The sequence below is a fragment of the Aulonocara stuartgranti genome, assembly GCF_965226115.1.
Source record: "Aulonocara stuartgranti genome assembly, chromosome: 6".
NCBI classification, from domain to species: Eukaryota; Metazoa; Chordata; class Actinopteri; order Cichliformes; family Cichlidae; genus Aulonocara; species Aulonocara stuartgranti.
This window is the reverse complement of record NC_138944.1, coordinates 29,009,078-29,130,973: the sequence shown is the minus strand read 5'-3', so window position 1 is coordinate 29,130,973 and position 121,896 is coordinate 29,009,078. Positions and strand designations below refer to the sequence as shown.

Sequence of the window (121,896 nt, the reverse complement as noted above, 5' to 3'; positions counted from 1 at the left end):
TATATCATCTTAGCATGTTTATGTTCAATTTGTGTGATGTAGAAGAAAATGTATAACCTCTGCCAGCTGTTTTTGTTCACACTGGTGCAACAAAGTATCTAATCTATTTTTGAGTTCGTCATTCGTGAACCATACTTTTGTCCTAGAGTCATTTTTGACTGAACGAAGAGAAAATGCAGTCGCAGCCTGAGAAACTCTCTGAACATCTTATTCTGAGTGTTTTTAAATGCTTGAAATTGTTTCCAAGAATTTAAGGAAAAACCTTCAGTACAGCGAATCTTTCTTTTTTAATAATAAATTTATCACTGGGGATAAATTTAAATGAGCCTAGATCCAGGCTGAATTACAACCACGGGCTTACTGTTGTAATTGAACAAGCCTAGAGAAAATATGAGACGACAATGTTCACAGTAGAAAAATTAGGTCAGACTCTAAAAACATGACTGATGATGGCATCAGTGTCTTTGTGTTTCTGTTGCGCTCGGTGGTTTTCTTTCACAGCGTTAGCGTTTTTTTCATGTATTAGCTGAAACAGGAAACATTTCCCACGTGCATGTCTACTCCAAAATATTATGGAGGAGTCCTAACACATTTACAAACTACTGATACAGTACGAGAAGTACCACGGTTGGTATACACACTGGCATAATATGTGTGACTTTTATATATTGTTGTAACATTAATACAGTATACCAGGAATTTCTTAAAAAGTGACATTGCAGTTATTTTTTTGTAAAACTGATCTGATTTTGTCTACATCGTCATCATCATGCAGAACCAAATGAACAAGTCTACTTTTTCTGCTGGTGCAAGGCCACTGCGATTGTTCTGAGGTATCAAGCAAAAAGAATCACAAAGCAAACGGAGCGTTGTTAGTCTACGCGAAGAAGCAGCAAAGTGAAAAAGACACCGTGACAGCAGCGAGGTGAGGTACAACAAATCTCGTAACCCTGAATGAAACAGACGCTGAAAGTCGGTCTCAAATCTGTCAGAGCTAATTAGCAGCTTTATGTAGTCGTGTCTGACGTCAACAGCGTCACAGACACCAAAACATACTGAACGCAGACAGCTAAGCAGGCAAAGAGGCTGCAGTGTAAAAGCACCAATTCGCCATTTGTCAGTTTAGATTTCTTCCGACCCTTAGAAACAAAAACAAAAAACAAGAAGAGGAAATGAGGAACGTGTGCACTTCATTGCATCTTGCTCTTTGTGATTCGTAAACCTGATACAGAGCCAGCTACAGAGGGATTTTTACACAGTGAGAAAGCTTAACATGCTTTTGTTTGATATGCATGGATAACTCTAGATGAGCAGAGCAAACGTGAGTTCACGCCAAAGCAGGTAAAAAAAAACAAAAAACAAGCAAACAAAAAAAAAAAAAGTCCTCTCTTCCTGCTTCCTGTTATCCTGCAGTCAGGTTTTTTTTTGTTTTGTTTTGTTTTTTACTTCCAGCTCGGCTTCCTGCTTCTGCTGGATATCATCAAGTCTCTGGGCTGCACAGACTTTTCAGAGAAGCTGCTAGATTTACGAACGTTCTCACGTGCTACAGGGGGAGGCGGGGTCTCGCTACGGTAGGTGCTGTAGCTTGTTGCCTTCACGCTTTGCACCCGCCGCAGGCTTGTTGCCTGTGGCCGCTCGTCACTGGTGTGACCTGCGTGTGATGCCCGGGTCGGCTTTTGTCGACCCAGGAGGGAGGGGCTGCGAGACGGGGTGGAAGGGACCGACGGAGGGCCCAGCTCTTTCCTGGTCCTGGAAGACGAGGCCACAGTATTGCGGGCGAAGCTGGGGACTCCAGAAGTGTTTTTTGCACTGTGTGTGTGTGAACTGCTGTTCTCAGGAGATGTCTGAGCTTGAGCTTGAGCCTGAGCTTGAGCGAGGGCTCTCATAGTAGAGCGGCACATCTTCTCCTCAGGCGCCGGCTTGGGAATGTTCCTCACGGGTTTGGCGCTTGGCTTGTGGATTGAAGCTTTCCTAGGCATTGAATCACGTGCCCATCTAGAAACGCTGCCCGTGAGAGCACCTCCCTTCTGGGCTTTTGACTCATCAGGAGGCAAACTGGAGTGCCGAGGAGGTCTCGTTGTCTTCTCGCTCCTTCCTCTTGCCGGAGTGCTCTGGTCACGGGGAGGCCGCCGTGTCTCCCCGCTATCGTGAACTGCAGGTTTCTCTGCTCGCCTGCTGCTACCTGTCCTGGTCAGCTTGGTAATAGGGATGACTTTCCGCATACCCTGGTTATCGTTGTTGGCCAGCGTTCGCACACCATGGCCTGCACTGGTTTTGGTTGCTTTGCTGCCTTTGCTCTTTGTAGGCGCTGGCTTTCGGCTGCTTCGTTGTGCATCTTTCCCCGCAGTCTGTTTTCCTTCAGCGGTGTCGCAGCTCTCCGTGTCCCACTCTTCTGTGGTAGTAGATGGAGCCATAGATGCTGCATCCACAGATTTGGGGGCTGAGAGCTCATTAGTTGAAGCAGACTGGTCGTTGGGAGATGTGGATTGCGGGTCTTGCCGACTCTCCTGATCTTTGATGCAGTCAGCTGTTTGGAAATGAAGTCCTTCTTTTGTAGACGAGGATTCCACCTCAGAGCAATCCAAGGTGACAGAGATGTCCGTTTCTGTGCAGTCCATTATATAAAACATTGGCTTCTTGTTGGATACAGAGGTATCTAGTGGAAGAGGGGTATCACAGGTTGTGGATGAAACTGTGCTGTAGTCCTCTTCGTCTTTCTCTCTCTGAGGAGAGACCCCAGCCTGAGTTGGAGGAACTATTGTATCTTCCCATACTACCTTTAGATTTCCCCCCCTTTCCAAAAATGTATCATGTGAAAGGTTGTCCAGATCCTTGGGTGGTGACTGTCTCCCTATTTCCAGATCCGTCACCACAACGTCCCCCCGGTTGACAAAGTGCATGTGATTGCTGTTATTGTTTGGACTGATTAGGTCAAAAGCCTGAGGACCTCGGACTAAAGTATGCTTCTCCACACTAACACTCATGTGGCCAGTAATTGCTGGGTTGGGAATATGGGCAGGCTTCTGAAAGACACAAAAGGGCCGAGGCAGAGCGCTGCTCTCTGACACAGATGAGTAATTGTTGTTGTTGTTGTTGTCCCCGTTATCGTTTAGCTCAGAGGAAGAAAACTTGGCGTGTGAGACGATCGGCTCAGTTTCTGAATGCGGAGACGTTGCTTTTCTTTCACGGCCCAGTTCCCGGTTATTGTCCTGGCCTAACATCCAGGGGGCCATCCTCCGCTGGATAGGACGGCCTAACCGAGGTAGGCTGTTAAATTTTGAAAAGTCAGAGGTGTTCCCTGTGCTTCCGAACAGCTCCAAGTATCCCTGGAGTTCACGATCTGCTATGGAGGTCATGGTGTGTCGGTGTCGGCGTGCGCTGGCAGAACGTTCCAGCGGGCAGTGTGGACTCTGAGACCTCTGGAAAAACTCCAGGAGGCCCTCCTTGGTGAGCATTTCCACGTCGTTCTCGCTGCTGCTGCGACCAAATCCGCCGGTCTGATCCCCGCTCGACCACGCAAAACGCTTTTCCTCCAGTTCTTTGAGACGACGCTGTCTGGCTGCTTCCTTCAACTCCCGGTCCGTGTTGTCCTGATGGAAACAGAAATGTAAGGAAGGAGAATTCTGAGAATCAGGAACATGAATGATGGTGACATCCAACTCACTTATTGAGTTTTTTTAACAGTGGATCACCATGAACAATTACCACGCATATAGAAGACAAGCAAGAAATGACAACATCATATGAGATTATAATAACCCAGAATTATTGCTTCACTCAAGCAGACCTTAACAGCTTTCTTGAATTTGATGCAGAAGTCCTGAAAGATCCGGAAGCCCTCGTCCAGCTTGAACGTGTCCTTGTCTTCACAAAAGAAATCGATGAGAGTACTTCCCTCTTTACGCAGATCCAGCCTGCGTCTCTTTAAGTCCTGAAGTGTCAGTGCTGCACTCTAAGACAAGAGACCGAGCACACATGCACACTTTTTATTCATAACGCATCATCCACTTTTACACAAGTCATTATCTATAGCACTTAAGTCAGCAGCTTCACAAATGTAGAGCGGGCTGGATCCAACTTTCTGTACATGTGTCTGTGTACACAATGTATTACATAACTAACTGCTGCTGCTTCACCTGCAGGAAGGGCTCCAGCTGCTGCAGCAGCTCCTGGTCTCCTTGAACTTTCTCTTCCAGGGATTTGATTCGGACATACAAGGAGGAAAACTCCTCCTCAATGTTTTCCACTGAAATTCTACATGAACACAGGAGAAAGATATTTAAAACACACTTGTACTTGTTATTACATAAAAACTGACGGACAGGAGTGTAAGCAGTCTTCCTTATATTACTTAAAAAAACAAACAAACATGTGACATTAATTTGATGAATGCACTTCCAAACTGTTGAAAATGTAGACCGCAGGGAGAAATGCTTTCAGGGTCTCTATCCTGAGGGCAGGAGGGAGGAGTAATTCTCTGCGGTGCAGTATCTGCACTGACAGCACACAGAGATGACCTTGTGAAGCTGACAGAGCCTGAGACTGTGCTGTGAATATAACTCCTGTTCTACACCTAAATTAGATGTCAGCCTGGTTAATGAGGCTGTGCTTGGCCGTATCAATAAAATACTACGGCAATCGTCGTCTTCAGCGCCTCATTATGTTTCCCATCAGAAAATTTGGCTGTTTAATAAATGTGATGGTGGTTAATTTGGAAATCATTTCATTTTACAGAGGCTTTACAGAAAACTGATGTCTGCTGTGCAACTGACTGATACAAACTGACACTTATGCTCTCACAGTCCTTAACTCACCCTGCTTCAGACTGCATGCACTTGGAGAATAAACAGCTTTTATACGAGTCCATTATCACCTCTGCATGACTGCAAAACTGATAATGGACTCCTACATTTCTCACTGGCAAGGATTTGATTCCCTTCGATTACCTGGCTGCACTCTGGACATCTTGAAGCTTCTCAGGAAACTTGAGCAACTTCTCGTCCTTTTTCTTCGCCTCCTGCATGGAGAGAGACATCGCACAGTCAACATCTAAATGTCTGATTTTGTACAAGATAAAGTGGCGAAGTTGTTGTGATGAAGGACCAATATCTGTATGGTGATGTAACTGCTTGGCGAGCCGTTCTTGGCTCTGTGCCGTTTCCTGTCACCATCTGCTGTCCACCTGCTCTCCTGCAGCTTCAGTGGTCAAACAGTTTTCTCATCACTGCTGTAAAACACTGATTTGAATTTCTTTATGACAGACTTTCCTACAGTGTTTGTACAGTAAATGCATCTTTGCTTATTGTGAGGTTAATCCAGCTTTTTTCAGTTCTGCTATCGTCTTGTTAATACAACCATAAACCTGTTAATATAACCATTCATCATTTTTAAGATAAATGCACAGAGTAGAGGTTTGACACAGGCAAGGCAAGTTTATTTGTATAGCACAATTCAACAACAAGGTGATTCAAAGTGCTTTACAGAGACATTAGAAACAAGAACAAATAAAAAGCATGATTTAAAATTGATTAAAACAAGCAAATAAACTAACTAACTAATTAACAAACAAACAAAACAGTATATAAAATCAAAACAGATAAAATCAGTAGTTAAATGTAAGTTTTGAAATTTAAGCTTAAAAGTGTGGATTTGGTGCTTTATTCAAATGCAGCTGAGAACAGGTGCGTCTTCAACCTGGATTTAAATAAACTGAGTGTTTCAGCTGATCTGAGGCTTTCTGGGAGTTTGTTCCAGATATAAGGAGCATAAAAGCTGAATGCAGCTTCTCCGTGTCTGGTTCTGACTCTGGGAACTGATAAAAGACCGGATCCAGATGACCTGAGGGATCTGGATGGTTCATACTGGGTCAGGAGGTCATTGATGTATTTTGGTCCTAAACCATTCAGAGCTTTATAGGCCAGCATCAGAACTTTAAAGTCTATCCTCTGACGGACAGGCAGCCAGTGTAAGGACCTCAGAGCTGGACTGATGTGGTCCACTTTTTTGGTCTTAGTGAGGACTCGAGCAGCAGAGTTCTGAATGAGCTGTAGTTGTCTGACTGATTTTTTAGGTAGACCTGTAAAGATGCTGTTACAGTAATCAAGCCTACTAAAGATGAATTCATGGACTAGTTTTTCCAGGTCCTGTTGAGACATCAGATCTTTTATCCTTGATATATTCTTGAGGTGATAGTAAGCTGACTTTGTTATTGTCTTAATGTGTTTTTCTAAGTTTAGGTCTGCATCCATCACTACACCCAAATTTCTCGCCTGGTTTGTGGTTTTTAGATGTATAGATTGAAGTTCTCTGGTGACCTGTAATCGGTTTTCTTTGGCGCCAAAGACTATTACCTCAGTTTTGTTTTTGTTTAGCTGGAGAAAATTGTGGCACAACCAGTCATTGATTTCCTCAATGCATTTACCAAGAGCCTGCACAGGGCCTCGGTCTCCTGGTGACATTGTGATTGTAAATGCTGTTAAAATGTTAAGTTACATAATTTCATGAATATATATAGTTTGCGTTGAAATGTCTTTATTTGAAATGTACATGTGTAAGGTGAGAGCTAGTGTCTCGTGAGAATACCCTTAACGAGAGCACACGAGACTTTTCATGGACTGCGAGGGAGCAGATGTCTCTCATGAAGCGATTTAAGCTAAAAGTTTACTAAAAGAAAGGGCAATACAAGGACTTAAGGACCTCTTTTCAGGACAAGCAGCCAACGAGGTATTTGTCATTTGAGAAATGTTTTTTATTTTGTGTTTGGACTTAATATGTGTACTGTAAAGTTGCTAATTGTTTGTACTGTTCGCTCGTGACCAGTTCTCACGGCGTAATGGCGTATCGGCGTACTGGTGATGGTGAAGCTGAGGAGAGAAGGCCCAAGTAATAAACGCCCGTTTCAAAGAACCGACCTGTGTCTGTGTTGTCGTGAAGAGAGCTACAGTGAGAACTCGCCTGCTCAACACGGGTAGGAGAGGACAGGATCGCCGCGGATGACGAAACGACGCGGATCCGGTGCATCACGTCAGATAAGCAGAGTGCATAACGCATATCGGCACAGCATTAACAAGCAACGGTGGTTAGACTGAGTTAAAGCGCTAATTTTCACGTTTAAGATCAGGAGAAGCTCTACCACAAAGTGAAGTTAAGGTGGTGTGAGAAGTGGTTAAATGTGAAAATTGCAACTAAGGGACTCATCTGTTATTCTTGCTTGCTTAATGTAGAGATTAATCCAATGTGTTTGCATTTATAGTTGTTGTACATCACAAGGTTCATAGAACAAACAAGTAAATATTTAACAAGCTCACAGGTTATGAGTAATTTTGAGTTATACAAAATCTGCTGAGTTTAAAGGGCACCTTATGTGAATTTTAAAGGGGTACTATACTGATGTGAAAACTTGAAAACCTTTAGTAATGTAAATGATAAGGATTTAAGGTATTTCTAAGTACATTTACACTGTTATTGTATATTTGTGATAAGGTGATTTTTGTTGTTCTTGTCTGTTTGAAACTTAAGTTCAGTATTGAAGTCAACAGTGTGTTGGAAGACTCATACATACATTTATGAACCTTAATTCAAATTAAGTTTATTGCAACTTTCACTTACACATAGTCCAGAAGAAATCTAGTTGAAGTTTAATAGCTGCACAATCACACTGCTATAATCTCAACATGTCTAACATAAGCAGAGAGACCTGCCATAAAGATGCTGAACAATCCGCTCAAGCTGAAGCTACTGTCACTGAATCTGCAGCAGAACTAGAGGGGCTTCGAAGAAGTGAGAGGGCGCGTACCCTAACAGAAAGGGGAAGAGCATACCAAGATGAGAGACTGAAGCACATTCAACGCAAATACAAAATCATCTATGAGAAGTGGAGGTGTCATGCACGAATAGGCAAAGAGTTATTAAGTGGTGATGCTTCTAAGGATGAGTTAACTGAGCTTATTGAGAACATCAAAAGCACCTGTTCTGATGTAAAGGTGGTTTATGAGGAGCTGCGTCAAGCGCAAACCCCTGAACCAGACCTGCGGCGCAGGGTTGATACATGCATGTCATTCTCAGAATTTATTATTCAAAGAGCAGAGAGACAGCTTAAAGGTCATGAAGCAGATAAAGATGAAGAGTCTTGGCCTGATGCTGGATCTGTTCTAGGCTCAACAGGTTCTGTTTCTAGACCACTGTCTCGTCAAGGATGTAGTTCTACCCACTCTAGCAGCCACTCTGTCAAAAGAATAGAGGCTGTAGCTGAAGCTGCTGCAACTCAGGAAGTCTTGGCAGTGTTGGAGGAGCAAGAAAGGGAAGAAACAGAACTTCAAATGTTAGAGGCTGAGAACCTAGCCAGACAGCAAGCAATCCAAGATAAACGTAGAAAACTTGCACGCCTAGAAGAAGTAAAGAAGCTAAATGCTGCTAGAGCTCGAGTGAGGGTCTATGATGAAGCTGAAGAAAACATAGAAGCAACTGATTTGTCGTATGGTAGTGAAGTACTGCCAGAGCTTAGAGTCGCTGACTCCACAGTACTTCCAGTCACAACCCATTCTCTCAATGCATCAAGTCCCCCATTTATTCCTCAATCCCTAACAGTCACAAGTCAAGCTCCTTGTCCACAACAGCTACCTCAGTCTCCTCCAGCCTCAGTGTTGAGGCCTCAAGAGCAGAATAGCTTAGATCTGGTCAATGCACTAGTAGAAGCTATGAGTGCAAACCGGCTCCCAACACCAGAGCCTGGGGTGTTTACAGGAGATCCCTTGAAGTTCAAAGACTGGCAACTGTCCTTTGAAACATTAATAGAAAGGAAGAACATCCCAAAGAATGAAAAACTGTATTACCTAAGAAAGTACTTAGGTGGCACAGCAAAGAAGGCCGTGGAAGGATTTCTTCTATTGGGCACAGAAGCAGCATATGACTCAGCCTGGAAGCTTTTAGAGAAACGTTTCGGAGACCCATTCCTAATTGGGAAGTCACTCAGAGACAAGCTGCATGCATGGCCAAAGATAGCTCGCAAGCATCCTTAGAACCTAAGAGAATTTGCAGACTTTCTCAAGAGCTGTGAGGCTGCCATGTCTCATGTCAAGATGCTGGAGGTCTTGAATGACTGCGTTGAGAGTCAGAGGATTCTGCTGAAATTGCCAGATTGGTTGGTTTCCAGCTGGAATCGCAAAGTGATGGAAGTCAGACAAGTGAAAGCTGAGTACCCACCATTCAAGGTGTTTGTTGACTTCCTATCAAAGGAAGCAGATCTTGCTTGCGATCCAATTTCCTCAATACAAGCACTTAAGAGTGTTGAAAGCGAGAAACCAAGGCATCTACGAAGCCAAATAGTTCAAGCAAAGACTCTGACCACAACTACAACACAGAGCAGTATTACATCATGTGTTTTCTGCAAAAGGACAGGACACATCCTAGACAAATGCCGAAGTTTCACAGAAAAGACAGTTCAGGATCGTGTTAAGTTTGTACACACAGAGAAGCTTTGCTTTGGATGTTTGAAGACCGGTCATCACTCAAGAAAATGTGATAACAAAAGCACGTGTGAGAAATGCCAAAAGAGACACCCAACATGTTTGCATGACGATAAGTTCAAGGAACGTCAAAGGCCAATCCACCTAAATGCAAGTGAAATTTCAAAGGACAAGGCAGACACCACAGAAAGGACCGCAACAGCCACTTCCAACAGAGTTATTCAAGAGGGTCTAAGCACACGAACATCTTCTATCTTGCCAGTCTGGGTGTCATCTATTAAGCAGCCAGATCAAGAACTGCTAGTTTATGCACTCTTAGACACACAGAGTGATACCACCTTCATACTAGATGAAGTAGCTCAAGGCCTGAACACAAACAGAGAGAATGTCAGTCTGCGACTGTCCACAATGTCTGCCAAGTCGACAGTTATTCCATGTCAGAAAATGACAGGTCTACAAGTGAGAGGATACAACTCAGAGAAAAGGATTCCACTACCACCTGTTTTCACAAGAGAATTTATTCCAGTAAACAGGCTGCACATTCCTACCTCTGAAACAGCTCTAAAATGGCCACATCTAGAGCAACTGTCAGAAAAGATTCCACCACAGTTGGATTGCGAAGTAGGCCTTCTTATAGGCTACAACTGTCAACGAGCCCTCCTCCCAAGAGAGATCCTGTCTGGTGACGAAAATCATCCATATGCGCAGCGGACTGATCTGGGCTGGAGCATTGTTGGTTGCTCACATTCAGCAAGCGACAACAGCGATCCAATAGGATTCAGTCATAGAATCATAGTACGACAAGTGACACCAACTGTGCATCCATCAGTTCAGCTAAAGAAGGAAGTGCACTTTGCGTGCAGGACTCAAGTCAAAGAGATCAACCCACTTGACATAATTAAGACTTTTGAATCAGATTTCACAGATCACTCAACAGATGATAATCCAGTTTCTCAGGAGGACCTCCTCTTTCTGTCTAAAGTGAAAGCTGGAATAAGACAGAAGGAAGATGGCCACTATGAACTTCCGCTTCCTTTCAAGACAGACAAACCTAATCTTCCAGACAATAAACAGTGTGCAGTTCACAGGCTCAGCTCATTAGAGCGTCGACTGAGGAGAAATGAACAATATTACACGGACTATGTCAATTTCATGAATGAAATCATAAGTAGAAGAGATGCTGAGAAGGTGCCACAGTCTGAATTAGACAACCAGCCAGCATGGTACATACCGCACCATGGTGTCTACCATCCCCACAAGCCCGGGAAGATCCGTGTGGTTTTCGATTGTTCGGCACGCTACCAAGAAACCTCTCTAAATGACCATCTCTTGACAGGTCCAGACCTGACTAACACATTAGTTGGTGTGTTGTGTCGATTTAGAAAGGGTCCTATAGCCATAATGTGCGACATCGAAAAAATGTTTCACCAGTTCCACGTTGCAAGGGAACATCAAGATTATCTCAGGTTCCTCTGGTGGGATGGAGGTGATTTGGATTCTGAACCCTCAGTGTACAGGATGAAGGTACACCTCTTTGGGGCAGCTTCATCCCCCGGTTGCTCCAACTTTGGACTGAAATACCTAGCTTCACAAGGCCAAGGCAAGTTCAGCAAAGAAGCCATTAAGTTCATCCAAAGAAGCTTCTATGTAGATGATGGCCTGACAAGTGTAAGGTCGACTGCTGAAGCTATACGCCTGGTAAAGGAATCAAGAGCTCTGTGCAAAACAGGAAATCTACGGCTACATAAGTTTGTATCCAACGATGAGAGTGTGATTGCAACAATTCCACCACAAGAATATGTTCAGACCAAAGATCTAAACATGGCTCTAGGAGAACTTCATATCGAGCGAGCACTTGGAGTTCAGTGGTGTGTTGAGGCGGATGAATTTCAGTTCAGGGTGGTGGTAAAAGAAAACCCACTGACAAGGAGAGGCGTTCTCTCAACTGTTGCCTCAGTCTATGATCCACTAGGTTTCGTGGCTCCATTCCTACTTATCGGCAAACAGATTCTTCAAACACTGTGTAGAGACAAGGTAAGCTGGGACGAACCTCTCCCCGAGCACATCCAGCCACAATGGGAGTCATGGCTCAAAGATCTGCCTCATTTGGCAGTTCTAAAGATTCCAAGAAGCTACCTTCCATCAAACTTTGGTGAAGTCTCACTATATGAGCTTCACAACTTTTCTGATGCAAGCTTCAAAGGGTATGGTGCATGCTCATACCTTAGAGCGGTGAGTGAAACAGGACAGATAAGTTGTTCACTTGTCTTGGGGAAAGCAAGAGTAGCCCCTACCAAACTAACAACCATCCCAAGGCTTGAGTTATCTTCAGCTGTGACCTCAGTCCGCATTGGTGATATCATTAGAGGCGAGCTGGAGATTGAAAATGTGCAAGAGTATTACTGGACTGACTCAAAGGTGGTCCTTGGCTATGTGAACAATGATGCTAAAAGGTTCCAAACATTCGTGGCCAACCGCATCCAGCGAATAAGATCTAGCACAAAACCTGAACAATGGCGACATGTCAACTCTGAAAACAACCCAGCTGATGGAGCCTCAAGAGGATTGACTGCAGTTCAAATGAAAGAATCTAGCTGGCTGAAAGGACCCAACTTCCTTTGGCAGCAAAATCTCCCACATGAAGTGGGAATGGTGGGAGAAGTTGAGGCTACTGATCCTGAACTTCGGAGAGCACATGTTCATGCAGTTAAAGCAAGAGAACAGAATCCAATGGTAAACCGTTTAACTAAATTTTCTGACTGGTCCAGAGTGGTGAGAGCCATTGCCAGGCTCAAGAGATTTGTCAGAGAGTTTAAGGGATTTCAGTCGAGAACTAATGAGTCGACTAATCTTGAAGAACGAAGAGAAGCAGAGATCTTCATCATCAAACTCGTACAAGAAGACGCTTTCGCTGAAGACATAAAGAAAATAAGAGGCAAGAAGGAACACACTTTGAGCAGGCACAACAGGCTACGCCAGCTGAATGCTTTCCTGGACGAAACCAATGTTCTTAGGGTGGGAGGACGGCTGTCTCAGTCAGCCTTACACCATGATGTAAAGCATCCTGCGATTCTTCCGAAAAAATCTCATGTGTCAGCTCTGCTGGTCAAACATCATCATGAGCTTATACACCATCAAGGAAGGGGCATGACCATGAACGAGTTGCGCGCAAGCGGAATATGGGTCCTAGGATGTGGAAGTGTGGTCTCCTCACACATTTACAAGTGTGTAAAATGTAGACGATACAGAAGAACAACTGAGGTTCAACAAATGGCAAATCTACCAGGAGAGAGAATTGAGACATCTCCCCCCTTTACTTATTGTGGGCTTGATTGTTTTGGCCCCTTTATTGTGAAGGAAGGAAGGAGAGAGTTGAAACGATACGGATTGTTATTCACCTGCCTATGTTCTAGAGCAGTTCACATAGAAACCCTTGACGATTTGACAACAGACGCATTCATGAATGCACTTCGATCATTCATAGCTATTCGAGGACCCGTGCGCCAGCTAAGATGTGATAGAGGCACAAACTTTGTTGGTGCTAGAAAGGAGCTTTCTGAATTGCTTGAAGGAATGGATCAAGACCGTACAAGGGCGCTTGGTTGTGAATTTGTGCTGAATGTCCCATCAGCTAGTCATATGGGAGGAGTTTGGGAACGCCAGATTCGAACAATCCGAAGCATCCTGATAGCTATGCTCGACAAGTCCGCCAGCAGACTTGACACCACAACTTTAAGAACGTTTCTGTATGAAACAATGACCATAATCAACAGCAGGCCACTAAGTGTCGAGCATCTTCACGATCCTACTGGTCCGGAACCCCTCACTCCCAACCACATTCTAACCATGAAATCATCTGTAATTCTGCCACCCCCTGGACAATTCTGCAAAGAAGATCTCTATCTGCACAAAAGGTGGAGAAGAGTACAGTTTTTGGCCAATGAATTTTGGCAACGATGGAAACGAGAATACCTGCTAAACCTCCAACAACGACAGAAATGGCAGAAGCTGTCACGAAACTTGCAACCAGATGACATTATAATATTAAAGGATGACAGTGCACCAAGAAACCAGTGGAAGCTTGCAAGGGTTGTGGAAGCCCTGCCCAGCGCAGATGGCAAGGTGCGAAAGCTAAAGCTTCTGCTCAGTGACACTACTTTTGATAAGGGAAAACCAATCACTAAATCAGTTTTCCTTGAGAGGCCTGTTCACAAAGTAGTTACATTACTTGAGGCCACCTAAAACACACGTAAAGCTAAATGACCTACACTTAAATGTACACTCACACATCACTTCCTTATAATTTTCATTGAGGAAAATCTCTCATTTTAAGTCAATGAGTGATTTTGGTGGGAGTGTAAATGCTGTTAAAATGTTAAGTTACATAATTTCATGAATATATATAGTTTGCGTTGAAATGTCTTTATTTGAAATGTACATGTGTAAGGTGAGAGCTAGTGTCTCGTGAGAATACCCTTAACGAGAGCACACGAGACTTTTCATGGACTGCGAGGGAGCAGATGTCTCTCATGAAGCGATTTAAGCTAAAAGTTTACTAAAAGAAAGGGCAATACAAGGACTTAAGGACCTCTTTTCAGGACAAGCAGCCAACGAGGTATTTGTCATTTGAGAAATGTTTTTTATTTTGTGTTTGGACTTAATATGTGTACTGTAAAGTTGCTAATTGTTTGTACTGTTCGCTCGTGACCAGTTCTCACGGCGTAATGGCGTAATGGCGTAATGGCGTATCGGCGTACTGGTGATGGTGAAGCTGAGGAGAGAAGGCCCAAGTAATAAACGCCCGTTTCAAAGAACCGACCTGTGTCTGTGTTGTCGTGAAGAGAGCTACAGTGATATATATTTGTGTATCATCTGCATAGCTGTGATAGTTTATTTTGTTGTTCTTTATAATCTGTGCCAGTGGGAGCATGTAGATGTTAAACAGAAGGGGTCCCAAGATGGAACCTTGGGGAACTCCACATGTGATACTTGTCTGCTCAGATGTGAAGTTACCTATTGATACAAAGTATTTCCTGTTTTCTAAGTATGTTTTGAACCAGTTTAGTACAGTTCCTGAAAGACCTGCCCAGTTCTCCAGTCGTTTGAGTAATATGTTGTGGTCAACTGTATCAAATGCTGCACTGAGATCCAGTAAAACTAAGACTGACATTTTTCCACTGTCTGTATTCAGACATATGTCATTAAACACTTTGGTCAGAGCGGTTTCAGTGCTGTGGTTCTGTCTAAAACCTGACTGGAAGGCATCATAGTAGTTATTCTGTTTTAAGAAGTAACTGAGCTGTTGAGAAACTGCTTTTTCAATGATCTTACTTAAAAATGGGAGATTTGAGATCGGCCTGTAGTTGTTCATTTGTGTCTTGTCAAGATTGTCCTTTTTCAGTATAGGTTTGGTTACAGCAGTTTTTAGTGATTCTGGAAACACACCTGATAATAAAGAAAAGTTGACGATCTGTAACAGGTCTGACTCTAAAGTCTTTGAGACCTTTTTGAAAAAACTTGTTGGCAGGACATCTAAACAGCAGGAGGAGGAGTTCAGTTTACCTAAGATGTCCTCCAGGTCTTTGCTGTTAATAGGTTGAAACTGTTTCATGGTGTTTAAACAGTTTTTTGGTGGACACAGTACATATCCTGGATCTGCTGTTGATGTACCAATTGCTTGTCTAATTTTTTGGATTTTTTCTGTGAAGAATTTGGCAAAGTCATTGCAGGCCATGGTCGAATGAAGTTCAGCTGCCACTGACACAGGAGGGTTTGTTAGCCTGTCAACTGTAGAAAATAAGACCCGAGCATTACGACTGTTTTTAGTGATGATGTCAGAGAAGTAGGACCTCCTTGCATTCCTCAGTTGTAAATTATAATTGTGAAGTTTCTCTTTATAAATGTCACAATGAACCTGGAGGTTTGTTTTTCTCCATCTGCGCTCATCTTTCCTACACTCTCTTTTTTCATTTTTCACCAGTGTGGAGTTTCTCCATGGAGACTTTTTCCTTCCAGAGATAACCTTCACCTTAATGGGAGCAATAGTGTCCATTACATTTAACATGTTAGCATTGAAGCTATTGACGAGCTCATTGACTGACCCTCTGGACAGGTCAGGTGTTAATGGGAAGACCTGGTTAAAGATCTCACTACTGTCTTCAGTTATACACCGTTTTGTGATCACTGTTGTTGATATATTTGTGTGGGCTGAGATTTTACTTTCAAAGAAAACACAGTAATGATCAGACAGGCCCACATCAGACACAGTAACCTTTGAAATGCTCAGGCCCTTGGAGATCAGTAGGTCAAGAGTGTGTCCTCTATTATGTGTGGCCTCTGTTACATGCTGAGTCAGCCCAAAGTTGCCCAGAGTGTTACTCAGGTCTTTAGTCCCTTTGTCCTGAGGGTTGTCCACATGGATGTTAAAATCCCCAGCAATAATTACACAGTCAAAATTAGGGCTGAACGATATATCGCATTTGCGATAATATCGCGACATGATCAAGTGCAATTTTCTAACCGCAAAGGCTGCGATTATACTCTGGACATGTCCAAATTCATGGGCTGCATCCTCCTGAGGCCGCATTTGTAGACCGATTACGTCACAGCGACGCGCCGAAGGCTGTCCAAATTACTACCATATCCCAGAATTCATAGTGCGGCCCAGCCAAACTCCAGTTTCCAACAATGGCGGCCGCTACTAAGTTTTAAAATTACTCATACTAATCTTTCTGGGTCACAAAATAAACTTTTAACATATTTTCAGGCGAGAAAGTAGTTGTGTAAACATCAAATATCTGCTCGGTTTATCAAGATATCCCATATTTGCAAAAGTGCTTCGACGTTTTCAGAGGCGTCTGCTACCCACCAGCTCGACAGCTAGCCGGGAGCTCGAGGGTTACTGATGCGGCCGAGAACGGTACAACTCCCGGCACATCATTTTCAGATCACCGCGGAGTTTCGCTGCTCGGGTTAAACGTAATATATAAGTCACTTAGACAACCTAAAAATGTTATTGTTGGGCTTTTTTCAGTGTTTTGTTTGTTCGTGAGTAAATCGGTTTGGCTGAGATTAAAGTTATTAGATTAGATAAAATAAAACTTTATTAATCCCCCGGGTGGGTTCCTCCTTGGTTTTCACACAGCTGACTAAACGTCAAACAGAAAACTTATTAAACAGAAGTATGATCCAGTCGAGAATTTACGCCAGTGTCTGGTTATATTTTAGATAGCAAGAAGCAGACGGCCGAGTTTATTAAACTCCACCGAGACAGCGGTGACGCTAATCAGAACTAGCCTTCTGATTCAGAAGGCTAGACCGTCCAATTTCACACCTTTAAACTTTAAAGGCGTGTTTGTGTGTGTGTTTATACAATTGCTATTATGTTTGCACTTTATGTGTAATGTTACTGACTGCAGAGATCAGTAAGATGTGTGTATTTTTTATTTATTAGTTTTATTTATTTAATATTATTTTTTAATTGAATGACTGTCTAGTAGTTCACAGATGTCGAAAAACTGAGTGTGGTAAAGCCACTGATTTTGTTTATGTATATTTCTGCAATCTGCACATTGTACTGACTTTCATTTTAATGTTTACACCAGGGTTCCTTGTCAGCACTTTATGCTCAGATGTTTGTAAGCTAAAAATAAACTATTGTGTATGTTCAAATATACTGTTGTGATTGAAGAAGTTAAATAAAAATGTCAGTCATCAATTCATGCATCACCTCATGTCATCATAACAGAGGTCTGTCTTCCAGGAAAGAACAGTTTAAAATTAATGTAATATAGTATTGGCCATACTATATGATGTATTGCTTGTCTTTGTTTAATAATACAGAAGACAAAGACCTTAAAAAATAATCGCATATCGCATCGCAATCGCAATATTGGGGCAAAAAAAATAATCGCAATTAGATTATTTTCCATAATCGTTCAGCCCTAGTCAAAATCAACACAGATCACAGACAGCAGTTCACTGAGGTCATTAAAAAAGTCTGTGCAGTATTTGGGAGGCCTGTAAACATTAAGAAACACAACTTTGGATGGGGCCTTCAGCTGTAAAGCCACATATTCAAAAGACTGAAAACTTCCAGGAGATAGCTGCTTACATTGAAATGATTCATTAAATAAGACAGCAACCCCTCCTCCTCTCCTGCTCGCCCTGGCCTCACTGATAAAACTGTAGTTAGGAGGGGTCGTCTCGATGAGAACAGCTCCACTGTTACTTTGGTCCAACCAAGTTTCAGTTAAAAACATAAAATCAAGGCTGTGCTCAGTGATTAAATCATTAATTAAAAATGTTTTCCCAGCTAAAGATCTAACGTTTAATAAAGCCAACTTAAGTGTTTTAGAGGTATTACTTGTCCCCTCGTGTTTGGGAGCAGTCTGTGGCACACAAGGTATGTTTACTATGTTTAAAGATCTTTTAGAGTGCAGCTCTCTGTGTTTTGACCAGGCCACATGTCTCCTGTCACCTAAAAGTACAGAAATTTTAAAACCTTCTAGTAAACAGGGTCCCAGCTTCTCCTGGGAAAAGTCACCACTGCCATAATCCTCACAGCCCGGACCCTTCACACATCACACATCAGACTGCGGAGACAAAGCATGAAGGTGGTAAGGAGGAACTAAGGGGGGCGAGGCTGGGCAATGTGACTTCGATTGCTCTGTTGAGGGTGGGGCTCGATGGCGAACCTTTAGCCGCTCTGGTGGGGGGTTTATGGGGGACAAAAAGGGATTGGGACGGGGGGTAGATCTGAGCCCAGCATTGACCCGCTCCATCATCTCCTCAGTGAATTTCAGGTGTGGGGAGGAGGGAGAAAGGGAGGGGGAGGAGGGTGATGGCCTGTCAGGGGTTTGGGGGACTGGAGAAGGTCGAGGTCCCTTGTCCTGGTCGTTGGTGTTGTTGAGAGAGTTGGAGGCAAATAGGGACCCCTCTTCTTGCCTTAGATGTCTCTCCTTTCTGAGGCTCTTCCCGGGTGGGGGCAAATGGAGCTCCTCCTCAAGGTTTCTGCTGGGCTTTGTCTGTTCTTGGAGTACTGTTTGTTCCTCTTTATGAGATAACTCCTCGTTTATCTCAGCCTCAGTGCAAACAAACAATTAATTCAACACCTGAAACCTGGTAATTGGCCACCAGTTGGAGATGATTTGAGCTTTGTGACATGCCGGAAGCAGAAGATGGTACACTGTGCTCATAAAAGTAGGATAAGGTCAGCATCAATACTCAGGTAAGCTGTGGTGTTTAACTGTTGCTCAGTTAGCATTATGGAGCCCGAAGTGTGCCAGGAAAATATCCCTCACAACATTACACCAACAGCCAGAAGCACAGGACAGATACATGCCTTCATGTCGTTTTAGCTGACAGGAGTGGTGCCCAGTGATGCTCTTCTGCTGGTGTAGCCCATCAGCTCCAATGTTCAATGTGCTGTGTGTTCAGAGATGCTCTCCTGCACATCTTGGTTATCTGCCTTTCTATCATCTTAAAGCAGTCTGGCCGTTCTTCTCTGGCCTCTAGCATCCACAAGGCATTTTCACCCTGCTGCTGGTCATCTCCTCTTTTTGCACACCCTTCTCTGTGAACCCGCACTCAACACGTGACCGTGTCTATATGCCTAAATGCAATGAATTGCTGCCACGTCATTTGCTGACCTGTGCGAACGGTCGAACAGCTGTACCTACTAAAGTGGCCAGTGAGTGTAAGCGGTAATGTAATTCCATGCTCAAGTGGTTCTGAAACCAGGACTGAATCCACATTACAAACATCTGCAGTGTCTACAGGTGTTTTGTGTGTACTCTACTACAGCGTCACTGACCATGGCCACAAAATGCAGCAGGTTCATCCCCGGCTTGTTGGCTTTGGTGTCAGCCAGTGAAAGGAGGGATGACAGCTTGAATCCCACAGCGTTCCCTGCATAGCCACCCTGAGAACAGAAGGATATTTTACACAGAGAAATGAACAATATCATAGAATCACAGCTGGAAATAACGTGAAACAATAAGACTCTGCCCGAGTGATACAGTGGTCCCTCGTTTAACGCAGGTGTGACGTTCCAAAAATAACCCGCGATAGGTAAAATCTGCGAAGTAGCCAACTTTATTTTTTTTAATTATTATAGATATTTTAAGGCTGTAAAACCCCTCACTACACACTTTAGACACTTTTCTCAGACAAACATGAACATTAACACTTTTCTCTCTTGTTTAAACAAGTTCAAACCTTCGTAGAAAAACAGGTCCAGTATAGAATGAATTGTTTGTTGGGGAGAAAACGTACAAACATACAGTGCAGCACTTCAGAGTCACACTGCTAGTGATCGAAGATTTATGTAAATTTGACAAGCTGAACGCATTCTGTACTGTACAGGAGGCATGGCACGAGATTGCCTGACAATGGTCTACAGCCAATCAGGATGCAGAACACAATGCGCTGTGAGAAAGAAAAAAAAGCATGCAAAATTGCACCAAAAAAATTCTGCGAAACAGCGAGACTGCGAAAGGTGAACCGCGTTATAGCGAGAGACCACAGTACAGCTTTCTTCTCTGAGCAGTGATTTTGTTTTGGTTTCCAACAAATACTGACAAAAGGTTTTATTATTTATTTATCTGGAAAAATACAAAAAATAAAAAATAAATCAGGACTGAATCGAAACATCTTGCGTGTTCAGAGGCAGCAGAGATGTGTTCGCGTATGCGAACGTAACCTGAGAAGCTCTTACCGCGTTCATAATGTTTCCTGCCTGCAGCACCAGATGCAGGATAGCATGAAGCTCCTCACAGCTCATCAGCTCTTTAAGGAGATATCAATATAAACTCAATTAGAGACTCCAGAGAAGATGTATGACAAACCATCTCGTTTTCATTTATCACTACCATACAGGAAATCTATCAGCAGTAATGTGTCCTTGTGTGATTCAGTCATAAACCTAAAATTACCACTTTAAAGTAAAAGGGTAAATGTTAGCACATTGAAAAGTTTTAATTAAATTTTGTCATAAAAGTTCCAGGTAATTATTCCACACAGTGTTTAAGTGATTGCCCTGCAATGCAGTGAAAAGGTCACAGTACTGTAGAGGAGGGTCTTAAGAAAAAATCCAATACAGCACAAAGACGCAAGACAGTGTGACTCAGCTAAAATGGCAACCTGGTTCAACCAATGGCTGAAAATATAATTAAAAAGGTTTCCAGATCAGTTTATCAATATGGTGATTTTACAGTAAATCACAAATTCAACAGTATATGTCAGCTTTAGCTCCAGAAGAAAAAAAAAGAAAAGATATAATATTAGTGTGCACATTCATGAGATAAACTGTAATAACCGTTTGGATCACAGTGATCTCCTATTAAGTGCTACCATCAGGTCACAAGATCCAGCACGTTGTTATATAACCCATACAAAACAAATACTGTTTCCATCAGCTGAGCTTTGTCTCAGTGATAATAAGTAAAAAAAACATGATAAATACTACATAATGTGGTCAGTGCGAGACTTGCAGCAACCTCCACCACTGAAATTTTAAGTGTCAAAACTGCAGTTCCTCAAGTGGCCACTTGAGGCTGGAAACATCCCCAAAGAGTCCTACGGTATGTTAAAATATCCACGTTCAAAGCTGAAATAAACATGTTCATGGTACAAGAACTTCTCCCTCTTTATGACATCTGTAGAGAGGGTGTTTTTTTTGTTTTTTTAAACATGAACAAAATTCCTCCAGAAAAGTTGGGACACTGATGAATTGCAAATTACAAAAAACCTCATATGTTATTCACAATAAAACATTGCGTGTATAAACGCAGCCACAGCTTGTTTAACTTTGACTGAAAGGTATGAGAAAGCACAGCGGCATTTCTTCATCGTGTTCACATGTGAGGTTGGAACTCACCTCTAACTGTATGGAAGGATGCTGCTAGTGAAGGTTAGCATGCCTTTTAACATTACAGTAAATGATAGATTATAGCACGATGCTACCCAAGCTAGCAATACATTTAACAGAGTACAGCTGGCTTACAAAAATAAATAAAAAACAAGCGAAATGACCAAACTAGCCAAACTCAGGTCTTTCAAATGGTAGTCCATGGCCTAACAGGTCACACTGTGGTGACTATATAAAGTTATTTTTTATTTATTCATTTTTTATAATAATCCAACACTGTGAGTAACTAATATGTATAGAGCTGCTCGACTCTTAAGTTACATTTCAATGAAACTGCTTTTTTTTTGGTCATGAGTGTCCTCACGTCAAAATGAGATCGTCCTGCTTTCTGTGTGTGTGCAAATGTGTTAGAGCAAGTGTGTTATTATTACGTTTAGTCACAACACGGACGACATCAATCTCATGGCCCATCGCAGCACAACAAGGGAGGAACTCTTCCTGGAGGACCATGGCCTCAATCCGAACCTCGAACCTGTCAGAGACGGAGTTCAGAGTTTAAATCTGAGAAAAGATTCGACTCTCTTGCTCAACACTGAGATCCTTAAGAAAAGACAAATTGTTATTATAATGCAGCAGGCTGAGAGAAATGCCTCCTGCTTCCCCCTGGAGAGTACCTTAACACTCCATCTTGCTGCTGAGTGGCAGTAAAACTTGACGACTTTTAGCACCTTAACATCCTCATAATATTTTCTAATCATCATTTCAATTATAGCACGAACCAAAAACGACTTCTGACTAATTTCACTGGACAAATGCTCCATTTCAGCCCAATCAGTCTGCATTAGTTCTCCATAATAATCCCTGCAGGGACTGCATCCTCTGAATGACACTAATACCATTTTAATGCGCTATCACACAGTGCTGCTGGACAAAAAGGAAATTCAAAGGAAGTTACTCAGTCCCCGTTCAGAAAAGATGGAAACATGCTTTCAGTTGAATGAACTGAAAATATTATGTAATAAGACCCTTTATACGTGTGGATGGGCTGTTTTATCATCCAAAGGAAGGAGATAAAATGAAATCAAGCATTATATCCTTTTTTACAAAGCTGACAAATGTGCACATTCCCCAGTCGTATTAATATTATTGAAAATGAACACTTGATAGATTAAATACAAGTCAGAGAGCAGCCGTAAACTCTTTGGAGAGTCGGCACAAAATCATGAAACTCTGCACTCAGTTTTGAGTCTTTATCTTCCACTGACTGTCAAACTGCTGACTTGACATTCCTTTTTAATGGAAACTGGATTATATACATGCCCACTGAAACCAACTCACCGTGGCACCTGGATCAAGAGGTACATAAAGGAATCGACCAGTGTCAGCTTGTCTGGATCTCCTTTGAATGCCTGCAGCTTCTTAATCTGCAGAGAAAATAAAGAGGAACAGGAAGCTCAGCAGGGCGCTTTCAATCCACGTAAACTGCCTTTTATCATTAGCTGTGCTCTGTGATTCAAAAGCTTAATGCTATTCATGCTTGGCTAAAAATCACAGGCAAGTACACAAACACGGACCTCCTCTGCGTCGGGCAGGAGCTTCAGCAGGTCTTTGAGCAGCTCCGCTCCATAAATCTTTCCTTCTCCTTTTCGTATGTCTTCGACAATGGAGCGGTTGGACCTGAAAGACAGTTTGTTTCTGTAAAGTTCAGAGATAAATTGCACAGGTGCTTCCTTTAATGCCTGCCCTCCTCTGTTTACAAAGGCACAAAACACAGCTTTTGCAGAGAGCATTAGGCGTCTCTGCCTGGCTTTCTTATTAGCAATATAAATAAAAGAGAAATCTGTTTTCACAAACCCTTTAGGGCACAACTGGTCTACTTTCATGTTTGAGGCTTTAAAATGACTAAAAAGACAATATTAGGTAAGCTGACACTTAGATGTGATTCAAACACTTTAACAAACGCCAGCCTTCAAAAGGTTTACATGTTTATTTAACTCGTGATATGGTAATTTATTTTATTAGGTTAAATTACCAGGTTTTATTTTCTGAATTTCTTGCAATGTTAGGATGAGAACGCGGAAAAAGGAATTATTTGCTCCACGTGATTATTCAGGTTGAGCGGTTTGACGACAAGTTTGAGCGACGAGGCCGACATGGTTTGGACATGTGCAGACGATGGAAAGGGGATATACTGGACAAAGAGTGTTGAAGATGGAGCTGCCAGGTAGGAAGAACAGACGAAGAACACAGAGGAGACTGATGGATGCTGGTGTGATAGGGGAGGATGTTAGGGGTGGGGTGAGATGCTGTGGAGACCCCGAATCAGGCGGGGAGACAAAGATAGGATTTTTTTTTTTTTAAGTAACGAACCCGGCAAAAGTTCAAAGCCTCGTTGAAGCCTATAAAGAACTTTTCAGTGCAATATAAAAAAAATGAGACATTTATTTATCTATTTGTTTTTCACAAAGATAATATTAGACTGTTTGTGGAAATTCCCACAAACCCTTTAATAGCCATGAGAGGAAAAACAGCTGGTTCATTGTTCCAACACCAGGAAGGGTACACATTTTCCCTCCCGATCAACGATGGGAATTTCATTTCCAGTTCTGTGGTGTAGACCTGTGCAGGTAGGCTGATGACTGAGTGTGAATATACTGAAGTTGGAACACCCCCCCCCCCCTTTATTTTTTTTAAACAAGGGGGGAACCACTTGGTGGTATTTTCAACAAAAAGACAATTTCTAATCAATCACAGTCAGAATACTTTATTACGTTTTATAGTAAAGTGCTGCGTAAAGTGCAGCTTATGACATAATTGGCTCAAATGCATTGCAGCAGAAGATTAATGCATACTCCTTAAAATAAAAAGCAACAAAAACAAAAGTAAACGCTGACTGTAATGAGGTCACTGCTCCTACTCTGTCTTGACTCAGTGCAATGGCTCGCAGTCAAATGTCATTAAAATCCTGTGGAGAGCCATGCAAATAGACCTTCAGGCAAACAGATACCTAACACACTTTTTGCTCTCTATTCTAGACAAGTTATGCAACTCAATCCTGAGTCTGGTCAAACTCACTTTGAAACTTCCCGAACCAAATAATTTAGAACAATGGATGCCTAAGAAGGCTTATTAGACTACCTGGCACAGATTTGGACCCTTTCCTTAGTTATGAAAGTTAAACTGATTGATTGAAAATAAGAACGTGTCCATGATAATGATAGCATCTGATCTGAACTGTCCTTAGCAACAGCATGAAGAGCTGATGAGAGGCGTGCTTGGAAAAGCCACGAGGGAAAATAAAAAACAATCTCTAATTTAGTTAAAGTCAAACAACCGTTCGTGGGATTTTTTGTTGGTTGGTCACAGTAAACTCTTTGGTTATGGTAAACCTCACTGCTCTTCTAATGATGGTCATTTAATCCTCTAACTTAAGTAGCTCTGTACTTGACAAAATTAAACACTGGCTGTAACACAGAGCAAGAAAGGTTTTACGAAAACTACGTCACCACTGCCACTAAAGTGATGCTCAAAGTTTCAGTGTGTGTGTGTGTGTGTGAGCAAATGGAAGCACGATATGTCTTAAAATGTTGCATGTTCAGTCATTGCAATGGTTTGTTTTGTTTTTACACTTATTTACATAACTTCCCAACAAATTTCAGAAATGGGTTTGTACTTTTCATGTCTTACTGACCATTCAAAGCACTTCAGATTAAAAGTCAGATTTTAACTTTGCATTCATACACTGGTTTATTCTGTGGCTCAGGGGTCTCAAACTTAAATGATCTGGGGGCCACTGCTGGCCATTGTCATTGTAGGGTCTCTTTAGTGTTCAAGAGGCACAAAAACAAACAAACAAGAAAACACCCATAAATATTTCCAAAAATCTAGCGTTTGCTTCTTTTTTTTTTTTTTACTGAATAATACAATATTGTAAAATAAGACAAAACTGAAAAAGTGAGCACAAATCTTTTTTCCTCATTCTTAACTGAAGCCTTTTGGTGAACTTACAAAAACACAGATTTCAAATCAATATACCGTATTTTCACGACCATAAGGCGCACTTAAAAGTCTTAGATTTTCTTCAAAAAGTACGGCGTGCCCTATAGCGCAGTGCGCCCTGTGTGTTGTAAGGAGGACGTAGTAGAGAACACCATGAGAACGCTAAAGGGTGAAGTGTGGGCGCAACCCTGAAAATGGCAAAGAGACACGCTTATGAAGCACAGTTTAAACTGAAGGCCATCAGCTACGCGGAGGAACATGGAAATCGAGCAGCGCCGAGAGAATTTAAGATTAACGAATCGATGGTTCGCAAATGGAGGAAGCTAGAAAACAAGCTCCGGCAGGTCAAGAAAACGCAGCTGAGTTTCCGCGGACATAAGGCGAGGTGGCCCGAGTTGGAGGAAAGACTCGAGCGGTGGATCATCGAGCAAAGAACGAGCGGGAGAAGCGTTTCGACGGTCACCATTCGGCTAAAAGCAGTTTCACTTTCACTTTTCATGAAACTGTGCCATTTTTCCATCCGGACCAGGACTACGGTAGCGCAGCAACTTCCAGCGGATTATAAGGAAAAGCTGGCCATCTTCCGCTCCTACTGCAGCAAACACATCGGCGACAAAAACATCCAGCCCAGCCACATCACAAACATGGACGAGGTCCCGCTCACTTTTGACATCCCGGTGAGTCACACTGTGGAGAAGAAGGGGACCAGCACGCTAGCGATACGCACAACGGGGTATGAAAAGTCTTCTTTTACTGTTGTGCTTGGCTGCCATGCTAATGGACAGAAACTTCAGCCTATGGTGATTTTTAAGAGAAAGACTTTGCCTAAAGAGAAGTTTCCAGCAGGAATCATCATTAAGGCAAATGAAAAGGGCTGGATGGATGAGGAAATGATGAAAGAGTGGCTGAGGGAGGTGTATGTAAGGAGACCAGGTGTTTTTTTTTTTTCCACGCATCACCATCGCTCTTAATCTGTGACTCTATGCGTGCCCATCTCACAGCCGATGTGAAAAAACTAGTGAAACAAATGAACTGTGAGCTTGCTGTCATTCCGGGAGGCCTGACAAAGGAACTCCAACCGCTGGACATCGGTGTGAACCGCCCGTTCAAAGTAAGGCTGCGAGCGGCCTGGGAGCGATGGATGACCGATGGAGACCACAGTTTCACCAAGAGTGGAAGGCAGCGCCGGGCGAGTTACGCCACAATTTGCGAATGGATTGTAGATGCTTGGGCTAACATGTCTGCTGGCACTGTTGTTCAAGCTTTCGCAAAAGCCGGCATCATTTCCGAGGAGCCGCACGGCACGGAAAGTGACTCTGACGGTGAAGAAAGTGAACCTGGCATGTTTGATGGAGATTTAGCGCAGCTGTTCAATTCAGACACAGAGGATGAGGACTTCCATGGGTTTGATGATAAAAATGTGAGTACCAAACTTCGTTTTGCTCCTGCTTTATTTTTAAATACGCACACTTGTATGCTTGTGTGTTGTTGATGATGACGATTACTGGTAATAAAAATGTGAGTAAGGTATCGAACTCAGGTTTGCTCCCGCTTTATTTTTAAATACGCATACGGTACTTGTATGCGCCCTATGATCCAGTGCGCCTTATGTGTGTGTTAAATACAGTAATGGCACACATAACTGAGACTGCGCCTTTTAGTACAGTGCGTCTTATGGTCGTGAAAATACGGTACGTCAATATAATCAATGGTAACAGTTGGGAAACTTACTTCTTAAACTGCTTGAGGAAAATGCCCACGTTCATCCCCCTCTTTGAGTCAAGGATGTTGACCTGAGGAAAGAAAAAAAACACAAGACACTACGATAAAACTCTGTTGAAGCTCTAGTTAAAATACAGCCAAACAAACACACCCACTCCTGGGTGTTGTTGGTTGTCTCTACGTGAGGTTCAAACCTCCTTCAGAAGCTTGTACGACTCGCACAGAAAACACGTGACTGTGCAGCACATACATTTTTAAAAAATGACCCTGAGGCCCAATTACTACTTTTAAATAGCAACTGGGCACTTTTGTGGTTTGAACTAAAGATGGTGTTTAAAGCATGCTGCAACTGTCTATGTTAAGTTAACCAGTATTGGACATGGTTGGAGACACTGGGAGTGGATGGAGTTCATACTTGCAATAATTTAACAACTCATTCAATAGAAAAATCAAATCTAGTTAATTCATGCCTGAACCTTAATCACCACCTTAATGTCTGCAGTCTAAACTCACCATTAGTTCAGTATTTTAAGCGCCCGTCTTAAACCTTCATGACAGTCACTCACCTCGTCTTTCTTGGTCTCCTTAAAGGAGCGTGATCGGGATACGTGAGTTGATGTTGCAGTTGATGCTGCTGACCCACGGAGGCCCGTCCCCGCATCCTCCTGCTGCCCAAACAGCTCCTCCACCGAGCGAACATCGATCTGGTACTGCTGCTGCCGCACCGCCAGCGTCCAGATGTTCGGCTTCCCGCGCACCTTCTCCTCTGGGATAGGCTTCCAGTAGAAGCTGCGGACCCGGCGCTTTTTCCTCCCATTGTGGTTGGATGATGTGTTTGCCAGGGGCGGAGGGGGCGGTGGTGCCCCAGGAGGTGGGGGCGGGAGGGGAGGAGGGGGCGGCACTTCATTCTGGGTGGTGTCAGAAAGCAAGGTGGGTTGACCGTGCCCAGACATAGAAGAAGGGTCTGAGGTAGTGATGGAGGAAGTGGTGCAGCTGCTCCCCTCGCTGCTACAGCTCTCTGGCTCATTTGTTGTGGATGTACAACTCATAACAAGCATCGCAAGGTTGAGCAGTCAGCATACAGTCTCTGTGCTGACACAAACTAAACAAATATGTGATCTGTATCTCCTGAATTTCCAGAGAACATCAGCTCGCTGCAGCGCTGGTTGGTGTCTCCTAATCTAGTCACTATGAACAGGCTGCATCCATTGATTCATCTCCGTCACTCAGCTGGTCATCCATCGCCCTAAGTGGGGCCTTTGAAAGACACCTCCCAGAGGTAGTGGGCAGGGGGAAATGATGGCCATGGAGCTACAAGAGCAACACAAATGACACAGGACAGGATTATACAGCGGTACCCATGCATATCATCGTCATCGACTATCTGGAATTTGAGGAAATTAAACAAGGGCACGACAGAACAAAGACGAGGGGGACCCAGTGAAGGAAACTGCAAATCCTGTTCTTTTCCATTTTTGAAGGGCTTTGAAGTCAAGCTGTGGGGTGTATAATGACTACAGACATGACACACACCCCTTAGGTTCTGTTACACAATTTCTTTTCTTTTTTTTTTTTTTTTAAACAGCCCTCATCTATGCAGCCACCAAGACAATACCGATATGCACTGTATCCCAAAAGTGACGGTTGAAGTCACACCTGAACATGTATTTAAATAGTTATTTGTGTTTCATTTTATTCAACATGAAAATACAGTTCATTTTAAAAATCCAGTAAGAGTTCGTCTAAGTCTGAGAAACAAATGGTTAAAAGTGGATTTTGTCAGACAACTCTGCAAGCTAATCTCGGAAAACAGTTTTCACATTAAGTATTTTTTTTAGAAAAAAACCTTGGCTTGTAAACCTTCCATCAGTCCTACATTTTCTGCCAGTTTCTTTGTCTTAAAGACAAATTAGACTTTGTCATCATTAAAATGACAATCTGTCACATTTGCAGGAGAGCCTGTGTTTAATAAAAGCCTCGCTGTATGGCGACAGTGGATTGATAATGTTAAATGAGAGGATGCAATATTTCTTTATCTCACCTTAAATTTCTGTAGGACATTCTGCACTGGCTGGTGCACAGCAGTAAGGACATTTTAAGTTTGTTGACGCTGCATCTCTGGAAGTAGAGTATTAGTCATCTCCTATGAAGTTTTAGAATTTACATTGTTTTACAGAGTTAATGTCACCATCACAGCCAATGTCTGTGAGAGACTCCTGTGAGGTATATGGGCTCAGCTCCCTCACCATCTACCCTTCACACTGGACTTCTTACTGGCTGCACCATTTTGTTAATAAATGATGTTCATTTAAAAGTAAACTGGTGTTGTGTTCCTCCTTGCCTTGCAGCCTTTCGAGCTGTAACGGTTATACATTATACATTTATTTATTAATAAATGAATTATTAAAAACACAACTGCTTACCACCACACACACACACACAAGCTGTGCTTTTGAATATAGCACAGATATTTGTGAAACATTAAATTCTTTATACGTCTCGCTCATGAACACTTTAGAAAATCATCCTCATTGAACACTCTCTGAAATGAGTGATCAAATGATAATTTGTGGACACTAAGAACCACTACTTAGGCCAGAAGGAAGGGAAGTGCTTGAGTTTCCTCCTCTTGCTTTTATTAACTGAATGGCAGCGCTCACTGCAGCTCTCAGTTGGAGGGAAACTGTGTTAAGTTTCAGGAGAACACATCACTCAGTGCTGGAGCTGACGTGGCTACAGTGATCTGATACTCCTCTTTATAAAAGGGTAGTTGAACAGAGGATCTGACAGAAAACAGCAGATGAACAAGATGTATGGTGGCCATGAGGGGGAGGGTACATTGTTTCCAGCACTTTGAAGAAAATAATGTGGTTTCAGAGAAAATGAACTGCTGTGATAACAAATTTCTGGTATCGATAACGGTCCATGTGGTCTCCTTCTGCTGGTTTCTAGAATTAACGCTTTGCCTCTTACACAATCGTAACATCTTAAATGGTAGTCTGCCATTGGTTCGCAGCCTTGTCAACATGATACTGATGAGGTTATAACTAATTAATAAAGCTTGCGTCACTAATAGCTTCATGTTGCCAACATTGGCTTGCACGTTCAGGTGCCCTGTCCTCAGAACTGGACCACACCATCAGTCATCTTTAATTCATCAGATGGTGAGAACATCTGACCTCACACCAACTCCCCACAGTCTGCGGTGAGGAGAAATGGCTACTGCTAACACGTGCTGCTTTAGGATCTGTTTACAGTGTTCGCTGTCATATCAGCTTTAAAGAAGCACTTGATTTCTTTCTTGTGAAACATTAGATGAGAAGATCAATAGCTTGCATGTCTGTTAATAACAGGGCTCCAGCTAGGCATCATTAGCTTGATGCTAGAAACGGGACTGCAGAATGATCAAGATTCATTGTAAACCATCACGTGTTCAAAATCCAGACCGTGGAACACCAAAACCTTCTTTAATACACGCTCATCACTCAGCCAGTGTCAAGACAACCTGCTGGAGTTTAAACCATGGATTTACACATAATGGTCTGGTTTGAAGAGTCTTTATTTCTGCTCCAACATTCATGCCAAGGTCATAAACACATGAAAACATTGATCCAACCTACACTGTATGAACAGTTCAGGCTGAAGGTGATGGGGGATATTTTTTGGCCCACCTTGGGCTCATAAATACCAACTGGTCATCATTTAAAACACCACAGCCTACCTGAGTCTTGTTGCTCATCATGTTCATCTCTTTATGACCACAGCGTACCCTTCTTCTAATGGCTGCTTCCAGCTGAATAATAAACCATATCACAAAGCTCAGTTTAACTCAAACTGATTCTTGAACATGAAAACGAGTTCACTGTACTCAAACGGCCTCTATAATCACCACATCTTGATCAGAGCACCTTAGGGATGTGGTGGAAATCTGCAACAACTGCGTGATGCTATCATGTCAACCAAAATCTCTGTGGAATGTTTGCAGCAACTTGTTAAATCTATGCCATGATTCAACTTCTAAAAGCATAAAGAGATCCAACCTGATACTTGCTAGGTGTACGTAGCAAAGTGATTTGTGAGTGTAGGTCAGTCACAACAAATTTAAAGATCAGAGCTCAGGTTCACAGGTTAACAGTGAGCTCTGACTAAAGCTATAAGACACTTATGAGTATTACTATACACCTGGCAGCAGTGTAGCTAGGAAACCGTTTACTCAAGCTATAAACTGTAAGCTATAAAAACTTGAAAACACCATAAAGACAACAAACATCTGTTATTTCACAACTGACACTTTACAGATTGTTTACTTAATCCCTGCAACACCACTGTATCACATTATGGTGTCTTTATGGACTAGACAAATGAGACATAAAGTGATGCTGACAAAGAAGCTCGGGAGATGCTTTTCACATAAAAAAGTCTAAGTTATTAAAAAAGATGAATCTTCTGCTGGCACTAACCGTGTGTCTAATAGATTCTAAATATATAAAATATAAAGCCAGAGATGATGAGCCTTCTATATGGATGGGCTTTTTGTGCTTAATTATTTAAATGAATTAAAGTTTAAAAGGTTTTAATAAAGGTGGACTTTTTTCACCTAAAAGCCAAACTAGCAGTTTTTCATTGGTTCCAGTCATGTGTGTGATAACTCCATGCGCCAAACCATTCCTCTAAAACTGAGTCCAAACGTTCCTGTCAGCTTTGTTTCAGGTTTAATGTACATTAGTTCTGTGTCTCTAAAGCGAATGACCCAGTGTCAGTGACTGGTTTGTGGCATTTCACATTCATTTAATTAAATTTCACACTGCATGAGGAAAAACCACCAACAATAGGGCAGTAACCAATGTCATCTGTCTAACGTGATTCACAGAGGAGGAAAAACATCAGTCAGTAACACGACACTGGGAAGGCCTGAGGGAATGAAATCAGACGGGCGGTTGCCAGGCTCAACACATCCACCTGCTGCCACGAGCTTCATCTAAAACATCCACCTGCTGTCGACCCGGGGGCAATCTCGCTCCAATCACTCTTCATTGGTGACAGCAAACACCACACCCTCTATGACTAACTGACCATCCACCTCTAACACAAACCAAGCTGACAACAGTCACGTTGTTATGAGCAGTTCGCCTGTCTTCTACAGCAGAAGGCTGTAGATCCTTCGCCTCCCAAAATATATCACTGCTACTGATCCAATGAGAACCACAGAAGCATCTGTACCAACTCTACCGGTTGTCCGAACCTGACTAGTCTGCATATCTTTTGAGCAAAAACTCTCCAAATTGGAATTTTCTTGTGTTTTCTTCTATGAGGTGAAATAACAGATAACAAGTTTATGAACTGAAGACACAAAAAAACCAAAAACAAACTTTAACGTGAGATAAGAGAACTCAGGAGAAAAAAAAAAATCCCCTCTAGACTTACTAAACTTTTACACTGAGAAGAGAGTTGAACAGAAAAACAAGTTGTGTCTTTTATGCCTTTGGGGACACTCAGTGAGAGGTGAAAGCAAAAATCAGGGAATAAAGAAACACAGAAACTTAACTAGGCTTGACCCAAAGACTGAGCTCACAAACAACAAAACACCAGATGATATCATGAAGTTATACAGTTCTCTCCCTAAAGTTTACCAAAAGAGTGAAGCATAAGTCAAGTGTGAAATGCATTTATATATCATCTTTAAAAGCTACTCCTCACTCCCTCTGTTCCTCCAACAACAAACTGTGGAGTAGACCAGTAAGCCTTCAGTCACACAGGTATAGAGACGAGTTGGTGATCTCCCTGGCAACCTCTGGTCATTAGAGGAAAATGTGTATTGTCCCTTTGGGACAGCCAACATCCATTCACCAACCAGTCAGGGGCTGGCGAATGGATGCTTTTGAGGATGGTACACCATCCTCCAAAATAAAAGTCAGGTCATACTACTGCAATCAACAGATTTCAAAAAAGGCAAAACTTTTACTTTGAAGGCGAATATTCTTTGTTTCCTGTTCATGTCAAACTCTTCAGTTTCACTACAGCAAGTTGTCACTAACTGGTCTCTAAGCCTTTGTGCTTGGCAGCTAATGGAGACTTAAGGATGCGTGCACAGGACAGGCAACCTCTTTATCCAAACCAAAAAACTGACAGAAATTAATTTAAATTTGAGGTGCCTCCCATCTTTGACATGTGCTGAAGAATGAATTACATCTAATGATAATTAGCTACACCATGCTGTGCAGCTTCTTTAAGCTGTTTCAGCTGAAAGCCCATTACTGCATAAATTCATGCAGTAATGGGCTCTTTTGTCTGTTGTGCATTTGCCATTTGTGTGTTTCAGCCTTACATAACTCCATGCAAAGCATTTTTTCTCCCTTTTATCCTGTAAGGATTCTAATTGGAGGTAACTGTCACCAAGTTTCCAGGGTGCCACCAAGTACAAAACAAACACAATCCACTCAAACTCTCAAATGAGTGACAGTGAAGGTCAAGGAGCCACCGCATGCTATAATGATCCCCTGTTGCTAGCTTCAAGTTCAATTTCCTGAGGGTGAGCGCGGCCCTGCAGAGCGCAAGTCTTTTACTCACACCGTAGGGGCACAGAGGCGCATTCACATGGGATTTGGTCAATTCTGCTTCGTCATCATTTCCATGGGAACGCTCGTTAGCAGAAGCTGGCTTATGCAGAGCGCAGTAGGGCGATGCCGTCGGACCTCTTTGTTTCCGACTATTTGGATCCTAACTTCACCAAACAGCAGTGGTGATGGGCTGCCAGTGATGGGATTTCAGTAGCAATTACTATCATTATTCTGTCCAGTCTATAAAATGACAAAATAAAAGGTACAGAATGTGCATACTTTAATCAACAGGCCAAGATCAAAAGACACTGAATTTGAATAAAACAAAAATAGCAGCTTTACTTTATCTTAATGTTTACTGATCTCTCCGAGTGCTTTCTACCTCCGTGAGCAGTCTGGCCTCTTTTCAGGCACAGGAAACTGCACTGCATGTTAACTCCAGTCTCATGTAAAAAGTAATCCTTTCTTTCCTCTGGTGAGAAACAAATTGCATAAAAAAAACCCTAAACATGACCCTTCTCTTGCCATCAAACTGGGCAAAGCTATGATAATGCTAGCTTGAAGCTTCGTAGTTGTCTCTGCCACACTTCTTTGCTCTACAACGTCTCAGCCTCTTTTTGGTCCCTGGAGGTAAATTATTAATTAATTTTCAATAGCAAAACAGCAATTAATATAAACAAATATACACACATTGAATTCAGTGCTTGTTCTGCGTGCTTCTATAGCAAGCATCTGTTTTTATCTTGTAGCTGAAAAGGACATTGTGTTTATTTTGAAACTCACGATGCTGGCTTATCGCTCTCATTTCCATGCGTCGCTTGCAATAAGGAGGACACAGACCAGAGTGGGAGTTAAGCATGCTGTAGCAACAGCACACAGGAACATAGCTTGCACAAACACACAGTGACGAGGCAACTATTGCTCGGATACCAAGCACAAAAGAGCTGTCAAAACTTCTCGTTTCACACACAGACAATATGAAAAGACACCGTTTAGAACAGAAACAGCCTTCGACCGCAGCTCTGGATTTTGAAGGTGACTGACTGCAGCAGCATCAGTGATGTAGTCAAGCAATAAAAAAAATAAAAAAACCTGCTCCGTCTCATAAATCACATGAAGCCACCGGTCTCATCCTCAAACAAAAGGGTGGCATATCAAATAAACTGTGCAGTGTGTCTTGTCTTTATATTAATTGCTCTTCTTGAAGTTTGTTGTAAAGATAAAATATGAAATATCGGATGAATAGCCAGACCTTTGTGACCTCGTGCCTGGTTGCATAACACACAAATGAACCACCTCCCATGTCACCAGAATAAACTAACTGGCATACACTGAACAAGGAACCTATTATTCAGGAAATCCTGGATTTATCAAATATTTTCACAGATTGCCTGCTTGTACCTCAACGTCTACATTTTCTAAGTAAGCCTCAGAATCTGACTGAGTGAATTATTTATACCACCGTGAATAAAGTAAGTTCTCTTCCAGTCTAGCTGCTGCTGTCCTGAGCATCTCAAAGATGCTGACCCAGAGTCAGCTCACCTGGGTAAACTAATGCTTTAGTGACATATTAATAACAAAAGAAGCAACATGTACAGAACTGAAATGCTATTTAATTCATTTACAAGCATTTAGTCTTATTAATCAACCATTATTAAATCAGTTAAAAGAAATAATCACCCCAAAACTGATGTGAATAAGTTGGGTGATGTATTGGTGCCTGAAACAAACAACAACGTGTTACAGAGTCTGTACAGTGGATTAACATAGCTCAAACAGAACACAGCACTTTCCTCTCAAATCTGAAACAAGCGGTTTGGAGGAGATTATTTCACAGTTCAATTTGTCTAGAGAGTAGTTAGGCCAAGGTACCACGTGGCACCTCATGCCATGTGAGGCTAAACCCACAACACTGCTGAACTTGCACCAGTGCAAGTGAATCTGCTTCAGGTCAGAATATTAACCTACTGCTGTTCACCAGTAAGCTTATGTTGCCATTTTATCTCTAGATATGCAACTTTACTGACGTGAAGAAGCAGGGAATGGGGAGAATGTTTCTTAAGCCCACAGTGAACCTCAGTCTTCTAAACCGATGAAAAACACCTGCTCAATCCTCAGTGTTGGTTTAATCCTTAAAGGAAACGTCCTGGATGCTCCCATAAACGTGACACAAAGCTGGCATACAATTGACTCATGGTGTAATATCACTGCAATTTTTAACATTCTGCAATATGCTGTGTATTGCAGGAATGCAAATTACGATTTGTCACATTAAAGTTAAAAATTTCAATATGTATTTTATCTAATAACATAAAATTATCTCAGTCAGATATTTTTTGCTGCAAAATGAAATTGTCAAGCGCATCAACGATTTCACTAAAACCTGCCATAAATGTTGCAGTAAGACAGTAAGTCTGATATCAGCTTGCAATTGAATGGAGTCAAGTTGGCAATTACATTGAATCTGTTTCTGATAATACAGCAAGACAGCTGTTTGCAGAAAGGTTGCCTGCTATTAGCTGAGGTGAGCCCTCTTATTCATAGTATTCTCAGATAAATATATATTTAATTTTATAAAATATTCATATTTAAAGTCATTGTATTGATGCAATATCGCCACTAGTAAACATCCTTTTTTTTCCATCCTGTCTCTACTCACATTTGAGCACCAAGAAAAGCTGTTGGTTACAGGTCATTGTAATGTTCATCTTGTGTCTTTCTGTAACCGTTCCAAAACCAGCAACAGCTCATTCTTACAAAGGGCACACCTACAGGGACAATGAATTGGTTGTAGTTAGCAAGTGCTATCAGTGTGAATGAACCTGAAACAACAGCTTTGTGGGTTTCTGAGTTATTAAATACAGTCAGGAAAGCACAAAACACTTAGTGAGCTATTTGTAGCACATAAAGTTCTGATTAATGATCACTTCAAGAGTTATGACATTGTGCTTTGCTGCTACACAGTTAAGTTTAATGAGTCATATAAAGAAGCTGCAAGCTCACATCAATGAATGAGCTCCTTTTTCTAGGAAAAATGGCTCTTGTAATTTCACAGAGCTTTTCACTAATACGCTGTATGTTAAAGATGGGGGAAATGCACTTGAAAGCAGTTTTTTTTTACCAGTGTTTTTAAACATTTGACAATCTGTGTCAAATGAAAAATTGATACTAAATATAGTGAAATGTAATTTTTTTCACATAAGCACACTGCAGAGGTCTAACACACAAAAGTTACTTCTAGCTTTAAAGAAAACTAAGACAATGTGCCAATAAGTTGCAATTCCTTAGCACTACAGCCGCTATCCTACAACAGCAGCAATGCAAAGAAGTTGTTTCTTGAAGACGTTAAATAATCAATTTTCATATTTTTGTTTTAATCATAAGAGTTAACGATAAAACAGGCACTAAACTTGAAGATTTTATTAGTTTTAAACATTTAGGTTAAATTTTATATAACTAAAAAAAACAAATTATGACAAAAGTGGTGTTCTTTCTTGGCCAAGTGTGTGAGCTTATGGGCTCAATACTGAATAAAATGTTAAGAATTATTTTACAAATCTCTGTCATACTAGGTTTCCAAAAAACAGACTATCCAAGGTATCAATGAGCATGCAGTTACGCAGTCAGACACACCCCTCCTCATCACATCTGTTCTTCTGAAACCAAGGCAGTGATGGTGAAAACGCTCAAAACAGGATTTCAGAAACCAATAGGTGACATCTCAGTAGCTTTGTCCATCTTTTATAAGGCCTGTGGTCCAAATACTACCTGTGACATGGTGACAACTGAAATACCAAACTCACTCCACACAACTTTTTTTTCATGTTGTACATGTTTTTATGACAAATGTCAGAACCTAACCTTAAAACAAACAAACCTTCAGTGCCTCTCTTCTCCCAGGAACAAAAGTGAGCATCAAATGGTGATCACAACAAACAAATGGTTTGAAAAGCAACACAGACTTTTACACAAATGCTACATCCAGAAAATAAACAAAAGATTTCTTTAAGTAGTTTTCAGGAAAAGTTCTCCAGGCTTCTTGAAGGACTTCTGAAGCTCTTAGTTGGATGTTGGCTGCCTTTTGTTCTGTTCTCTGTCAATATGTTCACTGCTTCAGTAATTGTGAGGAAGCCAACCCATGACTGATGGCGTTCCACTGTGTGTGTTTTATATCCAGGTATGTGTTTACTGTGTTGGCAGTGTATTTGGGATGAGCTGTAGCTCAGGAGGTGGAGCAGGTTATCTACTTATCGGAAGGTTAGTGGTTCAATACCTGGCTCTTCCAGTCTGCATGTCAAGTTTCCTTGGGCAAGATACTAACCCCAAATTGCTCTCCGATACATCCATCGGAGTATGACTGTGTATGAATGTTAGCTAGGAAGCACTAAAAGCTTAGAAGAAAGTGCTTGTGTGAATGGGTGAATGTGGCATGTTGTATAGAGGGCTTTGAGTACTCTGCTAAATAATAATCAGTCCATTTACCATTGTCACGCTGAAAGCTGAAAAAGTTGATGCTTCTCACACAGTATTACATGGTGGATCTAAATCTGATGATACATTTTTGTGTTTTTGTGAAAGGCTGCTAGAAACAAAGTGCCTAAACTATTCTTTGTCTACTATGTGTAAACACAACACTTGTCAATCCCTTCGGTTTGGAGCCTTTTTCATGCTTGAATGATTCATAGGTCAGTGTTAAGTGGCTTAATAGCCACAAAAAAACATTCCTATGAAAATGTCACATTTAAGGACTGGACTGAAAATTGGTGAAAAAGCTGTCAATGTCCAAAGGAAAACTTCACAAAGCGTGGAGAGCTGTTGCTAAAGACCTTTCTATAAAAGAAATTAAAAGGAAGTCTGACTCCTTGAAAGCAAAACTGACAGAAACACGGGTCTTCAAGACTTTTGTACTTCAACACTGGCTATCCGACTTAGATTAAACAGGCAGCTGCTTTATTATATCAAATAACAGTAACAGTGAGTTGACCAAAAACAGGCAAATGTAATATTAAAGTTAAGACACATTATTAAATCATGGTGGTGAAATAGTTTGAGCCTGGCACTGAGGAAAAGAAGTGTACTGACCATTTGTTTTTTAGGAATCATGAATGAAATGTTTGATTTGTAAGAGGGACTCTGTTTTATTTTTGTCTTCTAAAAACTACTTAGTCAGTGAATGTGTTTTTCAATCCGGCTTCATTTCCTTTGCCAGCAGCCAAAATAATCTTCTTTGTAATTATTGACAAATCTATCTCAAACAGATCAGTCATGGACAACAATAGAAAAGCCTCCCTGCATGTTTAAAGCCTTTGTTTTCATTGTCTCTGCTGCACTGAGAAACAGCGCTAGCCTGGTGACAGCTAGGAGAAATGATTTTGCACTTTAAAGCTGTAAATGGGTGAAACACAAGGATTGCCAACAGCGTCACGAATTATATTACAGCTTACATCAACTCCAAATCACTTCGTGGCTGAAGACAACAGCCTAGTATAAATATATCTTAACTTTGGATGCCAAACCTCAAATTAACCTTGTAACTGTCTTCCCTTCACTGTGTACCACAAACACCTACAGCAGCCCAAAACACAACATATCCCCCTAGCTTAGCACAAATCTGCTAATAGCAGCCTGCCACTGAAACGAGGTTTTCAGATTTTAAAGATTAAAGCTGCCAGTTGCAGAGCACGCGAGGTGCCTCTGTCAATTACTGTTTAAGCAGGCTTCAGTTAAGACCAATATGAATGAGTATCCTGGCTGTGGAACTGGTGGTACCACACCTGTCAGCTAACCTGCAACTCCGGAGGGAATTCATTTAATCATATAACCAGCAGTAATACCAGTGCTAAATCTCAAACAAACAAACAAACAAAAATCTGTGCCAATCCTCTTAATAACCAGCCAAGCAGAACATGTTTGGACCAACACCTCATTTAGTATGTGTACCAGAGCGTTCGACACATCAGACTCAAACTTAGCACCATTTCTACTACTGCTGAAATTAATAATGGACTCAGTGATTAATTTGCAGCACTGTTGATATTTTGGATTAAGTATTTGTGCTATTTGTACAAAGGCTTTTTAAAAAGATCTACTTGGGTAATAGATGTTTTCTTGAGCTAAATTTCATCTTCAGGCAATTTAGTGAGTGGACAAAAAGTTAAACTAAAAAAAAAAAAAAAAAAAAGCAGCCATCTCCACGGTTAATTTGTGCAACTTACACCATACCATCATCTATATGAATGACTAAAAGTCTTGGTGACTACTGTAAAACAATCTGTAAAACAGCACATATTGATTCACAAGTCAAATCTGATTTAAAAACGAGGCTCAAAAAAGCTGTTCTCTCAATTTTATATTTATTCTATACGATTACAGAGTCATTAATTTTACACACAAAATCAGCATCTGTCCCCATCGCACCAGGGCACTGAACAAATGCTGTGCTCATTCACACGATGGACAGTGATACCCGAGAAAAAGATCTTTGCTACAATAACTGAAACTGTCATGAACTTCAGCTGCCATGTTGGCTTGGATGATGCGAGTCCTTGTTCACCAGTTATAAGTTGATGATTGGGTCTGAGGGAGCAACTTTGGCATTACAAAAGTCTACTTTGTATTTCAATATGACTTTCATGTCATTGCTTTACAATATCTCTGGTTATAATTAATAGGACTGGCATGACACCACTGAGATATTTCACTATACCCGAGCCTTTCTCCACATTGACTCACTATAGTAAAAAAAGGACAGCAGCCTCCTTGTGCAATCCCTTCCGATCACAGGGCAATTGCACAGGTCGTCAAGTGCGAGGCAACCCGTCTCCAAACAGTTGCAGTCACTCTTAAACAGATAGGTGAAGATTTGCAAATAAGTGCAGTCTAATTTATAAATGCAGACAAGTTGCTAATGAGGGCAACTTGCCTGCAACATGTCTCTTTGCATCGGGGAACTTAGTTGTTGGTTGTATTCTGCTTTTATTCCAATATAAAACCAAGCTCCAAAGTCATCTTGCAGTTAAACCCCAGCCCTGCAGCAACCACGTCAGTATTTATGAAGGAATTTCTGCTTCAAATCTGTGAGGTTCTGGCTGCAGTCTGCATGCAAGTATTTAATTTCTGTTTTTCTGTTAGTTTTGCAATAAATGGCAATGTAGATGCAATGATTTCTTTACAAACAGAACAGACAGTTTGTCAGCTGGTCAGAGCTAACAGAAAAATGGGTGTTGTTTTGTTAAATATAACACAAACTCACTGCCTTTACTGTATCATGCTGATCGTGCTTATGTCATCCCTGAAGGCTCAGAAAACACCATGTACACCACAGTATTTTAGTTCTGTAGTACTTTGTAGGATTTGTATTTTTACTAGAAAATAAAGCCTTAATGATGACAAAGCATGGCCAAAGCTTCTTCAGAGGGAATTTTCCAGAACAACAATACACATCCTATCACAAAACAAGCCCCGAATCTAACCTAATAAAAAATACAGAGGGAAGAGAAACCCAGGTGAAACCAAAACCTACTCAGGCGGGATAGTGACACTAATGGAGGGATGAGATGGCACGGGATACACCGTCTGTGAGGCTGCAGATTTATAAAAAAAAAAGCAAAAAAAAAAAAGCGAGAAGAGCTTTATTCATCTCGCGTTTGTTCTTTTGTTAACAGGTGTTCAGTGTCTGGCCTGCAGCAGGCAACCGCCTGTCTATCTTCTCTGGCTCTGGGCTCCAGTTGTTGCTTCAGCAATATGAGGCTTGTGCCAAGATCGGCTTTAAGCAAATCTCGCTGCACCGCTTGGCTTCACTGACTGCCACAGAAGCTTAAGCATTAATCACATTATTTTGTGTATGATTTTGGAGGAAACTAGGCCTTAACCAACACATCCTGAGTGAGAATAAAGCAGGTGTTCAGGTCACCATAGAGACAACAGTAGGTTTTAACATGAAGGGAATGCAAACATGTTTACACGGCAGTGAGGAAAGTGTTTACCCAGGGGCACCAAGACACTTGAGCTGGCTTCATTAGGATACATTTTAATACCTGGGAAAGACTACCCACAGGTACACATGCATACGGCTGACATTACCCACTCTGAACACTTAGAGGCGCACTGTGAAAGGCGTGGCACTCTTCCTTGCCTTTAATTTCATTTTGAGCTCTTTTCCTGTATTAGACAGCTCACAGCTGACAGATTTGGGCATGTTTGGGACCCGAGTTGCCACCAACTATTCAGCCCCCTCTCCTGCTCCCACACAAATAAATCAAACCCCCTTAAATATCTTCCTCCTCGGGCTGACGTCAGAGCATTGAGTTTTCCATGTTACTCTCTGCCTCCACAGCAACCCGGGGGGCGACCCACCCCCCCTTGACCTGACCCAAGGAGACACCCCCCCCCTCTGAAGGGTATTGTTCCCAGCACTTGAATGGACTCCACTAACTCATCTGGGCATGGATAGCAGTGTACAAAAGCCAAGGAAAGCAGGGGCTGAGACAAAACCAGCACTGACTTACATGTTGGATTAGCTTGTGCTGGTGAAACACTTGTTTTTACTCCAGTAGTAACACACTCTATATGCATATAAGCTATAATCAATATATTTGTACTTTGGCACAAAGTTTCAGGAAATGCAAAAGCCCCAAAGGAGCACTACACACTAATCATATTTGTTTACATTTTAATTTTGTGATAGGTTACTTCCTGATTTTAATTAAAAATCATGAGTATTTTACACTCTTGTATAAAGAAACTTTTCAAATAGTTTAAATGGAGAACTTTAACTACTTTTCTTTAAGGAGGAAAAATGAAATGTAATGTAGCAAGCATTTCTAAGTATTTTTTATTTATTTATTTATTTTAAACTGATGCTGTCAAGTCCTACAGAGAAATACTGAGATACACAGTCATGACGTTTATGCACAGCAAAGCAACAGATTCAGGGCTTGAACTACACCAAATCACCAAAATGATGTAATTTTGGACGTGGACTGCATTGCAGAACACCTCGACTGTCACCTCAGAGAAAACCCCCACAAAAGAGCAGGAAGATTAAACGCTCATCGCCTCACTAAAATGCTTCCTCACGGTGCAACGACTCTCCACACCTGAGTTACACACCGCACATTCACAAACACATAACACACACACAGAGCGTGATGATGCGGCGGTTACCGTCCCGCTTGACTCACCGGACGGACGACAGGGCTCCGACGCCGTTGGTGTTAGCGAAAGATACTTTTCAGAGGAGAAAATCTTGCGTGGTCTTCTCGGGCTGTCAGCCCTGTCAGGTGAGCTGCTGGCCGAGCTGCGGGTCAATGCGAGGCTCCACGGCAGCGGCGGCAGACTGTAGCGCTGCTCTCAGCTTCCTCGTACGTGATTGGGCCAGGTGGAACGGGCGCATGCACGTGCCGCTCACCCTCCTCGCGCGCGCTAGCGTGTGAGCACTGGTGCAATCACAAGGCGGAAAACAGCGCTGAAGGTGGGCTAGGTGAGGAGCTGGGTATAAGTGGGTATGTTTAATTAGGCGTGAGCACAGGTGGAGCGTAACATGTATTTATGCAACATTAAACCTCCCCGCGTTTGGCGCTGTGTTATTCTTATTTACGTGTAAGTAAAGCCAGGATCAGTGTTGCTGATACTTTTAACCTATAAAGGCAGCTTATGTAGGGGAGATCTGTGTGTCATGATTCATCATTAATTTGTAAACCCTGAACACGTTTTAATGACCACAAAATCACCAGTGGTGATATATACCTATAAAAATAATTAGTTAACACAAAAAAACCACGTTTCAGTTTTTGGTGTATTTTGAAACGTGTTTTTTTCTTCTTTTTTCGGGGGGAGACCTGGAGTGTAAAAGTGCCTGTCTCTAAACTCTGGCTCAGCTTCTGTTTTTAGCGTGTTATTTAAATAAAATAGACATGACAGTCAACAAAAAACGGTAGAGACATTTTTCATAGTTCATGTTTAAAACCAAAGTTGGTATCGATACTGTCAACATTTGGATCAATCTGCACACCTGTAACACTATCTTTAATTCAAACCTTTTGTTATTTAGCTGCCTATGATTTATTTGTTTTTGTTTTTTGTATTTACACTATGAATACTTTAAACCAGGGGTAGGCAACCTTTCTGATGACGAGTGCCATTTAAAATTTCCTCAGAAGTCAGTGTGCCATATGATTGCTTTAGCAATAAATTTAATAACGCTCTATATGAACAGTTACGCAATATATAGAACCACTTTATAGAATTATATTTGTTTGCAGATGTTGGCAGCTATCAGCGAATAGTTATCAGCTGTTTTGAAACAAAAAAATACACTTTTTATCCATAACAAGAACTCCATGACAGCAAATGAACTGTACAACAGAAAATACAAATGCTATTTATGGTCTCCTCACAACAATGATAAGAGAAATAAACTGGGCCAATATGGCATGTTTGTTAATATTCAACCCAACCCTTCAACTCATTCATGTCACCTAAAAGGTAAACCTGTTTCTCCATCACCTGTTCCGCTCTGATGATCCAGTAAGGACATCTCCTGGTTTCATCTTCATGTTTCCCTCTCACCAGATAACCAAACCGACATCATGACATGACCAGCAGGTTTTACAGCTGTGGCTCCAGCAAACATCAGCTAAATTCTAACAACACCTGATCAAACTTAAACGTGCTGCTGTTGTTTAGCGCGACATCCGGCGGTTTCCTCTTTTTGGCGCAAAGTAGGCGATAAACAAACAAGAGAGAAAAGCCGATCAGCTGATCATTGATCAGTTTCATGATTGAAGTAGCAACAGCAGAGAGAGGGGAGAGAATGAGAGAAGAAGAGGCAGCTGTGCGGAGTAACAGAATAAATCCACCTTTGTGTCTTTTTCCATTCTAGCTGAAGTACGGGACAAACTGTGTCCCTTCTCAGCTCAACACCAAACACGTAATTTAGGTAATTTACTGACGGTTGGCAACTCTACTAACCTTATGAATAAAATAAAGTTCACTATCAGTAACATCAAAGCACAAACCCAGCTGTATAGAAACTCTGTCATGCTAGCTCAGGCAGTACGAGTTATTGTAACTGACTGTAAAAAGTCAGCATAACGAAAATAAACTCCACCTAAACTTGGTTTATATCTGACCCAGATAGACTGCAGGTCATAACTTCTTACCTGAAGTTCAGTTCACCTGACACTCGGACCGGGGCCGCCTCGGGTCTCTCCTCTTGCCTCCCCTCTCTCTCATCCACCTGCTGGCCTCCACCACTTATTAATGTTACTGAATCTGTGGAAGCTCCGCCATAGCCACCACCAAACAACTGAGTTAGTTTTTTACACACCGACCAGCATCTGGCCAATCCACCACTTTCATTGTTTATACGGTTACAAAAAATAAATAAATAAAAATCATCAGGCCACAGACCAAATGCCCGGTATGCCCGATGGCCAGTCCACCCTTCGGGTGTCAACTGTGGCACGCGTGCCTCGGGTTGCCGACCCCTGCTTTAGACACTTCACACAACACATCTTCTCTAAAGAAAAACTTGAAAAATTAACATGTTGCTAGTTTACCCTAAAAAAAATCGGCGTTATTTTAGCAAGTCGAAATTTTGAGAAACCTAACTTAAACTTTTCAGAAATAAGCTAATCATTTCAATTTCAATCAATTTGTTTTTTGTTTTTTTTGCTTCATTAATTATTTGTTATTTCAGCTACTAAACAAGCGGTTCCCATTTCAGGTATTTCAGAAGTGGTGGTGGGGGTGTAAGTTTCTTTAAAGGCGGACTCCCCCATATGTACCTCACAGTGGTTTGATCCACTGCCTGCCATTCCCTAACTCCTTAAGTTTGCAAACTGTAAACAAAGGTTGTGTGACACGCTGTTATTATAACTCTCAGTAAAATTAAACGTAGCTACCGTTGGAACCACACAACATTTTACTAGCTTCGTTACGTCACCGATAGGTCCTGTGCTTTAATGTAGATACTTCATTAGTATGGGACTATGTATTTGTGGAAAGAGGCAGGCACATTAAAATTAGTAAATTTGTTATAAGTTATTGAATTTAGATTCTTTTTTTGGGGGGTGGGGGGTGGGGGGGGTGATATTTTGATAAATCTGATATCAAACAATTACAACATTATTTAACTTCCATCCAACCCGACCCTGTCCCAGTAGTCATAGGTAAGATGTGCATGTCATAGCCACCCCTATGGTGGATGTGACATGCGTGTTTAGACTGCGGGAGCTCACACAGACTCGAGGAGAATGTGCAAACTTCACACAGTCAGGCCTCAGCTGAAACCCAGAATCTTCTGCACTATTCCATTTAATTCAATCTAAAGGAATTTCCCAATTATTTTAACAGTTTCACATTTCAAATGCTCTCAAAATACCAAGATTTTGTTTAGCTAAAAATTTTTTTTTATGTAAAATGCATTTTAAAATGATTAATTAGTTCCTACTTTGTGAAAGTCAAAAACGTGAATGAGATTCCTTCCCCCCCCCCCCCCCCCCAGCAATGGAAAACATTTCCAAGACTTCATTTGTTGGCATGGGACACTGAAAGCCCTCATTTGTGCCTGCAGATAAAACATGTCACTGATTTTGTGATGAACATCCTCAAAGCTTTTCCCCGAGGATTAACCGGATCCTGCCAAATGTATAATTGTGGGTGTGGTGGGCTCATCATTGTGAAAACCTACAGAGGGATCTGAAAGCACATGGAGTTAAGTAAACGCAGACAAGCCCCAGTGAAATGGCTCCACGCTCTAGAACTGCTGGGTAAACTACATCAATCTGAATCCATATGTCAGAATGCAGCAGGCTGCAGACTGATGTATCACAGCAGCCTGTGTGAAAAGGAAAGGTGGGGGGGAAAAAAAAGAAAAAGAAAAGCATAAATAACCCGTAAGGATATATTTTCACCGGCAGGTCAAAAGTAGCCTGCTTTTCTTTGTTGGCCCCTGGTGGTGACTTTCTATACAAGCTACTACCATTACCCCCAATTACAGCACCAACACTGAACTCTGGAGACACTTTTTTTAAAAATGTTTTATTTCCCCCCCCCCAAAAAGGTTACACAACATTCAGAATCCTTTTAACTCAACATTTGTTAATGTTTCATTATTACAAAGGTAGATGCCCACTGTGACACGGTGCTACCACAGTAGCACACCATTATGCAGGTCTTTAGGAAAACAACGCCAAAGGGCAGCATTTTTGTCATACTAAAAATCAAATAGAGATTAAAAATATATAGCCATCTATTTTAAGGAACAGATTGTTGTACAAGATTCACGCTCTCACACTGCTATAGCGAGCCACAGGAGAAGTACAAATCCACAAAGTGAGGACCACACTAGCAGACAGAACGTCCCCTTTGGAATAATCATACTTTCGCACAGCCCATCGAAGGAAACCGTACGCAGCCTATGCAAAAAAATGCTGGTGTTTAAATTTACAAAAGACAATATCTCTCAAGTTAATTGCATTTTGGTTTAAAACGTACATGTCACACACTTCTAACAAGTTTTTGATCTCAATTTCAGAAATGTGCACGTGTGCAATATGGATAAGTATGTTTGAGAACAGCACGTCTTCACTAAGGTACTGGAGTTTTCCTTTTATTTGTGCTGCGTTTAAACGTGTAAAATTGTACAGGATCCATCTCAGAGGGTGGAAGGTGCTCGTTTGCTCCATTCTCTGAACACTGGTAGCGAGCGCACCTGCTTTTAACAAGAAGACCAGACAGCATGGATTTGAGGAGAACAAATTCAAGAAATCAAGGCACATCTATTCACATAAGGCTGATCCTTCATTTTATCAACACTTTTACCCATTCAACCGCGAACCCTAAATGTAGACAAAACAACAACAATAAAACCCCCAGAAGTCCTAAAAACAGAGGGATTGTGTAAAGGTCACCTGAACTGCCATCTCTTTGCACGGAGTGTTTCAAACATTTGGGAAAACTTTGGTTTTTGCACAAATGTGGGGATGGACAGCCATCTAGCTCATCCAGAGGAAGAAGTCAGTTACAGTAGCTTAGCATAAAATTCACAATCAGAAACATGGCTGCCTGGTTTTACCTCTGCACAAGCACACCTTGATTTCATACACTTTGGCTTTCTGTATTCATGAACTTTAGAGGTATTAGGAGGCAGGTTTCTTTCTAACCGGTGGAAAGAGTAAAGCTACCCTCGTGTCTAGTTTTTATCCTAAGCTAACCGGCTGCTGGCTTTAAACTGAGAGGACAGAGCAGATCTTACATGAGCCTCGGCAAGAAAGCAAATTCCCAAAATATCAAACTACCACTTTAATCAGAGTTTGTGAGTAAAATTGATCAATTCATTAAAGGATTTGCATTTAAAAAAAAAAAAAAAAAAGCTTCCTGCTTATCTTTTGCAAAGCATTCATCGGCTGATAAGAGCAGTATAAAGAATGTGAGTAAAACGGCAGTTGTTTTGATCCCATAGCTGCCCCACTTTACAAAGCCAACATGTCCACTGTGCTGGGATACAACAATCATACGCTGGAATACAAAAGGCCATGTAGAGTTTCCAAACGCGTTTACTGCAGCAACATCTGTTTGACACATCTGTCAAACAGTGCAAAAGTGCGTGTTTCAATGATGTGAAATAACCAAGAAGAAGGAAAACGATTTAACAAAGACAAATGGAATGTGGGAGGTTTTTTTTTTTCCGTTTTTGCATTATTTTCATTTACAGTTCTCAAAGTTCGAAAAGCAGCGAGAATAGCATTAAAGAGGGAAGAAAGCTCCTGTAGTTTCTCTGTAAATTTGACATGTCCTGTCAAATGGAGCCGAAAAGGAATGATTAGTGCTCTTCCAGCCAAGATGGACTGTCCTCGCCTGGCATTTTCAACTTGATGTGGAACTGCTTGAGTGTCTGTTCCAGCTGCTGTTGATTTCCAGCATAGTATGCAGCGATGGCATTGTGGAACAGGATGAGCTGATTATGCAGAACTTTCACCTGAGACAACAGGAGCAAAAAAGCGACACAATTAGCTGAAAGTTAACACGTGGGCAGTGATATGTAGAGCGAGCTAGCACCTAACCAACCTTGTTCTCCTCCAGGAACTTCAGCTTAACGGAGACGTCGTTTCGCATCCTCTCGTATTTCTCGCGGTAGGTCTGGAACTGCTGCTGAGACACCTCGATCTTCGGCACGGTGTTGGCGTCACGCGGCCCCAGATTCAGCTCCTCCAGATCTGTACGGTATGCATCATACTCAACCCTAGGAGTGTTTAAATATATAAACCACATCAGAAAAACGCAAACTGCGTCAACTGAATCAACAATAATTTTTGTACAAAAAAAAAAAAAAAAGTTTTACATTAGTGCATCGTAAATTTATTATTAAATATTGCCCTGATGTAAAAGCTGTCCTTGAGTCTGTTTGTCCGCAACCTCAACAACCTGAATCTCCGGCAGCAGCTTAAACACAATTCAATTTGTCCACAATTAAAACTGTCCAATTTAATTAAAATGGTAATTCATCAAATTAAACACAACAACTTATATGTCTGAACTTTAGAGAAAGACGTTTCCGTGGGCATCCAGCCAAAGCCTTGTGTCTCACAATTAAATAAAAGTCTGTTTGGTGCAGAAGTAGAACTAAGCCTGTGTGCACATTACCTTGCAGCTTCATACTGTTTGATATTGATCATGGTGTCTTCGATTGTTTTGTCCACGAGCGTGTTCACACTGGAGATGAAGAAGTTGATGGCAGCCAGCAGCGTCTCTCCGTTTTTGGACAACAGCTTTTGGGTTTCAGCGTTGTATCCAAACTCCTCCTGAAAAGAACAGGCACAATTATTTGTGTTTATTGCACCAAATTAAAATTTAAACACACGGGTTTAAGCTGTGACCTTCCACAAATTTAATTGACTAACACACAAACTTATTTTGAAAAATGCAGACTTAAGGCATCGTGAAAGTTCAATTAACTTAATTAAAGTTCAGCATTACACAATGCAATAAAGAGCTCTGATTTCACTTTTTTTCAAATGACCCCAAACTGCAGCCTCTAAAGATGAATTATCACCACCATAACTAAATACAACAAGCTTCACGCATTCACCAACTTAGGTTTCCACGCCGCCCACGCGGCGGTGCGGCAATAACCCTCAGCCTTTTAGGGCTGAGGGGTAAAAGCTAAATTCAGCTGTGGCAAACTGCTGGCAAACAACCAACTTCTTTGCTACCGATTTCAACCAGTGACTGAAAGCAACCTGAAAAAAGAAGCACTGGTTTCAGTCGAGGGAATACACATTGTTCCCTAGCAACCAGTGTATCACATCTAATAATGGTGGACAACTCTTAACCTCCCAGGACAGGGGTGTCAAACTCAAATACACAGTGGGCCAAAATTCAAAACTGGAACAAAGTCGCGGGATAATGTTAATATTTATTGAAATATATTTATTCCTCCAGATATAAGAATGAATCTTTTCTTATGGACTCAAACACGTTTTGCTGAAAACCTGAATATGGAACAAGCAAAACTTAATACTAAACAATATATATATTAGCTGTATAATACCAGTAGGCCAGCTCTAATAGTAATTTGGTATGGCTTCGCGGGCCAAATGTAATTAGGCTGCCCAAATTTGGCCCGCGGGCCAGAGTTTGACACCTATGTCCTAGGACCTGGCATCCACATATTTGGACATCACATTTTGGGTTATTTAGACCAAAATACTCAATTTTGCTCTACAAGCACCTGATATCCACTTATGAGGACATTATACTGCTACTGTTCTGTCGAAATTTTAAACAAATATCCTCACATGTGGCTCTCATTTTTCTTAGAAACAAAAATATAGGTTTAAAAAAAAAACCAAAAAAAAAAAAAACCCTGGTAATTCTTTGTTTTTACTTTCATCTGGTCCCAATATGCCCAAATATCGAAGAGAAACTAAAAATGCATGCCGTGGAAGAGTTTGGGTCTTAGGAGGTTAACTAATGTGTGCATGCTGTCACATAAGATTCCTCTAAATACTAGAAAGTAAAACAACAAATATGACCTAAAAGAATAAAACCTCTCTTCAACCTCTTTTCAAAAAGGTCTCAAAGACTTTAGAGTCAGACCTGTTACAGATCGTCAACTTTTCTTTATTATCAGGTGTGTTTCCAGAATCACTAAAAACTGCTGTAATAAAACCTATACTGAAAAAGGACAATCTTGACAAGACACAAATGAACAACTACAGGCCGATCTCAAATCTCCCGTTTTTAAGTAAGATCATTGAAAAAGCAGTTTCTCAACAGCTCAATTACTTCTTAAAACAGAATAACTGCTACGATGCCTTCCAGTCAGGTTTTAGACAGAACCACAGCACTGAAACCGCTCTGACCAAAGTGTTCAATGACATATGTCTGAATACAGACAGTGGAAAAATGTCAGTCCAAGTTTTACTGGATCTCAGTGCAGCATTTGATACAGTTGACCACAACATATTACTCAAACGACTGGAGAACTGGACAGGTCTTTCAGGAACTGTACTAAACTGGTTCAAAACATACGTAGAAAACAGGAAATACTTTGTATCAATAGGTAACTTCACATCTGAGCAGACAAGTATCACATGTGGAGTTCCCCAAGGTTCCATCTTGGGACCCCTTCTGTTTAACATCTACATGCTCCCACTGGCACAGATTATAAAGAACAACAAAATAAACTATCACAGCTATGCAGATGACACACAAATATATATCACAATGTCACCAGGAGACCGAGGCCCTGTGCAGGCTCTTGGTAAATGCATTGAGGAAATCAATGACTGGTTGTGCCACAATTTTCTCCAGCTAAACAAAAACAAAACTGAAGTAATAGTCTTTGGCGCCAAAGAAAAACGATTACAGGTCACCAGAGAACTTCAATCTATACACCTAAAAACCACAAACCAGGCGAGAAATTTGGGTGTAGTGATGGATGCAGACCTAAACTTAGAAAAACACATTAAGACAATAACAAAGTCAGCTTACTATCACCTCAAGAATATATCAAGGATAAAAGATCTGATGTCTCAACAGGACCTGGAAAAACTAGTCCATGCATTCATCTTTAGTAGGCTTGATTACTGTAACAGCATCTTTACAGGTCTACCTAAAAAATCAGTCAGACAACTACAGCTCATTCAGAACTCTGCTGCTCGAGTCCTCACTAAGACCAAAAAAGTGGACCACATCAGTCCAGCTCTGAGGTCCTTACACTGGCTGCCTGTCCGTCAGAGGATAGACTTTAAAGTTCTGATGCTGGCCTATAAAGCTCTGAATGGTTTAGGACCAAAATACATCAGTGACCTCCTGACCCAGTATGAACCTTCCAGATCCCTCAGGTCATCTGGATCCGGTCTTTTATCAGTTCCCAGAGTCAGAACCAGACACGGAGAAGCTGCATTCAGCTTTTATGCTCCTTATATCTGGAACAAACTCCCAGAAAGCCTCAGATCAGCTGAAACACTCAGTTTATTTAAATCCAGGTTGAAGACTCACCTGTTCTCAGCTGCATTTGAATAAAGCACCAAATCCACACTTTAAGCTTAAATTTCAAAACTTACATTTAACTACTGATTTTATCTACTGTTCTGATTTTATCTGTTTTGATTTTATATACTGTTGTTTGTTTGTTTGTTAATTAGTTAGTTAATTTGCTTGTTTTATTCAATTTTAAATCATGCTTTTTATTGCATCATGCAATCATGCTTGTTTCTAATGTCTCTGTAAAGCACTTTGAATCACCTTGTTGTTGAATTGTGCTATACAAATAAACTTGCCTTGCCTCTTTGTTAACTTAGTCTCTAATGCAGCGGACATTTGATGTGTTTTTGTACTTCTGCACAAAAGGACATAAGAGGATAATGGCTGATCAAGGTCTATAGAAAATAAATAAATGAATGAATGAATAAATAAATATTTCAAGAAAGCAACAGTACTGCTGCAGAAAACCTTTACTGCCCACTGCTACTGTTTACTTCTAACTGGATCTCTAATCATCAGAGCTTCAAACTTCATACAAAAAAATGGCATGAAAATTAAAGGCTACTCAGTTCATATCAGGTCTGACGCTGTCCCATAGCGTTCTGAAAGAGACCAGATCAAAGTGAAATGGGATCCAATCTTGCCGATCAAGTTTTCTGATCAGTGTTTTATAAGCTGCAGATTCAACAATACAAAACAGACGCAGCAGGATAGGAGGAGCAAGCAGAAAAACATATTAATGGCTTTCCTGCCTCACTGAAGACATGCAAATTACAGCGCCAATGCAACATAGACAGGTTGTGCTGCTGTAACGTCACAGAAGGACTTATTGTGATGTCAGTAAAATATGGCTCTAGATGATCTATATCTCACTCATAGCAGATATTCATTTAAAAAAAACAAATTAATTAAAATCACACACGCAAAACCAATCTGCTTGTGTACTGAAAGCATCTTTAAAATTAAACTCATAACCTCTGGACAAGGTTATATGTTGAGCATGAGCTGCTATGGTGATCTAGACACACTGAAGCAGAACCACCTTCACGACACTGAAAATTTTGGCTTCATGTTTGACATACCTCAAAAACCCAAAGAAAGCTCAGAGCCCTCAGACGGATCACAAGCCAATAGCTTCTGTAGGATTTTTTTTTTTTTTTTTTTAAACTGTATTAAATCCAGTCTGGCGGTTTTCAGATTTTATGGGGACTCACGTGGAGTTCCGGTGTCTTGAGGCTGAGGTCGGCGAAGGCATCTCCCAGCTGCCTCTGTGTCTGCATGATCTGGGAGAGCTGACTGGCCAGCATCTGAGCCAGCTTGATCACATGCTGGTACTTTCTCTTGTTGTCACGGAGGACTTCGATTTGGGCCTCTAGCTCCAGGTCCACGGTCCGCGAGCCGCGACCCAGCTTTTCTGACAGGATCTGCCGGGTACACTGTGGAGGACAGGAGGATTGTTGAAACAAAACAAGCAAATAATAGAGAAACAGAAATTTAAACATAAGAACAGGGACAGCTGGGAGTTTCTACTTAAGAGTGGAGTCACAATAACGTCTAAAGTGACAGAATGTCGATCACTCTCCTAACATCCCAGTTTACAAATGGAAGAAGAAGAAGCAGGAGGTTAGAAAAAGGACATAATAATAAATCAATTAAAGAGAGGTTTACTTTATATGTGTTGATGCTCCACTTCCTCACTAAGTCCAGTTTTTCCATCGCTGGATTCTTTAAGTCTTCTGAAAGCACCACCGCTCCGCTCTTTGGCTGTGCTGTCATCGAGCCTGGAGAGTGAAAGTTATTCACTTAGCAAAGTGATATCTATGAACAGCCCAGCTGAAATTAACTCTACAGCATTAAAATATTGTAAATGACAGGAGCTTCATTTTGTTTTGGGTCTAGAGAAATGCTGAAAGATACGGAGCTCCAGAGCTGATGAAACTGTAGAAGGTGGTCATCATCTGAAGGTAAATAAAAAGGTCAGCTACAGTAGCTTTAAGTGATAGTTTTAAAATCAAATGTCAAAGCAGTGAAGAACGTTTTGATTTATTCCATTTTCTCTCATCTGACCGCCTTTCAAAAACATGATGGCAGCTTTGAGGCTCCATAAAGACATGCCGGGTGCCACATTACGCGAGGACAAAGGCTGCATGCAGGAAAACCCACTGAGATTAAATTTGCAGGCAGTTTTTTTCTCCAAGCCAAGCAAATGTAAAGGTATCAAGAAGTTAAATCTAGACATTCTGACATGTAGACCTCAGTAAAAGGACTCTAAAGGGTATTTAAATGCTCACCGATTGCCAGTGCAAAGCATAACACTACTTATGTTAGCCCGGTCTTATGCAAAGGCAAAGTTTGAAGAGCCAACAAACAGGAAGGGAGAGGAAAGGTTTGATTTGCAACGAAGCACAGCCTGTAGGAATAAAGAGCAGGTAAGGACCTGGTGAGAACCAAAGGCGGTAAAGTAGATTGTGGTTAATTTTGCGTAGAAAATGGTGTTGCTTCATCTGATTCATACACCATCGCTTCGAGGTACCTTTCTCAGCCTGACTATCGCTGGAAGAGCGCGCCAGGCGGCTGGCAACAGCCGAGCTGGGAGCTACAGGTGACACGGGAGATGCGGGCAGGCTTGCTGACCCTGGGAGATAGAGTTATCATTAGTGCGTTACCTTTTTTCCAGCACAAGTATAAGGGGGACTTTCTCACTGGTGTTTATTTCCTGTGCCCCCCCTCCCCTCCCACTGGTGTTTATTTCCTGTGCCCCCCCCCCAAGCTCACGTGCTTGTGAACAAAAGCCTACCTCAGCCAGTGTAAATAACATGGAAAATAGCCATGGCAACATGGCGGTGAATGGGCTCTAGCAGCTCTACGCACTATGGGGAGATTTTTATTTGCATTTGTAACAAGGACATGATGATAAAACGCAGACGGGGCGATACGATGTGAAGATCACAGCAAACTCATTAAATTCAATTAGATGTCCAGCTTTAGAAATTCAAATTTCTACCTTTTATATTTCAGAGAGATTTAAAAAAAACAAAAACAAAAGTGGGGCAGTGGGAACATGGACAGATGGGTGGTTTGTAAACTCAGAATGTTGCAAATAAAATCCAATAATGTAACAAGCTGACAAAGCCTGACAACACACTGACAGAGATGCTGCTTCATAAAACCTCTGAATAGTGAGGAAACGGTCCACAAAGCAACAGGCGTAAAACTGGGGAGAGTACGGCTCACCTTTGTATGGTCCTGATTCAATGATGCCCTCCGTGGTTGAGGCAAAGTTGCTTGATGTGACACAAGTCTCTGAAAGGTTTATGGCCCCTGGGCCACTGGGATAAGAGTCCTACGGGAGGAAACAAAACAAAGATAAAATAGTTTAAGTAGACCTGACAGACACAAACATAAAAACATATCTGGACTTGATTTCTTAGGGACTGGAAGCTTCCTTCTGTAGTCTGAAACCTACAGTTATCCCCTGATAACAGTTTAGCTCTCTCTAAGCATCTTTTAGTTGCCTTCCTGACAAGCAAGCAGAACAGGAAGTCTTTGCGTGGAAGCTACAGATGATTGGTGGGTGTCCCCAAAGGCTTAATCAGAAGAAGGTCTTATGGGTGCGCACATTAACAACTGATTTAGTGAAGCTAAATTTATGAGTCACTTTTGAAATACAGCTATGGTCGAGAAGAGAGAAAACCTCCACTGTGGTTTATCAAGCTGTTTAAATCTTTTATACCATCTAAAGTTTTAATGTAATATATTTTTGCCCACTAACAGTGCAGACACACAGGGTGGCACGCAACAATTTGTGAAACATTCACCACTCCTAACAAATTAACCTCACACTCAAGAAAGCTCGAACAGCCGTGCCTAGGATCAATTCATCTCGTTCAGCACTGAATCGTTGTGTTTAAGTTCAGGAGAGTTATGACCATGTGGTCACCAGCAACCATGACCATAAAAAAAAAAAACAAAAAAAACATGGAGCGTTATGGTTTTCCTGTCACCATTACACATATTGAGGCCTTCCTAAAGCGAGAGCCAATCAAAAGGACCACTCCCTCCATGACTATCACCATCTACACCACAAGTCTCCAGCTCCAATCCTCAAGAGCTACTGTGCTGCAGCTTTTAGATGCATCCTTGTTCCAGCAGACCTGAATCAAGTGAATGGCTCATTACCAGGACTTTGCCAAACTTGATGGCATGCTGAAGAGGTAATTCAACCATTTGATTCAGCTGTCAAGGACAGTAGCTCTCGAAGACTGGAGCTGGAGACCCCTGATCTACACTATAGGTATATGAAGCCATATGGTGCGACCTGACATGCACCTCCCCAGATATCTGGCTATCCCGCTTAATACTTGTCACACACTAACAAAGGACTTGGCCACTTGTGTAGACGCTGCAGGCTCTACATTGATTTATCACAGCAGGATTCAAGTGGCATGGAACACATGTATCAAACGTTTTTATCATTTTACGAATAAGTAATATAAGAATATTTATTTCATTCCTCCATTCACATTCAAGTTAAATCAAGTCAGATGAAACCAGGTAAGAACCTTCCGGTAATTTATCAGTTCCTGCCTCAGCAAGTTATTTTATCAGGATTAAACATTTTAAAGTTCCACACATGCTTGTGGTTACACCATAGACAGTTAAAAAAAAAAAATCTGAACACAGCTGTCTGACTGGAAAAAGGCCAACGTTGAAGTGCTTAAAAACTTGCACTCTATCTGAAGACCACCAGATGGCGATAGCTGTGGTTGCAAAAAGACTTCCAGTCCTATAGAAGTCTATGGGAAAATGGCTCTCTTTCCCAAACTCTAAACACTTTGTTACTGAACTCACTCGTTAGTCACTCATTCTTGTGTCACACTGACTAAAAAAAAATAAAATTGTTAAACTTGGTCATATTATATGTGAAAAAGAAGATTAGCTGGGGTATTTTCTGCTCGCTCATGGGCTTGTCAATCATAAGTTATTAGCCAATGACGAAGTGGTTTCACTGCCAGACCCGCCCCATCTCGTCACATCTGATGTCTCGCGACCAAGACGGTAACTGAGAAAACACTCGTTTGAGGTTTCAAAACAGAACTTCAGAGAACCGCAGGTGACATGACGGTAGCTATGTCCATGTTTTATACTGTCTGTGAGCTGAACAGACTTGGCAGTGTGACTGTGAGCTATAAGGAGCAATCAGCTGGAACCACTGCCAACTCTCAGACTGATGAGAAAGAAATGTGTCTGGGGTCTGTATGTGATTGGTGGAAAGTGCTTTTCTTTACTGTACCATTACATCACTGCTTGACTGCCTTAAATTAATTTACCCTCAAACATCTGCCACTTAGAGCTGCTCCAAAGTGTACAGTTGATGCTCTTTTTTAGAAATCGTGGCAAACTAAATATCAGTTGTTAAAAATAGCAAATACATCCCTTTATACAAGTTTCCCTTGTTTTGTGACACATACTCTTCATAGATATTTGCACAGTTTTTAAGGTTTAATGAAACTAAGCTCATCTCTTACCCTGCTGAATACAGACTCGGGGCTCTGCTCTAGTTCTCCATTGCTGGTGACGGGGATCTCCGCCGCTGTGCTTCTGTGGGACTCCTCGGCCATTGTGCTCTCCTGCAATAAGGATGGTTAAATGAAGCAGGTTATTTCTCAAGGAAAAAAAGAGGAGACTGGATATCATAGACTGTAAATAAGAGAGGCATCGTCGAGGGCTTAAAATTAAGCTAGTGCTGAGGAGCTGCGTCCTTCAAATGGGCAGCAGGGGGCGACTCATCATCTGGTTGAAAATAAGTTTAATATACAGAAGTCAATAGGAAGAAAAAAAAATCCCCCTATTTCTCACTGGATTTATAATTTTAAGTAAACATCTTCCAAGTGCGTTATAGTCTAAATGGCCAACAGCATGTTCATTTTGTGATTGTATGTATTCATAGCCAAGATCCAAGAACACAGCAGTTGTTGCAGGTTATATAGTTGTAAGAGTTTCAAGTGAAGTTTAGTGGGGTTTTTCTGTAACTTAAGCACTTTTGTTCACATTCAGTGACATATAAATAACAATTTGACTATTAAACTGCTTTTTTAATATTTAACCTCAACAAATACTTAACATGGTCAGTTTGACTATTCTACATTAACATACCTAAACCATGCTGCATCACCACGACACTGATCAACCCATCCTCCTCTCACAGTTTTCTTCACTGATTATCAAGACAGGATGAAAAGATTTCATTTACGATTAGATTTAAGATCGTTGCTTTGATTGATTTCAGCACCGATCAGGATATGAAGTTTTTGTGCAACAACAACCGGCATCAGCTTTCCACACTCCCCTATTTCACAACATTACTTCTTAAAGCTACACAGAATAGAATGCATCATCAGTGGCCTTCCACATCTCCTAATATCTGCCACTGCAATGCCTTAAACAGACAATACCCAAATTTTGTGGCTATGTCCACGTGAGCATTAGCTCACCCTATCCAGCCGGAATAAGCATCGAACAAAACTCAATTCTCACAATAATCATGTGGCAGTCCTCATTTTATTCGCCATGAAAAATAGAAATCGTAGCCTTAATCATGATGCAGTGACACATTGGCTTGTTTAGCTCAACCTCGGAGCAAACCGCAGGGTGGAGACAGTTTATGGCCACATCAGTTTGGTTTAAGCTATAATAATCTGCCTGCAGTTGGAGGATGAAGATACAGCTGTGCTAGTTTTAGTACTTTTTTATGGCCTAATCACTGTGGACCTGAAAACTGGGACACTGACCTAATCACTATGACATTCTGTATGGAAGCTTTTATGAGGCCTGTGAATGTTAGTGTGTGGGGGAAAAAAGCATTTAAAGTGAGGTGTTTTTATAATCAGTACAGGGGAATTTGCATCTTTGAGCAAGATATTTTATTTATGAATCTTGACCCCTTTCTAAATAATGCAAGTAGTATCCAGATCAGCTGGTAAGAGGAGCCGGTTCCTGTCTTAACAGGCTGAGTGGTTTCACTGTGAGAACACAACGGTAAGTTTATATTGACCCCTACAGCATTTTCCCTCTCATCAACCCACACACACAATACTTCACAATAAGAAAGGGAATGTTTGGTACATTTATCAAAAAATATAACACTGAAATATCCCATGACAGGGTATCTGGGAGCCACTATAGCCTCAACACTATTTGAAAGTCATCCTACAAACTTGGCACGTGTTTTTGGACACACAGCCATTTTCAGGTCTCTTCAGAGATTCTGGTCTGGACTCTAGCTAGGTCGCAACAGCCAAAGCCACTCCTGTGTTTTCTCACCAGGGCATTGTGTTCATGAAATATAAACTTTGAACACAGCCTGAGATCCTGAGAAATAAATTCAATCCAGGCTTACACTACATTATCTGCATACATCTGCAAGGGCCTGTTGCTTCAAAGTATTCCCACAGCATGATGCCGCCACCACCACGTTTCAGCATAGGGGTCGTAATAATGAGGTGGTGGTCAGTGTCAGGTTTTTCTCCACACACGTCTTTAGGAATTGTGGGTAGATATTTCCCTCTTTGGTTCCTCAGGACAGAGGATTTTGCTTCTCCTTGTTAAGATCTGCTTACCGGTATGCGTCTCCCAGCAGGCTCGATCGGTGACTGCTGCACCATTTTCCCCCCTCTATTCGAACGTCGTTCACAATGGACCAAAACAGACTAGACTGGATTCTTGGATACCTGTTCGACTGAGGCCCTCTGTCTATAATTACTTCTTTTGACCTGTTTTTACAAAGACTCTTGGTGTTTCCAAACTTCTTCTGTTTGAGAATGATAGAACCCAACATCCTCTGCACACCTTCTGCCCTCAGGTCTGTGCTTTGACACAATCATAACCAAAGGACTAGTGCCAACTGTCTGAACTTCATGGCTCAGGTTTCACTCTAACATATACCATCACCTGTGAGAACTTCCAGCTCTAATTATGACTTGTGAATTCGACTGCAGCTTGTAATGCAACTAAATAAGATATACTGGAAGCTGCAGTGAGCCATTTTTACTTACAACAGCTATGGTGTGTAAACCACTTTATACCATTTTCAAATACTTTGCAAAGCCATAGATTTGGCATTTTGCTTTGATCACATTTTGTCTCAAGGGGAACACTTGATGTAAAATAGTTTAGTGTGTTTGAGTGAATGGAAATCAAAATAGTTGATCAAAAACAGAATCGTCTGCTTCACTTATTGATCCACAGTATAACACATTAAAAACAGGATGGGATGGGCGATAAAGACACTGCTTTGCTGGCTGCACCATGTGATTGGCACATTAATACTTAAAGGCCATAGGAAACCTGCAGGCAGGCAGGCAGCGCAGATAAGCACTGCTCTGCTTATCCAACTACCAGCTGCAGGTAAGACTGGCTCCACTCAGGTTCAAACCATTTGCCTGAAAAAGGTACATCTCCCATAACAAACAGAGAACAAGAACATGTGTAAATAAATTTGCTGACTAGTTCTGTTATTGGTGCTTTTAGCAGCAAATTCTAGCTGTCCATGCATCCATATTAATGACTCTTTTTATCCAAAAAATCCCAACAAAAACCCCCAAAACAAAACATAAAGAGACGATTCACAGAACAACAAATTATCAGGGGCCTTGAGGCAAAAATGATCACACCCACAGTCTGCAGAAAAACTGGCTAACAGTGTTATTCCACTGGCTGCAAATGAGTCAGGCGTGCAAATGGACAAGGTATGGCATGTCATAGGTTGCCATTCCCTACGGTTCAGTAACCTGGATTCAGATCAAGATGATGTAAGAGGGAGGGATGGATAATAACAATAAGCTTACTGTCCAATTAGCTGTGTCAGCTAATGGCGTCTTGCAAACTACAGATGAACGTGACACATTAGCGTTGCGCAATGTTGTGCTCAAACTGCAAACAAAAACACCCCACCACCAAAAAAATAAATAAGCAAAACCTGAAATGTGTCTACGTCAAAAGTATGCAGGGTGACTAAAGGAAAATGGGAAGAACAATTAAAATTTCTGATATGAAATTCTTGGGATGCCACATTCAATGCTGGCGCTGAGCCTGAAACTGAACACAAAACAACAACCTAAGGAGTCACATTCCAGAAACAATAAATGTGGGATTGCCTGTGAACGTTCAGTCAGGACTCCAAATCTCTCTAGCCAACCATGTGACCGGCATGTGCAGAACTCAAGAGATGTAAGAATGCCCAACTTAGCAAAAAAAGTGGAGGAAACTGTGTCATTCGCACATTAACCTTCAGTTAACAGTTAATCTAAATAAGGCAAAATATGCATAGATTCATACTTACCAGCCAGCAGGGGATAACCATGACAAATCAGCACTTTGTAACACATGTATATTTGCAATAATACAAAGTAATAAACAGAAATTCATTTCTTTTCTTAGCAATCACTTTGCTGTAAGCCAAAAGAGCAGAGTGCACGAGGCTTTGATGATCCTCAAACACATTACAAAGCAACACTTGGTAACTAGTGAGAAAACCAAGCGCACCACCAACAGAGAGAAAACCAGCTAATTTGTAACTCCTGCAAAGCAAGTGGAAGATGAAACAAAGCAAACGTAAAAAGAGGGAAACAAACACAATCACTCTACACAATAACGCAGTTTCTTGTTTTGGATTACTTCTAATAAAGCTCCGCAACAATATTTAACCTGATTATATAGGAAGAATACCGCCACCGCAACAGCAAATCAAGGACAAAATGGCAACATGAGCGAGAGCAGAGAGGAAGTGCCAGGACAGGTCGATTGTTCAGAGTGAAGGTAAATGTCACCTTTGTTTCAGTGTGAGTATCTCCGCTTTCCTGTGGTGTTTCAGCCGTTTCAATGCTGCGTTTCGTCTCGTGTCCCCTATCGGCTACACGACCAGACGCCAAAGTCTCGCTCTGAATGCCCTCATCATGCGGCTTCTGTCCCTTCCTGTTACTGCTTTCTGCATTCTCTTCATCACTGTTAATGTCAATGTCGTACATCACATCGTCCTCCCTGACACTGCTGCTGTCTACGCTCTCCTGCTTTAACTCCTTGCTCAAACTCTCCTCTGCTTTGCCATCCTCCTCACAATCCATCTGAGGCTCCTCGGATGAGGTCTTCCCCGACTCTGCCTCAAGACTAACTTCAGACATACCTGGAAACAGACAGACAGGCAAGTATGAAAAAGTCCCACGAAGCTGGCTGACTGCTTATAGTGCCCCTACTAACAAAGGGAAATTAGTTAACTGCTGCTTGTAAGGTATTTTAGGACTTCTCATGGTCTTCTTTGTGTATCTGTATCTCACTGAGTGATTACTTTTTATTAAATACGACACCAGGGAATCACAATAACGGTTTCCTAACTTTATACAAAGTCATGTTTTTGTACAAAGTAAGAATCGTTTAAATTCACATTGTTTAAACGAGTAGTGGGATTTGAGGCTGCACAATACATACTCTGGGCCACGCCTACAGCACATCCATGTACTATACTTCCTTATCTGCCCCAGTCCAGACCTCTGAATAGTCTGCCTATCAGGCACATGTAAAGACCAATTGTAATTGTGGTGTATGTCCTACAGTTCCAGCACATTAATGTGTCTATCGAATGGCCATGTTTGAACTTTGAGTCGAATGCATGTGAGAGGCACAAACTGGGGTTCTGTTATTGATGAAAGCACTTGCACAACAGGAAAGTGAAGTGGCTCACATATAGACACCATTTTTAAACTACACTCAGGAGCAGCTGTGTAATCCAATCCCTAACCAGAACTCACAACAGGATTTTACAGTTCTATTTATTATTTATTCTAAGGTAAATTTCGATTGAATTTTACCTTGCATTTTAAAGCGTACCTGTAAAACTACAGGTACGTCTACAGGCTGTTAGCTGTCACCTGTGATACTGGAGCAACTACCTCCGACATTAGAGAACTGTTGGATAATTTCCAGATTTTCAGCTCTCTGCCGGAAACAAAGTGCACCTTTCACATAATGTTAACCGCGTCAGGTTTATAGCCTTTATGACATTGTGGAAATCGACGTGGATGCTGCTAGTACTACCCGGAACAGAGTCGAGTTTATCAAGGTTACCTGTTGAAGTGCAGTCACGTGACTTGCTGCAAGGCTGTTCACAAGTGATTAAAAAAAACAAACTTGCCAGACCAAATATATAATGCAGCTAATTCATTTCATTTATTGAGATTGCAACATAATAAAAGTGATAAGTATGCATCAACCAAACCGTTCCCTAGCTTTACCCGCTAGTCGGTTAGCTCTGAGCTGCCCACTAATTTGACTTAACGTGAATCTATCGCAGCTGTTGACGTGTAGTTAGCTAGCGTTAAGTAGCTAACAAGCCGACAGGCAGCTAAGGAAAAACTTCCAATGAAAGCACTTAAAGTTGACAGTGTCTTCAAGCTTCGCTGGATGTGCACATCCGTGCAACAATTAAACAGGGAAGAAGAAAACTTTAGTTCACGTTACCTGTGTGCGGATGCGGCTAACTGTTTTAGCTGTGCCCCGTTAGCCGTTGTAGATGCTTATTGAAATCCTCAGCACCGGGCCGCACTGGATGTTTTAGCGCAAAGGGCTGTTAACGCAGACGGTGCATATAGATGTACTAGCAGTTTATCATCGGCTGTCTTTCGCTCTCGGCAAAGACGCCAGACTCGCTGTTTGACTGCCCGGAAAGACTGTTCCACTCTGCTGGGCCTCTGCTGTCAGCTGAAGCAAACTACACCATTTGCGGGATGCGCTCTCCCCCTGCTGTTAAAATGTGTTGTTTGCAGTTTGTGTCGGGTGCTTGTAATACGTTTATTATCTATTTTAGATCCGAGTAGAGACATATAATCTAAGGCAAAAGGATAAGATAAGAAGAAGACCGATATGTTTGTAAAGCATTCAACGTCAGTGTTTATCTCCGCTAACTACAACTTTCTCCCTGTTATCTGCTTAGAAAGTGATTTCCCATGGCAAACTCAATTTCCCATGAGCGCCTGGGTGAGGACGCACATTTACGTTTCGACGCGATCTGAGCCCTGGTTGAGGCAGTCCAGTCAGAGGCCATATTGGAATATATGAAGTCGGCTTGCACTTTGATGGAACTGAGTGTCTGCCGTTTTGAGAGTCTCTATACTGCTATCCAGGATTTATACGCGAGTGATTGCAACAGGCATTCCACTTGAGACTCTGCTAAGTCTGGACGGCAAGTTGTCTCGCTTCTTTTATTGGGAAAAATGAGTCCAACCGATGCTAAACGGGGGGCTAAACGCAGGAAGAACAAGCGGGGCGGTGGCAGTAGCTGCAGTGCTGTCTGCAATACCAGCGGTGGCAAGGCCGGGGTTGCTTCGGCCCTGGGCTGTGAGGGAACAGCAGCACCTGCCTCTGTCGTCGGCTTTTTGACACCTGGCAGTGCAGGCAGCGGGAATATAGGATCCATCACGGGCATAAACGACGAGGTAAGAGTGTCACACTACTGGATGTCAAAACAGGGGCGAGCAGCTTGGAGCGTTATCAACGACACATCTGATTTGGGCCCGAGACTGATGCGAGGAAGGCAGCTAGCTAGCTAGCTAACTAACAAGTGCAACGTAGCTGGTAGTTAACCGGCTTAATCACAGCTAATAATAGTTGTTTATTCTTTGTGAAATAATCGCCAGCAGTTAAACAGTCCCCAGTGTAATATAACACACTGTCTTAAACGTCAGGCTAACTTACTAAAGTCTTGGCGAAATCCTAACACTACCATCGTTAGCTTAAGTTAAGAGGTCGTAGGTGTATCGACAACGATTTAGACACAATCAAGCAGTTGGTTGATCTAATATTCTTCTCTGTGTATGGCTAGCACAGGTATAGATTGGGCTGCTCGAATCAAAGTTATTCGGGAATAACATTAAGATTAACGTAGGTGGCTCAAAAGCTGCTATCACCTAGGTAAACACTGATGCTAGCTTATGCTAACAGTCAAGAGCACTAACAATCTCATCACTGTTTTTGCGTTTTTAAATTCCGAGTTTCCGTCGTTTTTTCTCTCTCTCTCTATTTCTCTAGTCTGTAAAGGTTTGAGTTTAACTTGGTCATATTTTCCAGAGGACCAGCTAAAGTACTCGACTACCTCCTCCACGTTAGCCTAATGAGCCCGTATACTTCAATACCACGATAGTGAAACTTAACAGTGAAATCTTAAGATGGTTAGCAAGCTTATTTACAAGATCGGAGATGTTGGTTAGCTTAATGGGTCGCGTAAATAACACTTGAGTGTTTTGTATTCTGCATCGAAGGGAACTATGTCCTGTCTGTGCTTCTGTGTACGTTTATTGTGCTTTTGTAGTTATTCTGGTCTCTCACGTAGAAAGTGTGTGTGTGTGTGTGTGTGTGTGTGTGTGTGTGTGTGTGTGTGTGTGTGTGTGTGTGTGTGTTGTTTGTTTGGGATTAGTGATGTTACAGTATCAGATTTTCCGCTACAAGTGGGCAGAAGAATTCATGGTAACAACAATATCGCTGAAAATAAAGAAAAATACCCCTAGTCATACCAAGCTTCATTTATTTCATCGTAACTTTATTCATTTTAACTTTGTTAATTCACTGCTGCGCTAATAAGGTAAATGATATAAGAAATTTCTTGGCTAAACCATTATGGAAAACCAAATGTGACTACTTGGAGCCACTGCTGTTTTGTCTACTCTTTTTGTACACAAAATATCATGAAGCTTAAACAAAGACCGGTCATTCAGTCAGGCCTATGCTAAACAGGAGAAACACCTGTGAGTCATAGTGCAGGAGCTAGTGTTAGCTTGAAAAACTGTCAAGACAACGGTAATTAAATTAAAAATTTATTCCTCAAAGTAATACCAGTCTATCTGCACCTATCTCAGTGTGTGAGAGAAACACAGAGAAAGAAAAACCAATGCTGTTAGCACTAAACACCTTACTTTAGTCATCCATAAAGTAAGCATACACTGTCTAGTACGTGTTTATATACTATATAGTGCAAGGTGACAGTATAGCAGTTACTAAAAAGAAGAGAGCCTTGATATAAACTGGATTCCTAGTTGTTCAGGTCATTTACAATATGTTTATGTGCATGTTTTACTGCAGCATTCATTTTTATTTTTAAATGTCAGTTATTACTAATGCTTAACAGTACATGCACAGATAGCCAGCTTGTTTTTCTCATAGCACCGATTACTACCATGGTGGTTTGTGTCAGCCTGCAGCAGCAACAGTAATTTGTCGTTTAAGTTTACATAACATGAAACTGCTTGAATTTAATCCTTTAGTCTAAATGATCAGTTACGACTCCTTTTCTGCCAGTCTGTGCATGGCTAGATAGAGATTATGTTTTGCTATAATTTTTCTGAGTTGACTCCTTAAATGTGCGTACATCATTTTTGGGCACTTTTGTTTATAGGTTTTCTGTGTATGCAGTGTGTACTGGTGTGAACCTATGAGAGGTTTATCAGTATAAATATATATGCAGTCGAATATAAAACCCAGAAAATAATACAGAAAACATTAGAAGCTTTGAGGTGTAATATTGAAACTGTGTCATCACTTAGTGTAATTGATCACTTGCATAAATAGAAAGGGATGAGTTCATTGTAAACTATGAGCTGTTTTGTGTCCATCAGGTCAAAGTGAACAGCGGCATTACACCACAGTTTACAGAAGGACCGGTGAATGCTGACTTCTCTGGAGTCCTTCAGGTAAAGTACAGTCAAGGGTTTCTGAATCCACTCAATGATACAGAACCTTTGTCGCTCAAAGACATGTCCAGTTTACCAGAATAATACACACCTTGACAATAGAACTGTGTGTATGCTAAATGGTGGAAACCCACTCAAGATTTAAACATTCAGTGTTTCTGTTAATTCAGTCATTTTTAAGTATGGAACTTATTCATATTCGGTAGGACTTGCCTCAGTTATTCATACATTCAGATGCTCCAGCATTTGTATTTTTTATTTTTTTAACAGTAGGGTTTAAGTGTTGATAACTGCCTTTTTTTTTTCCTGATTACTAATGACGTTATTCCTCAGAATTCAAATCCATACAACACACATCACGAACATGAACTTGAACAAGGAACGAGGAAATATATGTATGAAATGTACTGTTTATCATAGAGAACCCAACTGATTGATCAGTGAGCAGATATTGTCTGCAAATATTTGCTTTTTTCGCTGATCTTTTATAATAATAATAATGATAATAATAATAATAATAATAATAATAATAATAAATGGATAAATAATATATAAATGGAAATTAAAAAGGTAAGGAAGAAGGGTGAGAAATGCCTTTCAACTATGTTATGAGAGTTGGCGTTGCATAGTTTGTCCAACAGAGGGCACTTTACAACTCTCCTGTTTGTTGTGTGAAACACTACACACTGATTAGGAGCAGTTGGATACAACGCAAATGAGTAAATGATTAACTAACATGTGTCACACAATGTTCAGCTACTTTCTTACACTAATTTAAAAAAAAAAAAAAAAAAAAAGAATTTACAATATCGACACCTGAGTTTGAGAATGTGATAATTTAAGAAGGAGGAAACATAGGATTCTGAAATTCATACCATAGCTGTACTAGGAGGCCATATCATGTTTGGATAGATGCTGATATTCCGTTAAGTGTAAAGCTGCCCCGCTCTAACCCAGAGTACTCACTGAGTCACAGTCTCCAGGAGTACACGTTTAAAATGTAGCTGAAATAGATGGAAGTCAACCTTCTTCTTAAAATCCCATAGCCATCCCACCCACCGTCACAAGCAGTCAGTGTGTATATCATTAATTGAAGCCTCTAGCTTCTAATTACGTGTTTGTGCCCCTCTGTGGTTCACGCACTGAAAGGACTCTGTGTTAAAGTTCCTGTGATTTAATGAAGTACAGCGGGCCTGTTCAAACAGCTGTTGTACCTGGAGTACATTGGGTTGTGAATGTTAGATTGGTTAGCAGTTCAAGTGATCACAAACTTGAGTTTTCCTCTAAAATAACATCTGTATTATTATTATTATTATTAGAAGAAAAAATAACCTGCTTTTATTTATTCCCTTAAGTAATAAATGACAACAGCCACTGCATTTCTATCTAGGGGATTTTAATCAAACACAGTGACTTCATGTAAACTAATATATTTTTCTTTCCCACCACAGACCCCATTCACATTTGGCCTGAACCAGCGAGCGCCCTACACTGCTGGTGATCGCTGCCTCTTGTGTCGATGTGAGCGTAAAGACACTGTCGTGCCTTCAGAGGCAAGCATCTCAGGCCAGAACGGTACGGCACAGCCTGCCAAGACTCCCAGTGCTCTACAGCTGCCTCTGTGGGTGTGCTCTGACTGCAGGCGCACAGTGGAGAAGGAGGACCGACATACTACTCTAGAGCAGTCTTTAGGGGTAAGTCACATGAGTGTGAAGAGAATTAAAGTTATAAAGAGTTTGTGCATGGAGAGAGAGTGCTGCGTGTCAAGCCTTTGCTCGATTCCGCCGTTCAGTCGGTTTTCTGGCTCAACACGGATGCCACATATCTGCAGTTTAACGTGCACAGCTGCGGTCTTTCAGTGGATGATGCAGCTCCTGCGTTCACCTGGCACTGCTGGTTCTGTGCCAGAACGGCTGAAACAGATGCAGCCACCGTGAGCAGCAGCTGCTGCTGTAAGAACGTAATGATGGAAGCAGAATAATACGATTGCACAAGCTTGAATTGATTCAACGAGGTAGCGACTTCTAGAAGCTTCAGCTTGAAATGTGCACTTTTTCAATTTTTCAGGTACATTAATTAAACAAAAAGTATCTCAGTGGATGAAATGCTTTTGATATATAATAAATGGTACATAAAAATGTAGTTGTGATTATGGCATTAGCTGCATCTGTATCTAAAAATGAAGGAACTAATTATAAAAATCATAATGATTTAAGTCTTTATTTTAACACGTAGTCACATTTAATACTCCTAATGATTAATTAAGAAAATAAGTGGCAGTGTTGCTGTTGTCGTCTTAATTAGTTTTCTCTCTTTCTCCTCTGCACACCCAAGTGTGACTGAAAATATCCTCTCAGGCCTGTGTTGTAAGATGACGTGTGTTTGAGTGTGCGCTCCAGTTACTCTGTATATAAAGAGCTTCTTTATGACCGACTGCCTGTGGAAAAATCTTGTGATTTGAAATCAGTGGGTTTTTTTTTTTTCTCCCCCTATAATACAAAGTGACTTTTTATTTTCCTGGTTGAATGTGTGTAGGAGTGATTATTAGTTGTAATTAATAAAAGCACTTTTGTACAGACAAATTTACAAAGGCAGCGACTCGACTTTGTTTCCGTTCTTGCAAATTCTAAAGGAAATTTTGCTTTTTATTTGTAGGCAGGTGGTAAGATTGCGCCTACATTTTTGTTCTTCATCCAAAGTCTCAGTCTGAGTTGCTTTTGAAAACTCCCAAACGTTTGTTTTTTGGAGCTCAGTCCTATGTTTTCTTAGTTGTTGGTGCGTTAGCCTTGGATGGTGGTCTTGGGTTTGGCTTCCTCTTAAATGTATTGTTAAATGCATCCTAACTGCAGGGGCGTGCTCTGCTGACTCACAGCATTATGGTCCTGTAGTCAAGGGGCCCAAGCAACTGGAGAGCTTTTATTTTGAAATAGCTGCAGAAAAGAAAATTTGCACATATATTCTCTATCTAGTCTGCCACATGCTGTGCTTTTTCTGGTGATGAGTGAATGATGGTGTGACATTATAAGTCAGTTCTCACAGTGGTTTGCTGATCTCGGCCCTGATGCTTGTCAATTGTAACTGTAACTTTTCTCTAAACAAAAAAAGACTGCACTGTGTGCTCATCCCAGTTGTAGTTACTGTCCAACACGTTATAAACGTAAATAGGCTGAGCGTCATGTGGTGCTGGACATATCAGAGCAGTCATTTTCAGGGCCTTGTAGCTGTCACAGTGTCCAGAGCCAGATCCATGAGATGATCAGAGATTATTTTATGACAAGCCACAGCTGAAGAGACTGAAGAGGAATCAACTGAAATGATTAAAAATGCTCTTAAATACAGAGAAGTGATTGACATTCATATTATATGTTAGCACATTATTTTCAGCCGTGCGACATGCCCAGTGTCACCATCGGCTCCTGAAAAATGATCAGCATCACAGTAAACTAATAAAAATGTTTCTGGATTTGTTCAATGCCTTATTGTGATGTCTTTGTTTTCCTTCATAATGCCTACAGAGTCAGGACTTTCTTTTGCACATGCCTGTGGGTAATGGAAACTTGGGCCAGGAGGCAGCCACAGGGGACAGACTGACCACTGCTGCGCCTACTCTACCCATGCTTCCTGCCCCGGACCTCACCACGCCGATGCCTGCTGATACAGTGTGCAGCTGCGAAGCTTGCAACGAGAGGCGGTCAGTTCAGGTTGACTCTTTGATTCCTTGCGTTTTTGTTTTTGTTTTGTTTTTTTCACTGATTCTTAATGAATTTGTGGGAATTACAGGGAGATCTCTGCCGAGTCGGAGAGGGAGTCGCAGCAGCTGCAGAACCACTGGTCGGAGCTTCGCTACCTGGTGCGCTACATCTACAGACAGACGGGAACGCCACTTGCAGATGACCACGACCAGCCTCTAGAGAGAGACAAGGAGGGCATGAAGGAGCTGGTGGACAGGTATGACCACGACCAGAAATCCTGCCTCTCTTTTTCAGGTCTTTCTTTCAGGGGCTTTCAGGGGTGTGTTTGGCCACTAGAGGTCCCTGTTAACAGGGAGCTTCTCTGAAAACAACCAGAGGCGTGGGAGCCTTTGCGCTGATGTCAACAAACTGAAACTGCTGCCTTGTTTTGTTTTGGGTTTTTTTGTTTGTTTTTCCAGTGTATTTGAACAAGTCCACAGGCCCGTAAAAAGCCTATTGGATTACTTAATATGATGTAATTGAGGAAACTATGTGACTCACATTGGGAGATTTTAAACTGTACAGACAGTGTTACAAGAGAAAGAAGAGCTTTACGTGCTGGTAGCATCAATAGATGGGGAATTTTTTTTTTCTTTTCCCACATTATGTTCATTGTTTTTCTCCCGCAGACTCTGTGAAAAGGATCCCTATCAGCTCTACCAGCGGTTGGAGCAGCAGGCTCGGGAATACGTCTTGGAAATGAAAGTGCGTCTATTGAAGCACCTTTCTGCAGGTTCCAAGAACACGGGACCACCTGGGACCATAGCTGCAGCCCAAGGTCCTCCTCAAGCCCACCAGTTCATCTCACTTTTGCTGGAGGAATACAACGCCCTCTGTCAAGCTGCACGAACCATCAGCAGCTTCCTGCTCACCCTGGTTCGTCCGAGTGTTGTTCCCCCACATACAATAACACGTTTGACATATTCATCGCATTCTTAACTTTTATTTTATTTCCTTTTTTTTTTTGCTCTTCCCCAGGAAAATGAGCACCTCCAGAAATTTCAGGTGACCTGGGAGCTGCACAACAAACACCTTTTCGAGAATCTGGTTTTCTCCGAACCGATCTTACACAGCAGTTTACCGGCACTCATTGCACAGCTTAGGTAAGACGTCACTTCTATTTAAAGGAAGACTCTATGACTAGACGCTCATCGTGATGATTTGATTGCTAATAAAGACCCAAATTGCACATTACCTTCTCAGATGCTGCCTTTGAACAAGCTTCCACAGTACTGAGCCATAAGCCAGCAGGCTTATCCCTAATCCCTATTTGTTTTTTTTTGCTTTTGTTTTCTTTCCACAGGCATGGCACAGCTTCCCATGATTCATACAGTGAAGATACGTACAGGACGTTATTAGAGAGCTACCAGCAACTTCAGCAGGAGATGGCTTCAGTGGCCGCTCAGTGGCAGGATTGTGAGAAGAGGATTGATGACTATGTGGATGAACAGGTACGCAGGGCAGTAAAAGAATGTCTTGTGTAACGCTCATGTTCAGTACAGAGAATAATAAATTGTGTAACATGTTTCTTTTGTAGATGCTTTTTAAGGTGGAGGGTCAGAATATTACCAACCAAAGAACAGAGCCACACAAGTCTTTAATTAGCAAAAATGTAAGTGAAATGAAAACTCTGTGTGACTGTTTAGATATTTTTTTTCAGTCTTTGATTTGTGAAGCTTCTAAAGTCTTTGTTGATTCTTACTATCTGCCTGTTTCCAGACTTTAAAGACAAAGCAGGGAATGCTGAAAGAGGACTGGGAATTCTTTAAGCAAAGAAGGTTTATAGAAGAACAGGTACGGCACATGATTATGACGCTGTCATTTTACAATGGAGTTTTACAGTTGTGTCCTTCAAAGCGCTGTAATGGTTTCTGTTTTTGTTTTTTTGTAGTTACCCAACAGTAAGAAATCCCCCACCGGAGATAACAACTTCACAGACACAATGAGAATGCTGTCATCTCGTCTGAGTATTCCAGACTGTCCAAACTGCAATTACAGAAGAAGGTGAGCTGTCAGGATTCAGTGGCTTGTCCCTGTCTGGCCTGGGATTACGTTACTCTTAGTCCAGTGAATTTCAGAAATAATTCAAATTATCTTCACAGGGGAAAAAAAAAAGGATAACATGTATAAAATAAGTGAACAGACTGGTTATGTTTAGTTGTGAAGAAATTAAATGAACCCCCCTCTACTTGCTGGTATTATTATTATTATTATTATTATTATTATTATTATTATTATTATGTGCAAAAGTCTTGAGCAATTTCTTTATATTTTGCTTCCAAGGAGCCAGAATTTATTTTCTTTTTTTTTTGTGGGCTCGTGCAATAGTTTAAGTCTTTTTCAGGCTTTTTCAGTGCAGTCCTTGTACCTGACCATTTTCAGAGGTTTCTTTTCTTTCTGTTAGCCACCTAACACTGACCTATGAATCATTCCAGCATAAGAACTCAAAGGATGAAACAGTGTTGTCTACACATAATGCGATTTCTATTAAAAATGATAAGATAACAGTTTGAAGGTCTAAACTGGTGTCTTTGCAAAAACAAAGCGCTATTAGCTGAAAACATGGCACATCTCTACATGCTGTGTAGGGTGTCCTGAGAAATTTTGAGAGGGAAAAAAACGCAGATGAAAAGCGTCTGAAAGTCATGTCCTTACGGAGTAGAAACCAATCCAGCAAAGATCTGACACTGTAACCATTTATTGTTTACTGTAGCCTGGTTAGAAATGATGTTGGTGGAAGGGTGGCTATCAAGAAGCCATTCTTAAGGAAGGGAGAAATGGGGAGCCAAGGCTGAGGTATGCCAAATTACACAAGAGGTGGTCTGAAAATCAGCAGTGACATGAGGTGAGGGTCATGTCACTGGTGTGGCTCAAGACTTTTGTCACTTTGCTATAGAACCTATTTAAAGATGGGAGAGCGAGATGTCAACATGTGATGTATTGAAGACCATTTTCCGCCATTAAAAAAGCCACTTAACTCATTTGACTGTATGGGAATTGTCTTTTTAAAATACTTCATGTAAGAACTTTACTGAGAGAGTCCTGTAATCAGTATCACAATATAAATTTTGTCTCAACTTTTTTCAACAGGTGCACATGTGACGACTGTAGCCTCTCTCACATCCTAACGTGTGGCATAATGGACTCTCCTATCGCTGAAGACCTCCACATCAAACTACCCATGCAAGGGGATCCTCCCCGGGACTTCTTGGCAGGGGTGCACCCTCCTAGCCTCTCTTCCGGCAGTTCAGCATCCGGCTCCAACTCCAGTTCTCCCATCACCATCCAGCAGCATCCGAGACTCATTCTGCCTGAAGGAGACACCAACACTTTGTAAGTCATCTATTAGTATTTTCCCCAATCTTAGCGTTAACATAAAAATAAGTGCTATTAAAGTGGAACTGATATTTCGATAAATAGTCTCTTCTTCTTCCTGACTTCTCATTTCTCTCTTGTTGTAGCATTAGCGATGATGACGAAGTGCCTCCATTGTCCAGTAAGTTTGGGGACATGTACCCTATGAGTGGTTATGAGGACAACAGTATGGTGACTGCTGCTGTGAACGGTCTTCATAACGACATCAACGGGGAAGGTGAAAACGTGGCGCTAAAGACAGGGGTGAGTCCTCTACAGCCCCCAAAAAATGCCCAAGATTAGCTGTGAATTTCCCTGCCGGGTTTCTGGATGATGAAGCTGCAGTTCATTATGAGTGGGTTACGGGTAATTTGGGAAATGTTTTGTCCTCACATACTAATTCAGTCTTTGTTCTGCACCTCTCTGTGTCAGTCTCCTCGCATTACCAGCAGCAGCAGCTCATCGGAGGGTGACGAGGAGGAAGCTAATAGCGAGGGTGGTGGGGAGCCCCCAGGGCAGCAGGAACAGCTTTCCTCAGGAAAGACCAATAGTCCTCCACCCTCCTACAACCACCAGCAGGTATTTATACAAATACAATGAGCCTTCATTCGTCTTCCTTTAAGGGCCATATGCTCAGACGCACTCATTGTGTGACGAGAGATCTAAAAATACTGATCACAGAACAAGAATGTTCTTTGTTGCTGTGGGTCCCGGGGTTATTGCAGGAGCGTGTTTTTTTTTTTTTTTTTTTACATGAATTTAAATTTTGTTTTAATTTTTCTTTTTTTTGTTATAGCTTAGACTGGGTTTGCTCATTTCAGTTTCAATGTGGTTCCAGTAGTTTCAGTATTAATTTGAGTTGCTAGTCCATTATAATATGAGTGGTATTACTATACAAACACTAGACGTGGTCATCTGTGCATCAGTGAAAGTCCCCTTATACTCTTTGTGTGGATTAAAGACTAGAAGACATTTGCTATTTATTTTATTTGTTCGTTTGTCTTTTAAAGTCTATAACTAAAGCTAATGCCACACTTATCTGGCCACGATCCTTGCCACCTCCAGGTACAGCTGTTACTGACGAAACGAGGTGCTTTATTTGCAGGGCAGGGTATCCGTGTATCCGTGCAGTGGCACTGATGAGACCTGAACCACTTTACTAATGTTCATGTGACACAAAAAGCACATCAGTTTAATTCTGATGTAAGAGCGGAGATAAAAACTTGGTAGTGTAGTCACACTAATTTAAAATAATAATAATAATGAAATCCTCGATGGAGCTGAATTGGAAAAATGAACTCCACTACTACATTCTGATACATGATTTAGCTGTTATTACTCTTTTAAATCAACGTGTTTCAAACCTATATTACCCCCACCCTCAGGCAGAGCAGGTCCAGCATGCCTGCGAGTGCCACGTGTGCAACCAGGACCCCAGCTCTTCCACCCTGGGCCCCGCCACGTGTTTGCCCCCTAGTCGGCTCCACGCTGCGCCTCCTCCCCCCGCTGTTGGACACCAATTCTTCACAGACAGCAAGACCCCCCCTGCACACCCCGCCCTCCACTTGTACCCACACATCCACGGCCACTTGCCCCTACACAACTTCTCCCGGCCCCTCCTGCACCCCACACTCTACCCACCAAGCCCACCTCTCACACACAACAAGGTGAGGATAACAAGTTTTTAGAGGTAGACGTAAGTTGTATTCTTCCGATCAGTATGTAGAATTCTAGCATTGAAAGTGTCTTTAAGGGGAAAATTGATTCATTTCCTTATCACTGGGGATTTTTCTTTTTTTAAGGTTCCAAGAACAATCCTAAGATTAGTTGTACGCTAGTTTCATTTAGTGTCACTGCAGTTCCTTTTTTCTGCCACAAGGGGACAGACTGAACCTAAACTAGGGGAAGGGGGGAAAAAGCAAAAAGAACAGAGCAGTCCTGAACTTTGTGCCAAACTCAAACCTGTTCATCTCATCATTCCCTTACTAATCACATTTTTTTCCCACCTTAAGCCTCTGCCCCCCAACCCTATATCAAACCACTCGGCGGCCAAGCAGCCAGCCTTCAGTGCGTCTTTACCAGAGCATGTATACCAGAACTGCTTCGGCGGTGCGGGCAGTGCAGGTGACTGGAACAGCTCTCTGCAGTGCCTCTCGCTCAAGTTTGAGAATTTATGGGACGCTGCTGTGATGAAGAGCTGGAATCCGTCTGTGCTGTTGCCCGAATCGCTTCCAGGTGAGCCGCCCAGGCACGGCACAAATCACCAATCATATTGAAATCATTTAAAAAGAATCGTTAAGACAATGTCTTCCCTTATGTTTTGTCCTAACCCAACAGGTGATATGCTTGGACCACCACTTGCTGATGTCCCCCTCCCTCCAACATCATCTATTTGCCCCCAAGGGGAACATGCCTCACTGCCCACGCCTCTGCCCCCTTCCTCGTCTTCTTCCTTGTCATCATCTTTGTCGTCATCCTCCTCGTCCTCATGCTCCTCTTCAGAAGCCAAAGAGCAGAAGAAGACCGGCGGCAAGAAGAAGTGTCTCTACAATTTCCAGGATGCCTTCATGGAGACGAATCGAGTGGTGATGGCTACCTCCGCCTCCACGTCCTCAGTGTCCTGCACTGCTACCACTGTCCAGTCAAGTAATAACCCACCCATCCACCTAGCATCTAAAAGACCCAACTCTTTAGGTAATATAGGAAGTAGGAGTAGTGGTTAGGTTTGTACTGATGGGGCTTTTTTGTTATTAAAATGATGGGACACTCAAACAATTTAACACCTACAGTTAAAAGGGACTCGTTGTGGTCGTCTCCACCGCCGTATTTTATTCTCGTACCCCAGCTCTGTGTTATTCATACATCAAAATATTTTTGGGTGCAGCCCCTCGGTCCATCAATTGTTTGAAACAAACCATTTTAGCTTCCTCTATTTAAACTGCCTTTCTTTTAATTGGCTGAAAAAAGGTGGTTAGACCTACTCAAACAAAACAACCATCTGACGGCTGTGGATGCTGTGCTCACAGGTATCATGTCGGATGTCTTTGGTATTATGCAGAGGCAGAAATGGAAGAAACTGAGCGTTTAGGGGTCTGAAACCGGAGTTTTTGACTCACGGGGAAACTTGTCAGTGTGTATTGTGCATCCTTCATTGTAAGAGTACATATTTAACTAATTGATAAGTCCCCTTGAAAATTTGGGTGTGTCATCAGTTTTGATCACATACAAATTTTGCTGTCACTGATAGCTTTTATTCAGCAGGATAATTATTCATTTTCTCTATTATAGTGGGGTTTTTTTATGGTATTTATTACCTCTTTGACCTTTCCAAATATTAAAGCACATGGGAAGGATGCCTATTCTTTTATATTTTTCTCAGTGTTAACTGTAGCAAGCATGTTTTACTATGCAAGGTTTGCTACTGTGTCTATGCTTGAATGCACAGTTAAGAATTGACAGAATGGTGAATTCAAATCTTATGTCCACACATTCATCAATTACTCAGATAACCTGGAGTAAAGTGTAAATTGTGTTTTATTCTGAAATGTCTGGTCGTTGTATTGTGGTGAAATGAATGATGTGGCTTGAGATAGAGAGAGAGAGAGATAGATATATATATATATATATATATATATATGAGATCGATCTAAGTTTAGATGAGCAAATATAAATATCAGCGTTATAATTCATATTCAAAAGGTCATCAAGCTGAAACTGCGTTGCGCTGGTTTAGAAGAAGTGGTATTGACGTGCGAAGCATGCGTCAGCAACACTTGGCTTGTTTGTTTTCCTGTCTGGAAGCTCTGAACACGATCATGTTGTTTTTGATGATGTGGGGATTTTTTCTTTTGTGTATTTTGTTAATGTAAATATTGTAATTCTGGCCATTTTCCCTCCCTTCTAGATGACGTATTTCACAATCTAGGTAAAGAGGACCACAGGCAACCCACTCCAACCACCCCTAGAAATGGCTCCACAGGACTTACCTCCCTCCCTCCTCTCTCGGGGCCCCCGCTCCCTCCAGCACCCACTGCGCACCTTCCGATAATAGGATCACAACCCTTCCCAAAAATGGCCACTCCAGCTCCAGACTTTGCAGACTCCCACCAGGGTCATTGCCTCCCACCCACAGAACCTCTGGCCACCTCAATGGATGGGCCCATCAGTGCCCCACCCAGCGTCTGCAGGCAAGTTTGCTGTCTGATTTCACAGGAAAGATTATTTATCTTATTTCTTTTTTGTCGCAGCAATCCAAACTGAATTTAAAGTACTGAAACATGAAAACATTATTTATTTCAGTGATCCTGACTGTGAAGGCCATCGCTGTGAAGGGAATGGGGGGTACGAGCATCCGCCATATGATGGAGAGGAGAGTCAGGACGAGGACAGCTGCTCGGAGCACAGCTCTTCCACCTCCACATCCACCAACCAGAAAGAAGGAAAGTACTGTGACTGCTGCTACTGCGAATTCTTCGGACATGGCGGGGTAAGACATGCATGTTTATGCAAACACATTGACCTCAGATTAACATCTTGTTGGTGTTTTTTTTTTTTTTTTTTTTTTTTGCTTTTGTTGTTGTTGTTGTTTTTTCCAAATGATTCATTTATTTTTATTTTCCTCCTCCGTACCCTCATTGATTGCGACACCCTTTGTTTTATTCACAGCCCCCAGCTGCTCCTACCAGTCGAAACTATGCAGAAATGAGGGAGAAGCTTCGCTTACGTCTGACAAAACGCAAAGAGGAACAGCCGAAACGCGAGGAACAGCAGCCGGTGATAGAAAGAGATGGAGGGGTGGAGGACCACAGGCGGGTGGAGGACCTGTTGCAGTTTATCAACAGTGCTGATAGTAAACCCGCTTCCAGTTCTAAGGCAGCAAAACGAGCAAGGCACAAACAAAAGAAGGTAACTACCTGCTGATCAGGCCAGAGGCCTTTTTGAAATGAACCACTTTCCTAGAATACTTGGAAATATAGCACTCAGTGGTCTTTATTATTATTGTTTTTTTATGAGTCAGAGTTGTCAGTACACTAATAGTAAATGTCTGTGTGCTTCAGATGGAAGAGAAGGCCCGTCTGGAGGCGGAGGCCCGCGAAAGGGAGGAGCAGCAGTTGTTGGAGGAACAGCAACGGCGACAGAGGCAGGAAGAGGAAGAAGCGCTTCAAAAAGAACTGCTCCGACTGCAGGAGCTGCAGCAACATCGCGCTGCCAAAAAGAAAAAGAAAGAGAAAGCAAAGGAAAATACCGCTCCCCCTCACAACAATCCACAGCCCCTTAAACAGACAGCTCAGAACGTCTTAGATAATCTTCAGAATGGAAAGTCACAGCTGCTTCAAACTCTCATCCGCCTCCCTGACCAGAAGGAACCCAGATTTGACTCACTACCCCGGCCCCATTTACAGCACAGCCCAAACTGCGCTGCTGAAAAGGGGTTTACCGCTGAGACCAACATCCCCAATTCTCCACCTGACCTCCTCAACGGCACCTCCTCTCTACTCGAGGTCAGCAGTAAATCTAAGGGTAAGCAGTCCGCTAAAGTGCCCACCTCTGAGGCTGCTGTAAAGAAAGCCCCAGAGTTACCCAAGAGCTCCGATGCGCCTGTAAAGCTCGCTAATGGCGCTACCACTACAACAGACACCAAAGCAATGCGAACTAGGCCCGTTGAAGCCCTCGCTCCTCTCCCAACCAGTGAACCCCAGAGGGAGGAAAGGAGCAATAACAGAAGTGCCAGCGGTAAAAGGCAGCAACACCAACCTCTAGCCCAAACAAAGGAAGACAGGATAAGCCCCCCTGTGTCAAACCCCTCTCCGTCTCCCCCTCCAACCTCCCAGTCCGAACAGACCCAGCAGAACGGCAAACCTCCGACCGCAGAGTCCCCACAGCCCAAAGGCAAGACCAAGAAGAGCAAGAAGAAGAAGGCAGACAAGATGAACAGCTCGATAGGTTGGTTTTAATCTTCTGTGTGTACAAGTCCGGACTACCCTGTCCTGCTGCTAAAGTCGGAACAACAAAGTGTTCTGCATTGTTTTCCTTTGTCTCCTGGATGTTCTGTAATAAGCAAGGTTTGATCACCATGAGCAAGTGCTAGGGAGTATTTCTTAATCCAGCTTTGCTGTGATCCCAAACTCGGACGTGCTGTGAAATGTTAAAGCACCTTGGAAACGTAATCCTGACAGATTAGAACCAGGAAAATGTGTATGAGACCAATGAGAGATGAATTTTTCTGTGTATGTATATATGAAAATGTTTTATTTTTATTTTAGATGATGTATTCCTGCCCAAAGACATCGACCTGGATAGCACTGAAATGGATGAAACGGAGAGGGAGGTGGAGTACTTCAAAAGGTGCGTTTGACCAAATTCTGGAGGAACACTACTAAAATGTGTTCTTCCCTACCTCAAAGGCCTAATGTCAGCTTTCTTCCTTCTTTTCTCTCTTTTCCAGATTTTGCTTAGACTCTGCCCGGCAGACCCGTCAACGGCTATCCATCAACTGGTCAAACTTTAGCTTGAAGAAAGCTACGTTTGCTGCACATTGAGGGTGTTTAGTGAGTGACTGTCAGGACAGAATCAGTACCTTAACAGCTATACAAACCCAACCCCGACCCTCCACTTATCCCTTTACTTCCACCCAACTGTTATCCTCCTGGAACTTCTCCCGCTGTGCCCAAATCACACCCACGCTGCCTTGCTTTGTTCTTGTCACTGTGTGGTTCCAACACAGACCCATCTGGACTGATCCACCTGCAGAAATAAAAAGAAATGAAATGACACAGAATCACAAAATGCTACTCTACATCTGATTAATTTTTCCTGCCTGCTTGTGTGCTTCTAGTCTGAGTTGGGCATTTCTCTTGACTGAAAAGGAAAAAAAAGAAAAGAAAAAAAAAAAGCCATGGTCTGAAATTATTTTCTTATATTGGCTTAACTGTAGTCAAAAGATGCTTATTATGTCTGGAAGGTTTCCTTAAAAAAGAAAAAGAAAAAAGAGAGACAATGGAAACTTAAAAAAAGCGAGAAATGTAATGAATTAAAAGCTGTATTTGACATATTGTGGCTTACTATCCCATCGTTTCCTGTTCCTAGCACGGCCTCTCATCACACGATTGACAAGGGAGCTTGGTTAGCTGGTTTCCACTCTCCCAAACCCTCCCCCCACCCCACCAACTACTTCCACCTTATTTCACAGAAAGGAGGAAGGCGTAATACTTGACATTGTTCTTTTTTTTTTTTTTTGGTTTTTAAGTTCTGTTTAACAAACTGTTGAGTAAACGTGTACCAGTTACAGTTTATGTTTTCTTTATTTTGACCTGTAGCCAGCTTGTATCAGAATACTTTCAGAATGAAATTGAAAAAGAACAATACTCACACTATCAGTCTGTTATAGAGTGTATATTGTATTAACACTAAAGCCAAACTGGCTACTTTTAACATATTGTTAAGTAATATTAAATCTTGTCTTTCTTTTTTGAAAGATGGAATACAGTAGTATGGCAGGATTATGTGTCTTGTGTCACATCTTATTTCCTACATACGGTAAAAAAGCCAAACCAAAATGTCAAAAGACGTACATACATTTACAGATGCAGTTCACGATATGTGAAGCTACTGTTAGCAGCCAGCTAGCTTAGTGTAAACAAGGAAATGGGGCAGCTTTGCCTCGCTGGGTCCAGCGGTTATAAAAATGCACCTGCCTGGTGAGTACACATGTGGTCGGGACATAGAGTCATAGTATAATGAGAACGCACACCCTGTCGCTTCTAAGCTTTTATGTTTAAAAATAATAATAAATAAAACAGATTCATAGTGGATCTTAAAATTACATAAATACAATCTTCGATGAACATGTTACACAGCGTCACTGTTTTAACTATATTTGAGCTAAAATGCAGAAGCAGTGTGTGGAAAAACCTAAGTACACCTCATGACTCAGTAGATGTGGAACCATCCTGGTGCCTGAATGTTGTCAGTCTCTCGTTCAAGTTTGTCGTATGGACCGCGACAGACTCATTGTGGAACAGTTTTGGACATTCTCTTCTTTACAATGTTACTCCAGTTCATTCATCCTTACAATGCCTAGAGCCTGACTCACCATCCCTCTACAACCGTGCCAAACACCTCCATTTGACCAAGCCACATTTTTTATTCTAATTTTTATGCTGTCGTGAACATTACCACTTAGCACGTTAGCTGAGGTCTGTTAGGAGATGTAGCTCCTGGATTTATTGCAGTTTCTTTGAACTTGGGGTGAATTGGTTTCACTATCCACTCCTGGGAATACTCAAAACTGTCTTGTATGATTTTATACTTATACTCTAGAATGATGGACTTGGACTCACCAGATCAATAAGCAGCAACAGCTGCTTCTTTAAGATATTTGCTTGTGTTCACGCAGACCTGAATGTCTTAAATCAGCAAAAATGTCAAAACTTGTCCTTCTACAGGTGCTCACATTTGCTCAGTTAATCATTGCATTTAATGAACAATGCCTGGCTGCTACTTATTCTCTTAATTCTTATGTTAGCAGTACTTAGTTTTTACATGCTACTTCTGCATTTTGACTTGCACAGTGTAATATGTGTTCATCTCAGGCTGTATTTATCTGCTATGAACTAGATTATTTCCTGACACATAAAACATTAGAATTTAAAGAGAGCGTGGTTTACTTCTACCATGACTGTAACTCTAACCATTCTCACAAATATTCAAACACATCTGTAGAATAACTTTAACACAACTGTGATCACATTTGGTATATACGGGTAATCAGTTAACACTATTTTGGGCTTCCCTGCTTAAGGTGAAAACACAATGGACCGTGGCTGCAAATTTTGGCTGACAGACATAAAATCAAACTCAGATAGCAAAAACATTACACAAACCACCCCCTTATAATGTCTACTGTTACAAATAAGCAAACCAAGAAGATACACCTTTTACTTAAAAGCACCTGTATCCTTAAGTGACTTATAACTTTGAAGTTCTGATTAATATGATTTAAGCAGCCTAAACATCAGCCCGGAAGCACAAAACAATCTCTGTAGCTTCTCGGTCATCTCAGTCAAGGTAGTCTTAAGCATCTTTTCCTCAAGTCTAACTCTTTTCAAGCACCAAAAAATAGCCCCAAACAGTTTTTGTACCAGGCTGTGCTTCTGATTTTACATAACGACTCTTTTATTGGAGCAAACCTCAAATGGCCATTCGAGAAACTATAGGTTTTAGCACTTTTTGGATTAGCTTAATTTTTCAACTCGGGTTTTATTTATTTATTTTACTAAGCTCATTTTGTGCTAGCACAAAATCTGTGTGACGTATATATATATATATATGTATATATATATATACATATGTGTGTGTGTGTGTGTATATATGTATATATATATACATATATATACATGGGGCGATCGTGGCTCAAGAGTTGGGAGTTCGCCTTGTAATCAGAAGGTTGCCGGTTCGAGCCCCGGCTTGGACAGTCTTGGTCGTTGTGTCCTTGGGCAAGACACTTCACCCGTTGCCTACTGGTGGTGGTCAGAGGGCCCGGTGGCGCCAGTGTCCGGCAGCCTCGCCTCTGTCAGTGCGCCCCAGGGTGGCTGTGGCTACATTGTAGCTTGCCATCACCAGTGTGTGAATGGGTGGATGACAGGTTGTGTAAAGCGCTTTGGGGTCCTTAGGGACTAGAAAAGCTATACAAATACAGGCCATTTACCATTTACCATATATATATATATATATATATATATAGAGAGAGAGAGAGAGAGAGAGAAAGAATAAATAGGACTTTGGCTATGCTACACCATTAGGTAGCTAAAATTCCACATGGCCCTTATACTTTTATTTAACAATAAACATTAAAGATAAAAACTGTGGGCACAGACCTTTTTTGGCTTCTGAAGTTGGGGCATGCCACACAAACTTTGAAAACCAGCTTGCTAACAAGAGGACTTTTGTCACCAGGTAGGTGGAGTTGCATTAGCAATTTAGCTACCATACTAACTGCATGAGTTATCATTATAATTATCCTTCAGCTATGAGAAGGGCTTTAATTTACTAGACATTAGAAAGAAAAGTCCACAAATTAATCCATTATTTATTACTGTTATTTAAATTTGTTTTAAAAAAGACTAACTGTAGCTTTATATTTGACACCAATGAAAACAGATACTCCTTTTTTTCTAATAAGCACACTCAACAATTAGGGACATTTCTGAAAATTTCTTACAGCTAATGTAAATTAGAAATCTCAAGATGATCATTTCCAAATCCGGAATTTGCGAATCAGTTGTACTTCTGCTAATCCAGGAATTTTACCCGTTGTTGCCCTTCTGCCCGTCTGTGGCTATGTTCAAAGTTGCAGGGTGAGTCACACCCTCATAAATGAGTTCCTTTTGGGAAATCCACAAACTTGCAGTCATAGTCAGTCTAGCAGGGCTTTGTAACTGAGTCAAGTTGATCCCAAGGTTTAGTTTCAGTTATGAGGTACATTAAACAAAAAGACAGCTGCCACCGGGCTACTTTGGACATTTACATGTAACTTAATTTCGTATGTGCTCATTGTAGAGCTGATTTGAGGCAATTACGAAATCAAGTGCATTCCCTCCGGGTGAAGGGAGCATGAAATGAGGTCATGCTGTGGCTTCTCTAGAAATAGATGAGTTAATACATAGTTTTCAGTGAACACGACTGACAGGACAAGCACATGTATTTGGGTTGTTTGTTTTTTTTATGAAAAAGACAAATTTTTGTAAAAGAACCAACTTGGACATTAACCGTAACTAAGCCTTTACTTCTTTCAAATGGCCTCAGTGGATTTCAGGAACTGACCATGAGTTTCAGTAACATTTGTTTATTCCCATAAAGTAAACTGGGATGGATTTTCAAGCAGTGATGGTAAACGCTGGTCGTACAGTACATTCAGAGGTTATATTTAGGACCAAATGGATAATGTGGAAGAGGAAGTGAGGTGCATTTGTGGTCATCACCATGACTTCTTCCTCTCAACTTTCCCATGAGCGACTGCTTCTTAAAACAAAGGAATTTCAGTACGAGCCGTTGTGAATGAGAGCAGCGGGGTAGATGCACTTCATACATAAGCAAAAAAGACTGGTTAGTGAGCACCAGCAGATATGACTCAAAAATATTTCAGTTATGAATGACTGTCTGGCTGTTTATAGCGTGGCCTTGCTCTCAGTCACCGGTGATGTAAGATCGGATCTACCACATTATGTAAATGCTGTGCAAAAGTACGCAAATGTACAGAGGGCAAAAACACCTAGAAAAATACGAGGTGCAAATGTAGGCCGTGATCTAAATATTATGAGAAAATGGTGCAGTGTGTGTTTTGATAAATGCAGAGATAAAGGCCGCTTTCGTCAACATGTTTATGCAATTAATAGAAAAATTTAAAAAAATCCCACATGCAGGTAAAAATTACTTACTTGCTTTATGATGTCTCTTACAAAAAAATAGACTTGTTGTTGAAGCTGACTTGATGAATAAAGGTAAACAAAACTGTGTACGCAGATCAGTCTGACAATGACAGGGGTGAGCGTCAGTGGCTTATTAAAGGCATCAGATCCGCCTCAAAGCTTGTAATCAGAAAGCTGGGCTTTTCATTGTTAAGTGCCTGGAGCACTTTGGGATCACATACATTTCTAAGGAGGGAATCCCCTCTTCCTTACTGCCTTCACAGTCTGCCACAGTGTCGCTTTTGATGGCTGAAACCTTGGACTTCCTCACCAGGGATCCTAAAAAAGAAGAAGAAGTAGGTGCTAATACCAGTGATCTAAGCCTATAAATGTTAAATTAAAATGATTTTCCCAAGTCTACTGTGTTCCATTTCAACTAAACGTATGTGCTTTTCGGGAATTCCCTCGCGATGGCGGGAAATTCCCATTCTTTTAGGATACACAGAAGATTAAAGGTTGTAAACATCTATTCTGTATTTGCTTGGATAAGTGTCAGACTGAAGTCAGGGTGAAGTTCTCCCTCTCTGTTCAAGTAGCTGTGAAAGCTACGTCAGTCATTACATCCTTATGCTTTGAAACCTGTTTCCAACAGGAACTGGTCTACCACTGTAACCTTTCTTTTTTATTCTTTATTTCTTAGAAAAAGTTCCCAGACATTCAGGTGGGGACGTGTGACTTATTTTTTTCCACTCTCAGATTGGTGTGTAGAGCCTCGGCGTGTGATAATTCAGTCACTTATAGACCCTGTTGAAAATGTGTAGGTGTTTGGTGGCGGGGGAGAATCCCCAGATGGCAGCTCGTGGTCTTTTTTTGTCCTGTGTGTATTTCTACCAGTCTTCCTGTGGTTGCCTTATAGGCGAGATGCTAAAGTTACCCTTCAAAGCCAAAATTGGAACCAGTTATTCCGTGGGCTTCTAAACTGGAGTCAAGATAGTGTGTTATGTAAATGAAAATGTGTGTAAATGTGTTGGAAACTGATACAGTCACCAGTATCTCCCCCAGTTAGCTGATGAGTAAGGAAACATGTGATGCTGTCTGGTAGCTTTTCAAAACCTTGGGGACTTGGGTGCTGTACCCGCTTTGAAGCGTTAATTTGTTTACAGTAGTAGTCAGTTTCACTGCTTTTTACTTAAAGCGTTTTCCGTAACCACAATAACCTTATTTCTATTGTTGCTAGAATGTCTGCCACAAACTTCAATGCGAAGACTGAAACCAAGCCTAGCCTGGTTCTGTCTAATGATCACAAATGACCCATAAACTCCCTACAAATTAAGTCTTGGATTATTAGGTCATACATACGTTTGTGTCATATTCACTGTACTGACAGTGAATATGACCATATCAATATCTCTTGAAATGCAAGAATAAAAAAAAAAAAAAACAGAAGCAAAAATGTATTGACATAAAAAAAAAGTTCAACTGAATTGATTGTAATTTTATTGGTATACAGGAAATATTGTGCTTTTCCTCTGTCTTTGTTACAGTGGTGGACAAGGAAAGGTCAAGTGGTCATACTAACCCTCTTAAGTCCAAGTGATCAATGACTACTCCAACCCTGACCCCGATTCTAACCCTTACCCTCCTCTTCTGTCAACTGAACACTCGATGGATGAGGCAACTCTAGCATTAGGAAATTAAAATATCAACTTTTTGCTTTTATTAACCTGTTTCCCAGACCCTTGGCCATCGTGTAGCAGAGAAAATAATCATCCTAACTGACAGACATTTTTTTGCCTCCTCGAGAATCGAAGGTTAGGGGAGAATTAAGGTTATGACCAATAATGATGTACACCCCAATGGGTTAAATGTGGCCAGAGTTTCAAAGTAATTCCAATGAGCTAAAGCTCAGGCTTTAGACTGCTCTAAATACTCAATTCGCTACAGTTTCTTCTACTCTTGGCTGGCAATATGACATCCTAATGTCTTAATATGATCATCCCAAGTGGACACAGATTTAGTTGACCTTTTCGTTTGTCAGGGACAGCCAATTAGAAGGAGATTAGCTTAAAGGGAGAATGGCCTTAAAAGCAATAAAGATAAAACCAGTTAACAGTGGATGAAAAGCACAACATAAATGAGTAAATAAGTTATGGTGTTAGAAAAATCACTGACAAATGTCTGAGGTAAGACTATGGGACTTTTACTATCTTAAAAATGTCTAGTTATTGCGAGTGAGAAACAGTAGTTGAAAGTTGCACAAAACTAGCTTGCTAAAGAAGCTAAAAAAAAGGGCAAACCCCGCCTGAGAGTACCGAATTGAGAAAGAAGTTGCTTCGTTGTTGAAAGTTTACGTTAAAAGACCTTAGAAAAACATGTTTTCTTTCAAAGGCTCTAATCCAGTCCTAAAATGTGCCCATGGCCTGAACAAAGAAAAAAAAAACCAAAAAAAAAAAAACACACTGCAGCAAAGGTAGGTACGTTTTCGCTCACACAAAAGTACCGCAGCTGTTTGACTGCGTCTGTTCACTTCCTTTTTAAAAACAGGGGATGTCCAGCTTCCTGCACTTACTTCACCAAACCCATGACAAGTGATTCACCAAACAGCACAGTTGGTGCGTGTGTGTCAAACTGATACTTCACCGTGACTGAATGCACGATCTTTCAGACACTGACTGATATGCAGGCATTTGGTTTGGATGTAACTTGAGCCCTTGTATCTGCTCGCTGCTCTCAGTACCCCTGTAGTGTTTGCTTCAGCTACATAACAGCTGGGAATCTGGCTGTCACAGTACAGCGTGCCCATTCAGGCAACACTGGGAAGGGGTTTTCCACCAGGCACACACACACACACATAAAAAACACACGTGACATGCTAAAATGACATGCACACAGATTAAGAAGTGCCAGAATTTTCGTGGTTAAGCGGCTAGGATCTTGGGTGCTGTCTATCTCGAGAATTAAAAATACCACCCCATCTATAAATCACCATAAGATAACGTGTGTGGGTAAACTGTCTTTTATTACAAAAATAAGGTACTGCCGCCACAGAAACAACATCTCCACAAATAAGCATACTGCCAGTTGAGATGCAATCTTTACACAAGTCGATCAAAATTTGATCTCCAACATCTGTTTCTGGTTCAACCACGTTTTTTTTTTTTGTTGTTTTTTTATCCCAAACTTTTACCAAAAATATATATATTTAATGGCTTTGGTGGGGTGGGGGAAGGCAACCAAATATTGCAATAAAATGATTTGCCATTTAAACAATAAGAATAAATATGAATAGTTACATAGTTGTAAATCTGTTATTAATATATACTTTACAAAATAGAAACATGTCAAGTTCAATAGCACCACATTCTCATCTAGATGCAAAATAAGAAGCTTATGCATCGTGACTGTCTTTCATCGTACGACTCCACGATTAAGTTTTAAACTAAATGTCAAAAAAGTGCAACAGGTTTGTAATTTGACACTGAGGTATATTATATTCCATGTATATTGCATCAGTAATCCTCTTCCCCACCACAATAATCTCCCGCAATGCCACAGGAGTACTCTTAGAACCTGACATCGGATAAAAACGAAATATATATATATATATATATATATATATATATATATATATATATATATATATATATATATATATATATATATATATATATATATATATATATATATATTAGTTTTTATCCGATGTCAGGTATATATATATATGCGCCAATTGTACAGATTTGTTTCTTTATGTACAAAAAAAAGAAAAAAGGTAAGTCAGTTGTTTGATTTGTAGTCAAGCTTCTCAGAATTGGAATCTCCACTCGGGGTATTTTCTGCAGTGTAGTGCTGGTCTTCAGTGTTCAGTTACTGTCAGTAAGAAATGACTGTTATTTCCAAATCAGTGTTCTTCCATTTACACTCGGGCACACTCTAAGCAGTGGTTCAGGTACTCTGCAGCTTTTGTGTCACTGAACGTGGCGAGGCACTGCGGGCACTGCAACTCTGACATGCCTGGGTGTTCATTCCAGGCAGAGTTTGGGGTTGCCGCCGCAGCTGCAGGTTGCTGGTGCTTCTGGTGCTGCTGCCGCCTCTCAGCAGTGGTCCTCAACAGAGGCTCTGACGTGTCTTTACTTCGCTTTGAGGAGATCCTGTGTCCTATGTGCACGTGACACAAGGGAACCACGTCTCTGCTCTCTCTGCTAGCTCCCTGCTGAAGATAGGGAGGCACGTACACTGTCAGCACAAGCTACACGTACTGGACGGTGGTAACAAGTAAAAGGAAGTCTGTGCTTCTGTCGAGGCACTCATGCACCTAAGTGCAGGGCTGTTGTCTCACCTGTTTGTGCAGCTGCTGTTTTAGCTGAGAAACCTGCTCCTTCAGGGCATCAATCTGGCCCTGCGCTCGCTCCCTGTCCGCACGCTCTGACTTAAAGTCATCAGTGTAGATAAGAACCTTAGGAAGCAAAAAAAAAGTAAAAAAAAAAAAAATTCTCTTTCACATTTAGTTTCATATTTAGTTATTTGACACTATAACCACGCTTAACAGAACTCAGCCAATCACCAGGCATGAAATCGCACCAACCTGTTGCTCAAGTGTCTGAATTTGCTCCTTGTCTTGTCTTCTGATGTCATCCATTTCTCTAGCAAGCCGTGCACACTCCCTCATTTTCTCCTCCAGTAAGCCGTTGAGCCTGGAAATCTCCTGATGAAGCAATCCAGTGTTGGTGGAGCCCATCGCAGGCATCAAGCCCTGCCCGGTGCTGTCCTTCAGCCTCTGACATAAACCTCTTATATAGTCCTCCCTGCTGGAGTCATACTTCTGCCACTGAGTATTCAGGCTTTGTACCTAAAAGGAAATTGAAAAAAACAAAACGTCACACCTTCGATCATGCACCATGTTTTATATTCCACCACTGGAGTGTTAATATTGTGTGCAAAAGTAATTGAAATGTGTTTCCTTAAGGACATAATCAGATCACATGTCTATTTTTTTTTCCTGACTGATTTCAGACAACACTAATGAGACTCACATATGCCACACGCTGCTTTAGCTGTTGATTCTCCTCCTGAAGCTGACGGATTTGGGCATTAACACTACCCATCTCAGAGGACTCTGGCACCTGTAAAAGATTAGAAAACAGAGGTTACAACAGGACCCTGAAAAGTTGAAAACAAACAGCTGTATTATAAAGCTATTTAAAAAAGAAATTACAAAAGCAACTGGTGACTTCTAAAAGCATTTACACACCTCTGCATTCTTTTGCGTAAGGGCCACATCTTCCACTTCTCCTCCTCCCCTTTTGTCTTTCTCCAGTCTCGCCATCAGCTCCTGGCACACCTTAACAGTTGCACCGAGCTGCCTGCGTAGCTGGTCGGCCTCCTCGGCCAGGGAGGTACAGAGGACACTTCTGGTGGCCTCAGCCTGCTCCCTCTCCTGCAAGGCTACCCGTAGCCTTTGGATCTCCCGGTCCTTCTCGTGGTCCGGCTGACATCTGATGGTCTCCAGCTCCAGCTCTTTCTCCCTGAGCTGAGTGTTCAGCCTCTGGATCTCCTGAGGAACAATGATGACAGATTCATGGCATGGCAACAACAGCTTGCAACTGATATGTCAGATATGCTCTATGTTTTGTTCCCTGAACACTTCTGCAGTAGAGACTGTAAAATGAACGCGTCACAGTAGACAGCAGCTTACAGTTCAGGGTAACAAACTGATATATTAAAAAAATCTATATATGGTTATAAATCACTGATTAGAGCTGTAGGGAGAAACATCGACTGTGTACAATCATCAGCATGTTTTTACCTCAGCTTGTCGGGCTGCCTTCAAGTCCCCTTCGTTCTTCTTCTGTTTTAGTTTGCATATTTCATTGAGTAAACTCTCCACCAAAGAGTTGGACGGACTGATGAGCACAGACTCCTTATCTCCCACCGTCATGTAGAGCCTCTCGTGTCTCCCCAGCCTGGCTTTTAAATCTGCAATAACACCGTCCTTTACAGAGATCTGTCTGTTCAGAAGGTCTATTTCCTGCCGCGTCTCATGATACAGAGTATTAAGCACGCTGTAACTCCGCATTTTGTCTCTGAGCATGTCGTTATCCGTGGTGTTTATACTGACGTTATCCATTGCGGGTTTTGTAGACTTTGACAGACGCACCAGTCTCTTAAAAATCCAGCATTTGACGCCTCTGCCTCGAGCCCCGTGTCTTTAGAAAAAGACCGTCGTCAATTGTCTCAAATTTGGCTCATCAGAGAATAATATCCCCCGAACCGGGGATTTCCTAGGGAACTTCCCCGCGGAGTTTTTTGAGCTTCGTCAAAAAGGAGCCATGCTTGTGTTCAAAAAGGTTCACTGTAGATATCCACAGGTAGAAAAAAAAAACATTTTATAGCGTCTTGGCACAACTTGGTAAACAAAGAAACATATATTTTAAATGTAGCTAAAAGTTTAAGCTAGGTCTCTTAAAGGCTGAAAAAAAGAGAGACGATTGCTGCTTTCAATTACGTCGGAAAATCTACTACTCCTAGTTAGAGCGAACAAAAATTAAGTTATGTAAAAAAAAATGTTTACCGGTGTTTTATTAGTGCCACCATTATTATAAGGATGCATAGCTTTGGCTTAAAAGGGAGAAAAGGGAATGGCTTGCACTTTAGTCAACTTTATTTTATACAACCCAAATGCTGCTTGCTGTTGGTTTCTACAGAAAGTATAAACTATAATATTGAAAGGAATATCAGATTATACTAAATGAAAAACGCTAATTTCCCAGCGGTAGTTTACCGGGTTTTTACACATTCAGTCCCCTAAAAGTCACATTAGGGCATTTACTCGTAGTGTCATAACAAATTCCCCATGCGCGCCACTCATTTTTGTCAGGCTTTAATTTTTCCCACAGCTTTAAATGCACCGCAATGCATTGTCATTCAAAGAATTACGCATTAAGGACCACACCGGTGCCGTATTAATGGCTGATTTTAGGATGCAGCGGTCTATGACTGAACATTGTCATCCCGTTTTTGTGTGTGTTTGTTTGGTTTTTGTTCTGAAATTTTGGGAAGTGACACAATGTCTCTTACGGTAGCAAATCAAGAATTTACCCAAGCTGTACTGGAAGCAGCTCCAGTTCATGGTGACCTCTTGGTACTGCAAACTGGGAATACTCATGAATAAACGGATCGTGATCTTTACTTTTCTTATGCATTTTCTCTTTTTTAAGTGCTACCTAAAAAAGGGTTCACTACAAAAACGTAATTACACATGGATGACAAAGAACACCACTGATTCCAAATTAATTCATTATACTTGTTGTTGCAGTTTGTAGCTGGCTTTATTTTTATGCAATTTTGTATAAAATACAGATGTAACACATACTGTTGAATCATGGACTGATGTGCTTTTAGCAATGAATGTGTGCTTTGGATGTATAGTCTTAATACGGGTCCCAAGAACCTAGATATTTATGTGGAGGTAATAAATAAATAAATACACCCAATAGAGTACAGTGTGTGTAATCGTTTAGCTGAAACGGTTCCAAGTTTACGTGTGTAACCTTTTTCTCAGACACTTTAAACAAAATGCACAGTAACTAGCATATATAGGTCACACTTACTACATGTGCTCCATTTAGGTTCATCGCTGGACTACAAGAAGAGTGTACTAAGCATTATCGGGTCAAAATGAAACTACTGTCTAGACAGTAGGAGTACCGAGTTAAAGACCAAGAGTGTTCATCAGTTGTATTGGCCAGTGGGGAGTCCCAGGTATTTCTGGGTCAATCACACCAAGAGACATGAGAGGTGTGAAGCTTAATGTCTTTTAATGTCACATGGCAGTCATGTGACGCTTGTTACAACAGCAAGAATTGAGGTGTAAAGTGTGTAAAAAATTGTAGGAAGGTGGGAAGAAGTGTCAGGGTGGAAACTAACTGATTCCACAAAAGATTCTGTCTATAAAAAAACCTAATGCTGACCTGAATCACTTCAGTTCTCTATGGCCTTCTTTTACAGTCTCATCCTAGCAACACCACCCCTTCTTATTGATGATTCACACCTTCATTCATGTGATTGGCAAGTCTCAGAACTCATGTGACAGTAAAATGTCTGGGACTTCCTGAAAGAGTCATCGGTTGACACCTTGTGAACAGGTGGCAAAACACCTTAAACACCATTCATGTTAAGTAGTACAGTAACTTGTAGAATGGAAATATATAAACTTCAGAGTTTCCGCTATGAAAAGAGGCTTTGTTAAGTACTTGTTGCAATGCCGAAACAGTAAGTCCATGGAAAATGAAGCACCAACAGTTATAATAATCATGTAAGCGTTATGCCCCCATAACACTTACACGATAACACTTTAAAGATCAGTAGTTAAATATATCTGTGGTCTGGTGCCTCTTTCCAAGGTTAGTGCTTAAAGCTTCCTCAAGCCGGGTGCAGCACTGACAAAGATTCATTGTCGGCATGAATATTGTGGCAATTTCTCTCAACTTTTCTTTTCCAGGGTGGAATGATTGTACAGCATACATTTCAATGACGCAAAAAACACAAATTGAAAGTATACGTTTGAATTTATTTAGGATTTTCTGTAATCCACACAGATTAACAATTAGACATATAGGCTCAAATACATGCATATACGCAAATTTAAATGTCCCTTAGTAAGTTACACCTCGGTGCTTTGGGCAGCCATCAACAACTTTCTGGCATAATTCTGGCTGGATATTTGACTGCTCTTCTTGGCAGAATCCTGCTTTATCCATTCAAAATCCATTTTTGATGTGTGTTTGGGACCGTAGTCCCAAACTTGGATCCAATTGTCTAAGTTTCAACCATCTAGCTCTTGATTTGAGGGAAAGGTGTAGATTTGGAGATAGTCCTCCTCTTTCATTATTCCATCCACTTTGTGCAATGTACCAGTACCACTGGCAGCAAAACAGCCACAGAGCATGATGCTACCCCACCATACTTGACAGTTGGTACAGTATTCTTAGATTTGAAAGCCACACCTTTACTCCTCCAAACCTCCTCTTATCAGTGTGCCTAAATAGCTCAATCTTTGTCTCATCTGGCCATAAAACCTTTCTCCACAAAGTATTTGGCTCGTCCAAGTGGGCAGCTGCAAATTGCACTCGAACTTGAAGGTTCTGATTTTGGAGCAGGGGCTTCTTCCTTGGTTGGCACCCTCTCAGTCCACGATGATGTAAAACTCTGTAAATGCTGGTATTCCAATAGTGTTTCCAGTTCATGGCAGGCTTGGTGGTTCCTGGGTCGTTCTTGAATATCTCAACCAATTTCCTTTCATCTAAGAGTGATGCTCTTCTTCCAGACCTTGGCAAAGTGGTGACACATAAAAATAATTTGTACTTGTGTACAACTGTTTGAACTGGTGCTCTTGGAATTTGCAGTTGGGTAGAAATGGCCCCAAGAGACCTTCCAAACTTGTATTCTCACTTCTTAGATTTTCATTGAGTTTCTTGGACTTTCCCATTTTTCTGAGTATTGGTCAATCCAATTAGTGCCAACAAATAAATCCTTTCTATGCTCTATGCTGGTAAAAAGAAACTGTCAGCGGTTATTAATCATGTATGATCACTAATGAGAAGTTAATAGGCCTTGGCCTAGTCAAGGTAAAAACACTGTGGAATCTTCAGCACCAGTTATTAAAAGATTTAAGTGAGTCCATGTATAATATTTTGCCTGTGTTTATTTTGTTGATTAAAGAAAATCAAAATCAATTCAAACTTGTGCACCCAGTTCTTTAAATGGTAAATGGCCTGCATTTGTATAGCGCTTTACTAGTCCCTAAGGACCCCAAAGCGCTTTACACACACAGGTAATGGCAAGCTACCTTGTAGCCACAGCTGCCCTGGGGCGCACTGACAGAGGCGAGGCTGCCAGACACTGGCGCCACCGGGCCCTCTGACCACCACCAGTAGGCAAACATGGGGTTAGTATCTTGCCCAAGGATATTTGGCATGCAGCCAGGAGGCAGCCTGGGATCGAACCACCGACCTTCTGATTAGTGGCTGACCTGCTCTGGCACCTGAGCTACAGCCAGCGTCCATTGTACAGCGTGCATTAAAGATGCACGCTGTACAATCCTTCCATCTTGAAAAAAGAAAAGTTCAACGAAATCATTAAAAAGTCGGTTTTCGTCATTGAATATGATGGTTGGCTGTTGCCTGATAACCTAAAACAGAGGTCTTCAGGTTTTGTTGGTCTTATATGGCCACTGATGGTCTTCTGCTCAGTGCAGGAAAGCTGTGTATTTGCTGTGGACTACCATAATCCACCATCATAATAAAATTATATAGTACCGTATATTTTATTTTTGTTACAGCATTCGATGAACTTCCAAGAGTGTGCTTTAACATTTATCGGTTGCTATTTAAAGATGAAGTGAGTCTTTTTCGGTTGTGACCTTTAGCGTTAGCCCACTTTTGGTAGGTCACTTGTGGCTGCTGCTCACTAGGCGAATGAAATAACTTTCTGTGGTACCGACCACGCTATTTGTGATCATGTGTGTGGGTGTGGGTCTCCATTTGTACTTGGACATTTGTGTGTTTACTTTACTTTGAGAACCCTTTTGTGGTTTAGGACCACGCTTTATGTGACAGTTTGCGTTGTGGTGGCAACAGATTCCTTTTGCCTACTGTTACATGTTGCTATGTTTGTTTGATGTGTGGTAGTAACTTGGTTTGTGGCTTTTATGTCGACCTTTTCATGGGTCTTGGGTTATTATTTTCTGTGTTCAGTATAGACCTTTGGTAAGGTATCATGTGCTGGGGCTTTTCCTGTGTCGGCTCAGGAATTTGTTAGGTCACCTGTTGCTTCATTTGGTGATTGGAAAAATTTGGAAAGAACACTTATTTTCCAGTTTCCCCTTCCCTTTTTCTCTTTTAGATCTCTGACATCAAGGGCTAGACCACACTGCTGGTCAGGAGTGGGGAATTAGGTTTCCCAAGTGGCCACGTGAGAACTGGGGACGATAAGGTGAACTTAGTTCTGCTCAATATTAGATGAACTGCCCACCCCTGATCTAGAGGGTGTTTGTCCTTTCTCTTTCTTTAATTTATGAGCCGGGACATAAGAGAAAATAGCTCCTCAAGTGAAAATATTAATCTTTTCATCATGAATGTAAGAAGCCTTTAGATTGAGTGATCAAAGATGAAAGATAAAATCAAAAATAATGAACATTTACTAGTGTCAGTTGTTCTTTATCTGCCTTTTAAACACCGATTGATTGGAGCTTCAAGTGATTTAAAAAAATTACTAAAGGTGTTGAATAAACCTCAATGTGTTCAGAAGCAAATCTTACAATAAGACAATTAATTTTATGGATCTTATAACTGTTAACTTTTTAAATATTTAAATGTTAAAATACAAACTGGCATCGTTACACTTGCTGGTCACTGTATTAGGTACAGCTTGCTAGTATCTGGTTGGACCCCTTTTTGCCCCCAGAAATGCTTTAATTCTTCATGACGCGGATTCAACAAGGTGCTGGAAACATTCCTTAGAGATATCAGCCCATATTGACGTGATAGCATTGCTGCAGATTTGTCGGCTGCACACTGAGACTATGATCCGGTGACCGTGGAGACCATTTGAGTACAGTGTACAGTGTGAGAACATGACATGGTATGTGGCATAGTTATTCTGCTGGGAGCAGCCATCAAAAGATACTTAAGTAGGCTGTGGCCCAAAGTGTGCCAAGAAAATGCACACCACCACTACACAAGCAGCAGCCTCAACCATTGTTTTCATGCTTTCATTATGTTTATGCTAAATCTGGATCCTATCAGCCGAATGTTGCAAAGGAAATTAAAACTCATCATACCAGGCGACCTTTTTCCAGTCTTCTGTTGCCAGTTTTGGTGAGCCTGGTCAAATTGTAGTCTCAGTTTCCTGTTTTTAGTTGACAGAAGTGGTTCCCACTTCTGCTGATGCAGCCCACCACAGGTGTACATTTGATATGTTGTGCATTCAGAGATGTTCTTCTGTGTACTTTGGTTCTAACAAGTTGCTATTATTTTTGCTGGATATTTTCTCTTTTTTGGACCATTCTCTGTAAAACCCAGTGCCCAGTGATGGCTGTTTTGGAAAACCCCAGCAGATCAGCAGCTTCTGAAATATTCACAAATGCCATGTTCAAACACGCTTAAATCACCTTTCTTCCTCATTCTGATGCTCGGTTTGAACTTCACCAGGTCATCTTGACCATGCCTATGTGCCTAAATACGCTAACGTGCTGCCACGTGATTGGCTGATGAGATGTTTGCATAGAGGAGAATCTGAACAGGTGTACCTAACAAAGTGGCCGGTGAGTGCATATCCAGTGATCTATGATCAGATTTTTAACAGTGAATTCCGCTAGATGGCAGTGTTAAATCAGTATGTTTCTCTATCCTATAGCTGTGGGATCAAGATTATTTTAAAGTAGGAAAACGACCTCTCCCCTGTGCACAGCAATGGACCGGCTCATTTCAAATATTAACTTTGTATCTTTTAATTGCTGCAAACTTTACACAAGAATAAATGACAGTATTTGATATTTACACTGTAATACATCCAAAATGACTTATGTTTCAAGCACACACACACAGACACACAGTTACTTGCATTTACCAAACTACCTGCTCATCAAAACCGTCCAATCATCAATACCAAGAAGCAGTTTGCGTCACTCAGAATGAAGATGCAAAGTTGAATGTTTACATGACACATGAGTGTCTAGGAGTAAAAAAATATTTTTATCATATGGTGGTAGAAAATTATGCAGTTGCTCAAGTACAAAACGTTTACCAAGAATTATTAAAATACTGAACGGGAAGAGAATATAGCCAGCTATCTCTCATTTGAGGAAATGGTAGGAATACAAAACTACAAATATTTGCTGTATGCTTCGCGCTAGGCACCCCTGGATCACAGCTTTAATCGCTGGGCACTGTGTAAAATGAATCCGCGTTAGCATCTGAGGCAGAAGTGACTTTCTATAAGATGAGAATACATTGTTAACTTAATCCAAGCAGTAGCTACATCACCAGATCTGTTGCTGCTGATCTCAAAGCTGTCCAGGTCTGCGTGTTGTTGTTGATTTTAAATGGGGCTTTTATAGAAATGACGGCTAAAAAAACCAATAATGTTAAAAGATTTAACACCTGATTTGACCTCCTGGAAAAGATGAGAAAAACGCCCTAAAAGTCTGACGAGCTCACTCTGTGAGCTTTACCAGGATGACACATCTGCCAGTGATAAGTAGAGTCAGTCATTTTCAAATCCTGGACTCAAAGCTTTGCTAGTTTTCACTCTCTCCGTGTAAGTTGTGATTGCTCTGGACCTTGGACAGCAGCTGAGTGCAATTAACTGTAACTGATGGGGCCGCAGCAAAGACCATTCGCTGGGGAGGGACGCACAGTTTGAAATTGGCAGCTAGGGGGCACCAATGTTACCGGTGCGTACAAACTGAATGGAAGTCTGTCTGGAAGTCTGATTTTCACAATAAAAACCACAGTTATAGTTTTAGAGTCAAATAAAAGATTTTTGGTTTATTCAAGCGTGTTTATCTATACTTTATACCCCATTTCAACTTCTTCTTCTTCTTTTTAAACATTATCTGTATTCAATGATAAACCAATGAGAGAAACAGTAAGCTGTGCGTCCTCTGGGGCCAGGCAAACGTCTTTGCTGCGCTCTAGAGCAGAAAAACCAGAACTGCGACCACAAAAGAAGGACTCCCTCAACAAAACTTGACCTTCAACCTTAACATGCAGGTACCCACCCCACCTCTTCCTCCCCCCTCTTCCCTAGCACTGTAACTTGCGGACGCTGCGTGAAATCCTTTTAAACTCGCGCTGTCCCTTCTGCCAGCGCTTCAGAGAGGTGATGACCAGATGGCCATCCATCTTCTGGCCCATGACGAGGTATGCGGCGTTGATGTCGTCCATCTCCTCGCAGATACACTGCAGCCCGTCCTTCAGCCACAGCGCCGTCTTCCTGAGGTCTCGCTCCGTCACGCCGTTCACCATGTAGATTGCCTTGCTCTTCGTGTCCGGCACTATTTTGGTGTCGCCGTTGATGTAGGCGATCTCCTTCACTTTGATTTTCAGAGCTTTAGTGCATGCAGAACGAAGAAAGAGAGCGAGAGATGAAGGAAATGCTCACTTATGAAAGACGTGGGAAATCCATGCAGGGGTGGAGGCCTAACTGATTCTCCTCTTCATGCTGCCCTGAGACAACTCGGCGAGCTCTCAGGGGCCCCTAAGCTATGCTGACCTTGATGTACTAATGCTCTGATGCATGGGTTGGGGAGACTTACCAAAGTCATTTTTGCAGAGGTTCTCAACAATTTCGTTGTCATTTTCATCAGTTTCCTTGCAAGCATCGCACACCCTGGGCGCTGAAACGGGAATCAAATGAGGCAAATATTAAAAAATGATTTGTGCATTTACTAAATATACATGACTAGAACACATGCGTCGATTTTAATTTTTTTGTTTAACTTTTTTTTTTTTTTATGAAGCTGCAAATATGTGTGAATTTTGAGCCAGTGTGCCTCAAAGTGAATTTGGGATTCATGCAGAATGTTTGCGCCTGGTTACCCTCTTTGGTGGCTGGCGCAAAGCTGTCGATGCTTGCAGGCGGTATGCACAGGTCATTGTCGAGTGGGAAGCGCTCGCAGTCCAGCATCCTTGGCCACGGAAAGCCAAAGGCGGACATCACGGGCGCGCAGCCGCGCTTGACGTTTTCACAGAGAGACCTGCACGGCTGTATGGGCTCGTCCAAATCGTCCAGACAGACCGGAGCGAAAAGAGAGCAGAGGAACTTTCTCGTGTCCGGGTGACACTGTTTCTGGACCAGCGGGATCCAAGACGACGCTTGCTGCAGTACTTCGTTCATGGTTTCGTGTCCGAGCAGGTTCGGGAGGCGCATCTCCGTGTACTCTATATCGTGGCAAAGCAGGAGATTTGCAGGGATTGCCTTGCAGTTGTTCTTCTTGTAGAATAGTTCATGCTGGCCGAAGTTATACAGTCCGTGGATTGCTTGCAGGCAGGGCATTGTTATCACCCACAGCACCGCCACGGTCGGAGTCAAAGCTCTCATGCTGTCTGGTGTATGTGAACGTTTCAGGCTTTGGACGGAGCTTCTGTCAGTGGCAGGCTTCTACTGTGACAGGAGGTTTTCTTCCCGGCATGTCTGGGAGGAGTCTGTATAATATGCGCAAAGACCTCTTCATTCAGCACATTTGGTTTTCCTCCTATCAGGTGAACCATGTGGACAAATTTGTCTTCTCGGTCAAAGATCCCCCCTCCCCGCGAAATTCTTACTCCTTTGGGGCGTAGAGGCATTTTTGATTTCTAATTATGGCTCGTAGTATTTTATCACCAGTCGCTTTCTTGACAGCTTCCCTCCCCCGAGTTAATCTCTGGCTCTCTGTGGAAATTAAAACAAATGCGTCTGACAGGTTCCCCTCATTACGCCCAAATCAACAGACATTCATCCTGAGTGATCCCCCGTTTTCTTTTCTTTTTCTTTTTTTTGCAAATAGTTTAGAAATGTCAGTAGGGGCATTTAGCTCAGTTCACTGGAGCGTTAATTTTCCATCATTAGGAGTGGTGAAATCCTCCGGGCAGGTCTGCAGGTTCCATACCACATGGTGAAATATTGTTTGCCCTGGTGTGAGAAGCAGACCTGCACAAAGCACACCCAGGGGTGAAACCAAATCTGCCTCCTCCGGCACTGCAGCTCTGGCTCATGTCCACTCGCAGACCCCCATGAGCTACAGTCACGTCTGCAGAGAGCAGCGTGGTTATTCTCAGGCTTGAACTTCCTCTTCACATTCACTTGAATGGAGCTGAAATGAATTAGGACTTTGGCCTTTGGATCAGTTCAGCAAAATCACAGAAACATATTTTCCTCCTTAGGCTACTCCCCCGTGGAGATATGCACATGCTTTTGGCTTTTACTTACCCAAATCCAGATATCTGTTGTGAGATGCCTGCTGCCTGAGAGCCCTGCAGCAACGTGGCTTTTGTTTCCAGTGGCGAAGACCTGAGGAGCATTAATTAAGTGCCACACACTGATTCCTGTGTTGTCAGTGCTCCTTTATATTCCTTCGATCATTCCAAAAGGTTATGAGTCACTTGTTCTAAGTAATAGTCAAAAAGGTATTTGAACTGAAAACAGTTGTAGTTTATTTGCTCTGAATTAAACATGTCATTAAAGTTTATGGGTCCACGTGTGCCAGTTTTGAAAGGGCTCGCTTTGCTGTTTTTCTTTCCATAAGAAAACAAGACAGAATATATAAATGATTTGGTGAACCTGGCACATCTAAAGAGTATCTTAAGAACAGTTTTGCACACTTACATGAAGTGTTAAACCGTTTACCTCCTGCAGATACAGCCGCAGTTATTTCCAAGAATCGTTAGAGGACAGCAGCAGTGGTAGCGAATTCATGTCCCAATGGTGTATTTCCTGTATTTGAAATAAAATAATTTTCTTTATAATAATTATAGAAAAAAATAGAACAGGGTTGCAATGTTGCATGCCCTCAAAATTAAAGGTGAAATCTAAGGATTTATGTTTTTCTTATTTGGAATAAATCTCCTCCCAAGCCACACTGAAATTCCTCCACTAGTAAGTGTTGCTTAGTAGCTTATGTCACAAAGTGCCATAGACGTCCACTGTTGTCCAGAACTAAGAAAAAACTTTGCGATGCGTCCAGCAGATAACTGAAGCATTCATTCAAAAGTGGAGAGAAGCATCAGCATGATAGTTCCTCTGGGGTGATGAACTTTTCATTATCCATTTGAATTTTCAGCATCATGTCATTTGCTTCTTAGGAAACAGCTGTTTCACTATGCTGGTTAATTTCTTTTTTTACATCTTGATTTATGCTTTTGATTAAAAGTAAGTCAAACAATTTCTGCAATTTCAACACTCTTTTTTTAAAACAATGAAACAAAACCTTTGCAGTGGCACATGTTACATATTGCCTCTGTGGCCCAATGACAGCTGCAGCTGCGCAGTGCTGTGGGGGTTGAGGATTACACTTTCACCAGTTTAATAGCACTATGATGGATACATTTAACATTCATCCAGTGCCTGTTTGTTCTCATGCAATTCACCTATTCTTCATAGACAATATCCCACTTAGAGTAAGTGACCTAAATGCTATGTCATTTTTGTAATTTGGTTGAACTAACAAAGCAGGGAGACTTTTGACTTTGAAATTGAACACGATTATTAGCATAAATTCCAGAGACTTGTTTCGTAACCTGTTTCAGATTCTTCTATTTTTAATTTTCTCTTATCACCAGCAAATTCAATTCAATTCCAGTTTATGTATATATCAAATCGCAACAAGAGTCACCTCAAGGTGCTTTATATTGTAAGGTAAAGACTACAATAATGCAGTAATAATACAGCCCCGCCATGCACAGACACCCCCTTCAGCAAGCACTTTGCAAAAGTGGGAAGGAAAAACTCCCTTTTAACAGGAAGTGACCTATGGAAACACATTAACTTAAAGCCCAAGTGTGATAAGTATGGGTTTGCCCTGTGCTGATAGTAAATTTCAGTTGCAGACATTAGTAAATCAGTTTGTGCACTTGATTTAAAATTTCTCCTCCCTTTTATTGCACCTTGGGAAAGGAACTCCCAGAAACACATATGCATCAGGGTCAGTTGTAGTTCCCAGCTCTTATACACACTCTTGTCACTGCGCTCTCTTTGTAAGTATTGACAGTACTTTTTTTTCACCAAAGTGCAGTTTGCGATGGCGCAACGCGTTACTAAATCTACCCCCAGGGCCACTAAACAAGATCAGATTTAAGCAGGCCTCATATGCAAACCGTTATGGGAGATATGCTGCAGAATCGCATATGTAAAATATGTGGGCGAACAGACAGAGGAGTGCATCGTCAGGGCTTCATCTCAGCTTTGGAAATTACAAGAACCAAAGTCTTAAATCAAAGATTAACCAGATCCAAAGGGTGGGGGATGGCCTGGATCAAGTCTAACAGTGTTTAAGGGTTTATCTCTCCAAACACAAAGCCTCTATTACAAATGCACTTTCACAGACATTTAAGTTTGGGGGCTCAGCGGAGACGTGAGCTGAGCGTTACCCCAGCAGGTTCTCATTACAACTCTGTGTAAAATCGAGAAGCAGCTCGTCATCCCATCTTTAGCTCAGTAACCTCGCCCCCATGCTTTGACTGTTTTTACTTAACAATGCTCCTCTCATTTCTTTCATTCTTTTTCTTTCATAAAGACTCAAACTACTGACAGATATGATCACAGACTGGGGCAAAGCTCAAAACAAAGTTGGACCCTAGGGGCAAATGTTTCGAGACATCAATTTATTGACTGTTTATAAGACTTGTCTTAGTGTGAGGAGCATCAGCAAACTATGATGCAAACGCAGGCCTGCTGTTTTTCATTTGGTATGTTTTGTTTTACCATTTCCACGCAGACAGGCTCATACAGCTTCATACATTAGCTTTCAGTAAATGAAAGGACAGGTCTGCTAATCATTTATATATTTTTGATTGTCAACAAATCTCATTAAAAAGCCATAAACAAAAACAAATTGATCCAAGAATGAAATTTGCAGCCAAAGGCAAATCAAGTTTCCTTCACTGTGTCACTGACATCCATTACTGTCAGTCTGAAACAGGAAACACATGAATGAGGCACAGCGCTGCACCAGGTGACATGTTTTTCATTATAATGAACAGTGGCTCCATGGTGTAAGTCTCCCCCACATATCCAGCTATAGTCAATGCTCACTGATACACCAACTGTGTGTTGAGTTGAGGAAAAAAGTAGTCCATGTCATGCACGCACGCACGCACACACGCACGCACACACACACACACACGCACGCACGCACGCACACACACACACACACACATGCTCCTGCCTTTATAGCAGAGCTACTGTGACCTTATAACAGCAATCTGATCTTCTGATTAGGGGCTCCTAACTGTTCCACTCTCATTTTTTAAAACCAAAGGCAACAACGCTTTTGAGGTTGGAGCACTTAAACTTTCAAACTTCCTCAGCCTATCAGATCAGCTCAATCTGTATGTTTTTATTTAATGACTGCAGAAAACTCATTTTTATAGTTTAGTGTTTCTTTGATCTTTCTCCTGTTAATTTTGACCATAATCTGTATCTAATGTGTGTAAGTTGTGCTGGACTGCATGTGTCTGTATTTAATGTGTGGCTTTTTTTTTTTTTTTTTGTGATGCACTTTGTAACCACGGGATTTAAAAAGTACTATACAAATAAAGTTATTATTAATAATAATGATAATGAATAATTTTGCAAGCTGGAGTCAAAATTCTTTACTCATTTTTACCGAGATGGTTTTACTTGGTGTTAACTGTGAAACTACAAAATATGCTTAGTCCACTACAAAGCCTTGACTGATAACCTTTACTTATATTCAGAGGCACCAAACTGAGAATCAACTGTACGGCTCTGAACATTGTCTTGAAATGCACTAATGAGCGTGTCAACTTGAATCACTCTTTTTCTACACAAACATTTGGGAAGGTATTCATCCCATCCAAGAGGAATTAATCTCGTTAGAGCCCCTTGAGTTATATAGATCGTGCCTGCTTGGTGTAATTGATGTTCCTATTGTACAGGTCTAATTGACTCAGTATGGGGTTTCAGTGCAGCAGCTGGGACACAAATACCAGGCTTTGGCATAACCAAATCCATATTACAGATGCATGCATTGCACAGAGAAATGGGCAAATACGTGGAGGGTAAGAATATTCATTTGTATTTGTGTGATTTGACCAGTCGTTGTAGGGTGATTAAAGACAGCAATAACTCCACCATTTATGGAAATACATCTGTTTTTATCACAATGTCAAATTAGTGTGTATGTGTATCCTACTCTTATGTCTGTAGAGTATCACCCAGCAACAGGTGTTAGCTGAGTTCAGCTAACCATAAGCTCTGTTCAAAGGTTCAGAGTCTAAAAGCTTGAGGTTGAAGCTGTTGATTAGGAGCAGTACCTTGAAATAGCAAAAAAAAAAAAAAAGGAATTACTACCATAGTCGTTGTTATTCCTTTACAGATTAAATAATCTAAATTTAAAAAAAGTTGCTTTCAGCTGTTTCTTTATTCATAAGGCATCAACCACAGCAGGTAGCAACACATGCTATATTTGTCAGATTCTTATGCCAGATGTATGGCCTTCCTGACGCAACCTCACAAATGAGTGAAATGTCAAAATGTTTAACTACTGCTCTACTGAGGACTAGTATAGAGTCATGTAATTAGTACTACTCACATGCTGGGTAAGAAATAATAACAGTAATAACAACAAAATGTTTATTTTTTACAACCAAAAGCACACAAAATATATATTTCTGGATCAGCACGGAGAGCAGGTCTATCTGTAGGGTCTCTCTCTTTGACCGCTGACTCATACTGAAACTGGAAGACTCACACCGTGAAGGGCTCTGATGGAATATTTACAACTTTGCGGTGACAGAACTGCAGTCACTAAAGTGCTTTCTAAATTACATGTACAGAATTTCCATCCATATGGTGGAAAGCATCATAAAGTCCTGCCACTCTCCAAATCACTCATTCCACAAAAGTTAAACCCCCTCAAAACTTCACTTTTTTACTCACAAAACTTGAGTGCAAAATAATTTTTTTCTTATCTTATCTTATCAAAAGCCACCATTTACTTGTCAAATCGGTTACAACGACAAAAGAAAGGAATGAGGTAATTTTAAATAGTGGAAATAATAATGCTTATTATTTTGTCCTTCACAGTTTGAGTCAAATAAGAAATACATCAGCAGCTGACTTTTTTGGGTCTAGCTTCCTAAAGCACCTTGCATAAGAATAATACTGTATTGCAGCTTTTTCTGAAATCGAGGCCTTTAAATTGTCATTGTGCTATTGTAGAAAGAAATCGCCTCCAAACAAGTGGTGACCACAGGGCATAGTGTTGCAGAAATGAGTGATAGCCTTCTTTGTTCAGCATCTTTTATGCAATGATGTTTTAAATCTTCAGCACTTTCTCTCTGCACTTCACAAAGTTCATTTTAATTTCCCATGACCGTGCTTTTTAAAAATCTTAGCACATTTAGCTCGCTCTTCAGTACTGTGCCCCAACCTGACTCTAGGTAGCCGCCTGTTGCTTGATAAAAACATCTCAATGAAGAACTTTTTTGTTCCTTAGCTTTTTATTGTGAGCACTTTTTTTAAATATGTAAAGTGTTTCCGAATGCATATATGTTTAATTGAATTCAATATTTTGATAAAATTACATAATTATAGGATGTTAAGTTGCTTCCTACAGTTCTCCAGTACACAAACTAATTAGTATGCTGGTACAAGTCACTGATCATTTGCCATTTGACAGTTTGGGTTGTAAAATATAACCTCACATACATTCATCACAGGACTTTGAGAGGCGGAAAACAGACATTTTAGTGATGGTGGCAGTGGGTTAGCAGCTGACCCACACTGACCTCCGGAATACCAGACATGGGCTCAAGTGTAAATAAAGGTATGGCATTCATTCACAGTTGTGACACCACAACAAGGACACATTTCATAGCTGAGAAAAATGAGATTTTACCCAGAATGAGCCTCAGCAGGACTTAAAAATAGCACCTTCTTAGATCTTAAGGATTAGAGAAAGTAAGAAGCAGGCAGAGGCTGCTAATGAAACACTCTTGATTAGCTGATCATCAGTGACTGTGAACACCTTTGTAAAAGTATTCAGCGAGTATTCAAACCCTCCTAGAATGAAAAAGACTGTTAACAACATACAAGACAGCTGCCATGGTCTTCCCAGGAGAACTTCAGTCAACATGTTAAACTTGATAAACATTAAAATTCATGACAGTACGAAAAAAAAAAGTATGGTTTGTTTGGAAGGGTTGCCAGGAGAAAGCCTCTTGTCTTTAAAAAGAACATGGCAGCAGAGCTTAAATTTGCAATGATTTATCTGAACAAACCAGAAGACTTTTGGAACAATGTCTTTTAGACAGATAAAAAAAAATGGAGATGTTTGGCCATAATGCAACAAATACAGCATAGCAGCAAGCACAGAGTCAAGCACAGTGGTAGAGGTGAGTCACTGAATCAACTTTTCTGTATACCAAAGTATTCTGGAGTCAAATGTACGGCCATTTGTCTGAAAGCTAATCTACAACAGAATAGCTGAAAAAGTATCAAGGTTTTTGCAATGGTCCAGTCCAGACCTCAACCTGATTGAAATGCTGTAGTGGGACCTCGAGAGAGCTGTGCATTAATGAATGCCTGCAAACCTCAATGAACTGAAGCAACGCTGTAAAGAAGAGTGGGTCAAAAGTCTTCCACAATGACGTGAGAGACTGATAAATTGATTACTTTAAGTTCTTACATCTAAAGGTAGTTCTACAAGCTACTGAGCTACTCTGTGTACACACCGCTTCTACACTTTAGATTCATTTTTGTTAAATGAATAGTGATACGGTGGAACATGACATGTGCTGTTATTCATCTCAGTATTTAAGTAATTTTCAAACTTGGTAATGACCAGATGTCCTTTTTATTTTGTCCTGATACATAAAACATTACAAGTAAAAAGAGGGTTTACTTTCTTTTTCACGTAACTGTATTTTAATAGTTTTAAAACAAATAAAAGATTAAATATGTTAAATATGTCTATTTTTAAGCTTATGTATCAGCGATCCTCTATGCCTAAAAGTGGCTCAAAACCATGAAACAGGATTGGACTTGCTATTTGCTCTTGCAGTTTGAATACAGGGACAAAACCATTAAATTATAAAGATGTGTTAGAAAAACATACATTGTGCCAACATCCGCCCAACTTTTTTTCCCTGCCAAAAACTACAGGGAGTATAAACAAATGATATACATACGAATGTGCTGTAGAATAACAATTAAAAGCAAAACCACGTGAAGCACTTTGGCTGATATTGGTTTGTTTAGTTGATTTTTTAAATTAGTTTTAATATCGACATAATATTCAAACAAACTGTTACTAGAAGTGTGATGGAAAAGTGACTCGGTAACTCAGGTATGTTGGAAAATAAAGGTAACACCTGTAACGCTTTTATTCTATGAATATGTAAGTGCTGTATAAATGGGAAATGGTTCGCAAGACATTTTACACAACACATAAAATAGTATCAGTGAAAAATGTGACAAAGTAATGGCAGGTTTAACAGTGACGCTATGGCACAAGCATCAGGGAAGCAGTCATGCATTGTGTCTGTTTTCTTAATAAATGAAGATTTAGATAAGGAGCTTTTCCCTCCTTTGGCATCCAGGTTTTTAAATTATACATTGTAGCCCTCAGTTTCAATGATGGTAGAAAAAATGTAAACATAAAGACCATAAATAGAGAATGAAGAATGCAAACAGAACTTAACAACCTAAATATCTTATGTTAACAATTCATTTCGATTTTAACCATGTTTTCCTCAATTCCACCAATAGTAGACAAATTAAAAAAAAAAAAAAGTAATAATGAGTTAAGCAACTGAAAAATGTAAGAGTAAATACACTTAAAATAAAAAAAATAAAGAAAATTAATATACATAAAAAGGCCAGTAGAGGCTAACTAACCTTATTAGTGTGACGCACATGTACTGTGTGTGAATATGATCAACTGCTCAATAATTATGTGTCTGCGTGTAGTTTAATAATTACATTGAATGGCTTTTTTTTATTTATTTATTTTTACTTTTATTGCCAAAAATAACAAGGCAATTCACATCAACAACATGACCTGAGACCAAATCTGCAGCATATAATGGTGGGGGTTATTCAAAAACTTAATTTAAAAGAAAAAACATATATACACATATACATATACATACATACCTAAGCACAGACGTTAAGGCTTGAGTGTCCTTTCAAGATATTCTATAATTAGTCTCCATTTTTTCTCAAAGGTTGGCACTTTTAGTTGTAGTTGGGCTGATCCGTTCCATCGTATAGACATGTCTAGTTTTCAGAAGCCACTGGGCAACCATGGGTGTTTCTGGTTTGAGCCAGTGAATTGTTATCATTTTTCTTGCAGTCATGAGGAGGAGATGCAGGAGAAAGTGCTGCTCATAGGAGAAACCATCAGGAAAGATATCCAACAAAAAGATCAGAGGATCCTTTGGGAGGTTGACTGACAATATGTTTTGTATAATGTTCTTGACATCCATCCAGTACTTTTGTATGTAAACACACACATATGCGTCTGGTCCCCCACAAACCCACACCCTCTCCAACATTTATCACTGACACTACTTTTGGATAGAAAGGTTTTCAGTGGAGTTCAAAAAAATCTTAATTTAGTAGTCAAATTCCTTCCACATTTGACTACCCACCCCTCTATGGCAGCCACAACAGACACTCTCCCGTGTGACATCATCCAACATTATATTGAGCTCCATTTCCCATTGTTGTTTTATATGATAGGTATTATCAGACATGTCAATCAGTAGTTTCTGGCAGATCAAAGACACTTGGTTTTTCAATGTCCCTGACTTTTCAAGCAGTTTTATAAAATGGTTTTCCAACCCGATTGGTTCTCTTCTAATATTGTCCCAGTCTTTATGCCCTTAACTGTAAGTATCTATAATGGTCCCCTGGGGATAAAGCATATTTAGCCCTTAGCTGGGCAAAACTTTTAAGAGTATTCTTTTCAAACAGCTGATTGACTGCAATCAATCCTTTCTCCGCCCACCTCTCAAAACTCCGATCTGACAACGATGGAAGGAACTCAACACTTCCATTTATGGGAACCGCTCGAGACATCGTTAAATTCCCTTTTAACATTTTTAACACTTGGTTCCAAATCTTTACGGTGACCCATGGGTTAGTTATTTTAATCTTTTTCCGTGATTGTGGGTTGAGAAATGGGAGACTCCGAAGGGAGATACCTGGTAATGAATACTCTTCCATAGATACTGCATTTCTGAATCATGAATAATCCAGGCAGCCATTGATTTTAATTGAACTGCCCAATAGTACATTCTGAAGTTAGGCAACTTGAGGCCCCCTTTTTCCTTTCCACACATTAGCATTTTGAGTCTGACCCTTGGTCGTTTATTCTGCCAGATAAATTTAGATGTAGAATGGCTTTTTTTTAAAACTGAAAATGTTAGCCTATCCTCAGAGGTCAGCTGTTTTATATTTCCATCTCCTGGTAATTGTTCATGGTTAATAGCCTCAAAGTGACCATGTCCATTTCACATTTTGGAGAGACAAATCATGAAATGGACATGGTGGACAGGGGTCTATTACACGTTTTGCCGTGGTACCGGGTTGGGATACCAAATGACTCCAGTAGAGTTTTGATCGTATCTTAATATTAAAACAATAATCTACTAAAAATAGTTTATTTTTGAAAATCGAATATCTTTATAAAACAGTTAAATATATCTCATATGTGTCTGACGGAGGTGCACTGAATACTCACAAGGTCACAACACAGCAGCTACACTACTATATCAGCTGCTAACCAAGCTACGACAGCTGAAACTTGTGATCACATCCATATAATGCCGTCTTCTAATTTACAAACATGTCTAAGCAATTATTAAAGTGTAGATGGATGTAAAATTTTTGGTTTTCTGGGGTTTTTTTTTGGTTTTTTATCGTTGTTTTTTTAAATCGTTTTTATCGTTAACTCTGTTTCCCCGGGTCTTTCCTTGTGTGTTATGAGTAAATCTTCCTTGTTTGGTACCGCCACTGGTTTTATTTTGTTCTATTTATCCGTCACCTTAAAGGCTAGTCCGTGAAAATATTGTTGGACATAAACTGGTCCGTGGCGCTAAAAAGGTTGGGGACCGCTGCACTAGGACACATAGCCAGAGAAAGACTGGATGAACTTCATTATGCATTTAATAATTTAATAGCTCATGTTAAAGGTTTTCTATCAAATAAAGTCTAGTGCTCCTATTTTACAGTTCTGCAAGTTTATTTTGGAGACCCTTTCCAAAAGTAGACGTTTTCTCCTATATGGACGTAATCTGTAAAAGTCCCAGTCTTGAGTAGTCCAACAGACCCACCAGACAGAATCACCAGGCTGTTTATTTTTCCTCAGTGCACTCCCAGAGAGAAGCATGTTAGCCCTGACTTAGAGTAGCACCCCTACCTTGTGTCCATGTATGTGTGTGTGTTTCAGACTAATGGTGTAAGGAGGCAGATGGAACAAGCCTGAGGCGGTGCATAATAAACCTGCAGAGCCCTGCTGAGACGAAGAGGAAAAGACCACAAGTTAGCCGAAAATGGGGAGACACACCACTGCACACATTTAAAGACTGGCCTCACATTTGCTAAATGATTGCACCCCTTTAAGGCTGAGGGCTTTTCCAACCTCAAACATCCAGTGAAACAGCCTCCTCATAAGTTCTGCTCCAATTGTTCGACATTCTGGTTGTTTTGTGTTTTCTGCAGTATCACCACTGCACCAAAAGATGCTACGTGACCAGAGAGAAACCATAGTCATTCCTGTTTTTCACTGTGATTTATACTTAAATGCTCTCCACATAATTTCTTGACAGTCCTGGCTAAATTATGGCAATGGCTTCCAGCGTTGCTGCCAAAACATTTCCTTGGCTCTGCCTCATTCTGCCAGAAGTTACGTATGCCCTATCAGATGACACATTCAGCCTATACAAGACTGAAAATAACATTTATTCTAATCTATTCCATGCATAATGTCTACAGCTAAAACTGCAAGCCAAAAGTGACAAACTTGCTGAGCGTCAAGATAATAGTAGTGTTTTGATTGCCCCATTTCTGGAAATAAATGTTATTTTCTGTTGCTTCATCCAGGAATCAGAAAACAAGATAATCCAACGGCTTAGGCTCTCCAAATATGCACAATTGCATACAAGTTCAAGTCTTTCAGCATTTAGGAAACCGCCATCTTTATGGACTGCACACAGTCGAATCTATCAGCCAGCATTAGTCTAGTATAATGGCTTGAAACAAAGAGAAACTACATTCACATTTTACTGAGATTTTAAACCTTGGCTTGAAATAATTCCTTCCACTATCAATTTAACTATCAAAAACCTCACTCTATGGCTGTGTTTTGTCAGGTCTGCTTTGCTTTTTTGCATCACTCCTACATTAAAACAGTGCAACGGTGGAATAACAGATAATATCTTCGTTATTTCACTGTATACAGATAGACGAAAAAATGTGGCTGTTAATGAACACCGGCTACTGGAATAATTAACAACACTCACAAACACTCAAAATAAAAAATAGAGTTTTTACGCAGTCCTAATGCTCATCAAAAATATCTTCAGCTTAACTACATTAAATTATCTGCCCTTAAGCTAATTGTCTATGATATCTAAGACTTTTATTTGTAATTATTTGCTCTTTATTTAAAGGCGACTTGAGCAAAATTCCATCGTGGTTACAAATTTTGGCGACCGTTAAGTTATATAGAGGCAATTTACTTTGCACATAGCGTGTGAGACAGACTCAAACAGCGAATGTAACATCGCACTGTGATGAAGAAACAAATCCAATATACATTAAAACAAGAGAATTGTAATTTAAAATCTTTTTAAACAAACATATATATATGTGAGGCAATGTGCGCACAAAGTTTCCTTGAGAGTGGCCGACCTGTTATGGAGGAGATGTATAAATCCTGTTTGGTTCCTATTCTTGCACTTTTGTACTACATCTTCCTTCTATGTAAAGGCTGCACACACACAGTACGTATGTCTTTGTTCGTGTGCTGTATACTAAAATAAAAACACACAGAGTCGCATTCCTTGTACATGCCAGTCAACTAAACATGTTTAACTGCACAGATGCATTATGCTTCTACACTCTCCGTATTATCCGCAAAGTAAAGGGATAAAATGAACTCCACATGGAACATTGTTCCTTCTCTTGTACAGCGCTGGCTACCCAAAACTCCCACCCCTTCCCCCCACCTCATCCACACACACACACACACACGCACGCACACACACACACACACACACACACACACACACACACACACACACACACACACACACACACACACACACACATTTGTGAGGCTCTCTAAACAGTGTCTAACCCTAACATTTTCTACACCTAATTTTGACCCTAAAACTAAACCCTCACCCCTTTGAGGTGGTGTGGAAAAGTAAGGACCAGCCACAATTTGTCATTTTCCAAAATGTCCTCACTTTGATGGTGTAAACCTCAAACTGGTCCTCACACACACCAACTCCCACAAACACACAAACATAACACACACACACACACACACTCTAACCTTAATGACCACTTCTCCACTTCTTCTTATTGCTCAGCTAAACTAACCACGAATCATATCTTTACCTTATGTAAATGGTTTGGTCCTCATAGGGATTATAGATTCCCATAATGTGATTGTGTAAACATATTCAGTCCCCCACAATAAGGCCTATCTGGACTACACACGCACACACACACATGTACTGATTAATTTCCTCTGTCTCACATATCTGTGTCTTTGGGTTTTATTATTTAATACCTCTGCCATTCAAACGTCTCTATGCGGCACAGACACTTATAAGCCCAACAACAAAAACTGACGGGGTCTCTGATTCAGTTATCCTGAGCTAACCAATGAGTTCTGTAGTCAGAGAATGAACTCATGGTACTTACCACCTGTGTTTATTTCACATGTTTGTTGTGGCTGGATTGTGCGTGTGAGTGTGTATAGAGGATGGTAAAGTGACCCAGAAAACAACTTGGGTAATGCCCACCACAGGGTAAGAAAAAAATCTTTGGCTGTGTTTGTTCCAGTCTGAGCCTGCTTAATTTATGAACGCTCTGGAGGAAGGATATAGACAAAAAATCCCTCACATCGGCTATCCTTTTTGAGCTCTACTGACATAAGAAAACAAAACTGGCACCACAAGAGATTGATGTTTGTGCCTGTGTCATTTGCTACCTGTATTATTTTTAAGTTTATCTTCATGTCACTGGGTGAAGGACACCCAGTGAAAAAAGAATATGGCCCAGTTGGAAAAAACTTGACCCTTAACATTGTTTGATCCCGTTCATCCTCTTGATGTCTGCAAAGACAAAAATGGACCGACTCTTTTTGGACAAGAAGGAAGGAAAGCTGTCATTGCCGCCTCGTCTACACACCGTCAGACACTACCATTTGAACCTGAGGCTGGGACATAAATCTCCACCCTCGGGCCAACCTTGACATTCTTTTCCCAGATGGTGCCTCCCCTGCTGTGGACTCTGCTCCATAGGGTCCTGGCATCTCAGATAGATCCATCCATCACAGGACAACCAGACTCTTATACTGGGAACAGGGGCGCACCAGGGAGCACCTGCCCTTAGGTTTTCACCTTGTGGCTAAAACCACCCCCAGACGTCCCAGGCGTCCCCCTTCCCCCACTGTTTTCCTGAGAGGTTAGAGGTCATTTGAGGGTGTGAGACAACTTCGCATGTCCAGAGACACTCTTTTAATGTGACATTCACACTTAAGTCTGTGGCACAATTATGGGCACGTTAGAAGCTGAGATTTTATTATTGTTAACAGACGGCCACACAGGCTACAGAAGAAACAGAACCTGAAAGAGAATCACTGCTGGAGTCAAACTGACTGCATGCAAGGAGACAAAAAACACACATGAATATAAAAAAAACAACATGGAAAAGCAGATAACATTTAATTAAATATAAAGGAAAGCTGAAAAGTGCAGGTCATTTTTCTTTAGAAAGAAAAAGAATGCTATTTTTTTTCACTCCAAACAGCTTTTGCAACAAAAGAATCATACTCCCACTTTTTGTCCATCTGTTTTATATATCATAGCCAAAAAACATCACTGATTTGATTGGACCCAAATGTGACGCTTGAGGCTCCTTCATACATCCAAAGTCTGACCCTCCCAACAAAGCTCCTTTTCCCTCTCCCCACTGGTCTTGTTCAAGGGGCTCCAATCCTAAATCTGTGTGTGTGTGTGTGTGTGTGTGTGTGTGTGTGTGTGTGTGTGTGTGTGTGTGACACAACTTCTGTCACAACTCCTGCAGTGACAGCCTGTGCAATGTTAAAGTCATCCAAAAACTTCTGGTACTAGTTGCAAATACTCCTGAAAAGTTGGCTTTGAAAATCTTAGTCTAAGGTAGATTCACATATAGACATTTTATACACATTGCACCGAAAGAACAAAACTAGCAGTGGAGCCAAATAGCAAAACTCCATACTTACACTCTCTATGTTGAGTGCATTAATGTTTACACTCTATAGACACTCATCAAGCTACAACAAACAAGAGAAATAAACACAGGTGGTTAGTAGAATGACAAAAATCAGAAATCCAAACAGTTTTTTGATCTGTACTGACAAGAAGCTATATGCTTCAAGCTAACCTTTGTTTTCAGGCAGTGATGTTTACGTGCAGGAAACGGTTTTCACTGTTAACAGAATTATTGTGTGGGGATATTTTCAAAAAGCTGCAAATGATCACAACTAGCAGAGCAATAACGGTCGGATTTGTCATACCTCATAAGCTAAGCACTTGCTGTGTGTCGAAATATTGCGAGTTGATTGCAAAATCAGTGCTGCACCAAAACCCTCCTTATTGTTGCTTTGGTTGCTAGGAGATTGTCGCAGTTTCCTCTAGTTTGCATGGAAGATACTCTGTGCAAACACTTGCTAACTACTAGAGGTCATAAAAGGTTGAAAATTTTTCACAGTAAAAGCTGTGCCTCAGTACTACAGCCAACATGTTTGCCAGGGCGCAGCTTTTACTTTGAAGGTAAATGGACTCTGTTTCTAGTTATCACTTTTTAACAGTTTTAATCTTGTTCAGGCAGTATTTAGTGAGTGCTGGGAAACAAGTCTGTGTGCTCCATGAGATTTTTTCCATCCGATCAATCAGGGTATATACATTTTCCCCTAGCAACCTTTGCTTTCCAGAGAGTCACCGACTGGGGACTGTGCCTGGGGCTTTAGCAATCACTTTCCCAGTGCCTGTCATCAACCACTTGTCAACTGGTCAGCAAATACACATTTTTCTGGTGTTGCAAGATGGGCATGAACTGGTTTCTTGGCTCCTACAGTGTCAAAGTCATTGTCACATCCAAAACAACAGGCAAGTTAATGCCACGTGATTGCTAAACCTCAATAGTGTAGTGTTTTAGCTAATCGAAAACTTCAGCCGCCTAAAATCCTTATAATGGAACTGAAAAATATGTGAACCAATACAGAAGCATAACTGAAGATTATGGGTAAGTCTAAAACCAAACAAATCAATTTAAAACATAGAACAATCCATCTATATCTTTTACTCAAAGCTATAAAATACCAGCCTCAGGCTGTGTCCCAATTCAGGGTATGCACGCTTGAAGTACGCACACTACGCGTACTACGGATGGTGCGTACTGTAAGTACGGGAAGTGCGGAAGTGAGAGGCTTGTGAAATGGGACGGTATACGCTTCGTCGCGCTGTTCAGGTTGCCTAGCAACCATGATACTAACCGCGAGACACGGTACATACAGCATTGTTTGACAGAAATGAAGGAGAAAAATGTTTTGTTGGTCATTCATTTTTGTCATGACATCACTGTGATTAGCTGAGTATCTGAGGCTGAGACCACGGGACTGTAAACATGATTGTTGGGCTTCATTTCTGTGCTGAACAGTCATTTAAGATTAGTTAGTAAATAACAATTAGTTAATGTTGTTCATGAGACTAAAGTCATCTCACTGTGGTAATGTACATATAAGATGGCCAATATTATTGTCAGATTATTATGATATATATATATATATATATATATATTTAAATACACACACACACACACACATATACATATATCACTAACTTTCAGCTTGTTGTGTTTGTGGATATATGACTGACTTTAATTATTAAACATTCGCACATAAATAAGTGACGTCATATTCAGTAGTTTTGACAGTTCACTCTTCGGCCGCTCCATCTTATTAGGGAAATTCCATATATATAAATGTAAATTTCAAAACTCAACCCCATCATTTAATTTGTTTTTGATTGAAATTGAATATTACTTAAACTCTCTTAAATTAATTTCCAATAAAAAAGGTTTATCATTGATTGAAGTTCATTCAGAAATGTTTAAGGTATGAGCTGTCACAGCTTTCAAGTACAAAGTTGTTATGAAGTCTGTCACATCCCCCCCCAAAATTATCCACACCCACCGCCGCGCTATGAATTGTGGGATATATGGGACACGAAGCGTGCACCGGACCACGCTTTAGATATTTGGGGAACTCAGCAGCACTTGGAGTATGCATTTGAAGTACACTTCGCATTGGGACAGCCGTCGTCGTGTGGCGGTGACGTAACCGCACTTGAAATGCGTACTTCAAGCGTGCAGTCTCTTAATTGGGACACAGCTTCATTGTGGTGCTCAAGAAGTATTGAAGATGATGAACCTTTATGACTTTTATGAATCAATGTAAACTAAATTTCTTTACCAAATGTCTTATGGACATTTCTATATATATAATTTTAGGCTGTAACTGGAAACAGACTGTACTAGAGAAGTAATATGGAGTCCTCATAACAATAAATACAAAGTGCAACATTTTCCTCTAATAGCATAGAGTAAAACTATCACTTATATTTGAATGGAGAATAGTGCTGCTGTTCGTAAGGACAACTTCGTATATTTAAGAGATATGGATGTTTCGTCTAATTAAGTTTACTCAGTTCTCCATGCAATCCTGTGAAACATATAACATGAATGTGCAGAACAGTTCTAGTCTGTTTCTGCAGTTCTGCAGCGTAGACCCCATTTTCAACCTCTTGTTCCTGGCTCTGCTCAGCTATCTCACATCATGTCTGTATGAATTTTCATCAGGAGCAGGCACAGCAAGGCACTCTGGTGTATATCGTCCCGCACAACTGTCAAACATCTGAAAAGCATCGAAAGGATGTTCCACATGTTTCCGATAAAAACTGAGGTAAATATGGGTACAGAGTGCAGCTTACTTGTTCTGTGATTAATCCTGTAGGTAAATAGCATTGCTATCATTTGTTAAGATTATAAATGTCTGTGGGTAAAGTCTCTGTATTATAAATAAATACTAAACGGCCCTCATTAATAATTAATCACGATGATTAACTTTTCTTTTGTCACCTATCAAATGCGTTGAAGCCTGTAAATTAATCACAGAACGTGCACTCAGTGTGACAATGTTTATATAATCTTTCAGCAGCACAGCATGGATGAGCTTATAGATTTGTGGAGAAATATATATTGTAGCTCTCTTCACGACAACACAGACACAGGTCGGTTCTTTGAAACGGGCGTTTATTACTTGGGCCTTCTCTCCTCAGCTTCACCATCACCAGTACGCCGATACGCCATTACGCCGTGAGAACTGGTCACGAGCGAACAGTACAAACCAATTGGCAACTTTACAGTACACATATTAAGTCCAAACACAAATAAAAAAAACATTTCTCAAATGACAAATACCTCGTTGGCTGCTTGTCCTGAAAAGAGGTCCTTAAGTCCTTGTATTGCCTTTTCTTTTAGCAAACTTTTAGCTTAAAATCGCTTCATGAGAGACATCTGCTCACTCGCAGTCCATGAAAAGTCTTGTGTACTCTCGTTAAGGGTATTCTCACGAGACACTAGCTCTTACACTTTACACATGTACATTTCAAATAAAGACATTTCAACACAAACTATATATATTCATGAAATTATGTAACTTATTATAAATCAGTCATCTACATCATGAAATCTACACAGAACATTTTAACAGCATTTACATATACAGTGGGGCAAAAAAGTATTTAGTCAGCCACCGATTGTGCAAGTTGCCCCACCTAAAATGATGACAGAGGTCAGTAATTTGGACCAGAGGTACACTTCAACTGTGAGAGACAGAATGTGAAAAAAAAATCCATGAATCCACATGGTAGGATTTGTAAAGAATTTATTCGTAAATTAGGGTGGAAAATAAGTATTTGGTCACCTCAAACAAGGAAAATCTCTGGCTCTCACAGACCTGTAACGTCTTCTGTACGAAGCTTTTCTGTCCCCCACTCGTTACCTGTATGAATGGCACCTGTTTGAACTCATCATCTGTATAAAAGACACCTGTCCACAGCCTCAAACAGTCAGACTCCAAACTCCGCCATGGCCAAGACCAAAGAGCTTTCGAAGGACACCAGGAAAAGTATTGTAGACCTGCACCAGACTGGGAAGAGTGAATCTACAATAGGCAAGCAGCTTGGTGTGAAAAAATCAACTGTGGGAGCAATCATCAGAAAATGGAAGACATACAAGACCACTGATAATCTCCCTCGATCTGGGGCTCCACGCAAGATCTCATCCCGTGGGGTCAAAATGATCATGAGAACGGTGAGCAAAGATCCCAGAACCACACGGGGGGACCTGGTGAATGACCTGCAGAGAGCTGGGACCAAAGTAACAAAGGTCACCATCAGTAACACACTACAACGGCAGGGAATCAAATCCCGCAGTGCCAGACGTGTTCCGCTGCTGAAGCCAGTGCATGTCCAGGCCCGTCTGAAGTTTGCCAGAGAGCACATGGATGATACAGCAGAGGATTGGGAGAATGTCATGTGGTCAGATGAAACCAAAGTAGAACTTTTTGGTATAAACTCAACTCGTCGTGTTTGGAGGAAAAGAATACTGAGTTGCATCCCAAGAACACCATACCTACTGTGAAGCATGGGGGTGGAAACATCATGCTATGGGGCTGTTTTTCTGCCAAGGGGACAGGACGACTGATCCGTGTTAAGGACAGAATGAATGGGGCCATGTATCATGAGATTTTGAGCCAAAACCTCCTTCCATCAGTGAGAACTTTGAAGATGAAACGAGGCTGGGTCTTCCAACATGACAATGATCCAAAACACACCGCCCGGGCAACAAAGGAGTGGCTCCGTAAGAAGCATTTGAAAGTCCTGGAGTGGCCTAGCCAGTCTCCAGACCTCAACCCCATAGAAAATCTGTGGCGGGAGTTGAAAGTCCGTGTTGCTCGGCGACAGCCCCAAAACATCACTGCTCTCGAGAAGATCTGCATGGAGGAATGGGCCAAAATACCAGCTACTGTGTGTGCAAACCTGGTAAAGACCTATAGTAAACGTTTGACCTCTGTTATTGCCAACAAAGGTTATGTTACAAAGTATTGAGTTGTATTTTTGTTATTGACCAAATACTTATTTTCCACCCTGATTTACGAATAAATTCTTTACAAATCCTACCATGTGGATTCATGGATTTTTTTTTCACATTCTGTCTCTCACAGTTGAAGTGTACCTCTGGTGCAAATTACTGACCTCTGTCATCATTTTAGGTGGGGGAACTTGCACAATCGGTGGCTGACTAAATACTTTTTTGCCCCACTGTATAATAGATGCTGCACACATGTTAATTGTCTGAATTTAGTGTCCCAGTGTGATTGATGATAGTGAGGACGATGATGTCTATTTTCTTTGGCACAATGTTGACAAAGTCCAAACAAAATCCATGACAAAAACACGTCCTCTCTGCTGCTTTGAGCTTATTATAGCTCCTAGTAACCAGCAGGGTCAACAATTATAACCATTCTGCAAAAAAAGTTTAATCAGTCCCTCCCCAAAGATTATAATACACTAGTGCATCTAGAAAAAAATAGAATATCGTGAAAACGTTTTTATTTTTCATTTTTTAACTGAAAAAGTAAACTTTCATATCCTCTATATAAATGTTTAGTGAAATATTTAAAGCCTTGGCTTTATTCTTGTAATAGCTTATGAAAATCACAAACAGCAGTTTGAGTTAAATATTATTTAAACAGTGTAAATATTGTGTGTCTCTCAGTCTAGTTCAGTACACAACTGCAGTCATGGGGAACACTGCTGACTTGACAGCTGGACAGATGACCATCACTGACATCCTCCACAAGGAGGCCATAGAAGGTCATCGCTGAAAAGGCTGGCTGTTTGGAGAGTACTGTAAGTCATATTAATGGAATTCTAACTGCAAGAAAAAGTGTGGTAGGAACAGTAACAAGCTTCACACGCAGTGCATTAAGACAGTTTCAGAAAATGGAGGTAACACCGTCACATCACAAATAGCACAGCAAAGCCACTCCAACAGCAAGAGCATCCTAGCTTGGTTAAAAGTGGACTAGTGGTCACGGGTCCAAAGCTTTCAGATGAAGATAAGTTTTGCATGCTAAAGCTGCCACCAAAGAAATCTGGGCATCAAGAACATCTTAGCCGTTCCCAATGAGCTGGCCACACATGGATTCCATGCCACCCCACACTGTTCACCACGAGTGAACTTACTTTTATAAAGATTGATGTTTCTGCATTGTAGATGATTTTTGGATTAGTCTGTGAAAATACTCGAATAACTTTGTTAGTAGCTTTAAATTAGGAGGAAATTAAGAGATTTGGGGATAGCCAGAACAACAATATTTATTCATTCAAAATCTCCGTTTCATATGATATGACTGTGGCAAACAGGCACAAACTGGACGGGACTGTCGCAAATGCTGGAAAAAACACTGATAGACAACAAACCTTGTTCAGATAAACTG

At 41.2% G+C, this 121,896-nt stretch overlaps 5 protein-coding genes across 10 annotated transcripts; 1 reads left to right on the top strand and 4 right to left on the bottom strand.

Moving 5' to 3' along the window:
• Positions 1–333: 333 nt before the first annotated feature.
• fhdc1 (FH2 domain containing 1) lies at positions 334–44,975 on the bottom strand. 2 transcript variants are annotated; one of them, XM_082535476.1, is made up of 13 exons: positions 44,774–44,975; positions 42,794–43,100; positions 27,621–28,365; positions 27,064–27,125; positions 22,908–23,010; positions 22,672–22,757; positions 21,765–21,865; positions 20,182–20,252; positions 19,279–19,386; positions 4,947–5,017; positions 4,137–4,254; positions 3,788–3,952; positions 334–3,590 (listed from the first exon to the last, which is right to left on the bottom strand). In XM_082535476.1, the coding sequence occupies exons 3-13, from the start codon at positions 28,110–28,112 to the stop codon at positions 1,443–1,445; spliced, it is 3,525 nt and encodes a 1,174-aa protein (XP_082391602.1). In that variant the 5' UTR covers positions 28,113–28,365; positions 42,794–43,100; positions 44,774–44,975; the 3' UTR covers positions 334–1,442. The 2 variants fall into 2 exon arrangements, with proteins under 2 accessions (XP_082391602.1, XP_082391603.1); XM_082535477.1 differs by lacking the exon at positions 42,794–43,100.
• A 1,661-nt stretch (positions 44,976–46,636) lies between these two features.
• On the bottom strand, positions 46,637–63,879 carry arfip1 (ADP-ribosylation factor interacting protein 1 (arfaptin 1)). Of its 3 annotated transcripts, XM_082536952.1 has the most exons (10): positions 63,618–63,879; positions 61,934–62,286; positions 57,635–57,736; positions 55,341–55,449; positions 54,640–54,741; positions 53,775–53,887; positions 53,321–53,542; positions 49,260–49,417; positions 48,684–48,858; positions 46,637–48,594 (listed from the first exon to the last, which is right to left on the bottom strand). In XM_082536952.1, exons 2-10 carry the CDS (start codon positions 62,282–62,284, stop codon positions 48,439–48,441), a joined length of 1,488 nt encoding a protein of 495 aa, XP_082393078.1. In that variant the 5' UTR covers positions 62,285–62,286; positions 63,618–63,879; the 3' UTR covers positions 46,637–48,438. The 3 variants fall into 3 exon arrangements, with proteins under 3 accessions (XP_082393078.1, XP_082393079.1, XP_082393080.1); XM_082536953.1 differs by lacking the exon at positions 54,640–54,741 and having other exon boundaries at positions 63,618–63,877; XM_082536954.1 differs by lacking the exon at positions 61,934–62,286 and having other exon boundaries at positions 63,618–63,876.
• Positions 63,880–64,183: 304 nt separating this feature from the next.
• fam193a (family with sequence similarity 193 member A) lies at positions 64,184–81,422 on the top strand. 2 transcript variants are annotated; one of them, XM_082536948.1, is made up of 23 exons: positions 64,184–64,591; positions 66,764–66,838; positions 68,290–68,532; positions 70,354–70,529; positions 70,619–70,786; positions 71,199–71,445; positions 71,548–71,672; positions 71,873–72,020; positions 72,107–72,181; positions 72,289–72,363; positions 72,461–72,573; positions 73,660–73,902; positions 74,031–74,187; positions 74,356–74,502; positions 75,309–75,590; positions 75,936–76,158; positions 76,261–76,569; positions 77,828–78,110; positions 78,223–78,409; positions 78,589–78,828; positions 78,981–79,866; positions 80,187–80,268; positions 80,369–81,422. In XM_082536948.1, the coding sequence occupies exons 1-23, from the start codon at positions 64,370–64,372 to the stop codon at positions 80,460–80,462; spliced, it is 4,800 nt and encodes a 1,599-aa protein (XP_082393074.1). In that variant the 5' UTR covers positions 64,184–64,369; the 3' UTR covers positions 80,463–81,422. The 2 variants fall into 2 exon arrangements, with proteins under 2 accessions (XP_082393074.1, XP_082393073.1); XM_082536947.1 differs by having other exon boundaries at positions 76,261–76,617.
• Positions 81,423–89,031: 7,609 nt separating this feature from the next.
• On the bottom strand, positions 89,032–91,846 carry tnip2 (TNFAIP3 interacting protein 2). 2 transcript variants are annotated; one of them, XM_082535511.1, is made up of 6 exons: positions 91,135–91,846; positions 90,580–90,882; positions 90,362–90,451; positions 89,914–90,177; positions 89,668–89,784; positions 89,032–89,538 (listed from the first exon to the last, which is right to left on the bottom strand). In XM_082535511.1, exons 1-6 carry the CDS (start codon positions 91,453–91,455, stop codon positions 89,245–89,247), a joined length of 1,389 nt encoding a protein of 462 aa, XP_082391637.1. In that variant the 5' UTR covers positions 91,456–91,846; the 3' UTR covers positions 89,032–89,244. The 2 variants fall into 2 exon arrangements, with proteins under 2 accessions (XP_082391637.1, XP_082391636.1); XM_082535510.1 differs by having other exon boundaries at positions 89,032–89,541; positions 91,135–91,842.
• Positions 91,847–97,820: 5,974 nt separating this feature from the next.
• Positions 97,821–100,621, bottom strand: sfrp2 (secreted frizzled-related protein 2). Its single transcript, XM_082535518.1, has 3 exons — positions 99,929–100,621; positions 99,646–99,726; positions 97,821–99,438 (listed from the first exon to the last, which is right to left on the bottom strand). The coding sequence occupies exons 1-3, from the start codon at positions 100,428–100,430 to the stop codon at positions 99,134–99,136; spliced, it is 888 nt and encodes a 295-aa protein (XP_082391644.1). The 5' UTR covers positions 100,431–100,621; the 3' UTR covers positions 97,821–99,133.
• Between the last annotated feature and the right edge of the window lie 21,275 nt (positions 100,622–121,896).

What these genes read in the sequence shown, in the direction of transcription:
- fhdc1 (XM_082535476.1), bottom strand. Translation starts at nt 28,112, where the DNA reads ATGCTTGTTATGAGTTGTACATCCACAACAAATGAGCCAGAGAGCTGT. An exon ending in TCCTGCCCGACGCAGAGGAG is followed by an intron (nt 22,758 to 22,907) that starts GTCCGTGTTTGT and finishes TTTTCTCTGCAG; the next exon opens with ATTAAGAAGCTGCAGGCATT. An exon ending in AGCTGGAGCCCTTCCTGCAG is followed by an intron (nt 3,953 to 4,136) that starts GTGAAGCAGCAG and finishes CTCTTGTCTTAG; the next exon opens with AGTGCAGCACTGACACTTCA.
- arfip1 (XM_082536952.1), bottom strand. Translation starts at nt 62,284, where the DNA reads ATGTCTGAAGTTAGTCTTGAGGCAGAGTCGGGGAAGACCTCATCCGAG. An exon ending in TGAATCAGGACCATACAAAG is followed by an intron (nt 54,742 to 55,340) that starts GTGAGCCGTACT and finishes TCTATCTCCCAG; the next exon opens with GGTCAGCAAGCCTGCCCGCA. An exon ending in GGAGCATCAACACATATAAA is followed by an intron (nt 53,543 to 53,774) that starts GTAAACCTCTCT and finishes TGTCCTCCACAG; the next exon opens with TGTACCCGGCAGATCCTGTC.
- fam193a (XM_082536947.1), top strand. Translation starts at nt 64,370, where the DNA reads ATGAGTCCAACCGATGCTAAACGGGGGGCTAAACGCAGGAAGAACAAG. An exon ending in CTCTAGAGCAGTCTTTAGGG is followed by an intron (nt 68,533 to 70,353) that starts GTAAGTCACATG and finishes TAATGCCTACAG; the next exon opens with AGTCAGGACTTTCTTTTGCA. An exon ending in CAAGATGAACAGCTCGATAG is followed by an intron (nt 79,867 to 80,186) that starts GTTGGTTTTAAT and finishes TTTTTATTTTAG; the next exon opens with ATGATGTATTCCTGCCCAAA.
- tnip2 (XM_082535510.1), bottom strand. Translation starts at nt 91,455, where the DNA reads ATGGATAACGTCAGTATAAACACCACGGATAACGACATGCTCAGAGAC. An exon ending in AGGCAGCCCGACAAGCTGAG is followed by an intron (nt 90,883 to 91,134) that starts GTAAAAACATGC and finishes ATTGTTCCTCAG; the next exon opens with GAGATCCAGAGGCTGAACAC. An exon ending in TTACGCAAAAGAATGCAGAG is followed by an intron (nt 90,452 to 90,579) that starts GTGTGTAAATGC and finishes AATCTTTTACAG; the next exon opens with GTGCCAGAGTCCTCTGAGAT.
- sfrp2 (XM_082535518.1), bottom strand. Translation starts at nt 100,430, where the DNA reads ATGAGAGCTTTGACTCCGACCGTGGCGGTGCTGTGGGTGATAACAATG. An exon ending in TGCGCCAGCCACCAAAGAGG is followed by an intron (nt 99,727 to 99,928) that starts GTAACCAGGCGC and finishes TTCCCGTTTCAG; the next exon opens with CGCCCAGGGTGTGCGATGCT. An exon ending in CCTCTGCAAAAATGACTTTG is followed by an intron (nt 99,439 to 99,645) that starts GTAAGTCTCCCC and finishes CATGCACTAAAG; the next exon opens with CTCTGAAAATCAAAGTGAAG.